The 144,179-nt window shown below is 38.9% G+C and overlaps 1 protein-coding gene and 2 long non-coding RNA genes across 3 annotated transcripts; all 3 read right to left on the reverse strand.

The window, feature by feature from the left end:
• Nucleotides 1-11,933: 11,933 nt before the first annotated feature.
• On the reverse strand, nucleotides 11,934-101,799 carry LOC130089890 (LIM and SH3 domain protein 1-like). The gene is made up of 7 exons (XM_056257508.1): nucleotides 101,731-101,799; nucleotides 99,084-99,178; nucleotides 48,179-48,263; nucleotides 14,517-14,624; nucleotides 12,697-12,775; nucleotides 12,191-12,264; nucleotides 11,934-12,107 (listed from the first exon to the last, which is right to left on the reverse strand). The coding sequence occupies exons 1-7, from the start codon at nucleotides 101,797-101,799 to the stop codon at nucleotides 11,934-11,936; spliced, it is 684 nt and encodes a 227-aa protein (XP_056113483.1).
• An 8,591-nt stretch (nucleotides 101,800-110,390) lies between these two features.
• On the reverse strand, nucleotides 110,391-111,826 carry LOC130087859 (uncharacterized). The gene is made up of 3 exons (XR_008807411.1): nucleotides 111,782-111,826; nucleotides 110,598-110,657; nucleotides 110,391-110,438 (listed from the first exon to the last, which is right to left on the reverse strand). It is a non-coding gene; the product is annotated as an uncharacterized LOC130087859 (long non-coding RNA).
• Nucleotides 111,827-116,445: 4,619 nt separating this feature from the next.
• LOC130087751 (uncharacterized) lies at nucleotides 116,446-117,233 on the reverse strand. Its single transcript, XR_008807390.1, has 3 exons — nucleotides 117,079-117,233; nucleotides 116,662-116,773; nucleotides 116,446-116,567 (listed from the first exon to the last, which is right to left on the reverse strand). It is a non-coding gene; the product is annotated as an uncharacterized LOC130087751 (long non-coding RNA).
• Nucleotides 117,234-144,179: the final 26,946 nt, after the last annotated feature.

The following is a 144,179-nucleotide window of genomic DNA, read 5'->3' on the forward strand; positions in this document are numbered from 1 at the left end:
TTGCTTTGCTATTTTTCTGTGCGTGACAAAATTGATGTGTGGCGTGGGAGTGTGTGAAAAGTGTCAATTGCGTGTGTCTCACGGTGAATTCGTGAGAGTTGGCAGCTCTGAATGGCGCTAGCTTGGTCAACATCAGCGAATGCCGTCTGTCAAATTAATGTAATTCAAACTAACAATAAAAATGTAATATGAACAAAACGAATATGAACATATTCACTGGTAAAGGTGAAGGGGAGTAGCTTGAAGATGTCATATTTAAAAATCACTTGACATCAACCAACGTTCCTCTGGAGTCAAAACGTCCTCTATTAGGAGTTGGCTCGGCTTCGGCTATGGCTCTAGGGTCGTTGTGAAGGTAGGGGCGGAGCATAGAGACTATGCCATTTCTCATTTGTTACTCTAGAGTAGACCAACTCACTTTCTGGAGGTATACTGCCCCCATCTGGTATGGAATGTGGAGTATGAATTGTTTTTTTTGGCGGACAACATTACACAAGGCACCTTTAAGACCAAGGAAGTCCAATTAGATTAATCTTTATCAATTGAATCTTTATGTGAAAATGTGGCTCTCTGACGCATGATGTTTAACATCCTTGTGTTGTATAATCCAAAGAAAGCCTACAAACTTTCTATCAAAATTTTGAACAAAAAATTCAAATCTTTTAAACTTAACAGTGAGGTGCTCATTGATGTTAATTGGTTAAATAAATCCAGCAGGAAACAACTCCAAGAACTAACATCAAATCATCATGGACCCACTCGCCTGACAAAAACATCACAGACAGCAATAGATTTAGCTTTCTCAAATAAGCCGGGAAGAGTTTTAAAAACATACAATCTGGTGTGTGGCTTATCAGATCATAACATGATATTAATTTCCAGAAAACTCTCAAAAAAGCGTCTACATGAATATAAAAATGACCAAAAGGCAACAAAGTTAATGATTCCCCGCAAGGATCTTATTAAATTTGAGAATGAGTTAGCAAACACAAATTGGGATGAAGTCTCACAACATAGTCAAGTGAACGAGTGTTGTGATATATTTACTTCTACAATGAATAACATTTTAAATAAGTTTTTAAAACAATGTAAAAGGCCACAAAGGGAAAGTACAGCTTCCATGGGTAAGTAATGCAGTACGACAGCTAATAAAAAAAAAGAGATTTTGCTCTAAAAACCTATCTTAAAGGGACAATGTGTAGGAATTTCTCCCATCTAGCGGTGAAAATGTATTTTGCATTCAAACGAATTGTGCTCTCCAGCGCCTCGCTTTTTCAAACGCGCGTTGCATCTACGGTAGCCATTATGTACCAAAAAGCTATGACAGGATGTCTTCTAATAGTTGTCTTCTACTTCGTCGAGTGTTCCTTCGGGTGAACAGGTTTGTTATTTCATACAAACAGCAACTTGACACAACGAACAAACGTATGTTACAGTATGAATTACTGACTGTGAAAAACATGAACTATTGTAATAAGTAGTTATGCCTTCTTTATTCGTTATATTTTCTGAAGTACGTGCATTGTTAGATATCATCATCAACTTTTAACTATAAATGTTCATCTGTCTATAAAATAAAGTACACAACCAAACAATGAAAAAAGCTTGTAATTAAGACTGTAACATTGACTTACCTGTCGAGAAGAAAGCAGGCAACTTCAGCGTCTCTTTTGAAATCTTTCTCCTGCATTAGCTCTATCCACCTGGAAAAAGCTATCCCGACATTAACTCGTGTTTTTTGTAATCTCCGGTCACGTTTCCTTTTACGATCTATTTTTGGACTTTTCTGGCGACGAGGATTTGCAATGCAGCCTTTTATACTTGCCGGGGCAGTGACAAGCGCCTCTCACTGCTCTGCTCCTCCGTTTCTGCTGCTTTCAGTTACGTCACGCTGGCTCTGAACCAAAACGCGCTGTGGAAACGCGTTGGCCTAGTACTTTTTGTCCCTCTCTGCTATTATAGTTTTTCAAGATGGCGGAACTACATGGAAGCCTCCCTGGACCTACCCGTCCAATGTATATAAAGATAATAAATTCTTCGTTTACGAGGATAAATCAGATAATTGGCAGAGGTATTTGTACACCATTGAGGACATATTTATGAATAAAAATATTGATTTTAAGCAATAAAATACATAAAAAAGTACACATTGTCCCTTTAAAACCAGATATGACATAGACCTGATGTTATTTAAAGGCTTACGAAATCAAGTAGTAAAATAATTGCGTAACTCAAAAGCAAACTATTATATGAAAATTCTAACTGAAGCTTAAGGAATTGTAAAGTATTGTGGAAACAAATAAACAGTCTAACTAAACCTAATGCAATTACAAATAATTCATATGAACTAAATTTTGAAATAAAAAACATATCAGACCCTATCCAAGTTGCTAATGCTTTTAATCAATTTTTCATTAAATCCGTACAAGATTTGGCTTCTAATTTTTCAGATGGCGAGCCCAATAGTGGCAACTTAAATATATTCTCATCAGTAAATGAGAATTCCTTTAAAATTAGAGAAGTGGATCAGGCAGTGGTATTGAAAGCTATTTCAGACCTGAATACCAATTTATCCAAAGACAACTACAACATAGACGCAACTTTCCTCAAAAAATATGCTCAAATTATCATCCAACCTTTGACCCACATTATAAATGTCTCTATTAAAACAGGAATATTTCCAGATGCTTGGAAAAAGGCACTGGTTAAACCCATCTTTAAGTCCGGGAATACCACAGATGTCAGTAACTATCGACCTATAAGTCTAGTTCCGGTAATGTCAAAAATAGTAGAAAAAATAGTTTCAGAACAGCTAACTCAATATTTAGAAACAAATCCGTATATACACCCTCAACAGTATAGTTTTAGACAGAACCATTCTACTGAATCAGCTATCTGCACATTACTGGAAAATATTGTGCAGCCGCTTGATAAAGGAAACATCGTGGGTGCAGTATTCCTGGACTTAAAGAGGGCATTCGATACAGTAAACCATAGCAGTCTTATCTCAAAATTGTCATCCTTTAACACGTCACTCCAGGCATTATCATGGTTCGAGTCATACTTACAGGGCAGAGAATCCCCCGGAATCCCTCAAGGAACCATACTGGGGCCTTATTCTCTTCAGCTTGTATGTGAACGAGCTGCCTGAAGTGCGTCCTGAAGTTGGCCTTCAGATGTATGCCGATGACACTGTGGTTTACGTGTCCGGAAAAGCCCTGCTGTTATCGGCAGTACACTGACCAAAAGTCTTGAGAAAGTGTTTAATTGGCTAAACAAATCCTGTTTAACACTTAATCTGAAGAAAACTAAATCCATGTGTTTTTTTATCAAAAGAACTCGGACAATAAATGACCTTAACATCAAAATGAATGGCGAACTCATCGATCAGGTAGAACAAGAAAAATATTTAGGAGTAATTTTAGATTCTCAGCTAAACTTTAAAAGTCATATCAAAAACATCTCAAGAAAAATGAAGGCCAGTATGAACTGTTTCAGAATGATCAGGAGCTGTCTAACATTTGAATGTGCTCATGTCTTTCTGAACACTATGATCCTGTCCCACCTGTCGTACTGCACCACTGTTTGGTCCCAGACCAGCCAAACTACCCTAAAGCCTACTGAGAGGCTTTATAACCGTGCCCAAAAAAATTTAGATAAAAAGCCCATTCGATTCCATCACTGTCACATTTTAGGTAAATATAAAATCTTAAACTTTAAACTTTCCAGATCAACAAGAGCTGCTACATGTGGAGACTGTAAAGTTCCATTTCGTAAAACATCTTTTGCCCAAAATGTTCTTTCTGTGAAAGGAGCCAATCTGTGGAACTATCTTCCTACAAATATAAAGACTTTAACTAAACTCTCCACCTTCAAAAATCAAATAAAAGCCTGGTTCGTACAGCAGCAGGAGTGTGATCATGCCATATGAAATGTATATCCGTGTGTATGTGAGGTGTGCATCTGTGTGAGTTTGAGTGAATGTGTTTATTTACTACATTAAATTATATTGGTGCTAACTGGTTTCTGGACATTTTATTGTATTCACTGTACATTTTTACTCCATTATCTTAAATGTTAAAAGCCCTTCTAGGGACAGGTGTTGCGAATTAGCCATGGCTATAAACACTGTGATACAGGCATCGGATTGTTTTTTATGTAATAATCTATGGTTTTTTTTTGTATCTGTCCCTATTCAAATACACAATAAATAAATAAAATAATAAATCCCCCCTCACATGGTGTTTTATTTTACAAGGATTTAGATGACTTACTTAATTAAACAGTTAAATTGTCGCTGTGAGACTATCTTCCAAGGAGATTTTAACATAAATTGGTTAAGTAACAGTAATAACCAAAAGTTAAAAATGATCTACTCAAAGTATAATTTCCACCAAATAATCAAAGAACCGACAAGATTAACAAAAAGCCGTAAAACTCTTATTGACTTGATCTTCACAAATAGAACTGAGCGAGTAAGTACAACTTAATCACAGGTCTTTCTGATCACAATATGATTTTAATTGTTAGAAAGCTATCCAAAAAACCGTCTACAATCCTTCTGTAATATTCCGCATAAATTAGAACTTACAGGCATTCCCAAGAATAAAATAACTCAACTTGAAGATGAACTGCAAAATATAAATTGGAATAATGTTAAGCAAACTCATGATTTAGATACCTGCTGTACTACAATGATGAAAACACTCACAGATGTGATTCAGAAATATACTCAGTTACTGAAGTATCCACAATGTAGAATGGCTTTATCATGGCTGAATAAGGATATTCTGAAAGTTGATGAAAAAAAGTCACCTTTATTTATATAGCGCTTTTCACAATACAGATTGTATCAAAGCAGCTTCACAGTGATAACATGATTACATGAAAATAATACAACAAAGTTTGTTTCTAGAAGAAAATTGCATCAACGTCCACCTTAAGTAAGGCAGATCAATAATATAAAAAAGAGACCTTGCGCTCAAACATTCATTATTAACAAAAACTAACACATATATACTTGTTTTTAAAGGATAAAGAAATAAAGTAGTCAGGGAGTAAAGTAGTCAGGGAGTAAGTATCTGACTAGTTAAAAATTAACCTCAAAACATTAAATTCTAAATGTGGGATATATATAGGCCTATCTTGCATTAAAAACATGTCAGAACGTCGTGTCTCAGTTGCTGAATGTCGCGCAAAAATGTTGCTACAGCCCTGTCGCGTTTTACAACACTACGTTGTTACGTTGCGAGCACGTAGACAGCGACGTTGCCATAGCAGAAATGCCAATGTGCCACAACATAATTGTGTTTTCTGTGCAGCCAATGAGAGTTCTCACTGACTGCGTGTCCACACAAAACATGACAACATGAAAGTATGTGGTCAATGAAAAAACACGAGCCGCATGCTACACAGAACACAGGAAGAAAGCATGCGGCCGATGATAAACACAAACTGTGTGGGCAGTCTGCATTTTCCTACATATTGAGAAACAACTTGTTTCTAAGCCAGTAATAAACGCTCTTGTCGTACTCCAAACACCGAAGTAACATGAAAAGTGTTAAACATCTTTAGAGATAAACTGTAAATATGATAAACAATATGTAAATGATGTTTGTGTGGATCTTGCATTAAAGTATTATATGAGCAAATTTGGTAATATAATTTTAAGATGGCGTGATGATAATAAACTGGGAAAAATGTATATGAATCAAAAACGATTAAAAACATTAAACTCACAAAATTTATCACAAGATCTCACTGCAGCTGCTGTCACGATTAGCCACGTGCTTCCTGGATTAACTTGCACTACATTTCCCATCATGCACCTCCCTGGACTGATTACGCCAAACACCATACACCTGCACTGCGCTGATTACACACACCTGCATCTCATTCACACACACACATATAAACCACTTCCACGCACCACACCAGTGCGAAGTCTTGACTTTCCTGGATATCATTTCTGAGTGTTAGTTTCCTGAGTTTGACCTTTTTATTGTTGCTGACCCTTCTCTGCCTGCCCTGACCCGACCCTGGATTGTTTACTGGACTCTGATTCTCTCTGCCTGCCTCGACTCTTTGCCTGTCTACCTGGTTTGTCTCAGCCTTGCCTTCTCTGTTCTGTTTGCCACTGTTTGACCCTGCCTGTCTTGACCATTCTAATAAATGCTGCGAATGGATCCCCTTGAGTCTGCTGATTCGTTACAGAAGACTTCGCCACACCTAGATCCAGCAGCGATGCCAACCATGGATACAGATATACAAATCCTGCGTCTCCGTCAGGGGAATCGGTCGATTGAGAAGTATGTCGAAGAGTTTGTTGAACTGACACATCTCACCTCAATGAGCACAGAATGCCTCATGATCTTTTTTCGGGGAGGACTATCTGAACCGCTCAGTTCATTCATGCCCTTGCATGATCCTCACTGGACTTTAGAGCAATACATTGACCTGGCCCTTATATTGAGCGGCTCATCGTTTACTGTGGGTGTGGTAGAGCTCTATGAACCCACAGTATCCCCTCCTGCCGAGACCGAGTCCCTCTACCCAGCCTGAGAATCTTCGCGTCACGCCAGCCATCGGGTCTGCCTCCGTATCGGTCTATGGGCGTTCAAGGCTGATGTCCAGCTTGGTAGATCCTCCGCTAAGGTTCGCACGATCTGCAAGGATCCCAGTCCTGCCAGAGTCTCGTCCCGCCGAGACCATACAGCCAGAGTCTCGTCCCGCCGAGCCTATGATTTACGTCACGCCTGACCAGCCTGATCTTCACATTATGCCTGTTCAGCCTAATGTTCACGTCATGCCTGATCTTCACGTCAGTCCTGCCGAGCCTGAGCTGCTTCACGTCAGTCCAGCTGAGCCTACGCATCACGTCAGGCCACCGAACCTGAGACTGGTCACGTCGTGCCTGCCGCACAAGAGACAGTCTCTTGTGCGGCAGGCACGACGTGAACAGTTCACGTCCCGTCTGCCGACCCAGAGACTGTTCACGTCCCGTCTGCCGACCCAGAGACTGTTCACGTCACGTCTGCCGACCCAGAGACTGTTCACGTCACGTCTGCCGACCCAGAGACTGTTCACGCCAGTGTCTCCGGACAAGATGGCCGCCGCCGAGCCAGTGTCTCCGGACAAGATGGCCGCCCGGTGTCTGTTCCTGAGCCGGTGTCTGTTCCTGAGCCGGTGCCGGCTCCGCCCTGGTCGCCTGCACAGCCGGCTCTGCCCACGCTCCACGACCCAGGTCCACCCACGCTCCACGACGGGACCATTGCATGCCCTGGTCCCGTTCCCCTGCATGGACCTGGCCCTCCATCCCTCCCCCAAGACCACCTCCACTTCACCACCCTCCTGAACTCTTGTGGGTTTTTTTTGAGCGTCTGGAAGCCGCTCTTAAAGGGGGGGCTCTGTCACGATTAGCCACGCGCTTCCTGGATTAACTTGCACTACATTTCCCATCATGCACCTCCCTGGACTGATTACACCAAACACCATACACTGCGCTGATTACACACACCTGCATCTCATTCACACACACACATATATAAACCACTTCCACGCACCACACCAGTGCGAAGTCTTTACTTTCCTGGATATCATTTCTGAGCGTTATTTTCCCGAGTTTGATTCCGGTGTTTCCTGCCTTCTCTGTTCTGTTTGACCCTGCCTGTCTTGACCATTCTAATAAATGCCGCGAATGGATCCCCTTGAGTCTGCTGATTCGTTACAGCTGCAGCACCTATTAACTCTTTTTTGCTGCCGGTGGCTGGCAACTTTTTTTCTTTTTTTTTTTCTTCTTTTTTTAAATGCTGGTGGGGAAAGAGTTAATGTTGCTGAGAAAAAGCAGTTATTACCGTACAGTTTTGACCGGAATGCATCTCAGACCACCACCTGAAGTGGTTTGAGCGATCAATTTAAATCCGTTTCGAATGCGTTTTAGAGGGCATTTACACCTGGTCTTTTCACGATCGGATAGCTATCAGATCTAAGAAAACGAAGGGACCAGGTGTAAACAGGCCCATAGTCTCACTATTAGCTATGAATTTTAGCTATTACAGTCTTTCAAAGGACAAAAACATTAACTTTAAAACTATTGCTGTACATCAAGTCAGCAGTCGCACACTTGGCACAGCCCTTGTGACTGTTCTGTTTCTTATTTTCTTAACTTATCTGAGCAAAAATTACTCAAAATGATGATGCAAGTCATATGATGATGGTGATATACATACTTGAATCAGTTAGTTTTTCCCATCTCTACCCTCAGGTTATGGCATTCTGCTGATAATGGGAGAGACGGTGATGTAGTAGTTTTTGGAGGAAGCCAGACATTTGTCTTTCTAATGGATTCGGTACGTACAGTGCAATCTACAACAAAAGGCTTGTATTTGTGATGTACTGTAGATTTCGTAAAGAGTTACATATCACTGGAATATTCAGACTCTGAATCTGGTTTAAAAGTCTGATTTATAAGTCTGATTTATGGGTTGTTTTGTTTTCCATACTCCTTGGGTCTTGAGCAGTGTAGAATCATATTGTATACATATAAAGCGATGCATGCAGATCAAGCAGGGCTAAGAACATGAAACATACCAAATGTGAGCATTAACTCAACTGTGACACATTAACTCTGAGCTCTCTGCAGAATTTGATTAGCTGGTATCCATCCAAAATCATGAATTGGTTTAACACTTGCTTAATGACTCGCAATTAAAGCAGATGCACTGAAAGCTCTTGTTATCAAGCAATGTACTTGACATCATTATACTTTGCATTAAAGGAAATTGTATTAATTTTTATCCCTCTGTAGGTTGCAGTTCTCAAGTCTCCCTCTCAGAGTCATTGTGCAGATGTGCTGGTATTTCAGACTCAACCGTACTCACTGTCAAGGTAAAAGCCATTCTATATACACTAATTCAAAATACCTTTTAAATATTGTATAATATTTTTTTCTGATGAGCTGTTTGTTGCAATGCTATGTGATAAGGAAATATTTACCAAATATTTGATTCTTTCTTTGTAGATTATGTGAAGACTGCATAGGAAAAAACATATTTTCTGTCCAAGAGCTGGCATTGTGGTTACCGGCCAAACTTCAGAAGACAATTGGCAAGAGGATATCCTATTTCAGGGCAAATGCTCAACATATAGGTTCATAAGGACGGCATTTGGTTGTTTCAGTTAATGGTTTTAAAGGGGTCATATAATGCCATTTTATACAAGTTAATGTGATTCTTTAGGGTCTAAATGAAAAGTTTGTAATATACTTTAATTAAATTATCATTAGTATTGTAAGAAAACACTCATTTTACCTGGTCAAAAACAGCTCTGTTTTCAGCACACCATTTAAAGGTGCTAAATGTAACTTTTTTTTCGTTTGTAACTTTTTTCACCTATGTTGACATTGCTGATTGTGAAAGATACACGAATAGTTAGTGAAATGCCTTATAGATAACACCACATGTCGGCTAAATGCAGTCAATGTAACGTTATCATGGTACGAGCATGGAGCATTAGTTCAACGTCAAGCTGATAAAAGTAGTCTATTATAACGTTGCAGTGGGAGTTTACATGAGTTTCCAGCATGTTGTGTGATGCTTTCTCCGGTGTGTTGAAAGTCTCAGTGTGGCCGGCCGGTACCATGAGTGCTCGCTCTTGTGTTCGAGCACGCGCAAGAGCACGAGCGCTCTTGTAAAAATTGGTTGCAATCTGAAACATCACCGATAGAGGCCGCTAAAAAATACATATAGCACCTTTAAGCGCATGTGTCTTTAAATGATAATGAGCTTTGCTCAACCCGCCCGTTTTGACAACACACGTGGAGTGTTGCCTTGCCCTTGACAACAGTTGAGGGTATATTTTGGAGAAAGAATGGCAGCGGGAGTCTCTGAGGACACATCTGTGCAACCATGTTAATTTGATTTTTTGACTACTTCTTAATCAGTAACAGACACCGTTATAAACCATCTACAAAAGTAAAGTGTAGTGTTACCACGTTAACTTTAACACCTGCATACACAGTTTGTAATAACACAATAACCATAATGCGTTGTTCATTATAAACGTGGGATTATGAATTATATTGAGAACGTCGTACATAGAAAACATGCTGTAATTTACCCTGAGTGTAAACCTTAGCCGCATTCATCGTGAAGAGTGCAAGCGATTTGCAAAGATTAATATAAAGGTTAATAAAACTTTACACTCACTTCTTCTGGAGGTGCAGCAGTAACATGAATAGGTGGTACCGATTATTTTTCCAGGAGCAGCAGCTTAGCAAAACCAGCTTTATACTGACCCTCGTTTATAAAGCAGTCTGGTGAGAAATTATTCACGCAAACATGAAAGCATTGACGTTGATCGTGGGAAATATTCCCTTCGAAAACAAAACTCAGCCAATGCGTCTTCAGCGGTTCGGATTTAGGAACATCAAAATGACTGCTGTGTTCGTTATTACACCCAAGAACAGAACACCACAATCGCTTAGACGCCATTCTGCTCCAGCGTATCAACAATAGCGGACTATGATGCCAGCTCGCTCAGGGCGGGTCTGTGTTGAAACGCTGCTGTCAATTAACAATCGTGGGAGGGGCGTCCGACCGTGTGACGTCTCATGGTCAGACGGCTTGATTTGAGACAGGGGAAAACATATAAGGAGATTAAAAAAAAAAAATACTGGATGGATTTTTATCATTATATGATGGTTGTGTACAGGCACTGCCAACACACATTTCAGTATAATCAACTTGTAAAAGTGCATTTACCATTATATGACCAGAGTGTACCAGAGTGCCCTTCACCTTTTTGAAAGGTTCAGTTTTCCAATAGCATGTGCCTCGAGGCTCACATGTGTGCATGAATCGGATGGTATATTTTATTTCTGTTGCTTATATAAGTTGTTTTGTTTATTAAGTAACACGGTTGACAGCAGAATGCTATTAGACAGTTTGTAGGAGTTTTCCCGGTGAAGTGGTGAATAAAATACAAACTGTGGAATGCCAAACTCCTCCCAAGTTTTCACCGCTTTCTTATGCTGCAACTCATGTTGGCGTGCTATCCCCTATTACCAACACAAGAAGTGTTACACCCTCCACAGATTTAATATGCCTTTTTTTTCTGGCCCACTATCTAATAATTAGATTTTAATACTTAAAACATCATTAAATCATTATAAAACATCATGATTGTTATTTTGGGCACCAATAAAACAGATTCCATTATGTTTTTAAAATAATACACTTTCACAGCTTTATCCCTTTATTATTCAATATAATGGACTATAATGCTTTTGTTACAAAATAAAATGGAATGATATTCTATACACAGTTTTTTTATATATATTTTATAAAACCTCATTGTTTTGTGGTTCATCTCATTCCGGAAAGACAACAGAATTCTGTCTATTGTACCTACTTGTAAAAAACACTTGTATTGTTTTCCCATAGTGCATAATAGAGTACTCCAGAGGCAGAGGGAGTCTGTAACAGTTCTGCAGTGCTTGTGGTCAGAAGTCCACTGTTTAAGACTTTGTATTGCATAAGTCATTGTTTGAATGATGAATGTTGTCCAGTCATGTGGCCATTTACATAATATAAAAAAAATCTTCAGCCCTATTGCAATAATTGCTGTTGCCCAATTGATGTAAAAAAGTTTGACCCACTTCACTGCAGTTTTAAAATCGAAGACAGAGACCAATTTATATGCAGCAGCAAAGCAATACACAACACCATCAAAAATATGCAGCATCGCAGGATGAGCCTAAAAACAGCAAAAACAAAAAGCCAAATGGGAAGTAATAAAAAAAAAAAAGGTAAAAAAAAAAGGTGTACTCAAGTGGTTTTGTTCTAAGCATTTCAGCTTTGCCAATCTAGCTGTCTGGTTGAGTTCTTTTGTCTTGACTCAGATCAAGTTGAATTAATAACGACATACAATAGGACTCAGATTGTCTCTATGTAGTTGGCTGGGAGCATCCCCTGCTGTCCTGTGCGTTCCACGCGTCCGAACATCCAGCCTTCGTCTATCTGCTGCACGTCCACTATAAAGTCGCCATCTGCAAAGGATACCTCATCCTCATCAGCAGCAGCATAGTCATATACGGCCCTGTAACGCTTCTGTAGGAACAGATGCACAAGGTTAGGAAGAACTAAGTCTAAGCATGGGAAAATTTTAAAAAATGAGTAGAGATAATCCTTACCCCACCACTAGAGAGCAGTGGAGCAGCAGCTGAATGCGCAGGCTCTGGAACATTGTTGTAGCTCGGAGAGTGAGCTGGTGGGTGGAAGCCAGGACACAAAGCCGTAAAAAAAACAAAAACAAAAAAACACATCAGAACATGCAAAACATATCTAATCTTACAGCATGAAAAATGGGTACTTTACGTCAAGTAACCTTTATTTATATAGATCTTTTACTGATAACAGGAAAATAATGATAAGTTTTTTTCGGCTGTACAGTAGATCTAGAAGAAAATAGTGTCACAGTCCAGCTTAAGTAAGTTCAGTGATGGTTAATTTTTGTTGTAAAAAAGTTATTAATTTAGTTAATTTATCTACACAGCCGCTCTGGAAAAAACAGAGATGTCATCGTCCAGCTTAGTTCAGTTATCATATAATGGTGTCAAAGCAGGCAGATCAATAATATTGTTGAATATTAAGTGTCCCCAACTATGCAAGCCAAAAACGACAGTGTACATGTACATACCCTGATTGCCGAAGGCATTAGTGGGTGAGTCCTCTCCACCCATCTGACTTTTCTTCTCAAAGTCCTCATGATACTTTATCTGTTAACAAACAAAAAACATTACTAAGTCACATAAACACTACAGGCATATCTAAAGATGCCACAAAATTGTTTAAAAAGTGCAGTTTTTGTATTTACGCATTTTCTGTTGAAACAGGAAGTTAATGCAGTTAAAATCAAAGGTTAAGTCCCTTCTAAAAAATATTCAGCAGCCTTTAGTTTACATCACTGCTCAGCCAAACCACGACTGACAGATTGTAGCAATAAAGACTTTCAAAATGAATACATTCTTTTTTATAACCAATTAATAATTGTAAGAAGAAATGTATTACATTTACATTTAGTCATTTAGCAGACGCTTTTATCCAAAGTGACTTACAAATTAGGACTTAAGCGAGTCATCGTGAAGAGGCAAAAACAACGCAAGAAGTGCTCAAAATACAAAATACATATTACGAGCATTTATATGCTAAACAAAGTTAATTGTGTCAACATTCAGGAGTACAGTAGTATATACATACTCTCTATATAGAATAGGTAATATATACACAGATTAAAAAGCCAATAGTTTTCCTTTCATGTGGTGTGTAAAACTTTCTTAAAGGGTTAGTTCACCCAAAAATGAAAATTATGTCATTAATGACTCACCCTCATGTCGTTCCAAGCCCGTAAGACCTCCATTCATCTTCGGAACACAGTTTAAGATATTTTAGATTTAGCCCGAGAGCTTTCTGTCCCTCCATTGAAAATGTATACACGGTATACTGTCCTTGTCCAGAAAGGAAATAGAGACATCATCAAAGAGGTCCATGTGACATCAGTGGGTTAGTTAGAATTTTTTGAAGCATCGAAAATACATTTTGGTCCAAAAATAACAAAAACTACGACTTTATTCAGCATTGTATTCTCTTCCGTTGTCAAGCCGCGTTCAGTGATGCTGATGACGTAAGACGCTGCTGACGTCTGAGGGAGACGCACGCTGTAAACAAAACAATCTTCGCAAACATGTCTAAGGATTTCGACACAGAGCAAGACTTGCATTTTTTTGTCCAGCCATATTTATTTGAACCCGAATACACGGATACACGTCAGCAGCGTCTTACGTCACTGCGGACTCGTGAACGCGGCTTGACAACAGAACCGGAAGAGAATACAATGCTGAATAAAGTCGTGGTTTTTGTTATTTTTGGACCAAAATGTATTTTCGATGCTTCAAAAAATGCTAACTAACCCACTGATGTCACATGGACTACTTTGATGATGTCTCTATTTCCTTTCTGGACAAGGACAGTATACCGTGTATACATTTTCAATGGAGGGACAGAAAGCTCTCGGACTAAATCTAAAATATCTTAAACTGTGTTCCAAAGATGAACGGAGGTCTTACAGGCTTGGAAGGACATGAGGGTGAGTCATTAATGACATAATTTTCATTTTTGGGTGAACTAACCCTTTAATGTTGTTGTTACTCATTTCAACCACAAGGGGTCAATATTTTCAATGTTGCTGCTACCACTGATCAAAGAGTTGCTTGTCAACATTCCATGACACATAATGAGGAGGATAAAACGGTGAGAGAGGAAAAGTGGGAGGGAGAGACAAGAAAGCAGGAAAACCAAGGGAGTGTGAAGATTTATCAAAACAACTTTAGTCAAGCAATTCTGAGTATTTGAGAATCTAGATATAATGAATGAGAGTAGTACACAATGGATAAATATGGCAATGCTGATAATGTTTTTCAGTGAGGTGCATCTGTAAATACCGTTTTGTGAATCTCTTACATTGCTAATCTGATCTTGCGTCTTCTTGACCCTCTGCAGTTCTGGTGTATCAGCCACCACACAGAAGCCTTTCCCTTTGTTCCTCTCAAAATCCTCTTTGTATAGCACCTAAGAGATAGAAATGGATAATGTCGGGTAAACAGATTCAGAAAGGTGACAGGTGCAAAAACAAGCTTTTATAAGCAGCCCACACAGAATCTTCATGCATTAATGACCACCATTCACAAAGTGTGTAGTACTTTCAGCTCTCTTTAACACATTTTACAACATTTAGAACAGAATTACTCTGCAAAATAGTGCCGGAAATGTGAAAAATCCAAAGTGGCCAGTTTATAAGAAAAAGCCACTAACAAGTCTACACATGTAACCTTGGTAGTAAAAATATGCCATTCGCTATAGGCATATGAGCTCTGATTCAGCACATTCACAGACTCTAGATATACAGTAAAAATGGAACTGGCATGAAGAGGTATGGATCATTTTAGCTAAATGTTGTACAAGCTGTTTTATACTGACAATAAAAACCAAACCATATACTCAAACTCTCTTGAATAAAATCAGTTTGACAGAACAACATGCAACCACTGAATCTATTAGTTGAAAAAAAAAAGGAAATTGGGCAGTTACATACAGTATATTGCAGAAGCATATTTACTGCCATGCAAGCAGCATAAACTATAATTTATACTGCTGTTAGAGAGAACTGTCAGCCACAAACAGCACCCCTGCTATGATTTTACTGCTTCAAAAACAACATTCAAATATTTTATAACAGATGTACATGAGGATTTTCATAATTATTATTATATCACTATTTAAATTATTATATGCATTATTATCATGCAATTTTAATACACCAATACAAAATGGTGTATGTTGCAGTGTTGAATAGCATATAATCTAAATATGTTCAAATCTGATTAAAAAACAAAACCACATAATATGACATATCACAGGGGTCTATTGTCTTAAAAAAGGACACTTTAATAAATATGATTCAGAAAAAAAAAAAAAAATATGGTCCCCAGATTTTTTTTAATGCGTCTACAAAACCAGATTTGTTGACTTTTTAGAACTTTTCAGGCACACTTTGGGATAGGATATGACCAATACCATATATCACGATGAGAGTAATTTTATTTCACGATAACAATATATATATCATGATATAGTTATTTTTCCTTTAAATAAGGTTTTTATGATATCCAAAAAAATTATACCATTGTTTTATACGTAAAAAACGAATACTAGCCTAAAAAAAACTCAATCTTACTGAAGACAATTAAAAAGTGATTAAGAAAGAGCAAATAAAACAAACTACAATAAAACAAAGACACCAATGAAATAGACTGACCTGAAATAATAGCTACATAAATTATATAAAGTGATAAATATAATAGAACACACGTGTGACACTACTAGCTGATCGCTGATCGATTGCTCCTGTCTGCCTCGCTGCCTGCTGTGTGTTTGTTTGCTTCAAGGCTGTAAGCTCCGCCTGAGCCTCGTATTTCTTTATGTTTTGAGCCATCATTTACTATCTAGTTGTTTATACTACTAAATACAGCTTACCCAACATCTCAGATTAACCTTACATCTCTAGCTTCCGTTATTGTTAACACAGCACGCTAGTAACTCGCTAACGTTAGCCTGCTAACGCGCCACCCGTGCGCTCATTTATATATTTATTTTCTCTCGCGCGCCCGCGCCTTTGAGTTCATAAAGTCCAGGTAAGTAAGAAATCAGTCAACAAACACGGTGAGTAATGTCTTCTTGTCCTGTTATTGTCACCTGTGTCACATGTCATATGTTTAGTATAGCCTTCTCCGATGGCAGTATAGGATTTATATGTGATAAATGCAAGGAGACAGTCAGGCTGACGGAGAAGATTTCAGAACTAGAGACACGCATCCAAACTTTAATTGAGGATGGTAAGAATGCTAGATCTTTAGATAGTGTTTTGGATGCGCCTAGCATAGTGAACTCTTTACATGATTCAGTTCCGGCTGAAGTAGAGCCCGTGCAGCAGGGCAGATGGGTTACTGTGAGAGATCACCGCTCTAGTCGCGGATCAAAGAACCACTCTTCCGTTCCGATTCCCATAACAAATCGATTTGCCCCACTCAGTGAAACACCCACTGAGAATTCTGTTGATTGTGCCCTGGTAATTGGTGATTCGATCACACGGAACGTGAAAATAGAGACACCAGCCACCATAGTCACATGTTTGCCGGGAGCCAGAGCGCCTGACATCAAAGCAAATTTAAAAGTGCTGGCTAATGCTAATCGTAAATTCTCTAAGATCATTATTCATGTCGGCACTAATGATGTTTGACTCCGCCAGTCGGAGATCACCAAAATTAATATTAAAGAGGTGTGTGAACTCGCAAGTACGATGTCAGGCACTGTAATTTGCTCTGGCCCCCTTCCTGTACGCAGGAGTGATGAGATAGTTAGCCGATTGGCCTCACTGAATGGTTGGCTGTCGAAGTGGTGTCCGCAGAATAATATAAAATTCATAGACAATTGGAAAAGTTTTTGGGGCAAGCCTGATCTGTTGAAAAGAGATGGTATCCATCCCTCCTGGGCTGGTGCTGCTCTTCTCTCTAGTAATTTGGCTCATAGTCTTAGAGCTAAAACATGACAATCTGGGGCTCAGGTCAGGAAGCAGACAGACTGGCTAAACCGACCGTCTGCTAGCGGCCTCACGTCACCAAGGTCAGATAAATCCCATCACATAGAGCCTCTTTCACCTAGATATCATCATATAGAGACTGTGTCTGTTCCCCGAATTTGGAAATCCAAAAAACGTCAGGTTAAAAATTTAATTGATGTTCAACAAATAAAAAACAGATATAATACAGATGAGCAAATGATAAAGCTTGGGTTGCTGAATATTCGATCCCTTACTCCAAAATCACTCATAGTTAATGATATGATTTCAGATTATAATCTAGATGTGCTGTGTTTGACAGAAACCTGGCTAAAACCAAACGATTACATTATTTTAAATGAGTCAACCCCACAAGATTACAGTTATAAAAATGAACCTCGTCTGAAAGGCAAAGGGGGAGGTGTTGCTGTAATTTATAGTAATATTTTCAAAACCACTAAGAAATGTAGCTTTAAATATACTTCTTTTGAAGTATTGGTGCTTAATGTAAAAATATATAGTGTAAACGATAAATCACATTTGAGAATTCTGCTAGCTACTGTGTACAGGCCACCAGGGCACCATAAAGATTTTATCAAAGAATTTGCGGACTTTCTATCAGATTTAGTATTGGCTGCAGATAAAGTACTAATTGTTGGTGATTTTAATATACATGTAGATAATGAAAAAGATGCTTTGGGATTGGCATTTAAAGACATTGTAAACTCAATTGGAGTTAGACAACACGTGTCAGGACCTACTCATTGTCGTAATCATACTCTAGATCTAATATTATCACATGGAATAGATGTTGATGCTGTTGAAATTCTGCAGCAGAGCGATGACATCTCAGATCATTATCTAGTCTCATGTAAATTACATTTATCCAAGGCTGCAAAGCCGACTCCGTGTTATAAATACGTTAGACCTATAACTTCTGCCACTAAAGATTGCTTTATCAATAATCTTCCAAATCAGTTTCATCATCTCAGCATCCCAGATAGCTTAGAAGAACTCGATATTGCAACAGAAACGTTTAACTCTCTCTTTTCCAGCACTTTAGACGCAGTTGCTCCGTTGCGCTTAAAGAAGATTAAAGAAAATAGTCCAACGCCGTGGTACAGCGAGCACACTCAGGCCCTAAAGAGAGCAGCCAGAAAAATGGAGCGCAACTGGAAGAAAACTAAACTAGAGGTATTTCGGATTTCGTGGAAAGAGAGCTCAATTGCTTACAGAGAGGCTTTAAAAGCTGCTAGATCTGCTTATTTTTCAAACCTATTAGAAGAAAATAAACATAATCCTAGGTATTTATTTGAAACAGTGGCTAAACTAACGAAAAAGAAAGCTTCAAGCTCAGAAGTGTCAAAGCAACACGGCAGTGATGACTTTATGAACTTCTTCACTTATAAGATTGATAATATCAGGGACAAAATTATAACTATGCAACGGTCTACCACAGTATCGCATCAGGAAGTGCATTGTAGTCTCCCTGAGGAAAAAATTTGATTTATTTGTTGCTATAGGAGAGGAAGAATTCTGCAAACTCGTTAATTCATCTAAATCGACAACTTGTATGTTAGATCCTATACCGACTAAGCTACTGAAAGAGATGTTTCCAGAGGTCATATATCCTCTTCTTAATATCATTAATTCATCTTTGTCTCTAGGATACGTACCAAAAACCTTTAAACTGGCTATGATAAAACCGCTTGTTAAAAAACCACAACTTGATCCTACAGAATTAGTCAATTACAGGCCGATCTCGAATCTGCCTTTTCTGTCAAAGATATTAGAAAAAGCAGTATCTTCACAACTATGTTCCTTTCTAGAAAGAAATGATATCTGCGAGGATTTTCAGTCCGGATTTAGACCGTACCATAGCACTGAGACCGCTCTCATTAGAGTCACAAATGATTTGCTCTTATCATCCGATCGTGGTTGTATCTCTCTATTAGTGTTACTCGATCTTAGTGCTGCATTTGACACCATTGACCACAATATTCTTTTAAATAGACTAGAAAACTATGTTGGCATTAGTGGAATTGCATTAGCATGGTTTAAATCATACTTAACTGACCGTTATCAGTTTGTAGCAGTAAATGAAGAGATGTCTTATCGATCACAAGTTCAGTATGGCGTACCACAAGGCTCAGTACTAGGACCGCTGCTGTTCACTCTGTACATGCTACCATTAGGAGATATCATTAGGAAACATGGAGTTAGCTTTCACTGTTATGCCGATGATACTCAGCTGTATATTTCTTCAAAACCCAACGAAACTTACCAATTCACAAAATTAACGGAATGCATAGCTGATATAAAAAATTGGATGACTTGTAATTTCCTACTACTAAATTCTGAAAAGACAGAGATTCTAATTATTGGACAAAAAACTTCCACACGTAATAACCCAGAATACTGTCTAACACTTAATGGCTGCTCTGTCAAGTCTTCGTCGTCGGTTAGGAACCTGGGTGTGCTATTTGATACCAACCTTTCTTTTGAAAGCCACGTGTCTAGTATCTGTAAAACTGCATTTTTCCATCTTAAAAATATATCTAAATTACGCCATATGCTCTCATTGGGAAATGCGGAACAATTAGTCCATGCGTTCATGACCTCAAGGCTAGATTATTGTAATGCTCTACTGGGTGGTTGCCCTGCACGCTTAATAAACAAACTACAGCTAGTTCAAAACGCCGCAGCTCGAGTTCTTACCAGAACCAGGAAATATGACCATATTAGCCCGGTTCTGTCAACACTGCATTGGCTCCCTATTAAACATCGTATAAATTTTAAAATATTGTTGATTACCTACAAAGCATTAAATGGTTTAGCTCCGCAGTACTTGAGCGAGCTCTTAACGCATTATAGTCCTTCACGTCTATTGCGATCTCAAAATTCCGGACAGTTGATAATACCTAGAATATCTAAATCGACTGCTGGCGGTAGATCCTTTTCCTATTTAGCACCAAAACTTTGGAACAGTCTTCCTACCATTGTCCGGGAAGCAGACACACTCTGTCAGTTCAAAGCTAGACTAAAAACACATCTCTTTGACCTAGCATACACATAATACATTATAGACTTCTATAAATTCAATGTTAGGCTGCATAGATTAGGTCAGCCGGAACTGGGAACACTTCCCTTAAATCTTGATGTACTCGCTACATCATAAGAAGAATGGCATCTACGCTAATATTAGTGTCTTTGTTTATCCCAAGGTTTTCCCGCAGCCTGCTGGATCCAGGCCGTGTCCAGATCTGACGAAGGAGATTCGCCTGGACCCGATGACAATGCAGTGCTGAAGTATCCACTATCCTCTCCCTATGGAGGATCCCTTTCCCACTCTACAGATAAAGCGCTGTGAATTCCGGCTCGCGTACCCCGAAGTGATAAAATAAAACAAAATTCTGTATCAAAATTTATAGGCAAGAAAAGTAGTTTGTTTAGGCTGGGTTGTATGAATTACAAACCTGCGCACATATTTTAAAAAGCACATAACTATAGAATTCTGAATGAGCATGTGAACGCCGTCAGCGTTAATCACAGGTTCGCGTTTAAAGTCTGATCATTTCGACGGAGGTGAATCAATCAAAGTTAACTTTAGCTAGAAGTAACATTATTCAAGAACCGCTATAACGCCAAAACAATCTGTTACCTTAAATTATATGTTTATCTCTGTAAAGCTGCTTTGAAACAATTCATTGTTAAAAGCGCTATATAAATGAAGATGACTTGACTTGACTTAAAATGTATTTAAAAAAAATGCTATTCCCTGTTTAAACAAATATAATTGTATTCTTATTAAAGTTACAAAAGTGATTCAGTCAAGATCAGTGAGAGATTTTTTGTTGTTGTTTGTTTGATTAACATTAATAACGACAGCAGGTCAATTTGGATGCTGTCACTTTAAGACCGCCTGCACGGATCCATTATACTCAAGGGTTCTCTAACGAGAGGTTCTCTCGTATTGCGTAAGTTTAGCTTACGCTACGGGTAAAGTTCATATTTTCTCGAGATACTGAAGCCAAAATTATCCTTAATTTTGTAAACTTTGTCAACGCAGTGCAGCAGCTGCAGACCTAGAGCAGGCTGTCTAGCGCGCTAATTGGCTGCTCTGCGGCAACTGCAGCAGCCTACCAGTGAGCCTGGCGTGACGTCACGCCCAATGGTGACGCTTCGCACCCGCTCAAGTGGGTGTGGCTTAGCATATAAAAGCAGGGCTCGGAGGCTGCTTCCCTGATTTTTCATCTCCTCAGCGAAGCTCTTCGCACCGCTGGATCTAGAGAGAAGCCGCCGCCGTTGAAATCAGCGACTGCAAGCAGAGGAAAGCGCCTGAGGAAGCCGGTCGACTTCTCGCCGCCATCAAGCCTTCCGTGCCAGCAACGCTATCCGGCGACATATCCTTTTCTGCTTATTGCATTTTACTGTGTGTGTGCTTGCCGCTGCGACACACACATCTCTCTAAAAGAGCGCGAGCGTTCTTTTCAGAATGCCTCGCATTTCCTGTGGCTCGTGCCGAGCCCCGCTCAGCGTCGGAGACCGCCATGTGATTTGCGCTCTCTGCCTGGGCCCAGACCACGCAGCCCTCGCACTTCGTCGGGAGGCTGTGTCCACTGTGAGGAGCTATCTATGTCTACCCTGCGGGCACGTCTAGACCTCTTAACGGCAAAGCTGTCACTCCGCCATCTGCTGGACCGCGCAAGAAGAAGCGCCGTGCACAGAGACTGCCGGAGCCTGATGTGGCACTCAAACGCTCGCCGGAACGACTCCCTCGAGCATTTCTCTCTCCTTCTCCGCCCCCCCCCTCCCGGAAGCGCAGCCAACGCCTCAGGGGACGAGGCGCTTGATATGGATGAGGACACGCCGCTAACAGCTGTTCTCTACGTACGAGAAAGCTACCCCGCGCCCCATGCGCATGTGTATCTCACCGGCGAAAAAGGAAGAGTGTTTTAGTCCCGCCGAGGCCGGACTAACCCCTATTTCTCAATATGTCAATATTGCAGCTATGAGCCTGTTATATAACATGCACTCCTGCAAACAAACGCCAACACAAAGCTGTGATGACGCTCTCTTATCTGCTCGCGCTAACTTACGTCGTTTCCCCCTATGGCTCAGTGGCGAAACCCTAAGCTTTCGCGCCCGAGACCCGTGTTCGAATCCCGGCTCTGGCAGCAGATACAATTTATGCGGCTCTCCTCTCTGAGCTCGCGGACAGTTTTTCTTACGCACAGAAAGCACTGTTTAAAGCCGCGGCCGGACCGCCATCAAACTATCTCGCCATGTCAGTCCCCTTGGAAAGGGCTACTGCAGTGGAGTATTTGGCAGCCAACGAGTCGTTAATGTTACCCGCTCGCCTGCACACAACCGCGGTTTTTACGGCAGCCCAGAGAAATCTCAAAAGAGTGTAATGTCTGGTTATCCGGCTCACGCCGTTGGTGTTTCAAGTGTAGAAAATGTGCCCACATCTCAGTGTTCACCCCTACACACAAGCACTGTACCCCCCGTGTCTCTCACGCTCGCAGAACCCACTCTCATAAAGCTGGCAAATGCCGCTTGAGTGTTAGATGTAGGTATCGTGCCCACAACTCTGTGTTCACGCCTATCCTCTGCTCGCTCTGTCACACGGCTAAAACACTCTCATATGGGTCAGTCTATGAGCGTAAGTCATGTGCCCACTCACGCTTACAGACACACCGCCTTCGGCGCCGCTCGCACATCACAATGTTTTCACAAACCGTTCCCCATTCGTAGCAATCGGGACGTCTCACATGACACAGCCAGCTGCTGCTGTCAGCGAGCCGCCCTGTCCAGGCGCTCATATCGGTCTATGAAGATAGGCTATGAATGTAAGTCACGTGCCATCACGCTTACTAACAGACACACCGCCTCCGGCACCGCTCGCACACTACAAAGTGCTCACTCGACGTTCCCCATTCAAAGCAATCGGATCGTCATATATGAAACAGCTAGCCACTGCTTGTTATCCGGCTCACGCCGTTGGTGTTTTAAGTGTTGGAAAATGTGCCCACACTCCAGTGTTCACCCCTAAACACAAGCACTATGACTTCTGTGTCTCTCAGGCCCACAGAGCCCACTCTCATAAAGCTGGCAGATGCCGCCCGAGTACTAGATGTAGAAAACGCGCCCACGAATCTGTGTTCACGTCCATCCCCTGCCCGCTCTGTCATACGGCCAGATCAGCCTCATATAAATCAGGTTATGAGTATAAGTCACGTGCCCGCTCACGAGCGCTCACTCTTACTAACAGACACACTGTCCCCGGCGCTGCTCGCGCATCACAGAATGTTCATAAAACGCTCCCCGTTCACAGTAACCGGGTCGTCTCACTTAAAACAGCCAGCTGTCGCTGTCAGCGAGCCGCCGCATATGAACACTCATATAAGTCAGGCTGTGAATGTAGGTTACATGCCCGCCCCAGCGTGCTCACGCTTACTAATGAACGCCTTGCCTCCGGCGCTGCTCACTCACTACAAAGCTCTCAGAAAACGTTCCCCATTCAAGGTAACCGGGGCGTCATATATGAAACAGCGTGCCATTGCTGTCGGCGAGCCGCCGTATTCGAGCACTCATACCGGTCAGGCTGCGAATGTATGTCGCGAGCTCGCTCACAAGCGCTCGCGCTTACTGTCAATCGCTCCGCCTCAAGCACCGCTCGCGCTTCAAAAAGCCATCGTAAAACGCTCCCCATTCAGTGTAATCGGGTCGTTACATACGAATCAGCCGAAAGCGGCTGTCAGCAAGCCGCTTTGTTCAAGCACAGAGGGCGCGCACGCCGCGCCCACATCTCCGGTCCAGTTTCCAAAGCCCACAGTGTGCGGCGATCAGGACCCGGAGGCCATTCTCCCCCTGGCCACACATGCAAAAGCATGGGAAGCGATTCCGGGGGTTTCAGAGTGGGTGCTGAGCACAATAAGACAGGGCTATGCATTACAGTTCGCTCGCCGTCCCCCGCATTTCCACGCACGGACCGAGTCGACAGTGAACGCGGAAGTAGCACATCTACTCCGCGCAGAAATAGCCAAACTGCTGTGCAAAGGGGCTATAGAACCGGTACCGCCTTCACTGAGCGAGTCAGGCTTTTGAACAAAGCTCTCATGAGAAGACCGTTCAAAATGATTACAACCAGACAGATTCTCGCGCAAATTCGCCCGAGGGACTGGTTTATATCTCTCCATCTGAAAGACTCTTATTTTCAGATACAGATTATACCCCGTCACAGGCCATTCTTGAGATTCGCCTTCGACGGCCAGGTATATCAGTACACCGTCCTCCCGTTCGGCCTGTCCCTGGCACCCCGTACATTCACGAAGTGCATGGACACGGCGCTCGCCCCCCTGAGAAGTCAGGGTGTGCGAATTCTGAACTATTTGGACGATTGGCTGATTTTAGCACAGTCAGAGATGGAACTCGTATCTCACAGAACTATGCTACTCAGTCATTTGGAAAGCTTGGGTCTCACGGTCAACTGGACCAAGAGCTCATTACTGCCCAGCCAGTCAATCTCCTTTCTAGGAATGGAACTGGACTCTGTGGCTATGAAGGTTCGCCTGTCGACAGAGCGCGCGCCGTGTTCGACACCTAGCCGCATCTTTCCAGAAGGGCAAAACCGCCTCCCTGAAAATGTTTCAGAGGATGCTGGGCTGTATGGCCTCAGCTGCAGCAGTGCTTCAGCTGGGCTTACTGCGCATGCGCCCACTACAACGCTGGTTGAACGCCCGCGTACCTCGCTGTAGCGACAACGAGAATGAACCAAACACAAGTGAAGCTTTCATACATAATCAAACACAAGAGGCTGCATATTCCAGATTACCCCAGGCTCTGAAGCCAAAAGACCCTTTGTTGTTTAACTAAAGGAAGAACGTTGTCAATGTTTTATAATTTGGCAAGAACAGATCTGTTCAGAAATAGAGCTGGGTTTCGATTCAAATTTCAAGAATCGATTCGATTCCGATTCTCAAGATCTTGAATCGATTATCATTATTCGATTCGATCCGATCCGATCTGATCCGATTTTCGAGATTTAGATAAGTGTTTTTGTTTTTTTCCAGCTGTTACCTGAATTACAGGACTGTAGTTATGCAACATATTGATACTATTAGGCTATTATAAACATTTAACTGCTTGTTTTGAACTTCATGCATGTGTATTGAATGTTAAACAAGTTCATAATGATAACAAACAAGACTGTTTATCGTGGTGAATGTGATGTGTAGCCTACAGAGGCTTCGCACAGACAGTGAATGAGAGAGATCGGCAGAGCGCGTGCGGATTAGGCCTACCTGAAGTCATATGTATTCGTGAAAAAGGTTGCCGTGTCAAAGGAAAGCGAAATATTTGTCGTATCATCCTTTTAGCGTTCACGTCACGGGTATTTACCATAAATGCGCGTCAGGAGCAGCGCTGGTCAGCATTCCACAGCGCGAGGAAGCCGCAGGGAAATAAAATCAGCGAGTCACGCATTGAATCAATGCCATATTGGTCTCTAATAAGTGAAGCATCAGCTTCAGCGTTACCCATGCGACGCATTGCTGCTCAGCTGAGCCTTGAAAAGTGGAACTCAAAGTTAAAAATAATTAACACCTTGTTTCATTACATCTCTTTTAATGAATCAGCTTTTTTGAACGTGTTCGTTGAATGAACGGTTTAATGACTCACTCAAAGCCCGTTGTCGTAACAATGTGCGCGCTGAGTGAAAGCCTTTCAATGCGCATACAAGGATCTCCCTGTCGCGGCAAGTTAAAGTTCACGGGGAAAATGTAAGCCTATTATTAAATCGATCCTCTGAGTTACGGATCGATCTTTAGAAATTAATATGAAAATCGATTCAGAATTGGTGAATCGATTTTTTCAACACAGCCCTATTCAGAAATGGTGAAACAAGAGGCCCTAACAAGAGGTCACCTGACCCCTGCGACTAACAGACTACGTCTTTCTTAAGGACCAAGGTCCCATGAGAAGATGAACAGAACAGACTTCAGCAGGAACTATCCGTGACCTCAGACTGGAATGTCTTTCTTAAACCCCAGAAACTTTACACACCAACACACATTACATATCAAAATCCATAAAACTCATCCCAGAACAATTCTTGACTGACCCATAATCAAAATTATATAACATAACATAATTATATATTGTGTTTACAACCCCTGTATGTGTCTATTCTGCTTAGATCACATCTAAGTCATGTAATTGTTATAACTATGAGATGCTGGAATGAAAGTGTGTCGTGGTTCCTATCATTATGCTCATATATTATTAATTCAGAAGGTGGCTTGATTGAAATCTGTGTAAAAATGTTTATGTTCTTAAAATGGAAATTATGTCTAAACTGAATCCTCTGTTTGAGCTGATGAGTAAGCAGACCACAGATAACACATGATTCACGATGAGAGAAAGGGGGGGGGATAGAAAAGACCCCCTTCTCAAATAACCATTTAGTATCTTATTGTCCGAATTCCAAATTCCTCCAGGAGGCGGGACAAAACATTGGAGTTTAAAACCTTAGACCCGAACAGAGCTGTAGTAGAATAATGCGCTAGAAGAATAGAACAGAAGTCGGACGGGCTCTCTCTCGAAAAAGGTCTCGGCAGAACAACAAGTCGGGTGGAGCAGACGATGGTTATAGTAACCATGTAGACGCGTAGAGACAAAGAACCCAAATTAAGATCAGAAGAACGGGTTCAACAGCTTCATTCAAGCCATCATCATCTACTCTCGTCTCAATTTTCTTTCTTTCCTAAGTTTTCCTTTATTTTCTCGTTAAAAGTCTCGGTTCTAAGTTAAGTTTTGCTGCAAAGTTTCGTTTAAACGTTTCGACTGCAACGCGCTTCCAACTTCAAAGACTTTCATCCATCCGCCAACTCACCACGTGACTGGCTGCCCAAGATCTAGCAAGCACGAGGAGACCGCCAGCCAAGCAACGGACCCGGGGAACCCCCTTCACTGACAAAAAGGAGAATCCTCAAAGCAACACAAGGACAAGCAAGTAGCCTCCAGACTTTTAGCGGAACTGGTGTTTTAACATCAAATTGAATTACCCGCCTAAGAAACGATAAAAGGGTGAAATTAATTATTGATGGTTCGTTCAGGTCATGTCTTTTAAGTGCATATAGAAACTTGGGATCTCACCATCTGACTCCTAAAACCCATTCTTCCTCACTCTTTCTTTCTTCAACTTGTATGAATGCGTGTGCGTGTGTTTGTGTTAGATATTAGTTTTATGTGTTAGTCATAGGCTTATAATCAATAAAGTATTGTTTGTATTTGAAAAGAGAAGCATTACTTGTGTTATGTGCTTACGAATTTATTGTCTTGAACTGCGATCTAAGCTACTTATGCTTTTACCCTTGATTTATTTCTTAATTTAGCTGTTAGCTGGGAATTAGTCTTTCTTGGCCAAGAAGATATTTTCCTAGAATTAATAATTGTTTATGCTTTCCGTTCATTGGATGAACTGATAAAATGATCATACTATTGATTCTGCTACAGTAAATTCTGAAAATAATTAAATTATTAATTATTGATCATAATCCGTTATGAATAATAATTAAATATATTTATACGTGCGTATAAACGCTACATCGCCAAGCATGGACACGCGGCTACAGGCGGATCAGAGTGTCTCAGAGCTGCATTTCAGCTCTGCAGCCCTGGTTAGCGGCCGATTGGTACCAGCAGGGGGTGACGATGGGAGTGATTTCGCACCGAAAGGTCATCTCGACAGACGCCTCCAACTCAGGTTGGGGAAGCCTTTTCGAGGGCAGACCGGTCTTTGGCCTGTGGTCAGACCGAGAGAAACGGCTTCACATAAACTGTCTGGAGATGCTGGCGGTCGAGAACGCGCTGAAGCGCTTCCTCCCGTTCATACAGGACCAACACGTTCTAGTCCGCTCAGACAACACGTCCATTGTGTCCTACGTGAACCGTCAGGGCGGTATCAGATCCAGGAGCCTCTGCGATCTGACAACTCTGCCCAATTCTGGCCCAGCCGCCCGCTGTACGCCTTCCCTCCGATCTCTATGTTACCACAGGTAATCAAGAGAACCAAGGAAATTGCGCAGCCCGGTGCTCCTTATAGCCCAGCGATGGGAGAACCAAATATGGTTCCCGGAACAAACACGGCTGTCACGCACAGCCCCGTGGCCGATTCCGGTGAGGAGAGACCTCCACTCTCCAGCCCGCGGCTCGATCTGGCATCCCCATCCAGAGCGCTGGTCTCTGCACGTATGGTTGATCAACGGATACCCGTTGTCCTGCCAGAAGGAGTTATAAACACGATCACGCAGTCTAGAGCTCCCTCTACGAGACGGCTCTATGCGTCTAAATGGTCTGTGTTCTCCAAATGGTGCACCGACAAAAATCTGGACCCAGGTACGGGTGAGGTCTCGCAGGTGCTCGGTTTCCTTCAAGAGCTGTTGGATAAGGGCAGGTCCCCATCCACGCTCAAAGTTTACGTGGCGGCCGTTGCAGCTTTCGCTGAGTCGAAGCAAGGCCGGTCGCTAGGAAGGAACGAGCTGGTCATCCGCTTCCTGAGAGGAGCCAGAAGGATGAACCCACCGCGCCCACCTTCGGTTCCTATTTGGGATCTCTCCGTGGTCCTAGAGGCTCTAAAGATGTATTCCTTCGAACCATTAGATTCAGTGAATCTAAAATACCTCTCGCTCAAAACCGTTTTTCTTTTGGCTCTGTCATCAGTCAAACGTGTGGGGGACTTACACGCGCTATCTGTTAGCGCAGCGTGTCTTGAGTTTGGTCCAAATGACTCTAAAGTCATCCTCAAACCAAGACATGGCTATGTCCCGAAGGTGATTGGCACTCCCTTCAGAGCACAGGTCATTTCTCTGTCGGCTCTGCCAGCATCCCACAGCGAGAGCAGCAACAGCCTCCTCAGCCCCGTTGGGGCACTGGCACGTTACGTGCTCCGCCCCTTTCAGATGCTCCGAACAGCTTTTCGTTTCGTTCGTTTGGTGGGCGCGCCAAAGGTCTCGCTGCCTCGAAACAGTCCCTATCCAGATGGATAGTGGACGCTATTGCTGCTGCTTATGAGTCAAAAGGTCTGCAATGCCCTCTGGGCATCAGGGCTCATTCCACAAGAGGCATGGCCTCGTCGTGGGCATGGTCCAGTGGAATTTCCATTCACGACATCTGTATGGCGGCGGGCTGGGCCTCCCCGTCTATATTTGTGAGATTCTATAACATGGAAGTTCCCGCCTTGCAGGCTAGACTTCTGTCAGTCTAAATATGTGTATGATCTGCCCACATGCTTGTGCGCAGGCTACTTTCACTGTTTAGCTCTCCTGGTTGAGCTGCACTTATATGGGTTAATATATGTAACATGCAGCCTGGCGACGCCGCTCTGCATTCCCCATGGGTGCTTCTGTTTATACATGTGCTGGCCGCTTGCTGGCCGCCTGAATTCCCACTTGGATCGCTGATCGATTGCTCCTGTCTGCCTCGCTGCCTGCTGTGTGTTTGTTTGCTTCGAGGTTGTAAGCTCCGCCTGAGCCTCGTATTTCTTTATGTTTTGAGCCATCATTTACTATCATTTCTAGTTGTTTATACTACTAAATACAGTTTACCCAACATCTCAGATTAACCGTACATCTCTAGCTTCCGTTACTGTTAACACAGCACGCTAGTAACTCGCTAACGTTAGCCTGTTAACGCTCATTTAACAACAGCTCATTTATTTATTTATTTTCTCTTGCGCGCCCACGCCTTTGAGTTCATAAAAGTCCAGATAAGTAAGAATCAGTCAACAAACACGGTGAGTAATGTCTTCTTGTCCCGTTATTGTCACCTGTGTCACGTGTCATATGTTTAGTATAGCCTTCTCCGATGGCAATATAGGATTTATATGTGATAAATGCAAGGAGACAGTCAGGCTGACGGAGAAGATTTCAGAACTAGAGACACGCATCCAAACTTTAATTGAGGATGGTAAGAATGCTAGATCTTTAGATAGTGTTTTGGATGCGCCTAGCATAGTGAACTCTTTACAAGATTCGGTTACGGCTGAAGTAGAGCCCGTGCAGCAGGGCAGATGGGTGACAGTGAGAGATCGCTCTAGTCACGGATCAAAAAACCACTCTTCCGTTCTGATTACCATAACAAATCGATTTGCCCCACTCAGTGAAACACCCACTGAGAATTCTGTTGATTGTGCCCTGGTAATTGGTGATTCGATCACACGGAACGTGAAAATAGAGACACCAGCCACCATAGTCACATGTTTGCCGGGAGCCAGAGCGCCTGACATCAAAGCAAATTTAAAAGTGCTGGCTAATGCTAATTGTAAATTCTCTAAGATCATTATTCATGTCGGCACTAATGATGTTCGACTCCGCCAGTCGGAGATCACCAAAATTAATATTAAAGAGGTGTGTGAACTCGCAAGTACGATGTCAGGCACTGTAATTTGCTCTGGCCCCCTTCCTGTTCGAAGGAGTGATGAGATAGTTAGTAGATTGTGTTCGCTCAATGGTTGGCTGTCTGAGTGGTGTCCGCGTAATAATGTAGAATTCATAGACAATTAGAAAAGTTTTTGGGGCAAGCCTGACCTGTTAAAAAGAGATAGTATTCATTCCCTCCTGGGCTGGTGCTGCTCTTCTCTCAAGTAATTTGGCTCATAGTCTTAGAGCTAAAACATGACAATCTGGGGCTCAGGTCAGGAAGCAGACAGACTGGCTAAACCGACCATCTGCTAGCGGCCTCACGTCACCAAGGTCAGATAAATCCCATCACATAGAGCCTCTTTCACCTAGATATCATCATACAGAGACTGTGTCTGTTCCCCGAATTTGGAAATCCAAAAAACGTCAGGTTAAAAATTTAATTGATGTTCAACAAATAAAAAACAGATATAATACAGATGAGCAAATGATAAAGCTTGGGTTGCTGAATATTCTATCCCTTACTCCAAAATCAATCATAGTTAATGATATGATTTCAGATTATAATCTAGATGTGCTGTGTTTGACAGAAACCTGGTTAAAACCAAACGATTATATTACTTTAAATGAGTCAACCCCACAAGATTATAGTTATAAACATGAACCTCGTCTGAAAGGCAAAGGGGGAGGTGTTGCTGTAATTTATAGTAATATTTTCAAAACCACTAAGAAATCTAGTTTTAAATATACTTCTTTTGAAGTGTTGGTTCTTAATGTAAAAATATATAGTGTAAACGATAAATCTCATTTGAGAATTATCCTGGCTACTGTATACAGGCCACCAGGGCACCATAAAGATTTTATCAAAGAATTTGCGGACTTTCTATCAGAATTAGTATTGGCTGCAGATAAAGTACTAATTGTTGGTGATTTTAATATACATGTAGATAATGAAAAAGATGCATTGGGATTGGCATTTAAAGACATTATAAACTTAATTGGAGTTAGACGACACGTGTCGGGACCTACTCATTGTCGTAATCATACTCTAGATCTAATACTATCACATGGAATAGATGTTGATGCCATTGAAATTCTGCAGCAGAGCGATGACATCTCAGATCATTATCTAGTCTCATGTAATTTACATTTAGCCAAGGCTGCAAAGCCGACTCCGTGTTATAAATACGTTAGACCTATAACTTCTGCCACTAAAGATTGCTTTATCAATAATCTTCCTAATCAGTTTCATCATCTCAACATCCCAGATAGCTTAGAATAACTCGATTTTGCAACAGAAACTTTTAACTCTCTCTTTTCCAGCACTTTAGACGCAGTTGCTCTGTTGCGCTTAAAGAAGATTAAAGAAAATAGTCCAACGCCGTGGTACAGCGAGCACACCCTCTTAAGAGAGCAGCCAGAAAAATGGAGCGCAACTGGAAGAAAACTAAACTAGAGGTATTTCGGATTTCATGGAAAGAGAGCTCGATTGCTTACAGAGAGGCCTTAAAAGCTGCTAGATCTGCTTATTTTTCAACCCTATTAGAAGAAAATAAACATAATCCTAGGTATTTATTTGAAACAGTGGCTAAACTAACGAAAAAGAAAGCTTCAACCCCAGAAGTGTCCAAGCAACACAGCAGTAATGACTTTATGAACTTCTTCACTTATAAGATCGATAATATCAGGGACAAAATTATAACTATGCAACCGTCTACCACAGTATCACATCAGGCAGTGCATTGTAGTCTCCCTGAGGAACAATTTGATTCATTTGTTGCCATAGGAGAGGAAGAATTTTCTAAACTCGTTAATTCATCTAAATCGACAACTTGTATGTTAGACCCTATACCGACTAAGCTACTGAAAGAGATGCTTCCAGATGTCATAGATCCTCTTCTTACTATCATTAATTCGTCTTTGTCTCTAGGATATGTACCAAAAACCTTTAAGCTGGCTATGATAAAACCGCTTGTTAAAAAACCGCAACTTGATCATACAAAATTAGTCAATTACAGGCCGATCTCGAATCTGCCTTTTCTATCAAAGATATTAGAAAAAGCAGTATCCTCACAACGGTGTTCCTTTCTTGAAAGAAATTATATCTGCGAGGATTTTCAGTTAGGATTCAGACCGTACCATAGTACCGAGACAGCTCTCATCAGAGTCACAAATGATTTGCTTTTATCATCCGATCGTGGTTGTATCTCTCTATTAGTGTTACTTGATCTTAGTGCTGCATTTGATACTATTGACCACAACATTCTTTTAAATAGACTCGAAAATTATGTTGGCATTAGTGGAATTGCATTAGCATGGTTTAAATCATACTTATCTGACCGTTATCAGTTTGTAGCAATAAATGAAGATATGTCTTATCGATCACAAGTTCAGTATGGCGTACCACAAGGCTCAGTACTAGGACTGTTGCTGTTCACTCTGTACATGCTACCATTGGGAGATATCATTAGGGAACATGGAATTAGTTTTCACTGTTATGCCGATGATACTCAGCTGTATATTTCTTTAAAACCTAACGAAACTTACCAATTCACAAAATTAACGGAATGCATAGCTGATATAAAAAATTGGATGACTAGTAATTTCCTACTACTAAATTCTCAAAAAACAGAGATTCTAATTATTGGACAAAAAACTTCCACACGTAATAACCTAGAATACCGTCTAACACTTGATGGCTGCTCTGTTAAGTCTTCGTCGTTGGTTAGGAACCTGGGTGTGCTCTTTGATACCAATCTTTCATTTAAAAAGTCACGTGTCTAGTATCTGTAAAACTGCATTTTTCCATCTTAAAAACATATCTAAATTACGCCATATGCTCTCATTAACAAATGCAGAACAATTAATTCATGCGTTCATGACATCAAGACTAGATTATTGTAATGCTCTACTGGGTGGTTGCCCTGCACGCTTAATAAACAAACTACAGCTAGTTCAAAACGCAGCAGCTCGAGTTCTTACCAGAACCAGGAAATATGACCATATTAACCCGGTTCTGTCAACACTGCATTGGCTCCCTATTAAACATCGTATAAATTTTTAAATATTGTTGATTACTTACAAAGCACTAAATGGTTTAGCTCCGCAGTACTTGAGCGAGCTTTTAAAGCATTATAGTCCTTCACGTCTATTGCGATCTCAAAATTCCGGCCAGTTGATAATACCTAGAATATCAAAATCGACTGCTGGCGGTAGATCCTTTTCCTATTTAGCACCAAAACTTTGGAACAGTCTTCCTACCATTGTCCGGGAAGCAGACACACTCTGTCAGTTCAAAGCTAGACTAAAAACACATCTCTTTGACCTAGCATACACATAATACATTATAGACTTCTATAATTCAATGTTAGGCTGCATAGATTAGGTCAGCCGGAACTGGGAACACTTCCCTTAAATCCTGATGTACTCGTTACATCATAAGAAGAATGGCATCTACGCTAACTTTAGTGTCTTTGTTTATCCCGAGGTTTTCCCGCAGCCTGCTGGATCCAGGCCGTATCCAGATCTGACGAAGGAGATTCGCCTGGACCCGATGACAATGCGGTGCTGAAGTGTCAACTATCATCTCCCTATGGAGGATCCCTTTCCCACTCTACAGATAAAGCGTTATTGAACATCCGGTTCGCGTACCCGGAAGTGATACAATAAAACAAAATTCTTTATCAAATGTATAGGCAAGACAAGTAGTTTGTTTAGGCAATTACAAACCTGCGCACATATATTCAAATGAATATAACTATAGAATCAATTTAATGCGCATGTGAACGCCATCAGGTCACAGGTTCACGTTTAAAGTCTGTTTAGAGAGAACGCCGTCGTCTTAGTGGCCCCTAATGTAATAAATAATAATTTTGCTGGAAGTGAATCAATCAAAACTAACTTTAGCTGGAAAAAAACATTATTCAAAAATCGCTATAAAGCCAAAACAATCTCTGTTACCGTAAATTGTATGTTTATCTCTGTAAAGCTGCTTTGAAACAATCTCCATTGTTAAAAGCGCTATATAAATGAAGATGACTTGACTTGACTTTTCAGTGTTCCCCGGACTCCCTGGGACTCATAGAGTGGATGCTTGGCGCGCACGGCGTTGACAAAGGGTTCCCGTAGCGTAAGCTAAACTTACGCAATACGAGAGAACCTCTCGTAAGAGAACGTACTCGGTTACCTAACGTAACCTCGGTTCTCTCTAGAGAGGGAACGAGTATTGCGTAACCGGCCGTGCTCGCGCCACGAGCGATTTTCGCTTCAGATGATGAAAACCAGGGAAGCAGCCTCCGAGCCCTGCTTTTATACGCTAAGCCACACCCACTTGAGTGGGCTGTGACACGTAGTGGGCGCGAAGCGTCACCATTGGGCGTGACGTCACGCCAGGCTCACTGGTAGGCTGCTGCAGTTGCCGCAGAGCAGCCAATGAGCACGCTAGACAGCCTGCTCTAGGTCTGCAGCTGCTGCACTGCGTTGACAAAGTTTACAAAATTAAGGATAATTTTGGCTTCAGTATCTCGAGAAAAGATGAACTTTACACGTAGCGTAAGCTAAACTTACGCAATACTCATTCCCTCTCTAGAGAGAACCGAGGTTACGTTAGGTAACCGAGTACGTTTTCATTCTTAACTGCTTATATTCACTTAAAACAAATTACTGTTTACTTGCAAAAACATTGTCACTTTGATGCATGTTTATTGAACCATTCAAGCCCAATTAGGTGGCAAAAAGCACTCAGTTGATACTGAAATGAGTTGTCTTTTGCTGCTTATTGCGCTTCAACAGTTTAAAATCCCGTCAAGTGAGCGTAACCGTGATTGAGACGATAGTCCAAAGTCAGTACCAGTTGACACATTACTAGTAGCTACCGGTTAATCATGTCTAATCGGTATGTCACCCACTGCCTACTTTGGGGCCAAAGCCCATTTTTGCCCCTCATAATAATTTAAAAAGTTCAACTTGATCATTAAATATAGTAATTTTAGAATGTAGATAAGAATGTCTTCAAGGCATTTCAAGGTCAAAAGCACAATTAGCGTTAAACGTGTAAAAATGTCAACCCCCAGCAAAAAAAGATGGTTGGGTGATCTTAGCTGGTCTCCCAGCCTGGGCACTGGTTAAGCAGGTGAGTTTTAAAGGGATTTTTAGCTGGTCAGGCTGGTCTTTGTAGTTTAGACTTTAAGCAGTAGTTCTCTTATACATATGTATAAACATAAACAAAAGAGCTCTGCATGTTAATGTATTAAATTACGCATTACATTTCGACCAATAAGAGTGTATTAATCAAGCTTGAATCAATCCAAAATTCCAAAAAAATTCTCACAGAAAATGCAAAAAAGTCAGTAGAATGTGTGGGCCTAGCCATAAATACCATATTGTGGACAACAGATTAATACATTTGTGAAGTTTGCAGTGTCCATATAAATGCAATATGAATGGCTGAATTTATCACAAAAGAAATGGAAAGGAACAAAATAGGGCTGCATGCCATCTAACTGCTGGACAGGCCTAACCAAATGCTCAAGTCTGGGAGAGGTCAGTCTGACATTTCGACTGGTAAAAACACAAAGCTGAACACCATCACCAGACTTCAGCTTCCTGGTGAGTCTGACCCAAACACACAGACACAACACAATAAACACATATTCGATTTCAGCTGAGCTATGACAGGGTGGGGAAGGCTGCAAACACATGCTCATACACACACACATATAAAACCTTCTGACATTGCCCACATTTACATTCCTATCCCCCCTTTCCTGCATCGTCCCGGAAATTCCCCATAAAGTGGCTGGTCTGAGCTGACCCAGGGGTGCAGAGCGACTCCATTCTCCCACAGCTCGTAAACAACGGCTAGAGAAAAAAATAGAGATAGTGGGATAGAGAGACTGCTGCACAGCAATGCCAAAACATTATGAGTAACAGTTTTGCTATGAGGATTGTGCAGTATTGTGTCAATATCTCTGGTGCACTAGTGCTTTTAATGGGTTTGTATAGAGACAGACTGACTGTGTGAACATTATGATGGAAAAAAATGGAGGAATGATACATCATGAATAGGAATAGGCATAAATCATGCGTTACCGGATGTCACCCTTGAACTCGAATTTAGCATCTTTAATATTGAGACCTGAATTTCACGACCTGAAATCAACAACCTGAATAATAAAAACCTGAATTTTACAACCCGAATTTCAAGGAGCTGAATTCATACCAAACATTTTCAAATATTCAAAATACACTCTGTGTTTGCCGGAGGCTGCCCTCGCACATAAGTCCACAAGTGAGACTCATAGTAAAACTTACAACGTTTCAGGAAATCCCTAATATGGACAAATACATCACTGTTGTTGCTGAATATTTTCATAATGATAATGTATTTTTATAATGTAATACCAATAAACATAGCCTTTATCACTGTTTAGAATACTGTAAAATATTATAATTTATGTGATGAGAAGCATCATCAGTTCATAGTCAAGTCAAGTCACCTTTATTTATATAGCGCTTTTTACAATACAGATTGTATCAAAGCAGCTTCACAGTGATAACATGAAAATAATACAAGTTTGTTTCTAGAAGAAAATTGCATCATCGTCCACCTGAAGTAAGGCAGATCAATAATATCATACAAGTTCATAGAAAGAAGTTATTTCAAACTGGTTGCTGTTAAGCGTTTCACTTCCTCTTTTTGTATGCAATGGTGTGATTCTTCAAAAATGATATATACTGAATATATATATATATTAGTGTATATAATGTATATATATATATTTGTGATTAACTAGATTAATCACAAATTTTTTCTGTGATTAATCGTGAAATTTTTAATATTTTATAATGTAATAATTTCACAGTTAATCTCCAGATTAATGTAGAAACAACATAAAGACAGTACATTTTAAATACTTTCTTTCTTTAATTCTTTTTATGAATGAAGGCCAGTATAACTGATAATAATACAGCTACTGATGTCTCGATGAAAATAGTTTTTTCCCCAAATTTTAAACATTTATTAAGCGTCAAAAAATATAACAACTTTGAATTTAAGTGAACTTAAAACAATCCTCACATAAACCCATAGGTCATATTTACCTGTGCCCTTTACACGTTGCTTTAAGACTTTATTTAACTAATTTAAGACTGCTCTTATGAGCATACAAACAAAACGGACATTTTGGCATAAATGTGTGTGTTATTGTTCATTCAAGCGCAAGAGACAACTCGATTCTGATGAGCTGTATGTGCACACGATACTGGCGAGCATCTTTCTGTGCGTCGTGTGTTTTAGGACATTCACAAGTAGTGTGTTATCTTTTATCTTGTCGCACTTGAATGGTTTAAAAGCATTTGCATGAAAAACTAGCCTAGAGCACCATCTGCTGTTAAAAACTAAGCTCATAATCGATTCAAGAGAGAATAACGATGCAGTAGGAAAATATTGAAATCGATCCACGAATCGCGATGCATCAATTTATTGTCCCTAATATAAATATCGACTAGAAGAGGCTTGGTCGACTATTACTTAGTCGCAAGAAGAAGAAAAAAATCCACAGGAAGTGGCGAAATCAAGCAGGATGTAACAGACAGATCGTTAATGGCAGGAAATCCAAACATTCGCCTAACATTCATCGACCTCAAATATGGCTTATCACTTGAAATGTAAGTAGTAGCAAATTTACAAGTCTGCTTGCTCTAATGCTAACCTAGATAAATGTGTGCTATTATTAGGCGCATATTCAAGTGTTTGTGTGGAGAGTGCACTTACTGCATGACATACAGGCACCAGCACGATCACTTGCATTTAACTTAAAATACTCAGGAATTTTTGGTCATACAGATAAGAGTAATGCAAAACTCTGAACAATGCAAACATAAGGGTCAACAGAAACAAACCTATACAAGAACCTATAAAACCTTTACAATCCACAAAATACACACTAAAATTTAAAAGAAAAATGTCTGTTTAGGGGTCAGGCTCGGTTCCAAATCAAATCACTGAGGGTGCTTCTGAAATTGTGATGGTGCTCTAGTAAAGTAACAAGAATAGCAATGTACCATGAGAGATTTACATGTTTTTTTTTTGTATGTTTGTTTATCACATTTAAAAAATATTTGGATACAAAAAATAGCATTGTCTATTAGTTTGCAAATTTGAGATATCCTCATTTAACCCCCTGGGGTCGGCTATCCAGGCATGTGATTGGCTAAGGACAAAAAAGCAGGAAAATATACTGAGACCATATTTTAAAGCATCAATCTGATGCATTTTGAGATGCGTTTTTAGCCAACCTGGGGAGAGCTGGAGAAACTTAACTTCAGCCATGAGTCAAAAATATTATGGCCTCCGTAGCGTTAGCTAACAATTAAATTTTCCACCGGAGCTTTAGCTAGCTGGCTAACGTCGCATTCTCTCCTGCTGTGTTCAATGACTCAATTCATCAAGCTAACGTTAGCTAAGCCTATGTCAACAGAGCTCCTCCGTAACTTAGATATACCAGAAAATATTAGGGATGTCCCGATACCATTTTTTCTGAACCGATACGATACCAAAAATTCTGAGTATCGACCGATACCGATCTGATACCAGCGCAGTTTTAAAAAAAAAATCAAGTAGAATTTCTATAACTGTGTGTTGAACTGATAATCACTCGTTTGTGTTAAACACAATCTACTTAATACAGACAACTTCATTATAAAGAAAAACAACAAATCAAAAAAAAACTATGACAGAAATTCTATTATAAACTAGATTAGTGGGTAACTCAGCAGTAAAATTTAGTCAAGAAAAATCACAAGTGCACAATAATTGAATAAAATCTGAACATTTAGTGAAAAAAAAACATTATTTAGTGGGGAACAAATAAGAGACAATAAGTGTAGCACTAAATCTGGTAAAACGTTACACATTGCTCTTTGTATTGTTGTAAAATACATTTATGAAAAACAAGATAAAAATCAGAAAGAGCAATTATTATATATATATATATATATATATATATATATATATATATATATATATATATAAAACCAAATCAGAAAAAGTTGGGACATTTTGTAAAATGCAATAAAATCAAGAATCTGTGATTTGTTCATTCTATTTAACCTTTTATTAGCTGACAAAAGTACAAAGAAACATTTTCCAATGTTTTCATTGACCAACATAATTGTATTTTGTAAATATTAACAAATTTTGATTTTGATGGCTGCAACACACCCCAAAAAAGTTGGGACAGAGACCAAATAAAAGTGAAAAGATTATCCAAATTAGATTATCCAACTATTTTGAAACAGTCCACAATGAGCAGGTGAATTGGTAATAGTTGAGGGTATCATGTTTGGGTGTAAAAGTGCTTCTCAGTCTTTTTAAGCAAAGATGGGTCATGGCTCATCACTTTGTGCCAAATATCTTGAGAGAATTGTCAAACAATTAAAAAAATCACATTTCTCAATGCAAGATTGCAAAGCATTTATGCCTTTCATCATCTTCCATACATAATATTGTAACAAGATTCAGGGAATCCAGAGAAATCTCAGTCTGTGTTGGGTAAGGCAGTAGACCTCTGTTGAATGTGCGTGACCTTTGAGCCCTCAGATGGCATTGCACAAGATACCATCATGCTACTCTGTCAAATACAGCCTCAGGAGTAATTTGGAAAACCATTTTCACTGAACACAGTCTGACGCTGCATCAAGAAATGCCACTTAAATCTCTGTTACGCAAAGAGAAAGCTTTACATCAGTTCTATGTGGAGATGCCGGCGAGTTCTCTGGGCCTGAGCTCATCTCAGATGGTCTAGAAGAAAGTGGAAATGTCTGCTGTGGTCAGATGAATCCATGTTTCAGCTTGTTTTTGGGGGGGAATGGAATCGAGTTCTCAGTCCCAAAGACGAAAGGGACCAACCAGACATTCACCAGCGACAGGTTCAAAAGCAAACTTCTGTCCTGGTATTGAGGTGCATCATTGCAAACGGTATGGGTAACTTGCATTGTTGTGAAGGTACCATTGTTGTGAAGGTACCGAATTATTTCAATAAGAAAATAGAAAGTATTCGAAACACAATTATAAATGTACAATCCTCTATGGTGTCTTGTGATTCAGCCTCAACTATGGCCCCTCTGGAACAACTACACCGCTTTACAACTATAGGACAGGAAGAGCTAAATAAACTTATTATTGCATCTAAACCAACAACATGTTCATTAGATCCAATACCCACTAAACTACTGAAAGAAGTGTTACCTGTAGTGGAAGAGCCTCTTCTCAATATTATTAACTCGTCTTTATCTTTAGGTCATGTTCCAAAAATATTCAAGTTGGCAGTTATAAAACCTCTTATTAAGAAACCGCAATTAGATCAAAATAACCTAGCAAATTACAGACCCATTTCAAATCTTCCATTTATGTCCAAAATACTAGAAAAAGTTGTGTCCGCTCAACTGTGCTCTTTTTTGCAAGAAAATGATATCTATGAAAAATTTCAGTCAGGATTCAGACCGCATCATAGCACAGAAACTGCGCTAGTTAAAATTACAAATGATCTACTCTTAGCTTCGAATCAAGGCTGTATCTCAATACTAGTCCTACTTGATCTTAGCGCCGCGTTCGACACTATAGATCATAAAATACTCTTGGATCGACTACAAACCTACACTGGTGTTCACGGACAGGCATTAAGCTGGTTTAGATCGTACTTATCTGACCGTTATCATTTTGTCTCTTTACACGGGGGAAAATCAAAGTTAACGTCAGTAGACTATGGAGTACCGCAAGGATCGGTGTTAGGCCCTCTGCTATTCTCAATATATATGCTGCCACTTGGTAATATTATAAGAAAACATGGAATTAATTTCCACTGTTATGCTGATGACACTCAATTATATATTTCATCACGACCAGATGAAAACACTAACTCATCTAAATTGACAGAATGTCTCAAAGATATAAAATACTGGATGACGCGTAATTTCCTGCTATTAAATTCAGATAAAACGGAGGTATTACTTATTGGTCCAAAAAACTACACACAAAACCTCTTAAAATACGACTTTAATATAGAAGGATGTCCTGTTACTTTTTCCACTACAGTAAAAGACCTGGGTGTTATACTAGACCACAACTTGTCTTTCGAAAATCATATTTCATCTGTTACAAGAACTGCCTTTTTCCACCTTAGAAACATTGCTAAATTACGTAACATGCTATCAGTCTCTGATGCAGAAAAGTTAGTTCATGCATTCATGACCTCGAGACTAGATTACTGTAATGCTTTATTAGCTGGTTGTCCTGCATCCTCAATAAACAAGCTACAGTTAGTGCAAAATGCAGCCGCTAGAGTTCTTACTAGATCAAGAAAATATGATCATATAACACCGATTTTATCATCTCTACACTGGTTACCTATTAAGTTCCGTATCAATTACAAAGTACTACTACTGACCTATAAAGCCCTGAATGGTTTAGCTCCTATGTACTTAACGGACCTTCTTTCGCCCTACAATCCAACGCGTTCTTTAAGATCACTAAATTCGAGGCTTCTGGTCATTCCTAGGAAATCAAAGTCCACGAAAGGAGGGAGGGCGTTCTCACATTTAGCTCCAAAACTCTGGAATAGCCTTCCCGATACGGTCCGATGCTCTGACTCGCTGACACAGTTTAAAACTAGACTAAAGACGCGTCTCTTTAGTCAAGCATTCACATAATGCTTACCTTTTAGTCCTCTGCTATGCCTACGGAACCGTTTGCCACTGAAACTGCTTAACGCACCAGTGGGGCTCGACAGCCTTATAGACAAACGGGTCGGTCCGTATGGTTGCGGTTGGGTTGCGGAGAGTTTGGGTTGCGGAGAGTTGTGAGATTATGGTTTTCTAACACCTACTCCCGTGTAATGGAAATCATTATGAACATCAGCTATGCTAATTATTTCCCATCTGCCTTTCTGCTGTTATCTCGGGACGCTTGTCCTGAGAAAAATGGCGTTCGTAGGCTCCAGTTTTGTATCCTGCCTCTCACGGGGATTTCGGATGCCCCAACGCCTGTGATGAGAAGACCAACGCCTGAAGAGACGACTCAACGCCTGTGAAGAGACGACTCAACGCCGGCGATATGTTGTCCCCTTAATATTACATGATTAACTAAATGTATTTTTCCAGGTACTTCCTGATATGCACTTACTGTAAAGCTTCTTTAAAACCCTATGATTGTTAGCCAGAGGAGAACTGGCCCCTGACTAGCCTGGGTTCTCCCAAGGTTTTTTTCTCCATCCAATCTGATGGAGTTTTGGTTCCTTGCCACTGTCGCCTTGCTTTTGGCTTGCTTAGTTGGGGATATTTAATATTCAACAATATTATTGAACTGTGTTGTACTACTTTCATGTTATCACTGTGAAGCTGCTTTGATGCAATCTGTATTGTGAAAAGCGCTATATAAATAAATGTGACTTGACTTGACTTGACCATTGACATGGAGGCATATATTTGGATTATACAGAGACAAACTCCCATCAAGATGACATCTTTCCTGGGAAGCAAGACAATGCCAGGCCTCATTCTGCACGTGCTACAACTGAGTGGTTTCTAGACACTCTGCATCATAGAAGGGATGTGCCTGCCTGTTTACTGCAGTCCAGATATGTCTCTTATGGAAAATGTATGACCCATCATGAAAAGGAGAATCAGGCAATGATGACCACAGACTGTTGAGCGGCTGTCTTGTATCAGACAAGATTGGGCAAATATTCCACTAGCAAAACTCCAACAATTAGTATCCTCAACTCCCAAATGATTAAAAAGTGTAATTAAAAGGAAAGGGGATGTGACACAGTGGTAAACATGTCTCTGTCCCAACTTTTTGGGGGTGTGTTGCAGCCATCAAAATCAAAATGTGTTCATATTTACAAAATACAATTATGTTGGTCAGTGAAAACTTTGGAAAACTTTTCTTTGTACTTTTGTCAGTTAAAAAAAAAAGGTTAAAAAGAATGAACAAATAACAGATTTTTGATTTTATTGCATTTTACAAAATGTCCCAACCTTTTCTGACTTGGGGTTGTATATATATATATATATAGCTGCGAGCAGCGATGGAGGGCTCAAGCCAGTGGCACCGCCACCCCGGTGCCTTTAATTTTAACTAAAGGCAACAGGGGCGGTGCCACCGGCTTGGGCCCGCAATCGCTACTCGCAGCTATATTTTTATTATTTTTCTTACGATTATTCGGGCACTTTTGGGGCTCTTAACGTGCTCGAAAACTCTTGAAACTTTGCACACGGGTCAGAACCCGCGGCCATCAGGGCCGGGCTGAAGCTGGTACCCGGGCGTGGCAGGGGGGCTCAACAGTGCCCCCTTGAACGGGGTCCGAAAACTTGGTCCATAAATCAAACACGCTTGCATGTAATAATATGAAACTCGGTACACATATAGATCTCATCGGGACGAACAACTTTCGTACTCTTACTTTTTACCCCAGCCCAACAGGAAGTCGCCTATTGAGGGTTGTTTGGAAAACGCATGCAATGGAATTTAAAGTACTTCTCCTAGAGAATTCATCCAAATGCCACGAAACTTGGTCAGCGTGAAGACAAGACCTGGAGGATGAAAAATTGCCAGCAGATTTTTGATATCTCGAACGGTTTGGCCGTGGCGAGGAAACGAAATTAAGGCGCGGAAAGAGAAACAGGAAGTGTGTTATAACTTCTGCATACATTGACTGATCTTAATGAAACTTCAGCAGTGTGTTCGCTGTAAGAGGCCGATCACATGGATGTGACTATTGTGTGTCAAAGTTATAGCACCACCAACAGGCAGCAGGAAGTGTGTCCCTTTCTAAATGTTTCGAAATCACCCTCTGATTTTTACCCGATTTGCTTAAAACTTTATGTGTATAATGTAAACACACGGCCGATGTAAACCTGTGAAAGGGTTATTGATATCTTAAATACTCTTGCCGTGGCAACGCATCAAACTTTAATAATTCTTTTTTGATGCTTTTGAGACTCTTAGCAAGCTAGAAATTGCATGAAACTCGACAGACACGTTACATTTATTAGCTAGTAGACATGTGCAAAGTTTCAGAAACGGGCGTGGTGAGGGGCTCAGTAGCGCCACCTTTAGTCAAAAATGGGGTATTAGTTTTACCTACAGTAACAAAAATCAGTATGTATATTGTTCTCCTCGAGCCGGACAACTTTCTAATTTACAGTCATTAGCTCCGACAACAGGAAGTCAGATATTTTGGTTTGAATGTGATTTTCAGGAGAATTTTCTCCCTCCCTCTCTCTCTGTCTCTGCGTCTCTTCGTCTCTGTATGTGTGTGGGGTGTGGGGGATTTGTCTATTGCTTTTATAATGTTTTTCGAGGTTTCAGGGGCTTTTGGGGCCCTTAACGTGGTCAAAAACTCTTGAAACTTTGCACACAGGTCAGAACCCACGGCCATCAGGGCCGGGCTGAAGCTGGTACCCGGGCGTGGCAGGGGGGCTCAACAGTGGCCCCTTGAACGGGGTCCGAAAACTTGGTCCATAGATCAAACATGCTTGCATGAATTAATATGAAACTCAGTACACACATAGATCTCATCGGGCCGAACAACTTTCCCTCTGTCAAGTTTTACACCAGCCCAACAGGAAGTCGGCTATTATGGGTTGTTTGGAGAACGCTTGCTCTGGAATTTGAAATACTTCTCCAAGGCAATTCATTCAATTGCCAACAAACTCGGTCAGCGTGAATTCAAGACATTGAGGATGCTAAATTGCGGACGGATTTTTGATATCTCGAACGGTTTGGCCATGGCGAGGAAACAAATTTATAGCGAGAAAAGAGAAACACTAAGTATTATAACTTTTGCATACATTAACTGATCTTGATGAAACTTCAGCAGTGTGTTCGTGGTAAGAGGCCGATCAGATGGGTGCAACTATTGTGAGTCAAAGTTATAGGGCCACCAATTGGCAGTAGGAAGTGTTGTCACTTTCCAAATGCTTTTGACAAAAGTTAGTTTTTTCTACAGTAACAAAACTCGGTAAGTATATTGTTCTCATCGAGCCGTAAAACTTTCTAATTTACAGTCATTAGCTCCGACCAACAGGAAGTCAGATATTTTGGTTTGAATATGGTCATTTTCTCTCTCTCTCTGTGCCTACGTCCCTGTGTCTGTGTGTGTGTGTGTGTGTGTCTGTGTCTGTCTGTGTGTGTGTGTGTGTGTGTGTGTGTGTGTGTGTGTGTGTGTGTGTGTGTGTGTGTGTGTGTGTGTGTGTGTGTGTGTGTGTGTGTAGGGGGAGGGGGGCTAGATTAACCATTTCACTGCTGTGTGGTTTGGCCTGCATTAAAAAGGAAAATAAATGTCTTACGCCTTGTATTTTTTAAATAAGTTTTATTAATAAAGTAAAGGCATATAACCAGTTTAATTGTAGTGCATTGACAAAAGTTTTATATAATTAGTTTATTAATTAAATTAACTTGGTCCATAAACAATGTGGATGTTTTGCAAAATCAGCCTCTACATTTTTACCCACTCCTCTTAAGTGGTTTATTTTATTCCAACCAAACTTTTTCAACATGATGAAAATACATTAAATATGCTAAATTGTGAAAGAATATTGAATATATCAAACGGTTTTGCTATGGCGAGGGATAAAAGGCATGTCAAAAAATGAAACAGTGTCTATTAAAAATAGGTATATTGTGCCATCTAGTGTTTTATACTATGTATAAATGTGGTTGGATAAATCTTTTTTTGCTGTTAAACAATGTTTTAAAATTAGCAAATTTCCATTTATTGCACACGGCATTTGCATGTATATTTAAACATGATCAAAGTCTACTTTGTCACATTTAGGATATTATTTTTTTTTGTTTAAAATGTTCTCTGTCTGTCCTTCCCCTCCACCTCACTCCATCAGTCTCACTCTCTCTCTGTGTGTGTGTGTGTGTGTGTGTGTGGCTTGGTGTCTGTTACAGTAACAAGAGTTTAACCCTTGTTTAAGTTTAATTGTGTTTAAATTTGTCAAGCATCCGTCGGGCACAGTTACCCTAAAGGCACCGGGGTGGCGGTGCAAGCGGCTTGGGCCCATCATCGCTGCTCGCAGCTATATTTATTTTATTTTTTGCTTCTCTGGCACTTTTGGAGCCCTTAACTTGCTCTAAACTCTTGAAACTTTGCACACAGATAAGAACCCGCAGCCATCAGGGCCGGGCTGAAGCTGGTACCCGGGCGTGGCAGGGGGGGCTCAACAGTGCCCCCTTGAATGGGGTCCGAAAACTTGGTCCATAAATCAAAGATGCTTGCATGTAATAATATAAAACATATAGATCTCATCGGGCCGAACAACTTTCTAATTTACAGTCATTAGCTCCGACCAACAGGAAGCTGCTGAATTTTTACCCACTCCTCTTAATTTGTTTATTTTATTCCCACCAAACTTTTTCAACATGATGAAAATACATTAAAGACGCTAAAATGTGCGTCAAAAAATATCTCAAATGGTTTTTGCTATGGCGAGGGATTAAAGTAATGTCAAAAAAGGAAGCAGGAAACGTCTCATATCTTCTAAAAATGTAATTATACACCATTTAATTTAGGGCTGCACAATTAATCGCAATTTCCATTTAGTCGCACTTTAAACCGATTTGGCTTATCGCGATTTTGAAATCACAAAGGCTGCGATTGTTTTTTATGCGTAGCTTGTCATTGATGTGAGGCTCTTAAACGCTGCTCAATCTGAAAGCACTGTGAGTTTGAGTCATTTATAGTGTGCATTTGAAAAAGCAACACACGTCAAACATCTTTTCAAACATGTTTCAAGACTCCTGTCCAACAAAAGACAACATTTAATATCATGCTTTACTGCAAACTCACTTCATAACAACAGTTGAGCATCCTTCTGTTAGATGATGTGGCTTCTTACACTGATTGTTGATTAAACATGACTTATAAATACACGACTGCCTTATTCTAAGGGTTTAAATCCGTTTATTCAGCTACAGCGATGATGCCCGATAGGGATTTACTGAAATGATGTACTTCTGCGGCGGGGCACATTAGACGTGTCTGCGTGAGAGTGCCCTCTGGCGTTCAGATGAAGCAGCATTTACTACCGATCAGCCGCACTGCACTGACAAGCTGCGCATAAAATAATCGCAAATCGCATTGCGGTTTCGTTGCAATTAATCGTGCAGCCCTAATTTATACAAATATAAGAACTAAACCCATTTTATTGTTTTTCCTTGATGTCTCGCCACAGCCAATCATGCCGCATACGTCACTAACGTGTACGAGATTAACCCTTTACGTATCAAAATTTGGTACTGAACGACAAGCAATGTTTCAATACTCGATAGTATCAAGGCCGTACCTTAAAAGTACTCGATACCCAGCCCTACTAAAACAACAACTGAATGTGACAAACTCTCTACCAAACATTGGATACATTCTTTACTCAAGACACTATATCTGAAACTTGCACGGACATTTTCCCACTGGATGAATGTTACACGAGTCAAGAGCGGAAAAAAGACGAGAACTGGAAGTAAAAAGGGATATAGGAGAGGGAGAAAAAGTGACCGGGCTTTGTGAATGGACACTTACGTGACTCTGCATCTTGCTCTGCTGCTTGAGACGAAGGTTCTCTGGTGTATCAGCCACTATGGTGAAGGATGTTTTAGGGTAGTGCCTGAAACACACAGGCAACATTTATTTCAGATAACATGCACTTAATGCATTTTTTTAATGCATGCAATTTGTCCCAGGAACTTTTTTCCCCCAGACCCGTTTCTGTCTGCGTTTGCATCACGTTCTAAAGTAACGTGAAGATTAGGCAAATTAGTCCGGTGACTAATGGTGACTAGGACTGCCCGCTACTTTGCAGTTCCCGTTGGATTTCATCCTCTGAATTTAAGCTAAATTAAGCCTTAACCTCGTCGTCGGCCCATCTGTCGTATTTTTTAAAGTCCATTAGCTTTCACACCTAGGAACCTAGAACTATTGGCGGAAGTACCCGGATGTCGGTGTGTTCGCACCGCAGGAACTAGGAACGATTTTAGTTCTAGGAACTCTTGCGGGGAACAAATTTAGCTCCCACTTCAGAGTAGGGTCTAAACCTGCACTATAGGAACTATCCGTGCCGTTAGTGTAAGCTGATTGGCCGAACGAACACGTGAATCTCCAGCAGCCACCATTTTTAAAAAGGCTGTGTAAACACACAGACTATAGCCTATATATTTACTCCAGAAACGAACTCCACGAACATGGAAAACAGTGATAAATGGGCCCCTTAATCTTTACGCGGAGGAGAAAATCCAACGCAACTTTGAGGGGACAAAGCAAAACATGATTATGTATTTCTGCTCAGCTAGCAACACTGGACATCAACCACCTAGCATACGCTAATAACTTTTCATTACTGTCTACTTTCTATGTATAATAGTTATATCTAATAATGTATTAGACAGGACTGTTAAACAGATCGTAAACTACTGAACACTGAGAATGCGAGCACTGTGTGGCTCTGGCTGGCGTTCTCAGCAGAGTCAAAATAAAGGTCTGCCGCGCCGTCAAAATAAAAGTCACGACAACAAGCGCGGCTTACGTCACTTCAGAGTTCCTACTGGCGGGACCTACTAGGGGAACCATTAGTTCTCGGGAAACCACCCTGGTGACTAGTTCCTAGAACTAAGTTCCTAGAACTACCCGGTGCGAAAGCGCCTATTGTTGATTCGAATAGCAAACAACTCTTACTGCACGCACCGCAACAGACTTTTGAAAATGGTGGTTGAAATAAAATGCTGCGGGGAGTCAACCAATCAAAATGCTGCATGAACTCAACTAATCAGCATCTTCAGCGCCCAAGTCCCACCCCCGAACTTTGAAAAAGTACTACCAAAGCCACTAGATGACATGCCTGCAACCTTTAGCCAAAAAAGCGTAATGGCTAAAGCTAACGCTGGTACACAGGAAAGGAGAGCAGAGGTTGTTTTTTATGAATGATGTCAATAGAGAAGAGGCTTCACTACACTGAATAAACCACTTTTGTGAGGAAACACCTTATTTACATAATCGGCAGCCTGTTCGCTAATATTCAACATGTTTTATGCTTAATACTTTTGTTGGCAACGATATGTAGATTTTACTATGATAAAAATGTTATTTCATAAGAGAAGATAGAGAAGGGAATGTCACGACAGGTAAGACTCATTTGCGGCATTACCATAGTATTTAATAGTAATATTGAAGGGTATTTTATATTGTCTAAAGAAAGTAAAAAATACTGACGTTTTCTTTATTTGGCTTTCAGGTTTTACCAGTTGTGATAAGACTTGAGTTGTAATAACTATTATAACTGCATGTATACATATGATATAATACTGATATTATGCATTTTAATGAATAAAGACTAAATGAATAATTTTATAAATATTATGTGTTATATTGTATGTTGTTAAATTTAAATAAAACGAAGTGCTGTGTCAATGCTGTGTGCCTAGTGATGATGATATAATGGTTTTTAATGAATGATGGTAAAAAAAAATACATATAATTTTAATGATTAACCCTCTGGGGACCAAGAACGCACCCGTGCATTTTGGCAGATTTTTTTCACATAGCAGAAAAATAGACTTAAACTACTCCATCATTTCTGGTCATACAGAGTTATGAAACATATTTTAAAAAACTGTTAAATGTCTACTTTTTTATGTGCCCACCTACAATCGAAATAAAATATTGTGCTTTTGTAAAATAAAGAAAATAAACAGGGTGTGCGTTCTGCCTCTCCGTGTCCGTGAACTTTTTTTCTGGAGCACGTCTCTAAACTTAAAAAAAACTCAGCTAATACTATTCACCCAGACATGAGCAATATATGTTTATGATCATTTAAGTTTGTACTTTTAAATTATCTAATTTAAAACTAAAATAAATATTCCCTGTTTATGTAATCTATAGGGGTGTAACGATATTTGAACCGAACCGAAAAACCGCGATACACCACCCACGATACGTATCGCGATACTCTCATGGCGAACCGAACACGCCCCGCCCCCTGCGGCCCCGCCCAGCCCCGGCTCATTGCACCTCATGTGTTATGTGTACACAACGAATACAGGGCTATTGCCTAACCACCATTAACCACATATAATCGCAATAAGCTCAGTGTTTTGTTACTTTTGATAATAAGCAAGGTGTAATCTTTCAAATTATGTCTATTTGATCACGAAATGCAAACAATAAATGCCGTTTTGGCGCTCTTAGATGTGGCGTGACAGATATCACTGTATGCATGCGGCAGCGCGGAGCGCGATCATCTCTTCCTCAGTTACAGAATAAACATGAATGGACACCCGAAGGTATGTTGAAAGATACAGTATACTTACTGAAAGGCATCATAACTGTGTGTAAACACTCAATCAGTGTTTCAACAGCGGAAATACGTCAATAAAACGCTTAGTTTTTCACATAGCTTTATATTTACCTCAGGCAAGTCATTCAGTGTCCACAGCTTGCTGGTTTACTAACTCTTTCACTAAATAAATGCTATATATTAGCCTATATATTATATTTTACTTAACCTGTTTATGATATCTTGATTATTTAATGTATGTTTAAAATAGTTGTCATGAAAATAACAGCAACTGTGTAAATTATTATATAACAATAACAAATTAGAGTAAAAACATGTTAATGCAAAAATTGCCTTATGTGCAGTTTTCATACAATTTGTTATTTGAGTGTTGATTATTATTATATCATTTAGGCTAAAAGTCTAGGCTCTGTTGTTAAGCTTTAATGTTATAGTAATGTCCAAGTAAGGGCTGTAGTTTACAGCATTAGCAGATAATTTTGTTATTCTTGAGAAACGTTTACTTGTAATTGAATTAATTTAAAGACAAGGACACAATTTGTTCATTAAAGCACTGTTTAATAAAAAATAAAAGCAATTTTAGCTTTCTAAACCCCCCCACCCCACCGAAATGAACCGAACCGAACCGAGACCTCAAAACCGTGGGATGAACCGAATCGTCAGGTTTGTGTATCGTTACACCCCTAGTAATCTATATAAAAAGAGAGATGTGTCACCCATTCTCATTATCGTTCTCTCAGCTCATTATTTTCCTAATGTGACACGCCCACGGAGAGCGCGCGCTATTCAAACGCTAATGACCTGAAGCAACACATTGAGACATGTAAAACGCCCATACAAAATCTGTAAACACACTTTATTTAGTCAGATTAATGTACTGTCGTTTGGCGCGGCTGTGAGGAATAATCCTGGGACATTTACCTACCTCAGAACAAGTGCTGGTTTATTTTCACTTCGAGGAGCGAGCTGAACTGTAAGTGTTTTATTCTTGTGCTTTGTTCTAATCGCGATATAGAATAACGTTTAGTGTCTGTAAACGCAAAAATAGCCTACTGTTTAAATTTGAATCATGTTTCTGTGTGTGTGTGTGTTTGACTAGTTTAGGATCGATTATAAAGTTTTAACTCTAAAATAGACATCAAATAAGCTTTTGTTAGCAGTTTCTGCTCATATGTTAAATATATAGTATGTTTTGTCAAAAATAAACTTATCAACTGTTATAGTGTTTGTTCCAGCTAGGCTATATCAAAATAATGAATCCTTAACTTTGAAATATGTATAATAAAAAATGTATTCGCATACTTTAAAAAATAATACTTTATAAGAGATTTATGGAAAAAGACCATTTTCTTTTCAAGATGTTTCCAACTCTAACTTTGAACCAATTCTATTGAATGGCCCATATAACCTATTTGAACAGGATTTGTTTCCAGGTATGACTAAAAATGTGCTTTTGACTTTCATTTATATTTTGATTATTTATATATATATATATATATATATATATATGTTTGTGTGTGTATATATATGTATATATATTTTCCTTGCATTATTTTTTGTGACACACCTGAATGAAATGAATGCATCTTTGTCTTCTCAGGTGAGAATCACCTAATTATACATGAGGGGGTTGGGCCGTTCACGCCCATTCGCATATTGCCTTTCAAACAAAAAAATGTTTTTCACAATTTAAAGCAATCTATGGTGTTATGTGAATGATTAGAAAGGATGATTTTCAGATCATTTTGAAGCAAATACTCTAGGCCACAACTTCCATTAGTCAAAAGTCTTGTGGACACATATTTGGTATGTGTTTTGTGGCCTTATTTCAGAAACTTTAATTTTTAGTTTTATCAATAAACATGCATAAACAATATTCTCTCAAAAATACAAACATGTACATACATGTTGCTTACATATTATGGTAGCCCTGTTTGTGCTAAATAGAGTGTAATTTCACCTGTGCCAGTAATATGTTTATAAGCAACTGAAAAAAGCACAAATGTCAGGGCATGTCAAAACATCTCAAGGACCCCAAAAACACCTTGGTCCCCAGAGGGTTATTAAGTTTTTAGTGTAATCTTTAAATGTAGGGTTTTTTTGCGCCCTGCAGTGACTAGTACTTTGCAGCTAATAGAGATATTCTAATTTTTTTTCCGCAGTAAAGCACATTCCACAAACAATGCAGTCCTACTTCACCTTTACTAGCGATATAACATCAAATATATAACATTTATTCACAAGACCAACGCACTAATATATAAGACCATCTCTGGGACTACCTCGCCAGCAGGGACTTTCTGAGGGGAACATTTTTAACCGGAACTTCATTTAGTATGAAGATATTTTTGGTGCAAAACTACTGAACGCCTGTGAAAGTGGAATTTGTAGTTGTAGAGAATAGCCACACATCTGTAACAGTAAATTTGAAGTCACAGAGAGAGAAATGTTTTAAGAGTTGCAAACTTGTAGACTTTTTTTTATCTTCCACAAACACAACAGTTACACCTACTCAAATTGCAGGTGCACGTGCACAAATCCTATTCTACAAATCACAAATTAAGAAACTCGTGCGCTCACATTTTTGCTACAGTTGCTGCAGTGAATATGGTGCAAAACGCATTTACACACCTGCATCAAAAAATGTGAAGTCACGGAGAAATTTTGCTCATCTGCAAATCATTATGTGAATTCATCCAATGAGAGTTGCACACTTGTAGAATATTTTCTCACAAATGTCTTGTATATTTTTCTAGCACAAACACAAGTACATAACTACAGCTGCTTGAATCTGCTGCGACGAATCTCAAGCTCTGTTTTTCGCTTTCTAGTGACAAGTTTTGCGTGCTCTCCCTTTTGCACCTAGTGCACCGTGAAATGTGGGGCAAAATTGAGTTGTGAATCTGTAGAGGCAGTGGGCGGAGCCCACATTAATATTCATGAGTTTCCCGGGCATGTGCTGGAACTGCTCATTCTAGTTCACGCTCCTCGTTTCTCAGCAGGTTTAATGGATTATTTCAAAAAAGGTAAATATAGTTCCAGCGCGAACTTAAACTACAATTGTGTATCGTTTCGTTAAGTTCATAATGTTTTTATTAATTTGTCACTGACTGAATGATTGCTGGCATTCACTTCATGTAGGCCTATATAAAGTAGGCTACAGCAAACTTCAACTCGTCGTATAAATTGCACCTTGCGAAGCTTTAAAGGGACACTTCACCCATTTGCATTAAGGTTTGTATCTTTAGAAACCCAGTCATATTTTTGAATGGTCATGGTTTATTCCCTTATTTTCCCCTGAGATGGGAGAAATAAGGATTTAAGTGTTCCACTTCCTGATTTTTATGACGTAAAAATCGTAATTTTGCGTCATAAAAAGCAGGAAGTCCCATTTCTTTGTATATGGGTTGAGACTACAAACACTAGCTCATCATTTATCCAGGGTGTGGGACCCACTCACGCTACAGACCTATTACGGATCAGTGGGTGTGACTTCACTTGCAGATACTGAAATCAATATCAGCCATCTTGTTTGGAAGCTAAGCTAACAAGCACTGTGGAGATAGGAAGTTACGACAATGACGGAAGAAACTAAACATGATATGGAAGAAAAGGGTTTTTGAAATTCTGCTGCTCGAATCCGATGTTCGTGGCTGCTGGTGATCGACTGCTGGTGCCTGCGTTCTCGCTGTGCGCTACGGACACAGATAGAGTCCGTCTGCTGCAGAGAATTTCAACGATGGCAATTTCTCCTGGACGAAATCTGTGAATCAGACGAGCACACGGACGTTTGTGTTGTGATGTGAACCATCCTAGTGTCGCACCGCATATGTTCTGACTGAACATCCCGGTATCATGCAATAATTCACCATATAGAAAGAAATACAAATGAGGAGTAATTCACTAATGAGTTTGCCAATGTAACGGCGTTCGTTGTTGTGGGAAGGAGGCGGCGGGAACCGGCGAACATTTAAACATTTTAATAGTAAAATAAACAAATACAAAACAAAAAAGTATAAGCCAGCAGCCCCTCACGGACGACTGCTGGCCACACACAACAGAAACAAAACACAACATAAAATCAGGCCTGTTCCTCTCTCGATCTGCACTGTCGTCGCTCCTCCTTTATGCTTCCGCTCCTCCGTGAGAGATACGAGACTGGTGCGTCTCACAGGTGTCATTCATTAGCACTCACGCCACCGGCCTCGCGCCGTCCTCTCACGTCCCTCGGCCTCGTCCTGCTCGCCACAGCCAACTAACTAGAAATTTTGTGTGTAATGAATTTCAAACTCTGGTGGCAGCTAGCCTTGTAGACGGAAGAGTTATTTCTCTGATGTTTGCGCTGTTCTGGATTAGTGGGAGTGGCTTGCGGAGCTGTGCAATGTGGTGCATTGTGGGAGTTGTTGTCTTACATACAAATGCGCCCTAAAGTTATTTTCAGGCTTTTCTCGGTCAAGAGGGCACTAAATTCAAAATTTATTTTACATTTCGACTACATATATGACCCACTTTCAATAAAGATTAATGTTGAAATGGGTGAAATGCTCCTTTAAAACTGTGGCTTTTACTACTTGTTATCATTTGTTGATTGCAATAAATTAAATAAACCCTCATAAATGTTAGCCTGGGTTTCCCCATACTAGCCGCAGCGTGATTTTATTCACGCTGCTAGGTAGTCTGGATACCATGGACCAAATTTTCGCCTAATCTAGGGAACCAATCACAGAACGGGGAGGGAGCAGCAAGACGATGACGACGTCTATGCGACACACCGAAGCAGTTTGTTTATACCTATGGATCCAACATGGCAGCAGACGCGAAGTTACCTTTCTATGCAGCCTTACGGCCGTTTCACACCGCAAGCGTGAGCGGCACTTGAGCAGCGCGTCAGCGTAACTAACTTACATCGTCACTGCAGCTGCAGTGCGAGAGTATTCACACTGGAAGCGTTTGTACAGTGTCACAGCAGCGGCTCCAAAGCTACATAATAAGCAGGCAATTCTTTACAAAGACAACTAACCTATACATTTGTTTTTAGAAGTTGGTCATTTATAACATTGATAGTCTTGAAAGTTTGTAATGGGGAGGTGTACAACATTCACATAATGTTGTAAACAACAAAACAACCCAGAAAATGGCTCCAATCTATTAGTTTCAGTCATACTTTCGATATGTTTACAAGACTGCAACTCCGCGGATAAAAAACAAAATACACAAATAAACCACACACTCGGGTTTGATTTGGGTTGTGCTAGCCTATGTAGCTGTCTGTGTGTTACATAACTAAAAGAACGTTTATATATAATATTTTCTGGCTAGTTTACTTTAGTTTTTTTTATATATATAATACACAACTTTCACCCAAACTGAATAATTGAAAACAAGTTTTTACCGGGTAGCCTAAATCTTCTATAAATATTTTTGAGTCTTTATTTTCTTTTACTTGCCTACTCAAGTTCTTGTTAAAACTCACTAGACATGTTTCTTCTGTGCATTTTGGGCACTTTATGTGTGAAATCATATTTATTTTTGTCCACCAAAAGTGTGCTTTCACTTTAATTGAGCGTGGGCAGTGCAGCAAAAACAGATTCGACGCCGAAACCCCCGCTTCACTGCTGCTCACGCGCTGCTCCTGCTCCCGGTGTGAATGCACTCATTGATTAACATGCACACTGAAAAAAATACACGCCGCTCACGCTTGCGGTGTGAAACGGCCGTTAGATACACGCCATTGTGTACACATAAATCTCTGACCCATCGTCTTCTTCCTCGTCTAATTTCTGTCGCTCTACATACGTCATCTGGTATAATTGAAACGATTGGCTATGAGATACGTACAGGCGCATTTTATAGACATTCTTAGCACCCAATAAACGGCTCTGGGCATTCGTAAACCACGCCTCAAATACGAGAAAATGAACATGTGGTTCCCAGATCCAAGTCTCAATGAGACTTGGGTCTGACGTTAGCCAGGCTACATAAATGTAGTATCTGAGGGCTAACACTTTTTAAAATTATATACACTACCGTTCAAAAGTTTGAGGTCAGTGAGAATTTTATTTTTATTTTTTGGAGGAAAGAAATCAATACTTTTATTTATCAAGGAATAATTAATTTGATCGAAAGTGACAGTAAAGACATTTATAATGTAACAAAAGTCTTTTGAACTTCCTATTCATCAAAGAATCCTAAAAAAAAAACAAAAAAACTGTACAACTGACAGACCAACAACTGTTTCAACATTGATAATAATAATAAATGTTTCTTGAGCATCAAATCCTCATATTATACTGATTTGTGAAGGATCATTTGACACTGAAGACACTGACACTGGTGATGCTGAAAATTCAGCTTTGATCACAGGAATAAATTACACTTTACTATATATTCACACAGAAAACAGCTGATTTACACTGGAATAATATTTAATACTATAACTGATTTTTGTTGTATTTTTAATCAAATAAGCGCAGCCATGGTTAGCAGAAGAGAATTCTTTTAAAAGTATTTAAAATCGTACCGACCCCAAACTTTTGAACGGTAGTGTATATATTCATTTAAATAAGCCAAATCATTTAAGACCAAACACAAGCATGAATGCGTTGCTTTAATACATACGTACAATTTGGATTCAACAAAATTGTATGGACAAAAGTGGATAAATTACATTTGATACAACTAGGTTACTGTAAATGAGAAGAAAAAAAAAAACACTTAACATTATTTTACGGAATATAATAAGCCACCAATTTTGATGTTCTAAAAAAGATATTTGCAAACATACATACTGGCAAAATAATGTAACAATATTATTTTTAATGTTTTGATTGCAAGGTGTGTACTAGGCTACTGTTCAAATGTTTGGTATTAGTAAGGTTCTAAGGTAAGTTACCTCTAAGTTACCAAGACTACATTTATCTAAAAACAGTAATATTGTGAAATATTTTTATCAACTGTTTTCTATTTTAATGTTTAAAAAAAAATATTGTGATGGCAGAGCTCATTTTGCTCTAGATTTCAGTTTCACACGACCCTTCAGAAATCATTCTACTGATTTGCTGCTCAAGAAACATTTCTGATTATTGTCACAGTTGAAAATGGTTGTGCTGCTTAACCCTCTGGGGTCTAAGCAATGTTCCCTCTAATTTTTTTTCTTGCTGAGCAAAACTTTTTTCTATTGGGCGGACATTTTTCGCCACCTGAGCAAAAATATTCTTTATACCTGACCTGTACAATATACGTAGAAACACAATGGTTTCAACATTCAGTTGTAACTTTTAACTTGAATGTGCCATTTCTATTTTATTTGACCCTTGTAACTTATTGGTATTAAATCATATTTTTGAAAAACAAGCAGTTAATTAAGAAGTCATTAAATGAAGCACATTTTAGGTTACCTGATATTTTTTTTTTACATTACTGTTAACTGTACAGTCTTTACCAAGAAATCCTATGAAAAATAATTTACAAAATCTTCTGCAGGACAGTTCAATTCTTTACAATAATAGAATATAGTATGAAAGAAAAGTAAGCTGTTACACTAAGATGGTTTGGGAAAACCATAAAGTGTTTTTTTACAGTCAATTAATTGTCTACAGGAAGCATTAAACCATCAAAGTTAAATGATTGTTTATTGCTTATGAATTTCCAATATTTTCTTTAGCAGGGTGTTTCAAACTTTTTAATGGCAATGAGCCCTAAACAATACCCTTGTGAGATTCTTTATTTAGGCTTATAATATAATAAAATATAGGCCTAATATAACCTAAACAATCCCCTTGTGAGATCCTTTATTTAGGCTTATAATATAATAAAATATAGGCCTAATATAATATAATATAAAAAAACGAATTGAAGTATTTGAAGTGATATAATATATCAGTTTAAATGCTTAAATTTGTTTACATATTATATTATTATAATATGAAAACAAACTGAAGCATTTAAATAGATCTAATAGCTAAATATTTTCAAGAAAAGTGAATGTGAACTCTTTTATAGTAATCTAACCATCCCTGAAACTCCCCCACACACAAAAACATCTATTTAAACTAATGATGTATTTTGAATTTGCACGCGGGTGGATGTGTAATTGTTACCGTTCTGTGTCCATCAACCGTTATTTCCACCACTTTAATCAAACCACTCTTCTTTAAAACATTAAGATGTGATTTTATTTCACATGTCTTTGCGTTTCTCGTTGCCTCTCGTATTGAGCTATTTGGTCCGCACACGCGACTCACTGCCAATCACACGCGCTCACATCGTTCTCTTTCTATGAAACCTGTAAACTGCATTCACCAGTTTTCACTCTATAGCGGTTGACCAGAGCACTGAAATTATTTCTCACTTAAACTACAATCAAATGGATTTCCCCACACATTTCACGTCAGTCCTCTGCGTGCCGTGCGTGGCATTTTATTATTTTCATGCCCAGCAAACTCATGAATATTAATGTAGGTTTATTAATGCCTCTACAGATGCACAACTCACTTTTGCCCCACATTTCACAGTGCACTTGGTGCAAAAGGGATTGGCGCGAAACTTGTCACTTGAAAGCGAAAAACAGAGCTTGAGATTCGTCGCAGCAGATTCAAGCAGCTGTAGTTATGTACTTGTGTTTGTGCTAGAAAAATATACAAGACATTTGTGAGAAAATATTCTACAAGTGTGCAACTCTCATTGGATGAATTCACATAATGATTTGCAGATGAGCAAAATTTCTCTGTGACTTCACATTTTTTGATGCAGGTGTGTAAATGCGTTTTGCACCATATTCACTGCAGCAACTGTAGCAAAAATGTGAGCGTACGAGTTTGTGCACCTGCAATGGAGAATTTGAGAAGGTGTAACTGTTGTGTTGTGTTTGTGGAAGATAAAAAAAAGTCTACAAGTTTGCAACTCTTAAAACATTTCTCTCTGTGACTTCAAATTTACTGTTACACATGTGTGGCCAGTGGCGCAGATAGGATTTTTTAACTGGGGGGGACCAAGCTGTCAGCAAATGATTTAAACTCAATTCGTTATTTTGCGTAATTTGGGCTTTAACTAGTGCTCAAGTAGTTTCTTTATGTAATTTGGGCTAATGATTTGCACTAAAAAGCCATTGGGGGATTCTTGTTTGAAATCACGGATAAACAACAATGAACAAAGGTAAACAAAGGCCTGATAGTATGCCAATCACCCACCAAATCTTCATGTCTTCAGCAAAGTATGTTTTATTTAAACATTTGCTTATCTCAGCATACAAAGTCTATCATTATGAACAAAAAAGCAAAGAACCTATGTGCAAAAAATAAAATAACAACAACATTATTTTCTACTGTGGCTGCCCTCCTGCAGATCCTCACTTGACTGACTAGGGCCTGCCTTACTGTCATCAGAAATCGCCTGCAGGCCAGGAGGACAACAGTTTAAATCTTATCATTTCAGTTAACCCTCTATACCTCTATAGAATTTCACAACAATGTGAAATACAACATATTCCTGAGAATTAATGGCTAAAACTACTATTTCAAAAATGTCTAAGAATAACTAAAAAATTTAAATTTCATAGACATAGACAGTATAAGAAATCATAGATGGTATATGATCACTATGGTTACCGGTCCGCTCCTACAGGCACGATTAAGGCAGCTACTAGCTCCTCATAGGACCCTGGCGACGTCACTCAGGAGGAGTCGTAGCACACACACACACAGAGAGAGAGTGTAAACGTCAGTGGCATGAAGGCATCGTGTGTTTATTGACAACAGAACAGCGTGTAGTGAGAACGTGGGTATAAAGTAATGGTGACCGGTGTAGATCAGTCTGCGTCTGCCCCGACCCGATTCTGAAGCAGCGGCGGGCCGGGACACTCTTCTTTGGCTAATGTACATATAGCGAAAACATTGGTTAATCCTCTGTTTTACCGATTTTTGTCACCTTTTGTAGGGATAGTGAGAGGGGGACGGATCGGGTCACTATAAATCTGGGGGGGTCATGTCCCCCCCGTCCCCAGTGCCATCTGCGCCCTTGTGTGTGGCTATTCTCTACAACTACAAATTCCACTTTCACAGGCGTTCAGTAGTTTTGCACCAAAAATATCTTCATAATTTAGACCCTTGTTCCTCCGGTCGAAACACACCGAGTACCACCCAAAAGTTCCTAGTGCCTTAGAAAAGTTCTTGCGGTGGAAACGCGGCTTTTTATATTGATACAAACGATTTCTATTTGAAATAAATGCTGTTCTTTTTAACTTTCTATTCATCATCAAACCTAAAAAAAAAAATCATCATGGTTTCACAAAAAAATTTACCAGCACAAACTGCAAGGCAATGTTTTCAACATTGATAAAAACAAGCTTTTTGAGCACAAAAACAACATATTAGAATGATTTCTGAAGGATCATACAACCCTGAAGACTAAAGTAATGGTTGTTGAAAATTCAGCTTTGCCATCATAAATAGCATTTTAAAATATATTAAAATAGAAAACAGTTATTTTAAATTGTAATAACAAATCATGATATTACTGTTTACTGAATTTTTGATCAAATAAATGCAGCGTTGGTGAGCATAGACTTCTTTCAAAAAAACATTACAAAAATCTTACCAACCCCAAATTTTTGAACGGTAGTGTTCCGTACTAGGGATGTAAATTTACACAAATTCCCATGGTCGATCGTCATTTAAATGAACGATCAATTAATTGTTTAACCTTAAAACTTAATATTAATAACCTTAATTAATCGTTAACCTTAATACTGCAAGATGCATCTACTGTAGTGGCATAAAGTCACCGGCATGACAAGACGTACAAATGGCACTCAAAATCAGGGCTCCAAACCGGTTCAAGAAACGAAAACAAAAACCAGAAACGAATGAAACTTTAACTGGAACATAAACAAAAATAAAAACGAAATCAAGTTTAGATATTCTGAACAGAAACGCTTATTTAAAATTACCATTAACCGTTAATAACGTTATTTTATCGTTCAGTATAAGATTTTAATTTGGCAGTCCACCAATCGTGAATTCAAATAGTACAGCAAATGTGACGATAGTGAGTGAAATGCCCGCGCTCAGTTATCAAGTCATCCTTATATAAATCTCAAGGCAATGTGCTGGCATTAGTTATTGGATCGCAGGATTTTATCTGAGGACATTACCATGGTAGGTTATATCCAGCGTGGTGTGTTTTGAAACCAGAGAAAATTGCAGGTTAGAGTAGAAACGCTACTAATCAGGAAAACATTTTTTAAAAAGGTTGGGTTTTTTTTAAAGATTTATTTGAGGCGTTTTTTGCCTTTAATATGAGAGGACAGTAAGTTGACAGGAAGATAAAGTTTATAAGTTTATAAGTTGTTATAAAAGACAAAGTGTTACGCACAGGCTGAATTGGCTATGACTAGACTAAGACACGCTTCTCTGCTCCTCAAATACATAAAACATTAGCTAAACCAGGGTCCGAAATTAACTTTTTGGCTCACCTGCCACGGGGACTGGTAGATGAAAAAAATCCACCAGCCAAGCATATTTTTTACCGGCCAAAATAATAAACAGCCTTTTTGTGTCACATAGACATTCATTTATAGGCTATATTTAAAAAATGTTGTCATTATATTTCTGGGCCCGTATTCATAAAGAATCTAAGTGCAAAGAGTAGCTCCTAGTGACAAAATTCTAAGAAAATTCTTAGAAATGTGGGCGTTTACTCTTAAAATTAAAGACAAAATCCTAATAAAGAAAAAAGTAATTCAGAAAGCATCTTAACCCTTAAAAGAGGTCTTAAGGTCAAAATGGTTAGGAGTACGGATGAGGACTTTTAAGAGGCTTAAAAGTTTCTTTAGCAGAGGAGAAAATGGCAGAAAGATGAAGAGGGAGAAGAAATGTGTTGCAGACAATAGATGACAGTGAGTTAATAAGACGCTATAGATGAGATAGTGCAGGGATCATGTTTGTGACTGATCTTATTAGAGACACGCTAATATCTCAGACACAGCGCAGGAATCCCATAACGCCAGAAATGAAAGTAATTACTACATTAAGATATTTGGTAAATGGGAAAATGCAATAAAGCAGCAGTGATTTGGGCCTGTCACAACCTTGTGTAAGCAGTGATCACACAAACAATTACAGCACTTTCAGAACCTCTTATTGTGTCGCTGTTCATTTAGTTTCCACTTGACATTCCCACCTTGCAGGCTCAAAAAACGTCTCAGGTTACGACTGTAACCATAGTTCCCTGAGAAAGGGAACGAGACGATGCGTCATCGACGCTTTGGGAACGCCCCCACCGTGAATGCGTCTGAGCATCAATGTCAACTAGTCCAATGGAAAGAATGAGCGTCACGGGCGGGTGACGTCATGACCAGGAAGGCATAAGAGCACATCCGGTGAAACGCGGCATTAGCTTCAAAAAGTCGAAGCAAGCCGATCACAGGGATGCAGGAAGTATGGCAGGGTGACGCATCGTCTCGTTCCCTTTCTCAGGGAACTATGGTTACAGTCGTAACCTGAGACGTTCCCTTTCGAGGGAACTCGCGATGCGTCATCGACGCTTTGGGAACGAGAATACCCAAAACGCCAGAATTCCAAGTACCTGAGTGTTAGTCTGTTGGAACTAAGCACTAAGCACCTGAGAACCTGGGGCAGCATCCAGGTCCAAACTGTAAAACCTGACGAACGTGAGCGGTGAGGACCAGCCTGCCGCATCACATACGTCTTGAAGAGAAACTCCAAATAATAAGGCTTTAGAGGCCGCCATACCCCTCGTAGAGTGAGCTCTGACCACCAAAGGACACGGCTGGTCAGAGTACTCGTATGCAAGTGAAATAGCCTCAACTATCCACTTACTAACCGTCTGTTTAGAAGCAGGAAGACCCTTCTTAGGTGATCCAAAGCAAATAAATATAAGAATGCCTTGGCCATCCCCGGTGCACTCAAGGCAGGTGGGGACCGAAAGGGCCTGAAGATCTGACTCTAATAGGGATGAAATAGCTAGCAGAAAATAGTCTTAAAAGAAATGAACTTCTCTGAGACCAAATCTAAGGGCTCGAAGGGAGCCCCAGATAGGCCTTCTAGAACTATTGCAAGGTCCCAAGCCAGCACCCTAGTGCAAGTTGCAGGCCTCAGCCTCAAAGTGCCACGAAGGAAACGAGTGATCAGGGGGTCTCGACCCAAAAATGTACTACCCACCAGGGCGTGGAAAGCCGCAATGGCCGCCACGTATACCTTAAGCGTGGAAGGACATAGACCTGATACAAAGCGTTCTTGCAGAAACTCGAATACTGTGTTTACTGAACAGTTAACCGGATCCCACTGACGCTGGTAACACCAAGAAGTGAAAAACTCTCGAAATAGTGAATATAGTTTCCTCGTAGCGGGAGCTCTGGAGCTTAGAATGGTCTCAACAACCTCGGTTGAGAGACCACTCTCTATGAGTTGGGCCCCCTCAGAGGCCAAACCCACAGTTTCCAAATCCCCTGCCGGGGGTGCAATATTGCATCCCCTGCCTGAGACGGAAGGTCTCTCCTGATCGGGACCTCCAAGGGAGGTCCGTCGAGGAGAAGAATTAGGTCCGCAAACCAAATTCAGCTCGGCCAGGGTGGTGCTACTAAATAGGCTTATTCCATCCTGGCGGAATCACTCCAGAACTCCTGGGAGCAGAGCAACAGGGGGAAATGCGTACAGACGTAGCCTCAGCCACGTCTGCACCATAGCAACCAGCCCCGAGGGGACTGGTTGAGGTGAGGGATAACCAGAGTGGACAGTGCTAGCGAGAAATATATTTTCTACGATTTTGAAACCCGTTACGAAAATGGTCGACACGTCGCTAACTTTGTATGCGCAATCACTTTTGAAGGTGAGAAATTTGTGGCAGAAGGTACCGATTGTATAGCCATGCTAATCACGCATTTCAGACAACCCCGATACAAAGGTTACTGTTTAATAGCCCATTACTCAGCAAAATTCGATTAATTTCTCATTCTGGAGTATTTTTGCAAAGCGGGGGTTAAGGTTGACCTCATAATGCAAGGGTGTAAATTAATCTTCCTGTACGACGACGTTTTTGCACAGCGCTATATAGATAGTTACGCATTCATCCCAATGGCTCTGTCAAAGATGCCCGCGGTATTAAGCTTGAACACTACTGAAAAAGGATACTTTCCCCATCTTTTCAACAGGGTAGAAAATGTAGACTATATCGGCCCCTATCCTGACAAAAAGTACTACAATCGGGATAACATGTCCGATAAAGCACAAGGCCGGTTTGATGCGTGGTACAGTACGACTGCAGGTAAAGAGTTTAACTTCAGGAAAGAGCTGTACGAGTACGGGGTAAACGACGTTGTCTTATTACGAGAAGCGTGCATGAAATACCGCGATGCGTTCATAAAATGCACCGAACTCGACCCTTTTGGGTTCACGACGCTAGCCAGCTGTTGTATGGGTGTATTCAAAACGCATTATTTGGATCGAGCTACATTGGCTCTGACTCATAATAATGCATACGTCCGGCAGAGTAAGACCTACTCTAATGTTTCGATCGAATGGCTTGAGTATTTAAAAAAGACACGAGACGTTGACATTCACCATGCCGTCAATCATGGTGAGGTATCGGTCGGTCGCTACTTTTTAGACGGGTACTACGAACAGGACGGCGTGCAGTACGGGCTAGAATTTAACGGATGTATACATCATGGTCATGAATGTCGGTATGACCCGTATCACACACACCCATTGTCAATGGTCCCTTATGGAGTTCTCAGGCGTCAGTTTGATGATAAGGTTGAAATTCTGCAGAACGCATATGGCTTGCGAATTGAGGTACTTTGGGAATGCGAGTGGTCTAGAATGAAAAAGACAGACCCCTCTGTGATAGAATTTATGAGCACTTATTCGATGCCTGAGAGACTGAAACCACGAGAGGCTCTGTTTGGCGGTCGCACTAATGCTTATAAACTCTATCACAAAACGACCGCTGGTGAGAAGATAAGTTACGTTGATTTTACCAGCTTATACCCCTTCTGTCAGGCCAGGAAGAGCTATCCGATCGAACACCCCCAAATCATTTTCAAAGATTTCGAACCGATTGAAAATTATTACGGCCTTATCAAGGCTACAGTGTACCCCCCACGTAAATTACTGCACCCGGTTCTCCCTTACAGATGCGGCCGGAAAACTCATGTTCCCGTTATGCAGAACCTGCGCGCATGACCAAAACCAGTTAACGGACTGTAACCACAGTGATAAGGAGAGGGCACTCTCAGGATGTTGGGTTAGTATCGAGCTTTTAAAAGCCATCGAGAAGGGGTATGTGGTAGCTAGGATAGATGAAGTGTGGCATTTTCCCCAAAAGTCCGATACGTTGTTTTGCGACTACGTGAAAAAGTTTTTACGTTTAAAACAGCAAGCGTCAGGATACCCGTCGAACGTTGTCACGGAATCTGACAAAAAAGCATACATTCGCGAGTATTTTGAAAAAGAGGGGATACGTCTCGACCCCGAAAAGATTGAGCACAACCCCGCTCAGAGGGCTATCAACAAGCTATTGTTGAATAGTCTTTGGGGGCGGTTCTCGATGAGAGAGGATCTACCAACAACCATTATGGTGAGCGATCCTGAAGTATTCACCAGAATTGTTTTTGGTAATACCGATGCGTTGTCATGTTTCACATTTGTCTCAGACGATGTTGCGATTGTCCAGTATCGCCACCCCAAAGGGGGAGTTCGTAGAACTAAAGATATTAACGTGTTTGTAGGGGCGTTTACAACAGCTCATGCACGTATGGAGTTGTACGACCTGATGGACAAACTTGGTGACAGACTGCTTTATTCCGACACCGATAGCGTAATTTTTGTGTCTAGGGATGGTGACTGGGAGCCCCCGCTGCGGGATCATTTGGGGGAGCTAACAAATGAAATAGACGATGGGGATCATATCACAGAGTTTGTTCAAGCGGACCTAAATCGTACGGTTATCGCACCGCCAAAGGTAAAGTATGCATGAAAGCTAAGGGTATAACACTGAATGCTAAAAATTCCGAAGCTATATGCTTAGACAGTCTGATTGGTCTGGTCGACAGCTACGTGACATTGAACGATGATACACAATGTATCATGGCCCATAGCGAAAACATTGTGAGGAATAAAAAGACTCTCACATTGCACAACAAGTCAGTCGTTAAAAGGTTTAAGGTGGTGTATAATAAGCGCAGACTTTTGTCTGATTTCACCACTCTCCCTTATGGCTACTGATCCGATGATGCATAGAGGTTCCAGGGATGCTTCTGATTTTGATTTCAGGCTTCAGCATCCGTTTAGTTGTGTATTAAGCGGACCCTCCAATTCTGGAAAGTCTTATTTTGTAAAACTTTTGATGGAGAATGGAATGAGTATGATTTCTAAAAAAAAATTGAAAACATTGTCTTTCTGTATGATTGTTGGCAACCTCTGTATGATGATTTGCTTAAATTGTATGATATTAAATTTGTGGAAGGAATACCCCAGAGTCTGAATGATGATGATTTATTACCCATGATTTCCTGAACGGGTACACGCTTTACGCCTTCAACCTCACGCCTGATGAAGACTGCGGTCAACATATATCACTCGTCAAGTCCGGGAATATCAGACTCGAAGCCCGGTTCAGACAACCGCTACCACACACTATTAACCTTATCATTTACGCCGCGTTTGATAGCATCATTGAAGTGTCTAACCGCAGACAGGTTCTGGTTGATTACTACTGAGATGAATACGGTACAACTCACAGGAATCATGGACAAAATCGCATGCAGCACTCATTTTCTTGGTGTTCTCCCGAGCTATCGACTACCTAAAAAATCCATAAGGAACTTACCATCGATGTGTATAATTAATACACACCCAGCCCACCTGCCGGGCGAACACTGGCTCGCTATTTATTTGACTCAAGATGGAATAGGTTGTTTTTTTGACAGTTTCGGCAACCCACCCAACAGTGATCGTTTTCCTCCCACTATCAAAAACTTCCTAACAACCAACGATGTCGATGTGGTATATTCAGACAGACGAGTACAGGATTTTTCATCAGACACTTGTGGGCAACACTGTGTGTTTTTTCTATATCATCTAGTCAAGGGTCGGGACTATCGCGATGTGATGAGCATGTATAGTAATGATTATATTAAAAATGATAAAATGGTATCGCTCTTTGTGCAGAGATTAAGTCCATACATTTGTGATGAAAAAATGTTTTCGTGTGTTCATTGTGTGCAAACGTGTAATACTTCAATGAATCATGATTGAGTAATCAAGCAGTCTTGTATTTGTCTGAAAACAATAAAAATTCTTAAAATCCATAATTTTCAATCTTTTTATTTCAGTTCAGTCAAATGACATACATACACATATTTTTACACAAATGAAAATATATGGGGTCGTTAAAATTCTAACCATCGCCTTCGATCGCTAGTCGCTGATTTAAACATGGCAGCTTCTGAGTGAGGAGTTGAAGAGCTTGAATATCTTCAAGCCTTTTTAGAAGACCGAATATGAGAGGGTGTTGCCATAGCAGGTTTACTCTTTAGAGAATTAATCATACGTCTAACATAGTGATTCGGCACCGTGGAAAAAGGAATGTTTAATTCGGCAAAAGCTTGTAGAAACTCTGACCATCCTAGAGGTCTTCGATCATCCCGAACCTTGTGCGGGGCGGTGACATTTTTTAGCAAGTCAACCATGTGAGACCCTTGTACAGTATTACCCCTGAACACAAACTCCCCCGACTCAGTCCAAGAGCTTATTCCTTTAGCTTTAGACATTTTGTCTAATATGTATCTACTGTTTTTCATGCTTCTCGACGGTACATTCTTCAGAACTTCATCCTGAGCTCCAGAATCCTTGACATTAGTGGCTACGATTTCGGGTTTATGTTCATGGTCAGGATAGGGCAATGACAATGTTAACATACTGTTCTCCCAATCGCCTTGTTTAACAATCGTTAGAAACCTGGTCAGGATATTTGTGTAACGCTTGACTTTTTCGTGTTGATCCAAATCGGTCCTGAGTAAAATATTTCTTATGGATGTATCCAGATCATTCTCTACGACCTGTTGAATATTCTCGCGGCCATTTCCCGATTTCAAATTTTCTAGTTGTCGATGTGGGACTAAATACATTTTCTCAGCATGCTCCATAATCACCCGCGTCTAGCCGCTATCAAGCTTGAAATAAAGGGCACGGCCACGCTTAGGAGTGGAAGAAGAAACCCACCTCTCTGGTTGAAGATACGTTTCTTGGCCAATATGCCAATTTTTTTATTGGCTACAAATTTAATTTCGGCTTTTCTCTTTTTCAGGCTTCTGTACTGATGCTGACTGACCGGAATAGTCCCATAGAGGATGTTAAGAGCTACTTCACACAGTGTTAAAATGAATTCGTCGGACGCTGATTGTAAAATAAGACGACGGTGTTTAGGCGTGGCTTTATGTAGTAGTTTTAAAAGAGGTAGATGCTTACAGAGTCTTGCGGACATGACATTTTATCAAGTTCTTCTTTTTTTCTGGAGATAAACCACTTGACGATCGGACAGCAAACCCGTTCTGAGTCGGTATTGCTCAGGAGTTTTCGCTTTATAGTCTATCATTAAATAGCCAAAAGGTTGACTGGTTGCATCATGATAACACTCCATAAAGTGCTTTCCATTTCCGGGGTACATTTGTCGTCCTAACACACCCACTTGATTGACATCACGAGGATTTTTAAACAGAATCAAGTAATTTGTGTTTAAGCTGATGGTTCGGCTGGATTTACCCTGAACAAATAAATTTTGTACGATATAAAAAACACTGAGATTACGATGGTGGACATACTGCGTAAAGACCCGTTCAATCTCAGCATGATCCTCCATGGTAATCCTTAACGGGTGTGATCTCGCCCGGCAACTGTTCGCGTGTATTAAGGCGTTTGTAGGTCCACCAGCGCTTTTTTATCAATATAACTATTGAATTTCGACGGCCAACCTAACCATTTCACTAAAACTAGTGTAGATCGACCCTGTTTTTTCTGACCTAAAATCTTTTCCACCTTGAAAGATTTGTCTTTAGGGATGCACGATGATATCGGGACAACAATCGGTATCGGCCGATAAAAGCTTAAAATGACCATCATCGGCATCGGCCGATATGAATATTTCTGCCGATGAGCCTTGCCGATAGGGTGGCGTGTTTCCTATGCGCACGTGACGACCGTGAACGAAGCATGAGCGCCAGCAACTTAAACTTCCAACTAGGGGTGTGCCGTGCGTCTCACGGTTTTTGATCGTGGACGATTAAAATGTCTCCACGATCTGCTTTTGAAGAAAAATCATAGTATCGTGCATTCTATCAGTTCAATTCTGGCGCCTTCATCTCAACATACTGTACAACGCGACGTACATTCACATCACATCACATGTAAACGCAGAGGTAGAGTTACACTCACGGGACACCGCAATTCACAAAAGTTCATTGTTTGCATGTGCGTCAAAGTCTTGCTAGGTAAACATATCATTCACGTGCTGATGCGCTGTTCTAACATCCGCTTTTCTGAGCGCGTTACACCCGACGCTCACAGGAACTAAAGCCGTCACAGCGCCTGCATACTGGACTAATCTTTCGAGTCTTATTGCGCTGATACTGTCAAATACACACAAGGTTTACATAAACAAAGTTGGTTATGTCTAAAGTGAAAGCAAACTGAGAAAATCTGCTTGTCAAATGCGTGTATATTAGACGCGTCGCGTTACTCGCGTGCAGTTCTTAAAGAGACAGTAATAATATTCTGCCGCTTGTCTTTAAAGAGATACTGCACCCAGAAATAAAAAATCTGTCTATCTAATGTTGTTTCAAACCTGGATTCATTTCTTTCTTGTGCTTAAATATACTATGGAAGTCACTGGAGTACAGCAACTGTTTGGTTAGCCACATTCTTCCAAATAACTTTTATAATTTCAACAGAAGAAAGAAACTTGAGAGAGTAAATGATGACAATTTAAATTTTTGGGAGAACTATCCCGTTAATGTTAATAAAACAACAAAACACAGAGGAAATCACTCACTGCTCTTGACTGAGAACAATAATAGAAGCTTTAATAAGCTTTTTTTGCACTTAAAAAAAATACAAATATATCGGTATCGGTATCGGCATCGGGCAAAATTAGTTTGAAAATATCGGCATTTCGAATATCGGCCAAAATCCTATATCGTGCATCCCTATTTGTCTTTACTCATAATTATTTTTTGTAGCTCTTTTTCATAAAAAACACCCTCGATAGTTTCGCCATCATAATCCGACAGTCTGTAGACGGATGGTTGACGCGGTATACATGCGGATACGGTGAAAAATTCTTCTGTGTAGTTCTGTTCATAACCTTTGGTGAATGGCCCTCTCACTTTGGAGATCCTCACAACATCGCCTACTTTGTACTTAAATCCACATTTCTCACTCTTCTTTATATCGCTGTACAAGTTTTCATACACCTGAGACTCATTTGCTTTATCCACATCCACCGGTCTCATTCTAATACTCCGGTGATAACTGGAGTTGTATCCCTGCACAATATCTTGTAAAGCATCTATGTATCGTTGGGAATTTGTTGCCGTTAAAAATCGCCACATACGACTTTTTAATGTTCTATTAAAACGTTCCACAACGCTAGCTTTCAAATCAGTAGCGGTAGCGAAATGATTAATTTTGTGTTTTTTCATCACATCTTGAAAATGCTTGTTAAAAAACTCCTTTCCCTGATCCGTCTGCAATTTCTGGGGAACGCGGCCCTCTTCGAGTATAGACATAAATGCTTTAGTAACCTCAATACCGCTCTTATTTTTCAGCACGCGGACCCATGCGTACTTACTAAATACGTCGATACACGTCAGCAAATATTTATTATTATCATTTTCCTTGGTATAGGCGTTCATGTCAACAAGATCTGCCTGGAACTGAGCATCTATCGCATACACAACTACTCTATTGCGCTTGTATCTTATAGGAGCGGGTCTGTGTAATGTATAGGCATCCTCTCCGGACAACCAATCCGAAACCTCTTTATCACTTAGTCGAAGTCCACTATCCTTTAAGACCGCGTCTTTTAAACGCTTTTTACCTCCTAAAGACCCAGGGTTGGATGGTGTATAATAAACTTTTTTCATAAGCTCCGACATGTTGTCGTTTCAGCTACCATGAAGAATAACTCATGCGAACTATGTGTTTCAATCTTTTATTAAAAAAATACAATACAAAAACACATGATTAATGTTGCAAGCTGTAAACTGGATACACAATGGCTGCATGCCCTAAGTAAAAATAAAAAATCAATAATGGTAAGATGTTAGTACATTGTATTTAAAAGGTATTAATAACATAGCTAGTAGGCTAACCAGAAGATAAAATTTCTACATGCCATCATATTGCGGTCTAGGATGTAATTGACAAACATTTCAATAATCTGGGCCGTGTCATCCTCATCATTGTCTTTTCGTTTTGAAATCAATAGCTGGCATACGTCTGTTACATATGTACACATACATAACAAATCGGGGGTTGCAAACTCATCGCTACAATCAACCATCATATCCAAAGCATCTTTTATCAGTACACATGGTGGTGCAATACCGTTGACGCATATAGTTGGTAAATTTACCCATGAACTAGGCACACCTCTTAATTTCATCTGTGCCTTGAGATTTCTTACGCATTTATTTACGAAATCATCATCATCATCATCATCATCATCATCATCATCATCATCACTATCATCATCCGATTGTCTGTCGTACTCGATGACTTTTTGCAGCACTGAAATTAGTTGTCTTCTGTAATGACCTTTAAACATGAATTCCATGAAACTCTTACGGCTAAAGGCTTCAGCCATGCTGACAGGATCGTGGTCACTAGACATTGACGATTGAGAATCCTCGCCAGAGGTCGACGACGTCATAGACAATCTCCTTGCAGGTCTTGTCCAGAAGCTTGTCTCTGATTTCTTGTAGTTTAGTACCGATGAATGGTTCGTCTCTTAGTTCATGCAGAATAGACCCGACTGTTCCTTGAATAGCCTGAGGATGCGATTTTAATCCGCGCCTGTTTAGGACAAATGCTATGATGAGTCGGAGGTTTGGTTTAAACAGTTTAAAGGCCAGTTCGTCAAAGTGGGTTTCGAAGAAGTATGTGGGTGGTTCGTACAGGCAGGCATGTTGCAATTGACTAGGATGATCCGTTGCACAACCCTCACATTCTTCCTTCAGCTTTTCGTCAATGAGATGTTGCAGCAGTAGTACGATTGTGGCTTTTACGATTTTGAATCCAACGGCGCTGAAGCAGCCGTCTGTAGCGTCGAAACCAGGTTTAGCAGCAGAATCACCGCCACTGCACACGTCAGTCAGGAAAGTCAGGTTACGGTATCCAAGGGTCGTGCAGAATTTATCCAGCCAGTCTTTCTGAGGGTCGGATACGTCGGGGTCGTCTACTAGAATATTATCAAGAAACTCTTGAAATATTGCCATGGCAACGCATCAAACTTTAATATTCTTTTTGGAAGCTTTTGAGACTCTTAGCATGCTTGAAATTGCATGAAACTCGAGAGACACATCACATTTATTAGCCAGTAGACATGTGCAAAGTCTCAGAAACGGGAGGGGCTCAGTAGCGCCACCTTTTGACAAAGGTGAAAAAAAAAAGTTAGTTTTATCTACAGTAACAAAACTCGGTACGTATATTGTTCTCATCAAGCCGGACAACTTTCTTTTTTAAAGTCAATAGCTCCGACCAACAGGAAATCAGATATTTTGGTTTGAATGTGGATTATTTGTAGTGCATTGACAATAGTTTTATATAATTAGTTTATTAATTAAATTGACTTGCTCCATAAATCAAACACACTTGCATGTAATAATATGAAACTCGGTACACATATAGATCTCATCAGACCAAACAACGTTCGTGCTCTAAAGCCATGTCTGAAATCACTCCCTATCCCCTATATAGTGCACTATATAGGGTGTCGGCCATTTTGCAGTGGTGTCCGAATTCTGAGTGAACGACATCATTCCCTACTTTTACCCACAATCCTCTCTGATTTTGAGTGTACATCCGATGTACACTTGCAGAAGCACTATTTCCCAGAATCCAATGCGTATAGGACTGAGCGCGCGTGAAAGAGCGGGAGCGACCGAGTTTAAACCAGAAATTACCTAACAGCTTTTTTTTCTACCTTTTAAAAATATATTTTTAATCATCTGTAGGTGCTGTTCATTCGAATGTAATCATAACGGTCGCCTGAGGGCGCTCAACGACCACGTCATCTGTGAGCGTGAGAGTTTCTAACAAAATTTCAATCGATGAAACTACAAAGCTGGCACGGAGGTAAATTACAAAATAAAGTCATTATGATTGTTATTGTTGTTAATATTATTTTATAAAGTAAGTAACGTAAGATAAAAGGAGTTTTATCACTACGTGTGACGAAGCCGTTTCTGCGACAGCTCCAGCTCTCCGACGCACAGAGTAACCGTCAGCGTCTGAATTCACTCACTTCATTTTGTTCACTCCTTGCAGATATAGTGCACTCAAACGCCATACACTATATAGGGATAGTGAATGAGTGGTTTTAGACACAGCTTAAGTTTTACGCCAGCCCAACAGGAAGTCAGCTGTTTAGGGTTGTTTGCAAAATGCATGCTATGGAATTTGAAATACTCCTCCTAGGGAACTCATCGGATCGCCACCAAACTCGGTGTGCATGAAGTCAAGACATTGAGGATGATAAATTGCCAGCGGATTTTTTATATCTCGAACGGTTTGGCCATGGCGAGGAAACAAATTTATGGCGAGAAAAGAGAAACAGGAAGTGTGTTATAACTTCTGTATACAAGTGGGGGGGGGGGGGGGGGGGGGGGTAGTTTTATCTACAGTAACAATCCATATATCAAATTACATTGTGTAATTATTATTGTGTGATATTTTCCAGTACAGTTGCACTATTTAAACATTATCTGCACTTTTACAGGAGAAACGTATATCTGCAACTTTTCCATTTCTGCAAGGGCTGGTGTTTAAATTTTTACTGTTTTTTTTATTCTTTTATGTAATTGGTATACTATAGGAGCCTATTTAATGATAGGTACATTTTACTTTAGATCAATGTTTGTGTTTCTGAGGCTCTCAATAATGCATGCAGCTATCACTTGATACTAGGGATGTGCATCTCCATAGCTGAGGCCGATGCGATACGCATCTTGATGCATAGTGAAGGAATACAAATTTATTAAATGTTTAATTTAGGTTTCCACCAATCATCATACCAGTGGATTATACAACAAGGACACATGTCACAATGTAACACTTCCTCCAGCTTTTTCGTGTTGCATTCCAGGACTACCATCCTGCAACTTAACTTCAGCTACTCCCATCATGACAGATCTGCTTCTGCCAATGATGTTCCATTGGTGCATGGAAAATTATGCTCCAGCATCAACTCCACTGGGTGAAATTCCTCGTGAACGTTGCAGTTTTGTGATTGAAAAAGGAGAAGAATCCTATGTGTACGTTTCTACAACAGCGAAGAAAGAGGAAAAGGACTTAACAGAGTGTCTCTCCAGGAACCCATCCCTATCACATTTTTTTGCAATAAATCAGTTGTGCATGATCCCTCCACCAACTGACACTTTTTGGTTATGTGGAACTTCTGTCTACAGCATCCTCCCCAGTCAATTCAACGGAAGGTGCACCCTGGTTTATGTTCTACCAGCTATCAGAGAAAATACACATTCCACCTCAAGCTCCCCACAGCTACAAAATTCAGCTCCCACCACAAACAAAGAAGATGGCTGCATTCCCGGACTCACTCGCGCACAAACATGGTGGTCAAGAACTCTTGGAGCATTAATCCCGTCTTATGGTGTCATGCAGGCCCTGGATCAAGTCAGAAGCTTATCGAATTCTGTACAAAAATTGGCCAATGATACGGCTTTGGCCCTGGGTAACATCACGAACACTCTCGCTTCGCACAAGATAATGATCTTACAGAACAGAGTGGCCTTGGATTACGTTCTAGCATCACAAGGAGGAGCCTGCACCATCATTGGTCCTGAGTGCTGCACCGGTTTAATGGATCCCACAGAGAACTTGAACAAAATCCAACAAGATATTCTTGGTCTTTCAGCAAAATTACACCAGATGACTGAAGATAACTCTTCCTGGTTCGGAAACTTGTTAGGTAAACCGTGGATGTGGATGAAGGAAATAGCAATTCTGCTGTTGTTTCTCTTATTAGCGTATTATCTATGCGTCCACAGTATCAAGTTTTTCATTCAACAAATCAATCATGCCTCTCACGAGAAAATGACATTTCCAACCAGAAAAGACTATTACCCGTAAGAACTTCACGGACCGAAATTGCATGTTGTTTCTGTGTCACCATGCAATTACAGAAAATCAACACAGAACAAGCTTGTGCCTGTAACTTACACAAGTTACAAGAATGAATTTTTAAGTGTTTAAATTTGTTTATAATGTGGGAGTTATTTTAGAACTCCCAAAGGGGGAATTGAAGGAATACAAATTTATTCAAATGTTTAATTTAGATTTATAGTATATAAACTGAGGAAGTTTATTAGTGTGAATTTTGTAATTAAGGTAAATGTCACAAACCTGCCTTTTCCTGTCTGTCTATTGCAAGTTAAATGCAAACCATTTGTCGTGGGGTTCCTGTCTCAGTGCGGGAAGCCCTGCGGAGCAGGTGTGAACATCTGCTATTTTATTATCCTGACTGGCCTGTCTCAATGCGAGAAGGCCATGCTTTTCCTGTTCTCGTGTCTCACCAGGGCAAAGACTCTTGCTGAGTTTATTACTGAGACTGTTTGTCTTGAAGTTCTTGTCTCAGTGTGAGATGCCCTGCACCTTCTCATGCTGAGCAGGTCCCAAAACCTGTATACCTCATTTACATTTGCTTTGTTTCCACCTCCATGTACCCCTCCCCCTTGAAATGTATATAAAACACAAGGTATTTTGCCTTTAGTTAGACTTGGCTAAGATTTTTGAACGAAGCAGACTACAGCGATGCAACAGCAATAACTGATCCTGCTTGAAAAGATACTTCCGAGTCTCCTGGTCTTCTCTTCTAAGTTCCTACACTTAAGAAGAGGAAGTTTATTAGTGTGAATTTTGTAATTAAGGTAAATGTCACAAACCTGCCTTTTCCTGTCTGTCTATTGCAAGTTAAATGCAAACCATTTGTCGTGGGGTTCCTGTCTCAGTGCGGGAAGCCCTGCGGAGCAGGTGTGAACATCTGCTATTTTATTATCCTGACTGGCCTGTCTCAATGCGAGAAGGCCATGCTTTTCCTGTTCTCGTGTCTCACCAGGGCAAAGACTCTTGCTGAGTTTATTACTGAGACTGTTTGTCTTGAAGTTCTTGTCTCAGTGTGAGATGCCCTGCACCTTCTCATGCTGAGCAGGTCCCAAAACCTGTATACCTCATTTACATTTGCTTTGTTTCCACCTCCATGTACCCCTCCCCCTTGAAATGTATATAAAACACAAGGTATTTTGCCTTTAGTTAGACTTGGCTAAGATTTTTGAACGAAGCAGACTACAGCGATGCAACAGCAATAAATGATCCTGCTTGAAAAGATACTTCCGAGTCTCCTGGTCTTCTCTTCTAAGTTCCTACACTTAAGAAGAAAAAAGGTTTTCAACAGATGCCGCCGTGACCCGGATAGAATTAACTTCACCAGAATCCAGAACTGGACCTCAACAAAGATCTCAAAAAAGCGGACTGAGTTCCAGAACTGAATCTTGAAACTTCAAGCAACAAAGATTTCAACAAAGAATTCCAGAACTGAATCTTGAAACAAGTTCAACAAAGATCTCAACAAAGAAGAACTTTTCGGACTGAGTTCCAGAACTGAATCTCAAAAAAGAGCTCAACAAAGCTGACTGAGTTTCCAGACTGAATCTTTCTGAACAACAAACGATTTGGTGAGTTTCACTCTATTCAAAGAACCACTGAAGACCAGTACAAATTTTATTCCTCTGCGCCGTCAGAGAAAAGTTAACAGACTGCTGTAGAGTTTGGTTAACTAAAGTTACCCTTTAAAAGTTTGCTTTTAGAGATGAAAGATATCCTCTGTTCTTGCAGGCAGGGAAGATTAACATTACGTGTTAATATTTTTGTGTAGCCTCTGCTTTGTCAGGGAAGATTAGCATTACGTGCTAATATGTTGGTTACCCCCTGTTTCAGGCAGGGAAGTTTTTAGCATTATGTGCTAATATTTTGGTTTTATCCTCTGAATAGTCAGGGAAGTTGTTTGTATCCTCTGATTCAATCAGGGAAGATTAGCGTAAAGTGCTAGTAATTTGTGTTACCCTTTGCTCTGCCAAGGAAGGTTAACAATAGTTTGATCTGTGTTAACAAGTGTACCCTCTGTTGATCAGAGAAGTTTTAGTGTTTTGTTTGTTTAGCATCATGTGCTAATAAGATTGTACCCTCTGTTGTAGACAGTAGAGAGAAGTTTTAATTTTTTTGATTAAGTTGGTAACAAAGAAATCCACAAAATGGTTAGGAAGAATGCTAGACTGATTCCAACTACTGAGAAACGTGGATTAGCAAGCCCTTTATGGACAGACAGTGAGTTCAAGTCATTGTTAGGAGAGAAAATGGACTCCATAGTGACTGGGTCAGTTAGATTGGATTTGACAAAGAAATTTGGTATTGATCCAGACAAAGTTTGGTCTATTGAAGTATGTAAGAAGGTGTTAGGTTCATGTATCAGAAAGAAAAACACGAAAGGCATAATCTGTTGCCATAGAGAATATAGCTTATCCATTGCACAAGAACAAGCTAGGTGTATTGATAAGTTAAATGAACAAAATAAACAATTGCACACTCAAGTGTCCTGTCTCAAGACAAAGGTGGGCCACAACCAGGCCTCAACCAAATGTGACTCAGAAAACCAACAGTCAGATGAAAGCTATCCTGATTTACAGTTTTTTGATAGAATAGAGGACAATGTCAGTGCTGTATTGATGAAAGATGTAAATGCAGTTGAAGTGTGTGGAGCAAGACAAAAGGCTCAGAGTAGGGGAAAAGGGATTGATCCAGTTCCATCAGCAACCCCCATACTGCAGCTACAAGCAGTCAAATTATCTTTAGCTCCTAAAGAAATAGAGAGAATTGCTGAAAGTTTGCCATCAGTACATGGACATTTTTCTGAGTTTAGGAGAGAATTGTCCAAAAAGATGCGGCTCTACGATATGTCTCTAGCTGAAGTCACCCAGCTAATATCACAGATCTTGACTGAGTCAGAATTCAATGATTTTGAAAATGCTGTAAACAATTCTGAGTTACAGCATGCCAGAAAAGATGAATTGAGAGAAGGAGTTCTGAGAGTGTTAAAGAACATTGTTGGACCAAAAGTGGACTGGTCAAAGATCACTAATTGTGTACAGAAGAATTATGAAAATGTATTTGAGTACACAGAAAGATTTTGTCAGACAGCTGCAGCACACAGCGGGATTGTTGACACTTCAGAGAAGGTGCTAGAGGACAATGGTGCCCTCGTTCGCACATGGTTTGATGGTCTTTTGTCAGAGCATAGAAATGCATTGCCTTTCTTAGATGTCACATGGGCCACTAGAACCCTGCAAAACAACTTGGACAGTTTAGCTGCTTGGGAAAAAGATTCTGATGTTAAAGAGAGAGTAAGAATTGCAGCAGTTTCCTTTAAGGTCAACGCAGAGAAGCAACAGAAACGCAAATGTCCTAAGAGAGAGGGCAGCAGTTGTTATTATTGTGGTAAACATGGAAATTGGGGAAGAGAGTGTAGAAAAAACAAAAAGAACTTTAAACAAGTTAACAATTTTACTCAGCTTCTGCTCAGTCTGCTTGCTACTCTGAAACAGCCCCTCCCATCGTCATTAAACTGGGGCAGCTTGTGTAGGTGTTAACCATTTGGGCTGTGAGTGCATAATTCTCCCCAGTAACTTACAACAGAGATAAAAAACTTATTTTTGTTTAATAGAACAAAAGGAAAGTGACTATCTCAGTTTTCCTTTGTGGGGACAATGGTTAAGTAAACTCACAGCCTTAAATGTTGTCTACAGCACAGGCCCTTCATTAGTAATGAGCTGGGTCAGGCTGTAAACTTAAAATGCCCTCAATGTAGTGACCGCAATAATGAATTAAGCAAAAGTCATTTTTGTCACCATTCTCATATATGATGTCTACAATGACTGAAGTTTTGTTAGAGGATGAAGGAGAAATGACTCACGATTGTGTTACGCAGATAAAGCTACACACTTCACAGGACAGGTAGTCAAGGAAGTGTCTGGACCACATCAAGTGATGTAAATTAAAGTAGCGGCAGTATTGTGTCAGGATAAGCCTGGACTCATTGTGTCACACTGTAAAAGTTGTTCCCCCTCCCACAGGGAAATGACAGGACACGAAACAGTGAGGAGCCCAGGGAAGAACCGATTGCAACAGGCATCGGGGGCCAACCCCTGCGGTGAAGACTCCCTCATAGGCCTTCCCCACCCATTAGTCCACCCCTACCTCACTGCTTCTATTTAGGTGTCAAACAAATTAAGAAATAGGGAAAGAAGGAACAACAACAGCAGACTCAGAAAAGGATACAGCCGTAGTGTTTTAAACAAATACTGCAACAACCCTAGTGTTTGAACAAATCTTTTGTTTTCTCTCTTCCTCTGTGCAGGTAACACTGGATGGCTGTCCTGAGACCCATACGCACCGACCTCCTCACCTGCATATGAAGCCACAACCTTCCAGAAAACAGCTAGAACCAATGACGAGCCAACTATCACAAAAGATAAAAAAAAGAAAAAATACACAACGCAGAGACCCACATACAGAACCTTCAGTCATCCATCAAAATGATCAAGATTTTACCATCATGGACATCGCACAAAGTGTAGACTCCAGAAACCACATATTCTTAGAGAGATGAATATGTCAAGAAATGCCTTGTTTGCTGGAAAGAACGTTGCAGGCCACACCAGAAGATGGCTGCATTCCATGATTCACTTGTGTACAAACATGATGTTCCAAAAAGACATTCTTTATTTTTACAACAGATGACTGAAGATAAATTCTTCCGTAAGAATTTCAAATTTCACGGACCCTAATTGCATGTTTTGTTTTCTGTGTCAGCATGCAATTGCAGAAACATCAACACAGAACAAGCTATGTACCTGTAACTTGCACAAGTTACAAGAATGAATTTTTAAGTGTTTAAATTTGTTTATAATGTGGGAGTTATTTAGAACTCCCAAAGGGGGAATTGAAGGAATACAAATTTATTAAATGTTTAATTTAGGTTTCCACTACAATAGTATATAAACTGATAAAGTTTAGTAGACTGATTTCAGATGATTATTGAGTCTCCAGCAAGAGTCTCCTTTCCTGCCAGTCCTGTTTTAAATTAATCAGATCACCTTTTGTCTTTAATGGCTCTGGGATGGCTCTTAGTAACCAGAGTTCCTGGCCACTATCAGCATTTGAATAGTTATGCTGATTCAATTGGATTGGTAATCCCCTCAGAGTAGGGTGTGTTCCTACTGAATTTGCATGCTTTGTCACCCAAATGTAAACTCCTCCCCCTCTAAATGTATAAATTGTAAGGGAACATTTCCCTTAGTTAGATTTGATTGAGATGCTACAGAGATGAAATAAAGAACGTATACCTCAACAATCTCCTGGTCTGAACTTTGACTTTTCTACACTTGAGAAGAAAATAAGTTTCCTACAGATGGTGCCGTGACCCGGATAGAATTAACTTCACCAGAATCCAGAACTGGACTTCAACAAAGATCAACAAAGCTGAGTGAGTTCTGACTGAGTTCCAGCAACTTCGACCTCAACAAAGATCTTAACAAAGAATGAACATTTCTGACTGAAGTTCCAGCTGGAATCTTTCCATACAACCAAGCGATTTGGTGAGTTTCACTCTATTTAAAAGAACCATTGCAGACCAGTACATGTGTTTTCCTCTGCGCCGTTCAGAGAAGAAGTTAACAGACTGCTGTAGAGTTTGGTTAACTAAAGTTACCCTTTAAAAGTTTTCTTTTAGAGATGAAAAAGTATCCTCTGTTCTTGCAGGCAGGGAAGATTAACATTACGTGTTAATATTTTGATTTGACCCTCTGTCCATACAGGGAAGATTAGCATTACGTGTTAATATTTTGATTTGACCCTCTGTCCATACAGGGAAGATTAGCATTACGTGTTAATATTTTGATTTGACCCTCTGTCCATACAGGGAAGATTAGCATTACGTGTTAATATTTTGATTTGACCCTCTGTCCATACAGGGAAGATTAACATTACGTGTTAATATTTTGATTTGACCCTCTGTCCATACAGGGAAGATTAAAATTACGTGTTAGTATTTTGATTTGACCCTCTGTCCAGACAGGGAAGATTAGCATTACGTGTTAATATTTTGATTTGACCCTCTGTCCATACAGGGAAGATTAACATTACGTGTTAATATTTTGATTTGACCCTCTGTCCATACAGGGAAGATTAGCATTACGTGTTAATATTTTGATTTGACCCTCTGTCCAGGCAGGGAAGACTTAGCCTTACAGGGAAGTTAAGTGTTAAGTGTTGATAATTTGGAAGGTTAACAAGAGTTGATCTGTGTTAACAAATACACCCTCTGTTGATCAGAGAAGTTTAGTTTTTGAATGTGTGATAACAAACTAGCTCACAAAATGTGTGAAAAAAATGCTAGACTGATTCCATCAACTGAGAAAGGTGGTCTTGCGACTCCGTTATGGACAGACACTGAGTTTAAGTCATTATTAGGAGAGCACATGGACTCCATAGTGACTGAGTCAGTCAGATTGAATTTGACAAGGAAATTTGGTATTCACCCAGAAAAAGTATGGTCTACTGAAGAATGCAAGAAGGTGTTAGGTGCATGTATCAGGAAGAAAAACATAAAAGGCATTATCTGTTGCCAGAGAGAATTTAGCTTATCCATTGCCCAAGAACAATCTAGATGTATTGCTAAATTAAAAGAACAGAACAAACAATTGCACACTCAAGTGTCCTGTCTCAAGAAAAAGGTGGGCCACAACCAGGCCTCAACCAAATGTGACTCAGAAGACCAACAGTCAGATGAAACTTATCCTGATTTTCAAGCTTTCTTTGAAACCGATATAGCTCTCCAATCAGTAACTGATAAGCCTGTAAAAATTGCAGCAGCATCCTCTAAGGTCAAGGCAGAGAAGCAAAAGAAACGTAAATGTCCTAAGAGAGAGGGCAGTTGTTATTACTGTGGTAAGCCTGGACATTGGAGAAAAGAGTGTAGAAAAAGCAAAAAGAACTTGAGAGAAGTTAACAATATTACTCAGCTCCTACTCAGTCTGCCTTCTAATCTGAAGCAGCCCCTGCCTTCATCAATAATGAGTTTAGATCAGGCTGTAAACATAAAATGCCCTCCCCCACCTACAGGGACAGAATAGGACATGGAACAGTGAGGAGCCCAGAGAAGAACCGAACGCAACAGGCGTCGGGGGCCAACTTTGCGGTGAAGACTCCCTCATAGGCCTTCCCCATCCATTAGTCCATCATCACCTCAATGTTCCTTTAGGTGTCAAAATAATTAAGAAAATAGGGAAAGATGTAACAACAATAGCAGACTCAGAAAAATGTACAACCATAGTGTTTGAAGAAATACTGTTCTCCTGTCTGTTGTTTTCTTTCTTCATCTGTGCAGATAACACTGGATGGCTGTCCTGAGACAAATACGCACCGACCTCCTCACCTGCGCATGAAGCCAAAACCTTCCAGAAAACAGCTAGAACCAATGACGAGCCAACTATCACAAAAGATAAAGAAAAGAAAAAATACACAACGCAGAGACCCACATACAGAACCTTCAGTCATCCATCAAAATGATCAAGATTTTACCATCATGGACATCGCACAAAGTGTAGACTCCAGAAACCACATATTCTTAGAGAGATGAATATGTCAAGAAACGCCTTGTTTGCTGGAAAGAACGTTGCAGGCCACACCAGAAGATGGCTGCATTCCATGATTCACTTGTGTACAAACATGATGTTCCAAAAAGACATTCTTTATTTTTACAACAGATGACTGAAGATAAATTCTTCCGTAAGAATTTCAAATTTCACGGACCCTAATTGCATGTTTTGTTTTCTGTGTCAGCATGCAATTGCAGAAACATCAACACAGAACAAGCTATGTACCTGTAACTTACACAAGTTACAAGAATGAATTTTTAAGTGTTTAAATTTGTTTATAATGTGGGAGTTATTTAGAACTCCCAAAGGGGGAATTGAAGGAATACAAATTTATTAAATGTTTAATTTAGGTTTCCACTACAATAGAATATAAACTGATAAAGTTTAGTAGACTGATTTCAGATGATTATTGAGTCTCCAGCAAGAGTCTCCTTTCCTGCCAGTCCTGTTTTAAATTAACCAGATCACCTTTTGTCTTTAATGGCTCTGGGATGGCTCTTAGGAACCAGAGTTCCTGGCCACTATCAGCATTTGAATAGTTATGCTGATTCAATTGGATTGGTAATCCCCTCAGAGTAGGGTGTGTTCCTACTGAATTTGCATGCTTTGTCACCCCAATGTAAACTCCTCCCCCTCTAAATGTATAAATTGTAAGGGAACATTTCCCTTAGTTAGATTTGATTGAGATGCTACAGAGATGAAATAAAGAACTTATACCTCAACAATCTCCTGGTCTGAACTTTGACTTTTCTACACTTGAGAAGAAAATAAGTTTCCTACAATAGCCAACGACACGATACATTAAAGATACATATAAGCAGCTACCGATGCGATGCAATACGATTCACTACTCTTACGATGCGGTGCGATCCGATTCAACGCGATGCGATTCAATGTAATACGATGCAATGGAGAAAAATATGATGCTATGCAATTCAATATGGTATAGATAGTTAACTTTTATTTCTTTTATTCAGACATACAGCAGATCATAAAGTAGCTTAAGTGCCATCTGACTTTTAACGCATATTCTTTCATATTTCTTCACAAAACCAAAAGATTAAATAAAAGCAGGTGCTGTTTTAACAAAGAATAAACATAAATAAATAAAAAACTTTCACAAACAGGTCTTTCATAACTGTATTCAGATGTAAAAATATACATCTATGAAAAACTATTATTTGCAGTCACAGGCTTCTGTAAACCAAATTAACTTAATGTCCTACTTTAAGGTGACTCTCAGGACACGCCTCGCACTCCGTAGTGTTGTGATACGTCATATTCACGTAGCTGCTGCAGCAGTCATGATGAGAGAACGCGCTAGCAACAGTTCAGAAAGGAGAAATCAATCTAGTCGAACTGGACGCGCAAATGAGGCGAAATCGTGTCCAGTGCACCACGCTAAACGCGTCTCGCGCCGCAGGACCTCCAGACCCGCGTCAACGTGTCTTTACAATGACTTAACAAGGAAATCACTCGCTACAGACGCTCTATCCGCGTTCGGTGTGAACGCAGCAGTTACATAATAAAATTTTGGTCACAAATGATTGGTCACTTTCTAAATAGTAAAAGTATAGCGCATCTACTAATAATTATATATGAATAAATCGTTTTTTACCGATGCAGATGTTAGAAACGATGCATCGCGATACAAATGCCAACTTGTATCCGATGCACACTTATTTAAATCGATGCATCGCATCGTTAGCTTTTATGCCGATGCACATCGGTGAATCTTACCATCCTTACTTGATACTCAGTATCGGTATCGGCTCCGATACTGCCATTTTTGCCGGATCGGGTATCGGTCAGACGAGGCCGATCCAAATCCGATATTGTGCGTATACTATTCTGTTATTGTTAAGCCCCACAAAAGGCACAAAAACATTATAAAGCACCATAACGTTTTCGTGCACTATATTATAAGTGTTCTGAAGCCATTATTTAGTATAATGTGAGATATAAATTAATATTTAAGTCATTAAATTCAAGATCACGTAAACTTTTCCCTCCGCTGCGGCTGTCAGTCATTCTCCATTCAGCATTCAAACAGCGCGTCGCGTTCGGTTACGACAGTCAACACGAGGAAACTCTCTCTAAGATGATTCAATATTATTATTATATTTGATCTGTAGATAGAGGTCTATGGTTTCGCATAAAACGACTTTATCTTGCTGGACTTTATTGCTGTACCTTAATCATGTTACTTTCTACCGGGTGTCTGTTAGATCACAACACTAGAGTAGAGTCAGAGCACTATTATTGTTCTTCACGCGCACAGTAACTGAAATGTAAAACTGTTAAAAGAAAAGGCTCAAACTATTGCATAGATAGATACTGTATAATACACTACGCATCAATATGTATTTCCTTTGTGCTTTGAACTTTTCAATGCGGACTCGACGCGCTGCGCGCTGTGACTCATGTTGCTTCAAGCGCATCATTCTGCGCTCGGGATACGCTTAAGCGCCGTGTGCCGCACTGTATTGGAGCCTTTCATATCATAATACAGTGACGCAATGAAAGATTATTAATAGCCTTTCTTGTTCTGTCCTATCTATCATATGTTGCTGCCTCAAACAGCTGTGCTATACATTTAAAACATGTCACAATTTTTATAGTAGCCTAGGCTATATATATAGTAATTTATCTTTTTGATTTTTGTTATCTTGTTTTTCATTAATGTATTTTACAACAATACAAAGAGCAATGTGTAAAGTTTTACCAGATTTAGTGTTACACTTATTGGCCCTCATTTATCAAAAGTGCGTACACCAAATTTCCAGGGTACACCTGGCGTACACTCAAAACCACGGTGACTTTGAGATTTATCAATATGGACGTTGGCGTACGGCACGCTCAAATCCTACGCCAGCTCAGGAGGTGGTGTACGCACGTTTTGAGTTAGTGCGCGAAATGCACAGAAAAACAATTCCTAACACCACAAAACGCACTGACAAACTAAAAGATATGATATATTATGACCCACAGTAAAAAAAACAACAACAACAACATAGTAATTATAAACTTCAGTGTTTATTTTTGTGCAACATGGACTTAAAGGCACACTGCGGAACTTTTGGCCACTAGTGGCGCTCGACCTGTAACTTTCACGTCTAGCGTCCCTAGAGGCCACAAGCTCCGCAGCACTGTCGCAAAAGTCAACAAACAGTCAACCGGTCCGCCCATAGACAGTGGGTCAGCTTCCCGTGTCTTTAGATTGTGTGTGCTTGCAGTGTTTGAGGCGGGCAGCCTGGCCGCGCTCGATTCCCTTATAGCAGTCTGCTGAGAGAGCGAGCGGCTTAGTGCTAACATGTCTGTGAGTGAATGTGGGCGCGGGACGGCGGGCACATTTACTGCACTAAAAACACCGTCGGCCTGAGCTGACTGTAACTTATGTGTGTTGGTTTCGTTTTACAGAAACCGTGGGACATGTTGTGTGTAGTGTTTGTGGGCACTGAGTCGTGGGAACGTTCACTACATTTAATGTACATTTGACATGAGTCGACTTTATTTGTTCGAGCCCTGCACTGTGGCGGGCTGTGTTTGTGTGTAGAAATGAACAATGGGCTGTGGGCATTTTATTACACTCATAACACCATCGGCTGTGGCCGGAATACCAGAAAATACTACACTGCTTATATGATTTATCTGTGTCACCTTGGAAACGGCATTTGTGTGCAGGCAAGCGTTAGCATCAGTCGGGCACCCCTCCTCCTCCTTTAGCTCAAGCCAGCGAGCGAACGCTGGACCAATGGTGATCCTCGTCCTGGCTTTTCATTTGTCACTATGCCTTTTTCTTTTTTTTAGTGTCCTCTGACAAAACCTTTGCCTTCTTCCTTGTAGCTGTTGGTTCGGCCATGACGAAAACATACAGACGGCAATCAAACGCGAGTTGAGCACTCACGTCAGAATCTGAGGGTGGTGGGGGAAGTGACGTATGCCGTAAAGCGGTCGAATTTTGTAGTTCTTTTTTGCTCGGGTTCCTACCCGAACCCCGAAGTTACATAGTGCTAGGAAAAGCGATACAGACACCTTCAGGCTTCGGCAGACGTGTCATTCAACCTATTGTAAGTCGATGTACCATCTCAATGGGTTTTGGTAATATATTATAAAGGTTGAAAAGTTCCACAGTGTGCCTTTAAATTTTTAATGTGTGACTTTACCAAAGCATTTGATTTGTAAGCATATGTATTCCTTCAGTTGCGAGCCTGTGCGCTTTACCCTGACGTTTCAGGGTTATCCCCGGCAGGTGCGCACGGACTGGGTTCGGTGATGAAAGGCTTTCAATGACCAAAAAATAATTCAGACTGACAAAATAATAAAAATTACATTCTTCTTCTTTTAAATAATAATAACGACATTCTTCTTCTAAATAACAATAAGCGTCATTAATAATAAAAATCATAAATGGTAATGGTAAATGGTAATAATAATAAGAATATTACAAATTGTCATGCAATTATTAATGTGAATGAATGGTACATTATATGATCATCATCACTATTGTACACCTACATGTGACGTGATTCGAAATTGAATGCTAATTCAAAAGACGTGCTGTAAAACAATGCATTGTGATAGGTCATTTCGGCTCCACGTCAGAGAAGTTTCTCTTCTTTGCCGTCTTCCGTGTGTCCATGGCGTAAAATGAGGGTGTGGGGGAAGCGGAGACTTGAATATATAGGGGCGTGCTATTCTAATGACGATCGTTTTCAGCCGCGGGATTTATCAAGGGCAGGTATTGCGTACACCTGGATTTCAAAGGTACGCACAGCTTCATAAATCAGGCGGTGAGAGGAGTGTAAGCATAATCTAACGCCAACATATACGCCCGTTTATTTGGGGCGGCAGTGGCTCAGTGGTTCATGTGGGTTGTCTACAAACCGGAAGGTTGGTGGTTCAATCCTCGGTTCCACTTGACCAAGTGTCGAGGTGTCCATGAGCAAGACACCTAACCCCAGCTGCTCCCGACGAGCTGGATGGCGCCTTGCATTGCTGCCATCGCCCGTCGGTGTATGAATGAGTGAGTGAATGGGTGAATGTGAGGCAAATTGTAAAGCGCTTTGGTGGCCATTGGGTCTGTGAAAGCGCTATATAAATGCAGTCCATTTACCATTTGTTCCCCACTAAATGTTTTTTTCACTAAATGTTCAGATTTTATACAATTATTGTGCACTCGTAATTTTTCTAGACAAAATTTTACTGCTGAATTATCCACTAATCTAGTTTATAATAGCATTTTTGTCATAGATTATGACCATATATTTTTTTTTGATTTGTTGTTTTTCTTTATAATGAAGTTGTCTGTATTAAGTAGATTGTGTTTAACACATAAAAGAGTGATCATCAGTTCAACACACAGAGTTCTAGAAATTCTAGTTGGTTAAAAAAAAAAACTGCACTGGTATCGGATTGGTATCGGCCGATACTCAGAATTTTGATATCGGATCGGTTTTGAAAAAGCGGTATCGTTGCATCCCTAATCACTTGTAGCCAAAAACAGTGGTAAACTACTATATTTAAACTACTAGCTATATTTATATAGTCATTATCGCAATAAATACCAGAAAATATCGTTATATAGTTTTAAGTCCATATCACCCGTCCATAGCCCAAGGCCAGGCCGGTCAGAACAACTTTGGCTTTAGTGGGCAGGGTATTTTCAGACACTGCTTTTGATTTATGGGGATACAAAAAAAAGGAGTGGATGGATTTTTACCATTATAAGTTGGTTGTTTACACACTGTGGACACAACACATCAGCGTTCAAAACAGTGTAAAAGTGAATTTTGCATAAAAGGTCCCCTTTAAGTCAGAACTTCCCCAAATGAGTAACAGAATAAGTAAATTCACAGTTGAAAATGAGGTCAAAGTGAACTTCATAGCCATGTCTAAATAAAGCTCAATGTGTTGCAGGGAAAGGGTACAAAACTTCCTGTGGCAGTTTAACTGAGCTAAAGTCACACTATGAGTCACAGGTGAGCGTGACCTCAGAAAGAATGGCCACTTGAAAAACCTTTTCTTATCTGAGCCTACCTAAAGAATACCAAGGCTGGTCTGGTTTGCCTGACACAAAAAACAATAGGCCTACAAACATGATTGTGGTCTTGTATAGGGGTGTCGAAATTAATCGTTTCTACGATGCATCGCGATGCAGACGAGGGCGATTCGGTATCGGTTCATTAATAGCCCATAACCGGTTATAATGTACTGTCGCTTTTCTGACGTCAGCACCGCGTGTTTAGTCGCGGCATACAATGGCAGAGGGAGGCGAAACGCAAGTGCGTGCAATAAAAAATGCTCCAACCACTTTAAAAGCCGACATCTGGGCACATTTCGGCTTTTATCAACAACATGGTAAGCCCGACCTGGATAAAACACATGCTGTGTGCAAATTGTGTCACACACAAATAAAATATACAGGGGGTAATACCACCAACTTGAGAAATCACGTCAGCCGTTTTCACCCCGAGCCTGTCAGTGCCATTGTGGATCCAGCTCAGCCAAAAATATTAGATCAAATTATATCAACGTTGCCGCCCAACTCGATGAGAGGGCAGAGAATTACCAGAGCAGTGGCATCTTTTATTGCAAAGGATATACAGCCCTTTTCTGTAGTGGAAAACCCCGGGTTTCACCATCTGTTAAAAACACTGGAGCCACGATATAAGCTCCCCTCTCGCAGCCACTTTTCAGAAAAGATTATCCCGGAACTCTACCTCGAAACCAAAGCCCAGGTAATGGCGTCAATGAGCCAAGCTCATCGAGTTGCAATAACATGTGATTCCTGGACTTCGGTCATGACAGAGTCGTATGTGACAAAAGCGGCAAATTACATTAGCGATGACTGGAATATTTTGTCTCATGTGCTGCAAACGAGAGCCGTTTATGAGTCTCACACAGGTGCTCATCTGGCAGAGCTACGGTCTCGTGTCGTGGATGAATAGCAGCTACACATAAGGATGTAGTGCTTGTAACAGATAATGCGTCGAACATGATGGCTGCAGCTTAATTCTGAACATTCCCTCACGCAAAATCAGTGGTCTCAAACTCGCGGCCTGCGGGCGGGTGATATTTTGTGGCCCCCTACTTGACATTAAAGTTTAATGTTAGTGCGGCCTGTCGTTGCGTGTGCCGCGTTTTTTTTTTTTTTTTTTTTTTTTATCCCTTATGGGCTACCATAGATAGTCTCCTGACAGCTTACGGTGGGTTTGTTGTCAATAGTTGTCATAGACAACCGCGAAGTACAAACATACTGCCCTTGCCGCTTTTGAAATAACGAACTTGAGCGCGCAAAATATGTGAGTGCGATATGTGAACAGGCCCCTTGGCGAGCTACCACCAATCAGGCCACGAGCTACTGGTAGCTCACGAGCGACGTGTTGGAGACCCCTGTCTAAAACAATGTGAGAATAATCATTTTGAGCTTGTAATATGTGTCCAACAGGTTGATAAGAAGGTTTGCTTTGATTTGTGCAAAGTCAGTAATTTGCCTGAGACACTATAACGTACATGTGTTGAAAGAATTCAATAAGACGGGCAGACATGACTGCAAATATTTGTATTTCATAAGCAATAATTGTTTTTCTAAGTATAATAAATGGAAATGTGCCTTCCAAAAAAACATTCAATATCATATTGAAAATAAAAAGGACATGAGCAAATATAAGTATTTGAAAAAAATAAGTATCACAAAGATGTGTTATAAGGAAAAGAAAAAGAATGTTTGTAAAATGAAGTATCACAAAGATGTTGTGTATAAGGAAAAGACAAAGAAAGTTTGTAAAATGAACTCCAACTGTCAGAAGGACAGCTCATGAAGAACCAATCATGTACATAAAGGAATGTTCAAATTCAGAGGAACAGTTCAGAAGAAACGTTAATAATAAAGATTGAGAAGATTGGATCAGTTGTGCTCCTTTTTTGGAATACTTGAATAAAAAATTTTTTGTGGAATACTTGATGCGGCCCAGCCTGACCCAGACTCTACCTCCAGCGGCCCCCAGTTAAGTTGAGTTTGAGTTTGAGACCCCTGCATAAAATGCTTTGCGCATACGCTGAATCATGGCATCCCAGCGCGCGCTTAAAGTGGCCGCGCTCTCCAGGCTTTTGGGCAGAATCTGACGAATATCAACATTCTTTCATCGCAGCACCACAGCAAGCCACTGTCTGAAAGTGAAACAGCAATGTATTGGCCTGAAAAATCATAAGCTGATAACTGATGTTGCAAAAAGGTGGAACAGCGCATACGACATGGTCGAGAGGTTCTTGGAACAACAACCTGCAATTTGTGCCACCTTGCTGTCACCAGAAGTCAGAAAAGGAAAGACAGATCTGTGCACTCTTACTGAAACAGATGTGACAAATGCAGAGGATGCTGTGAGGGCATTAAAGCCAATGAAGGATGCAACAACACTGATGTCAGAAGAGCGCAATCCGACAGTTTCTCTCATTGCTCCTCTAAATGCGCAATTCCTCCAGAATATGTCGGACACCGACGGAGACTCACACATGATCCATGAGATCAAGAATGCAATCAGAACAGATCTCCTGAAGAGGTACAATAGTGAGTCACAGAAGAGGATCCTTCATACATCCTCTGCCCTTGATCCCCGATGTAAGGGAATTCCTTTTCTCACAGAAGAGGAGAGATTGGAGGTATACAGAGCACTGACAGAGGAGGCTGCATCGTTGGAGGTAATTCTACCATGTTTCTTGTACAATAGGCTATTTAAAATTAAAACAAACTTAAACGCTCATAATATTAATAGTAGGTAAAATTTGTTAAAATGTTTTTTTAATTTAAATTGATTTATTATTTTTATTAAAACTGAAAAACAGTTATAATCCTAATATATTATGTGAGATGTTGTATTGACTGAGTGCACTGCCACTGTTCTAGTTTAATTGTATTTTTAATTATTTTGTTCAAACACAGAATGAGGGTACACCTAGAATGACAGAAGTGGATGAAGCACCTGAGGGAACAGGAACTTTAGGAGAAGAAACATCCATGGAGGTCAGGCCCTCTGCTGCTCCCAAACGAAAGGCCTCATCGCTGCTTGTGAGTTTGCTGGGACAGTCTTTCACTGACACTGAAGGTACAGCAGAACCCAAGACTCCCTATGTCATTGCTAAGGAGTAAATGGAGGCATACTGTAAAGCTCCATCTCTGCCTCTCACCGAGGACCCTTTGACCTGGTGGCATGAGGTCATGTTTACTCTTCTCTCTCGGCTGTCAAAGCGATACTTGTGTATCCAAGGCACAAGCGTGTCTGCAGAGCGAGTTTTCTCCACAGCAGGAGATGTGGTCACTGCTAAAAGAAGCACTCTTAAACCAGAGCATGTGGACCAGTTAGTGTCCTTAAAGAAAAATGTACAAATTCCCACATGCTGAGCAGTTTGTGATGTTTCAGGAAGTTCATGTGCCCAGTGCTGTTATTTTATGTTTGCTTTTATTTTGTGTATTAAAAAACACTGCTGAAGTGCAGATTTAGTTTTTTTAATATTGATGTACTCAAGTAGGTTTGGCCTCTTGTTTATTTTGGTTTGTAATTTAATTTCATGTTTATACATTTGTCAATATTTAAATGTTTTACAAGAAAGTACACTGCACTATATAAGTATTTAAGTACACTCCCTGCATTATGCACTTTTAGTATACTTTTGTGTGTTCTAATCTAAATGCTGCTGTTGTCTTCTGTGCCCAGACTTGAGTTTTATTTGATGTTTGATACATTCAAGAAACGTGTTTTCATGTAAAATTGCTTGTATTTATTGACAAAATTGTATACATGTGAAGTAAAATTGAAAATTAAGGATGCAGTGCATCGTGATGCATCGAAATATCGAATTGAACTGAATCGATGACTTGATAATCGTAATCGAACCGAACCGTGAGACCAGTGAAAGGTTCACACCTCTAGTCTTGTATGTTTCAAATAAAGCAGAACATACCCACAAAGAGTGCTTAATTGAACTTACAAGACCTGTGCAAACAGCCACATAAATGTAGGACATTGTATTGTTGTGGAAGAATATTTCATTCACTTCCACATGAAAGTAATGCTTAAATATCAGGCTAAGGGGGCTTAATACTAGCAGCTTAGTTTGAACGTTTAGGCTCCCTCAAATGAACAAGAACTCTTACAGGACTCCTCCACAAAATTAATGTTTTTTGGGGTATTTTTAGGCCAACAACACAATGGCCAACAACACAAAAACAAGTTGTTGGCAGATAGTGGTGCACTCAAAATTTGGACAAAATATAAATATTAATCTTTGAATTAATGTTGGGTTTATATTGTTTTGAAAACTCAACGAAGGCAACAAGGCTAAAATGAAAAAGTAATGACATTTTCCAAATAGCTTTTAATTTATATATACACCGCTTAATTTATTTTCTTTCTTTTTTTTTACGTTTTATTTAATTTAATTAATTATTCATATATATATTCGTTTTTTGGGTCATTCCACATGACATTTTACATTTAACCTTTAAATCTTAACTTTAACTGATTTGGAAAACAAAAGTTGGTAATACTTTATTCTACAGTGTCATTTTTACACATCTTACATGTAATAAGAACCGTAAATTATGCATAATTACATCCAACTAACCACAAACAACCATAATCCTAACCTTAACCCTATAGTATGTTGTTAATTAATATTACTCTGTAATAATTATAGTATAAGTACTGATATAAGTACTATGTAAAAAGGACACCTTAAAATAAAGTGCAACTCAAATTTTCCAAATATTAATATTTTAACAAAACTGCTTCACTGCTTATTTTTTCTAATAAATAAAAAATAAAATAAGCAAAACTACTAAGAATTGTATTCATAATATCAACACAGTTAATATTTAAAAAAAATAATCATTTTAATTCAGAAATTGAAAACATATTCACTATAGTAAAGAAGTATATGAATTAGAGGTTGACGCTGGCCGATAAATGATTAATCCACTGATATTTTTTTTTAAATGGATACTGAATGAAAACAAACATAACACATAAAATAGTGCTGAAGAATTGAAAAACACCCATGAAAATGTACTGTTCTTTTGAAATATATATATATATATATATACAGTATATATATATACAGTATATATATAAATAATTATTATCCCTTGGTCATTCCTGTTAGTTTATAGTGCCTTAACTAATGTTAAGAGAAACAACTTTAAATGTAAAAATGTATAAATGATGAAATGAACAATGAACAATACTTTTATTAACCTTAATGTTACAGATGGACTCTTATTGTAAAGTGTTACCATTTCATATAAATCCAAGCAGTCATGCTTAAAGATGGCCATTTTTAAATATCTACACAAAGGCCATGGCATTGAAATTAGACATGTATATTTTATAGGGCTGTAACGATACACCAAACCCACGATTCGATTCGTATCACGATTTTTGACCCACGATTCGATTCGTATCGCGATTCTATCACGGGGGCGGGGCTTGAGGGGGCGGGGCTTGTGGTGGAAAAAAGAGATTTTGAGAGAAGAAAAAAAAAAAACGTTATTTTTATTAAATTTAAGGAAAAACCTGTATAATCTAAACACCAAAGAACAATAATAAATATGCAAATTATTAAACTATACTAGGCAGTGTAGGCTGCTGCTTTTGGGTTGTGTTCTGTACTCCAACTAAATTGATTTCGGGATGGTGCCGTAGGATATGCATCTGCATGTTGGACGTGTTGCCGGTCAATTGAGGATTAATTTAATGCACTTTCTGAGAATTTATATTTCAAGTTTTGGCTGCAAATTTCACGTCCATAATGCTGAAATTGCCAAATTTTAAATAATTGATCCTCAACTAGTTTTGTGGTGTAGGTCTACGTATTTTATAATGTATAATGGGGGGGGTATTTTTTCCAAACAAAATTATTACATTTATCTTGCCTAAATGTTTGCGCTCATTGCATTTTTACAAGGGGGTAATATTGTTGTTAAGAATTTACACATCACAAGGAAGCTTGATTTAAATTGTTTAATTAAATTGAAAAAAGTAGCACAAATAAATACAATAGAATAAAGATACAAATAAAGACAATTAAAGAGAAAAGTTTTTGAATAGGTCTAACACTAGTATTCATATACAGATACTGAATAAAGTAATCAAATGGAAAATAACACTGGGTAGTATTTTAGTCCTGAATAAATTAAATACATAGGCTATTAATCCTGATTCCTTTAACTTAAAGCCATCTTTTGTTGTTTTGACAACAAAATTAATGACAGACACATATGGCTTCCGTCACTTTAAGAGCTAGTGCACTGTGTTCATTATACTGGCATGCGTTTTATGCTTATTAAAGACAAAACCGACTATATTTAGAGTATAGCCTACTCACAAAGACCGAAATTGACAATTTTGCGTGTTAAAGCAATATAATCCGCGAAAAATAGTTACTAGCCAGCTGTTTTTGAGGCGGATTTTCTATGAATGTGCGCATAGAAAATAATCTCTCAGCGAGCACTGATTAGTTTAAAATCGCTTGAATGTTTAAACTGGTAAGACTTAAAAAGACTTCAGTCACGATGCACTGCTGGCCCGATTGTGCAAGTGAATATTCCGTCATGTCCCGACCTTACAGTCTATGGTCCCGACTCCAAAACGCGAGTGTGTATTATCGCCGCAGCGCTTGATGCCTGCCTTGCACAACACATTATGAGAAGAGATAGAAGACGCGCGGCACCGCTGAACACTCACGCTGTTTGTGAAATTGCGTCTGGAAGATAGTTGTCAAAAGAATGATTTGATTTTATTATCTGTGTGGATTACGATTGCGGGAATTTCCCGCATTATAAATGGGAGACCTGCGGGAATGATTAGAATTATGCGCAATACCCGCGCCGAAATTCTAGCCCTGGTTCTGGACAGGAAGGATAACTCTGGGAGTTGGAAGGGGTGTGATCGCGATTCTGCCTTCTCACATCGCGATACAGGATCGTGGACCTGAGTATCGCGATTTCGATTTTATATCGCGTATCGTTACAGCCTTAATATTTTATGTGTATTCTTACACTTTATTTGCTTCTATTTTTGAACACTTGATAATCTAATCAAAATAAAATATGTATTACAGTGATGATAAAAAACCTGAAAATCAGTTGCATGAAATCGAATTGAACTGAAATAGAATGCATTTCTGATTTGTTTATATTTGTTTCTGTCCGCTGCATGATGAAACAGTTTGCTTTCTCATGTCACTAGCTTTAAATATGCAACTTTGCTGCATAACGAATGCATAAAAGTTACCTGCTGGATATAAATTAATGCAAACAGATGGTAACAATCATGACACTAAACATTTGAGTTGGACTTGCGTGTGTTTTTGTCACATTGTTTTACCCGCTAGAGGTAATGCTAGTATCTAGCATCTGGTCAACAAATTAATTACTTTATAATGGTATGCAAACATGATATTGTTCCAGCAATCGGTTATCAGTGCCGATTAGGGCTGTAACGATACGCGATATAAAATCGAAATCGCGATACTCAGGTCCACGATCCTGTATCGCGATGTGAGAAGGCAGAATCGCGATCACACCCCTTCCAACTCCCAGAGTTATCCTTCCTGTCCAGAACCAGGGCTCGAATTTCGGCGCGGGTATTGCGCATAATTCTAATCATTCCCGCAGGTCTCCCATTTATAATGCGGGAAATTCCCGCAATCGTAATCCACACAGATAATAAAATCAAATCATTATTTTAACAACTATCTTCCAGACGCAATTTCACAAACAGCGTGAGTGTTCAGCGGTGCCGCGCGTCTTCTATCTCTTCTCATAATGTTTTGTGCAAGGCAGGCGTCAAGCGCTGCAACGATAATACACACTCGCGTTTTGGAGTCGGGACCATAGACTGTAAGGTCGGGACATGACGGAATATTCACTTGCACAATCGGGCCAGCAGTGCATCGTGACTGAAGTCTTTTTAAGTCTTACCAGTTTAAACATTCAAGCGATTTTAAACTAATCAGTGCTCGCACGCTCTCTGAGATTATTTTCTATGCGCACATTCATAGAAAATCCGCCTCAAAAACAGCTGGCTAGTAACTATTTTTCGCGGATTATATTGCTTTAACACGCAAAATTGTCAATTTCGGTCTTTGTGAGTTGGCTATAGCCTACTCTAAATATAGTCGGTTTTGTCTTTAATAAACATAAAACGCATGCCAGTATAATGAACACAGGATCCATGCACTAGCCCTTGACGGCAGCCATATGTGTATGTCATTAATTTTGTTGTCAAAACAACAAAAGATGGCTTTAAGTTAAAGGAATCAGGATTAATAGCCTATGTATTTAATTTATTCAGGACTAAAATACTAGTGTTATTTTCCATTTGATTACTTTATTCAGTATCTGTATATGAATACTAGTGTTAGACCTATTCAAAAACTTTTCTCTTTAATTGTCTTTATTTGTATCTTTATTCTATTGTATTTATTTGTGCTACTTTTTTTAATTTAATTAAACAATTTAAATCAAGCTTCCTTGTGATGTGTAAATTCTTAACAACAATAGGCTATTACCCCATTGTAAAAATGCAATGAGCGCAAACATTTAGGCAAGATAAATGTAATATCTGCATTAAATTAATCCTCAATTGACCGGCAACACGTCCAACATGCAGATGCATATTACGGCACCATCCCGAAATCAATTTAGTTGGAGTACAGAACACAGCCCAAAAGCAGCAGCCTACACTGCCGTATAGTATAATAATTTGCAGTTATTATTGTTCTTTGGTGTTTAGATTATACAGGTTTTTCCTAATGTTATTTAATAAAAATACCGGTATTTTTTTTGTTCTCTCAAAATCTCTTTTTTTCACCACAAGCCCCGCCCCCTCAAGCCCCGCCCCCGTGATAGAATCGCGATACGAATCGAATCGTGGGTCAAAAATCGTGATACGAATCGAATCGTGGGTTTGGTGTATCGTTACAGCCCTAGTGCCGATTAATATATAAAACCGATCAATCGGTTGACCTCTAGTATGAATTGCATTTTAATGCATTGCTGAATAAATTCATGTATTTCTGAATAAAGTCATGGACCCAGGACTGAATTTTTTTTAACTTACTGGCTGCAGTAGGGTTTCTTGTCAAAGCCCTTGTAGTTCTTCATATTCAGAGTCATTTTGCAGACCTCACAGCTGAAACATCCTTTGTGCCAATACTGTACAAGAAAGAACAGCAGAGAAAAGGCAAATTTATTGAGTAGCCTATAGCTAGAATGCTGAGAAGGATGGAATCAATGCAGGAAACATACTTATAGGCTTGTGGACTCTTATAGAGAATTCACCAGTTTAAAAGAGATGCTTATCTCTAGATTGTAATTGTGTAGCCTTGTGGTTAATGATCCGGTAACCAAAATGCTTTGTTCAAAACAAGCTATCACCATTGTGATTTTGAGTGAACATTTAACATTTAACCCCAAGTTGCTACAGGGGGACTTCCCTGTATCTTAAGATGGTGATGTTATGCATTGTTGCTTAAAGTCCCACTCCGATCATATTTTGAGCTATTTTTAAACATTCCCAGTGGTCTTTAAATTATGATTATGCCATTTTTAGCCAAAATCACAAAACCTGTGCCGTTTTCTGGGACTTCGCTTCAGCAGAGCGGCAGTAGCTCATTAGCAATTCGCCTCTGCGTTGTGGGCGGAGCCGTTGGCACGGAGACGACCCTCCCCCTGCCCGTTGCTGAGAGCTCTGTCTCTCCCGCTAGCTTACACCCCCAATACCGGTGGGGCAACAGTATTATATACACGTTAATTATTATTATCCGAAGTTAATCAAAGTTATCACCGATCATTATTTCACTCCAAGACGTCGCATGTGGAGACGCCCAGTGGAGTTACTACGTCACAACTCCAGTCTATTTTAGCCGGCATTTTAGCGTCTGCTACTGATTCACAGCCATTTGAATGTAGAAATACTCAGAAATACAACTTTGAGCTTATTTTTCTCAAGATATGTCCTCTAACATCAGAAAAATGCCACAAGAACATGTTAACACCTAGAAAAACATTATTTTCATCGGAGTGGGTCTTTAACAAATTCCACCAAGCCCAGTTGTGTGGCAAATAAAGACTCTCAAGAAAATATTCAAGCCATGGCCTCTGTATTCAACAATACCTGAATAGCTCATCTCACTGTTATAAACTCTGACATCGTATTTACCTAACAATGTAATGGGCAAACATTCAGACTGATCCTACTGGTTTCATTGAATTCTATAAGACTTTCCAAGACCTATAATTTCTACATCAGTGGCATTAATACTAGTCTATCATTTGGCAAAGTTCTTCCACATCTGTTGTTTTTATTCAATGACAAACATAGGACGCAAAAGCGCATCCAATTCTCAATGTCATCACTGAAATAAAAGCACATCGAAAGCTGTACACCAGCACAAAGGTTAATAGACGAGCAAGTACTCTGCAGTATTTACCAGAATCCAGGACACTGCAGAGGAAGTGGTCATACATAAACACAAGACTTTCACATTTGCAATGCTCGATAAAGCACCTCAGAAACATTTGGATTCCCACTAATATGATATTGTTGGCAATGCAGTCACTTAGACCACACTCCTCATCTACAGCCAGAAAGTCATGCATCATTTTACTTCAACTTTGCTCATCATTAGGCAATTTATTTTCTAATTGCATATCGGTGCACCTAAAAAAAAAAAGAAAAAAAAAAGAAAAAAGTAAATTATTTACTGTCACTTTTGATCAATTTAATGCCTTTTAATGATACCCTTTCACAGAAAAAAAAAAACATTATATCTATCTACCACACACAAAGTCAGCTACATGTGTCCTAACAATATGTTGCTTTCCGCAATAACAAAACCCCTCAAAATAACCACCAACCTTTAGTTTAACTGCATCGCATTCACCAAACATGTCAAGGCCTGCAGGTGACATCCGGAAAGGATGTGGTGTCATCAACCAGAGTATTAAAAATAGATATAGCCTAAGCTGACACAGTAAAACCAACCACAATAGCAATGTCCACTTAATATAGTAAGAATGAAACTGAAACAAATGTGCACTGCAGTTTAGGCCTATAACAGAATTGTGCCAGGGGGTCATAACAAGCCAAAACTGACAAGACAGTCATCAGTCCTATTACACCCTTATAAAAAAATGTCTATGTACCGTATTTGACAATCTGATATTCTCTTTAATTGATTTATGGACAATTAACCCCAACAGGCCTTTAAAAGACATCGAATGTAAACCGCTAACAAAGCTACGCCTACGTATTTTCTTAAACAGTTAAGATAAATAATAGAAATCAATCAAGATCATGTAATAAAACACACGTTCGTTACAAATAATTGTTTTATTCCAACACTATTGGAAAAATCCCGAGCATGTTGCATTACCTACTGAATAGTTTGTTTCGTTATAGGAATGTTGATACAGGAAGTTGAAAAGTGAAGCCAACTCGAGTGATAAATTAGGCAAAACATGTTTAAACTGATGTCTATGATTTGCGCGCACGATTTGATAAACATTATTCAATAGAATGCACCGTGTATGTTTCATACAAAACGGGAGGAGGAATTCACTGTTTACAACTTGAATTGTGCAAGTGGAAATCAATCTGACTCGCTCGATATCGACCAATAATACAGTGTGATTACAGAATTTAACCTTATGTAAACGTATAGCTGATAGTTTTATTGTATTAAGACAACATAAGCATCACTCACCTTGTCCAAACAATTTACTTTTTCTGTAGGGTACACAATCTTGTCACATCTGCTACACAACGGGTTCATGATGGTCAGCTTGCTTTTGGTTTCCTTGAATGGTTCTAAAGCAATTGGCCAAAAACACTGATCGATCTATATAGTAGACCAAAAAATACACGGAAGAGGATGTTTGATATGCCACCGTGCGCTGTCACCGCCAACTAAACGCGCTGTAATGGACGCGTTCCTATTTCTAAACCACGCCTCACGAACGCGTGTAGTAGATGTCCGATTCATAAAAGAATCGTTTATTTGAATCGGATCTTTTCCACGAATCGATTGAACCTGCTCACAAATCCGGCCGTAGCGAACATAGATGGTAGCGAATTTATTCACAAATTGACTCTTTTAGTTTTCACAGACTGTGATGTGACAGACTGTGACTATGGTATTAAATTCAAAAGCTGCCAAAATAATAAATAAATAAATACATAAAATACACTAAGACATTTGAAAACATAACAAAAATACTGTATATTAAAAAAATACATAAATAAAAATACTAAGAAATGTCAAAAATGAGTATTTATACTTTTATTTCCTCATTTATGTATAATTGTATTTTTTCCACATTTATTTATTTTTTCATTTATTTATTTATTTATTTCCACATTTATTCATGTAGGCTATATGTGTATTTATGTCTACATTTATTTATTTATACATTTATTTATTTCCATATTTATTTATTTATACATTTATTTGTCCATATGGTAACGAGGGGGAGGTGGGTGTTTATAACCTCAGACATAGCAAGCGAGCTAAGAGTGGCAGTGCTGAATCTTTGAGGCCACAGTGACACCTTGTGGTGTGACCAAACGAAAAGCAAGAGGTGTGCCTTTACAAGCAAGTCGAACTGGGAATTAATTGGCTTGATTGAGATGCGCCTTGCCTCGCCTGAAATGTATGTGAGAGTAGGCGGCTGCAGTGAGGGGAGGAGTGAAAAAAGTGCAGGCAAGACGGACAGATCCAGATCTCTCTTCTCGCAGTGGATCTGACACCTGTGAGATCAAAGATGGATATCGCGGAATTCACGGGATTCACGCTCGTGCACGGTGTTGCTAATAAACTGGATGTAATTTAAGTTCTGTTGCTTTTATATGAAAATAAATGAACAAGACACCCAAAGTACTTGTTATTCAATTACATTCCAAATACGTGTTTATCAATATTTTATGTGTTTTTATTTTTATTTTTTTAATAAAAATGACATCACATAACCCATATCGCACTGTCAGAGAGTTTTCACACATAACATACGTATACACATAAAACATGATATCAGAGTTTTAAAATCAAACGTTTTGAAAGAGAACAATGAGCCCGTCCTCATCCCAAGGCGTCATATAGGATGCTTTTGCCAAAGCGTACATATCCTACGCACATGGCACCCTTTAGCGTAAATATGAGACGCAGATATATATGGGGCAGAAGGCGCCTCCTAGTGGTCTAACCCTAACCCTACCCCAGACCTAAACCTACCCATACTATGTGCGTGTTATATTGACGCTAAAGGGTGCCATGTTTGTAGGATATGTACGCTTTGGCAAAAGCGTCGTATATGACGCCTTGGGATGAGAACGCGTTGGAACAATACATCACGGTTGTTTAAACCAATGAGCATTAAGCTGTGTCGTCAGCAAGTCGTTTCCCATCATGCTTTTGATCAGCGCAGTCGGTGGAGAGTAACTGCTCGCGACTGCAGAATCCGACACGTGCGCCTTGCGCTCGCGAGAGATGTTTGACATACATCGGCATGACATCAGAGCAAGTACCGCACTCGGACACATTTCTAACCGGCATGCATCTCGCGGTGACCACTGGTCAGAGCCATCGCAAGGGCTGTGCGAACTGTGCAACCGCACAGGGTCTCGCGCCACTAGGGGGCCTCGCAATCCTGCTGTTTTTTTTTTCTTCTCCCCCCAACAAATTAAGGGTTTTTTTCATAGGGCTGTAATCTCCCAGTCGATTAGTCGATTAATCTCCCAGTCGATTAGTTAATTTCAGAGCACCCCTGTTTCACAGGTAACAGCCTGTCTTCAGAACACCCCCCTTGTTTTCACTTTTTTGGATTAGCCCAACCCACTGGAGACAGATTGAAGAAAGTACTAGAAGGCATTGGAGGTTTGCTGAATATTAATTTAATTGCGAGCGTTTAATTTACTGTCAGTCCTCCTTTACCATGTCAAAGACATCGACAGTGTGGCAGCATTTTACGAAAATAGATAACAGAAAAAAAGTCGAATGCAAAGTTTGCAAGCAACAGTTTGCATCCCAGCTAACAAAATTATGTTCTAAGAACGTTGTGGGAACGTTGGTTTAAAATGTTCTAAAAACGTTGAAATGTCCAGTTTGCTTAACGTTGCTGGAACGGTATCTTAATGTTAGCAAAACGTTGTTGGAACGTTAGCATAATGTTACTGGAACGTTATCTTAAGGTTAGCATAATGTTGCTGGAACGTTATCTTAAGGTTAGCATAATGTTGCCGGAACGTTAGTATAATGTTGCTGGAATGTTATCTTAAGGTTAGCATAACGTTGGTGGAACGTTAGCATAACATTGCTGGAACGTTAGCATAACATTGCTGGAACATTAGCATAACGTTGTGGGAACGTTGATTTGAAATGTTCTAAAAACGTTGAAATGTCCAGTTTGCTTAACGTTGCTGGAACGGTATCTTAATGTTAGCAAAACGTTGCTGGAACGTTAGAATAATGTTACTGGAACGTTATCTTAAGGTTAGCATAATGTTGCTGGAACGTTATCTTAAGGTTAGCATAACGTTGGCGGAACGTTAGTATAATGTTGCTGGAATGTTATCTTAAGGTTAGCATAACGTTGGTGGAACGTTAGCATAACATTGCTGGAACGTTAGCATAACATTGCTGGAACATTAGCATAACGTTGTGGGAACGTTGATTTGAAATGTTCTAAAAACGTTGAAATGTCCAGTTTGCTTAACGTTGCTGGAACGGTATCTTAATGTTAGCAAAACGTTGCTGGAACGTTAGAATAATGTTACTGGAACGTTATCTTAAGGTTAGCATAATGTTGCTGGAACGTTATCTTAAGGTTAGCATAACGTTGGCGGAACGTTAGCATAATGTTGCCGGAACGTTAGCATAACATTGCTGGAACGTTAGCATAACATTGCTGGAACATTAGCATAACGTTGTGGGAACGTTGATTTGAAATGTTCTAAAAACGTTGAAATATCCAGTTTGCTTAACGTTGCTGGAATGGTATCGTAATGTTACCAAAACGTTGCTGGAACGTTATCTTAAGGTTAGCATAATGTTGCTGGAACGTTAGCATAACGTTGCTGGGACATTATCTTAAGGTTAGCATTACGTTATTGGAACCTTATCTAAAGGTTAGCATAATGTTGTTTGAACGTTATCTAAAGGTTAACATAACATTATATTAAGGTAAGCATAATGTTGCTGGAAAGTTATCTTAAGGTTAGCATAACATTGCTGGAATGTTCTCCTAAGGTTAGCATACCGTTGCTGGAACGTTATATTAAGGTTAGTATAATGTTCATGGAACATTCTTGCCCCAAAAATTGTATTAACAATACAACATTCAAATTAAGAATAATGTTTCTACATCATTCTTTCAACTTTATTTTTTTAAACAGCCACGTGAATTACATGTGCCCACTTTTTATATAACTGCACACTTTTACAGAACATCAAAACGTTGAAAATTATTATCATTTATTATCATTTTCTGATGTGAAATGCTACATTAGAGCTTAAAAAAAAAAAAATTTATAACATTTTAATGAACAGGAAACAGCTGTTCTGGTTCTAAACTAGCACTGAGGTCCAGTCTGTGATTCAGTATCTTCATGCTCCGTCTGTAAAGTGAACAGATTGACTAATGTTACTAATGGTGATTTATCATTTCATAAACATTTAATAATAATAACAACAATGTGGCTACTCCATAAAGGTTAACCCTTAAGTTATTTAGGTTGTACTTTGTGTACTACTTGTTTTAATTATCCTGATTTCTTTTGATTATTTTAATTTCTTCTATGTAAAGCAATTTGAATTACCATTGTGTATGAAATGTGCTACATAAATAAACTTGCCTTGCCTTGCCTTACTATACATATTAAATCACACAAGATTCAAATATAGCTTACAAATGTAATGGAATTACAATGGAAAGGTTCATTACACATTGTAAAGGATTACACCAGAAAATGAAAAGAAAACATGCAGGAATGTTACTCACCCTTGATTCCCGATGAGGAGCGTACTTCAAGGTGTCTGAAATATATTCCTCTAATACCTTGATGGGCACCTTCGGGTACATCTTTTGGCAAGCCTCTAAAAATAAGTTTACATCATGGTTTAGTGGAACTTCAGTAAAAATGTTAGGAAAACATGGACCTAAAAAAATATAATTAATGTCATGACATCTTTAACAAACATAAGTCCCATTTTTGCAATCAGATCACTGAAACCAAAATAAAGTAGTCAGAAATGCATGTGAGCACATTGCATGTTAGGGCTGTGTTCAAAATATCACTATAAAGCTGTATTAGGGATGCAACGGTACACGGTAAAATACCGGACCGTTCGGTCAGCCCTGCACGGGACAATCTACCCTCGTGTCCCGCGGGACTTCGGTTTTGCCATTGAGTTCGCGCTGATCCTTTTAGTTTTTGCTTTAAGCCTTGTTTATACTCGACGCGTCCGCACGAGCCCGAGTCTCCGCTGACTGCGCGCGCACCTCTTCAAACGGACGAGGCGTTTATACTTGACGCGTCTGCACGAGCGCGAGTCTCCGCTGACTGCGCGCGCACCTCTCCAAGCGGACGAGGCGTTTATACTTGACGCGCTCGCCGTTGTGCTATTCTGTGAAACGACAGGGGGCGACTCGGAGTAATTCTCCTCTAAACCATCAGCAGTGAAGAAGTAGTTTGCCGTTTATTAGTAGTTTATTAATTGCTGATTCATAAAAGAGTAATAAATGCAGTAGGTTTATTGTAGCCTACGTTCACTGCATGTAAACTAGTTAAACAACTGAAGCCTGAGTGTTTAAACCTTAATTTCATCAGCAGGGCTTACTTCTGTTATTGTAGGCTTATTTTGTAAATGTAACCAATTACTTTAGACAAGTGCAAACTGGGTACCGTTGCACCCCTAAGCTGTATCGTCACATAATCCTTGCTAATATTGCTGAATACCTCTGATTTGCATCGGGTGGTTCTTTGCCTTAGCGTCGTGCATTCAAATTGTGTAATGAAAAGCTAGCTGTGAATCATCCCACTTATATTAGGGTCATTTGCCAGCATTTACCATTTAAAGTTGTTATTGATGTTTGCAGCACAATATTTGACTTGGAGACTAAAAATCATGGTTATTTTTGTCAAGTTATGACTCGTTAGGTTTAGCATGTTCTGTCCGCCTTTAATCAGACACAGAGATAAAGTAGTGCATAAGATTACATTTATTTGAATGAATTATTAGCATTTATTTATATTCTCATAAGAGAAAGAGAGATTTGTACCAGTGTCTTTTTAGTGTCTCTCTCTATTAACGATGAAGCTATGCGTTTAATTAAAAATATTGATGTAACCCCCTCGTTGCTGAGAAATATAATGTAGCGAATCAGTAGCAAAGCTTTTTTATTATATTGTTGCATGCCACACGATATATTATACATCCCTAGCACCTTTAAATTTAAAGAGCACATTAATATAAAACCGTGATTCAACTGACTTGGAACTACCTGTGCATTAAACAGTTTTGTGTTGTACCAAAACACACGGATTCAAGTGAAAATGGTAGCTGCCCAACTTATCCTTTTCATTTGCTTTCGAACTCACTCCTACCTTATGTTAGCCTGGATGCCAGCCCGAATCCCGCCCAGAACATTTTTTGGTCGGGAAGTTCGGTCTGGACTCGATCCATTGAGGAGTAATTATGATCAGCCAAAAAAAGGTCGGACCAATCAAATTGCCAGGGCGGGCTTTATACGATGATTGACAGATGAGGTGCATGTACGTAATCATCACGTCATCGAAGAGCGCTTGGGTTGAATTCGTTTACAACAGATAACTGCCGCTGGAGAATTGAGATTTCACGAGTTCACTTACAAATGAGTCAGATAGAATAAATGCGTATATTACGTGCTTTCCGAGGAGAGGGCTCCGTGATCGGCATTCGGCCCGAACCCAGAGTAGGCTAACGTTACTCGCCCGTATTCCTGGCTGTGGAAGAACAAGCCGAGAGTGAGGAGTCGGGGTGGTGGAGAGATGCTGAAAACTGTCGAGGAGTGTTAGGTGAGTTGACAGAGTGAATATGCTTCCTCTCGTGCTGATAGGGTAACGTTAGACTTGGTATTGTTTGATGACAAGTTGATTGGAATGATTATTTGAACGTGCTGCTCCCGAACTTTGTTTATGAAACATCATGTGTAGATTCCGCCATCACGTCTGTTATAGAAGATATCGACAGCGCATTTCTTTTAAAAGAGGAACAGAGAACCGCGATCAAGGCATTTGTCGGTCGGAAAGATGAATGAAGAACATGCGTCATTTACTCCGTTGCTCTGATTGGTTGTAGGTCTATCCAATTGAATGCAGAGGCATTTTTTTTCCTGGTTCAGTTGAAACACGGCCCATAATCACAGCCCAATGGATCAGTTTCAGACTCATGTTCTTTCTAGAATATGAGTATGACGAAGTCAGGCTAACCTTATGTGACATTAATGTTAATAATGGTATTGTGTCTTAGCCGATCAGATCACTGAAAACTCTTTTTAATACCAGGTGTAAATGCAGTGAGTCTTACAAAATGTAATACTTACGAATGATCACACTGCAAATATTAAGGTCTTGGAAACTGATTTTCCCCTTCCTTCCCTTCAAACTGTACTGGCTCCAAACACAGTTGAGTGCAATTGCTCTTAAGGCCCTCCGGACGGCGTCTCCAGCTGTTTTGCCTCCAAGAAGGCTAAGGTGATGGACCTGTAATAAAAAAAGCAATAATTAGTTTGGGACAGATATATACTTCCATTCCTAATCCATGTATAACTGTGAACGTAGCATTTCAATTGCTGAAAAGTAAGCCTATGTAAGAAAAGTACATTTTCCTGGAAAACCAGATGCACCAGGTGAAAATTGCATGGTGAAGAGAAAACAGAAGGTCACCATGGTATATAAGTTGCCTTTTATAATTCAATTATAGAATATTTTATAATTTAATTATATCATACTAATTTGTATTATTTATAATATATAATAGTCAGAAATAATGCAAAATACCAGAACATAAAAAAAATATTTAAAAATATGTATTTTAATTCCTCTTATTGGTATTCAGAACAGGACAAGACAAAATAAGCAAATTGTGGCATTCTTTTATAAACAACATTTATTATAAAAGGCAAATGTAAATATATTTATTAAAAGCAAAACTGAAACCGGAAACCTATCTCCTTCAGCATGGATCCAAATGTTTTTAACTTTGTGTTGCAACATTTAGTTTCTAAACTATAAAATTGTGTGCTGCAACATTTAGTTTTAAAACTATTATTTATGTAAATGGGGCTTCAAATTAACTCGTGCCCTTCATATGCGCAAAAATGTATTGTACAACTTTAAATTGAGCCATGTTTCTTTTCTTTTTTAGGTTTGGTTGACTTTAGATTGATGATGAATAGGCTATCATATCAAGTTTGGAATGCAAACTGATATGTTGTGTTCGTGTGCATATTTATGTGCACTTTGCAAAAGTTTTTAAATTATAAATAAATTACATTATAGATGTCAAAGCACATTTCAAGTGATAAAAACCCCACAATTATAATCTGCGGTTAAATGTACTTACAGTTTTTTTCCTGTATTCACCATCTTGCATTTTAGAGCATAAATCATTCAGTTCCTGAGTAGTACGGCAAGGATTGAGCAGGAACTCAGAAAAGTCTCCTGTTTGCTGGTCACCACTTCTTAAAAGACTTTCGATCGCTGACAGCTTTTGGTCCATTTTGTCCAGTCGAATAAAAATGGCCCTTTCAAATTTCTTCAACTCTGTGTTGTCTGAAATGTACAGTTCACATGTTAACATGCAAAAAGAATGCAGGGTGCAATAACTATCTACATTCAACTGATGTAAAATAATTTCTATATTTAAAGCTGCAGTCCATAATTTTTGACACAGAATAATGTGTCTTGCAAAAGGAAATTGTAGCCAGAGCTCCTTGTCTGTGTTTATGTCTATAGCGAGTCAGGCAGGTACTGGGCTACTCCACAGCTGTGCGACCCAACCAGTCTAAAGTAGTCCCCATATAAACACTTATTACAGGTGTACCGTAGTTTTTCAGGATAAGACAAAAACATTATTATATTAGAACGATTTCTAAAGAATGAAGTGTGGAGTAATGACACTGTAAGTTCTGCTTTGATCACAGGAACAAATTCAATTTGAAAGATGTTAAAATTGAAAAGACTTTTATTAAGTTGTAATATTATTTCACAATATCACTGTATTTTTGATCAAATAAATGCAACATTTGTGAGCAGAAGAGACTTCTTTCAAAAACAATCTTACTGGCACCAAACTTTTGAATGAAAGAAAAAAACAAAATTTGTACTCACACAAATTGTTTTCCCCGCCTGATGCAGGAACATCTATGGCCACTTCAGCTGAAAATGAGAAATACAATAAAAAGTAGAATGAATATGTTATACATTTACAAAATCATAATACATCACAGATTAATAAATATAGTAATCAAATAGTAACAAACAGTGTCACATTACTACACGTGAAAATAGTATTATGATTAAAATGTCTTATTCCACCTTCATGTTGAGTTTCCCTGTCAGACATGGGTGTTTCTGGATCTTGGGCACTTAGAAGACCTGAAAAACAAGATTCCAAAAACATGATTCCTGGAAATAATTAAGGGATGCATTTTATATGTATTATTTTATAAATGGTGGTGTAATAGTAGCACTCATTTTGTTGAGTGGTGACTAGGGGTGGAGCCGAACCCGAATACGGTATTCGGAAAGGTACAAATAACATGTTTTTTTACGAATAGTTATTTCGAACAAATACTTAAAAAAATCTTTGTATTCGGGAACAAGAAAAACTTTATATCAAAAAGCTGCGTATCCTCACGAGACCGCAGTGCATGCCCGGATGAGTGAGTTAGAGTGAGTGAGTGAAGTTCAGGAAGAGGTGACTGACACAGGCTGCTCCACAGACACAGCAACAGAGAGGGCTCGGCTGAGCGAAAAAACACTTAACTGCATCACTATTTTTGTTGAATAGATTTTTGTACCTTAACTGGGTTCCGGAGGCAGTTTATAACTTTCGGGAAGCGGAGTTTGATCGGGAGATTATTCCATTACGCTGCATTATTGACGTCTGCAGTCGGATGCTCTCATGTTCGCTCTGTTTACGTAGCTCTGTTAGCTCGGTAATTTAGACAATAGGCTGTTGACAGAGTAACGTTAACGTTCGGTTAAAAAATGCTTGTGTAGTTGTGTCGAATTGTATGCACTTGTGGGAGTTATATGGTACGTAGACATCCCAAGTCTCTATTGATAGCGGCTCCCTGTTTCCCGCAAATTAGTTCAAATCTCTCGGAATCTAACGCGGATGCGAGACAGAACATACTGTGATCCAAACCGTGTAGCGCGCGCACGGCAGAGAGGGAGAGACCTTGCGTGTGTGTGTGTGTGTCTCCCCCCCCCCCCCCCCCCCCCCCCGTCAACAATCCAGTCAACTCCAAACTAGATTTTTAGGCCTATTTTGAATTTTACTCTAACATAAATACAAATACTTTTCCCCCCTCAACAAATACAAATACAGATGCAAATACCGGCTGCTTTGCACACCCCTAGTGGTGACACAGCTCGAAATATATGTATTCATTTACTGACAAGCCAATTAAGTAACAGAACACAATGCTGTATTTTCAAAGGATTCTCTGTCTTCTCTGAATGTATTGCCGACAGGAAAGAATTAGTGAACTTACACTTTCTCATTCTTCTTTCTGCAAAATGTTCTGGTCTTGGGGTGACTGAAACAAAATAAAAATAAAAACCTTTAAATAAATATTTAATTGACAATTTAAAGCAGCTATGTAATTGGGTAACAAAAAGTTTTTAAACAATTAACTCACATTGAGGTGTGCTTAAAGTACGTGGCATCTTTGGTAGTGGTGGGTCTTCATCATCATCACCTAGTTAACAGTATATGTTATTGTTACAACATCTCATACCAAAAAGGGGCTACAGAGGAAACTGAAAACAGAAAACTTTTATAATCCTTTAAATGTCTTATTCCACCTTCATGTTGAGTTTCCCTGTCAGACATGGGTGTTTCTGGATCTTTGGCACTTTGATGACCTGAAATACAAGATTCCAAAAACATGATTCCAGGAAATTATTCAGGGATGCTTTTTTTATTTTTTTCTATAAATGGTGGTGTAATAGTAGAACTTATTTTGTTGAGTGGTGACACATTAGGGTTGGGTATCGTTTTTTGTTTTTTTTTAACGGTACTGGTGCCTAAACCGATACTTTAATCTCATTCACCATCGTTTTGAGGCTCTCTTTTTTTAACACGGCTTTTTTATTGATATAAATTAAATAAAAAATTCTTAAAATTGAACCATATATTAAAATTGTAAAGTACACTTGTATAAATATAAGTAGGCTAAATACAAGCATAACAAATTCACAATAAAACAAATTAACCCAAACCAACTACAATCATTTATACCTAAATAACAGTAACAGTACTAATAAATGAAGCAATTCAAATAGGGTCCTCATACCATCTGTGCTCTGGCCCTAATAACTAGGGCTGTAATCTCCCAGTCGACTAGTCGATTTATTGGTCGATATGTTCTTGGTCGACCAAAATTCTGATTGGTCGATTTTTTGCCGTGTTAATTTCATCAGGTGGAAAGCACTAATTTCTAATGGGGGTGTTTTCAGAGCACCCCTGTTTCACAAGTAACATTCTGTCTTCAGAACACCCCGAGAAGCGCAGTGTCATGTCTTTAAAATTCAAACACATTATTCTCTATGAGTGTGTACACACATCGGCGGTGCCCATCAACGGGTCAGGACCGTGTTCAAAATCCTGCCGCGCCACAGAGCACCATTTACATAGTTTTATATTAAATTGACTTTATACTTGTCTCAAATCGTCGTTAATGTATATCCTGACTTCATCATGTGCTGCAATATACATTTAGTTTTACATTCATTCACAGAAATTAGCTGATTGAATGAAAATTGCTGATGTTATCGGATTTATATAGGTGAGATTCTCAATTCATTCAGTTAACGGACGATCTGAGGTAAAGTGTTTTGACTAGGGATGTCCCGATACCACTTTTTCACTTCCGATACCGATACCGATGCCGCAGCTTTGGCTTTTGCCGATACCGATATTAATCCGATATTTTTATTTTATTCTTAAACTAATAAAAAATATAGCAATTTTCTCAATTAGCCACCTAAAATATACCTCCTAGTCCACAACAACAGTTGATTATGAAAGGTTGCCACCCTTTATTCAAACACTACAAAAAAATAAAGAAATATATAAATGAAAGAAAATACAGGTACTTCAGTACTTAAAGCTAGCTAGCTACCAACAGGTTTAAAGTTAAAACAATTTAAACAGCAGCATTCTACATTGTAAATACCAGTACATTTTTTGTTTTTTAAATCAAGTAGAATTTCTATAACTGTGTGTTAAACTGATTATCACTCTTGTGTGTGTTAAACACAATCTACTTAATACAGACAGCTTCATTATAAAGATAAACAACAAATCCCCAAAATATATGATCATAATCTATGACAAAAATGCTATTATAAACTAGATTAGTGGATAATACACATGGCTCTTTTTATTGTTGTAAAATACATTCATGAAAAACAAGATAACAAAAATGAAAAAGATAATTATTTTAGATATAGCTAAATCTGCTATAAAATTGAGACATGTTTTAAGTGTATTGCACAGCTATTTAATGAGGCAGCAACATTAATAATTATTAATGTTAATAAGCTTTAATTGCGTCACTGCATTATGATATGAAAGGCTCCAATACAGTGCGGCACAAAGCGCTTATTCGCATCCCAAGAGGAGAATGATGCGCTTGAAGCCACGTGGAGTTACAGCACGCAGCGCGTCGAGTCCGCTTTGAAAAGTTCAAAGCACAACGGAGATACATATTGATGGACAGTGTATTATACAGTATCTATCTATGCAATCGTTTATTGAGCCTTTTCTTTTAACAGTTTTAAATTTCAGTTACTGTGCGCGTGAAGAACAATTATAGTGCTCTGACTAGTGTTGTGATCAAACTGACAGCGTCCGACACCCGGTAGAGAGTAACACGATTGAGTTACAGCAATAAAGTCCAGCAAGATAAAGTTGTTTTATGCGAAAACATAGACCTTTATCTTACAGATCAAGTATAATAGTATTAACATTGAATCATCTTGAAGATAGTTTCATCATTGACTGTAACCGAACGCGACGCGCTGTTTGAATGCTGAATGGAGAATGACTGACAGCCGCGAGAGGGAAAAGTTTACGTGATCTTGAATTTAATGACTTAAATATTAATTTCTCTCTCACATAATGGCTTCAGAACACTTATAATAGAGTGCACGAAAACGTTATGGTACTTTAGAATGTTTTTGTGCCTTTTGTGGGGCTTAACAATAACACATAATAGTAGGCCTATACCCACAATATCGGATTTGGATCGGCCTCATCTGATCGATGTCTAATCGATACCCGATCCCGCAAAAATGGCAGTATCGGAGCCGATACCGATCCTGAGTATCGGATCGGGACATCCCTAGTTTTGACTGCAGACAACGATTATATTTAATTGTCAAGTACAATCAGAACATAGTGCAGACATTATCTTAATTTCATAATGTCCTTCAACATAACAAAATTGCTGCCCATAAACTGAGAAAGTGCGCATCTGGTGTGAGATACCTCGTGTTGTCCTAGACGCAACTCGGTGCTTCTCCTCCCTCCTCTATCATCCCAAACATAAAAATAATATCACGGAAGGAATTGTCGACTTTATTGCTCAGGACATGAGTATATGTTTTGACCCTATGCTTTATTTTTCATTTATGCACTTTATTTAGTTTCTGCTCTCGTCTTGATCTGGTTTGTTTAATAAATACTCTTTTTTTTTTATTAAAGTGGACGTGCCTTTTGTGTTTAAGAGTAAAAGCTTTAAGTTAATAGTCTATTCGTGTCTCAGCCGTGAAGCTGAGCTACTGTGTTCAGCCTCGCTCTGTGCGAGCTGCACAGAGCGGCTGAAATGATAGTGTCTGTCAATTATTAGAACATATTACAAAAACAATTGTCTAAATTGTTGCACGTGATGCAACGCTGTCAGAGCCGACAGACTCGTGTGTCATTTCAGTGCAAAATAATTAGGTCAAAAACGATTGAATATACTGCAAATACTGTCCTTTTTGAAGAACCAGAGGGCAAATATTTCAGACGACAGCTGAGGCATTTAAGTGGCACCGAAATCTGCGTTTTGATTTGGTCCGGTAACATACCGGTTACCCGGTTCCATATTGGCACCGGGTTTCGTTACCCAACCCTATGCCACAGCTTGAAATATATGTATTTATTTACTTAACTGACAAGCCAATTAAGTAACAGAACATAATGCTGTATTTTCAAAGGATTCTCTGTCTTCTCTGAATGTATTGCCGACAGGAAAGAATTAGTGAACTTATACTTACTCATTCTTCTTTCTGCAAAATGTTCTCGTCTTGGGGTGACTGAAAAAAACAACAAAAAAAACACTTTAAATAAATATTTAATTGACAATTTAAAGGTGCATTGCGCAACATTTCATGTTAAAAATACCCGTTTTTCTAACCCATACATGCTTAAGCAATTGCCTGATGGGCTGAATGAGCCCTTCTCTGATCACTGCGATTGCCTCTATAATCCTGTACAGTAAAATAAATAAGAGAGATTCGGGACGGAACATGAGACTGGCCGTGACGTCATGCGCGTTCACGCTCCCCTGGCTATGTCTGGCAGGTTTGTGTATTCGCTGCGATTCTTCGTATCAGCGAAGACACCTCGAGTCAAATAGACCGGCTTGTAGTTTATAAACCCCAACGCAAACTCCACGTAAGACAAAGACAGTAAGGCAGTTTCGCTTGTCGCCAGAGGGGGGCATAGTTCTGCAAAAACTCAGAGACTTGCGCTATGCACCTTTAAAGCAGCTATGTAATTGGGTAACAAAAAGGTTTTAAATAATTAACTCACATTGAGGTGTGCTTACAGTACGTGACATCTTTGGTAGTGGTGGGTCTTCATCATCATCACCTAGTTAACAGTATATGTTATTGTTACAACATCTCATACCAAAAAGGGGCTACAGAGGAAACTGAAAACAGAAAACTTTTAATGTGTTCTGGCCGTTAATTTACATGACAACCGCTGTTTGGTGGTGGTGGTGTGAAAGAAAATTGGCCAAACATATCGGACGCCCTGATTTCTACATATCGGCATCAGCATCGGCCAGAGAAAAACCTATTTCGGTCGACCTCTAAAAGCAACCATGACATTTTTTTTTAAATTCTCCTCTGTCAAATTTTCAGAAAAGTATTTACCACTATCCAGCTTTCTCAAATATCTAGCTGGAGGTCGTACTAGTCTCCGTGGAGGTTCCTCATCGCTCTCCAGGTTTGATGTCACTGTGGCCTGGTTGGCTTTCAGTCTGGCTTCCTCATAGCTATCTGGAAAGAACATAGCATTAGTTTGACCAGTAAGAGAACAGTATAAACCATGTATGTGATATATGTTGGAAAACTTCTAATACATCCTAAATACCTGCATACACCAGAACCACTGCAACATGTTTAGACCACAAGGTAGTATCTGGAGTGGCTCTTTTTTTTGCTTTGGCAGTAAAACCATTTCTTGGCCAGTAGCAAAATATACCCTGTTGAGAGCAGATCTTCATATTAACCCTTCAAAATGGACATTAGCTGCAAAAAATGGATTTAATAAAGGTTGTTCATACAAACTTATGGGGCACTATTGATTTCCCAAAGAAAATAAAAAAATCACACTATGTTGTTAGTCAATACTGCCACTAGTATCCATTTGGTTACAAAAATCTTTAAAATATATTCCTTTGTGTTCAGCAGAACAAGGAAATGTATTCAGGTTTGGAACAACCTGAGGGTGAGTAAATTACAGAATTTTATTTTAAGTTGAACTATTCCTACTACTATTTATAAATACCTCTTTTGTAACTTCAAGCCAGTTGGAAGCCACAACATCAACTGTGTTGTCTTGGGGGAACTTAATAACAGCGTATTTCTGCAAGAGAAACCATACTGAGGGTTTGGAGCCCAAGGGGCATAAGTGCAATTATAGTGATCTGCACTCAGAACCCCTTTGGCTCCAAACCCTTGATAAGTGAGATACTGCACATTAAGATTATACACAAGTATAAACAAGTATTTAGTTCAGTGTCGCCAGTTCCTTATAGCATGTCTTTATTCCGCTCGCACCATTAACTTTTCACAATTCACCATTTACCAATTAACTAATTACAAAAATCAAAACATTTTTTGAAAATTTTATTGTTCATCATTTAAGAACCCTCATGCGTCATGACCGTATTCTGTGTAATAAATTAACATAATTTTAAGAATACTCTGACTCCTATATTATGGAGGGATTATTGGGTCAGATTGAAAACTAAAAGTCTTAAACGAAAACCAAAAGTCTAAGTTTGAAAATAAAAGTCTTAGTCGAAAACTAAAAGTCTAAGTCGAAAATGAATTTGGTATTTAGGATTGGGCATTTGGTCATTTAGCCATTTAGGATTTAGGATTGGGCATTTAGGGATTTAGGATTGGGCATTTGAGGATTGTATGCAAATAAGGAGGCGTGGCCCAAATACTGGAGGCTGGGTTTGAAATGGCTGGTGCGCAGATGCACCTTATGGACAGCAGAGGGCGCTCCAGTGCTAAGGAGCACACTGTAAACCAAACACAGCGAGTGAGCAGGTCTGGAGCGAGGACTGTAGGCTACTTTATAATGTGGTAACTTCAACTTAATGACAGCGTTGTATAGGGGTACTGGAACGGTACATGTATTCCTATTGAACCGAAACGGTAGCCTACGGGCGTCACGGTTCGGTGCACGAATTTACACGGAGAATACACGGTATAAAAATAAATAAAACTCTAAATAGCGATACATTTCGCTCTATTCGCGTCTGGTGTGAACGCAGCATAATAAACAGCGCAAAGTTCAAACTGCAAAGTGTGTATATTTGTGTACACTCGCAATAAAATACAACATTGTGCTTTTGTCACACTCTAAAATCTTGTCAAACTGTAACTTACAACTGTCACCCAACCAAAATCACACACACACACACACCTAGTTCATCGCGCCCGCACCTCCCCCCCTCCCCTCTCTCTCACTCTCAGAGTGTGTGTGTGTGTGATTTTGGTTGGGTGAGAGAGAAGGGAGGGGGGGAGGCGCGGGCGCGATGAACTGTGTGTGTGTGTGTGTGTGAGAGAGAGAGAGAGAGAGAGAGAGAGAGAGAGAGAGAGAGAGAGAGAGAGAGAGAGAGAGAGAGAGAGAGAGAGAGAGAGAGAGAGAGAGAGAGAGAGAGAGAGAGAGAGAGAGTGAGAGTGTGAGTGAGTGAGTGAGTGAGTGAGTGAGTGAGTGAGTGAGTGAGTGAGTGAGTGAGTGAGTGAGGTGACAGTTGTAAGTTACAGTTGTAAGTTACAGTTTGACAAGATTTTAGAGTGTGACAAAAGCACAATGTTGTATTTTATTGCGAGTGTACACAAATATACACACTTTGCAGTTTGAACTTTGCGCTGTTTATTATGCTGCGTTCACACCAGACGCGAATAGAGCGAAATGTATCGCTATTTAGAGTTTTATTTATTTTTATACCGTGTATTCTCCGTGTAAATTCGTGCACCGAACCGTGACGCCCGTAGGCTACCGTTTCGGTTCAATAGGAATACATGTACCGTTCCAGTACCCCTATACAACGCTGTCATTAAGTTGAAGTTATCACATTATAAAGTACAGTCCTCGCTCCAGACCTGCTCACTCGCTGTGTTTGGTTTACAGTGTGCTCCTTAGCACTGGAGCGCCCTCTGCTGTCCATAAGGTGCATCTGCGCACCAGCCATTTCAAACCCAGCCTCCAGTATTTGGGCCACGCCTCCTTATTTGCATACACTCCTCAATCCTCAAATGCTCAATCCTAAATGGCTAAATGATTAAATGCCCAATCCTAAATCCCTAAATGCCCAATCCTAAATGGCTAAATGACCAAATGCCCAATCCTAAATACCAAATGCCCTATCCTAAATACCAAATGCCCAATCCTAAATACCAAATGCCCAATCCTAAATACCAAATGCTAGGGGTGTAACGGTACACAAAAATCACGGTTCGGTACGTACCTCGGTTTTAAAGTCACGGTTCGGTACGTTTTCGATACAGCAAAAAGTACGAAATGCCAGAGAAATTTCCTATTTGTTAAAAGAAAAAATATTTTTTAAATAAGTGAGTTTTCCTACATCTTGAAACTTTCAGGTTTATAAATGGGGGTCATCTTTGAAGGATGAACAAATAATGTTTTGGTCATCACATTAAAAATAACATTTAAATATATGAAGAGTTTAGATGCAAAAGCCATTTGAAATTTTCTTAGAATGATAATTTTTATCAAGCTTGTATATTTAAGTTCAGTAATTTCACTTAAATGGCAATGAAGATTGCCTATTAATTGTCATTTGAGTGAAATTACTGAACTTAAATGTACAAGCTTCATAAAAATGATCATTCTAATTTCTAGAAGAAAATTTCAAATGGCACTTAGAGGCTTTTGCATCTGAACTCTTCATATAGGCTATTTATTTATATAATATTTGAGTTTTGAAGTGCTGGAAAAAGATGTGTGAAGTACTTGAAAGCATTTCACTATTCCAGCCAAACTGGTTACAGTTAGTGTTACTATATTAAATCCATGGTGAATGTTGCTGGTCTGTGGACGTAAAGTATTACTAGCTGCTAGTTCATTCACGGCACAATGTTTCTCCTGGTGTCCACGTCAGCGCTGTTTGATCTAATAGAGATCTAGGTTAATAACGGAGAAATTTGAATGCTTCTCACTAGATCTCGCAGCGATGTTATTACTTCAGTGGCGAACTCAAATGTTTTCTTTACTGGATCTCTTAGCGCTGTGTTGTAACGCTTGATCGAGATCGGCTCCCGCTGCACAGATGTTGCTGCTCTGCTCCGAACTGATAAACGATCCGTGAAGCACAATAGCGCAGTTTCGTTCCGGTTTCATTACGCTTGCCATTTGATGTTGTTGCGCAACGTTGTGGTGATCGCGCCAGCGCGAATTTTGTCGGCAGGAAAAATGGTCCAAGGAATCGTTCGGTTTGTATGCGTACCGAACCGGAAGCCTCGAACCGAAACGGTTCAATACGAATACATGTACCGTTACACCCCTACCAAATGCCCAATCCTAAATACCAAATTCATTTTCGACTTAGACTTTTAGTTTTCGACTTAGACTTTTAGTTTCAAACTTAGACTTTTGGTTTTCGTTTAAGACTTTTAGTTTTAGACTTTTAGTTTTCAATCTGACCCAATAATCCCTCCATACTATTTGCCCCAAAATTACAGCAGGGAGAAGCTCCATAAAAAGAAAAAAAGTACCATTAAAATACTCCATTAAAGGGAAAGTTCACCAAAAATGACAATTAGCCTCACCCTGAAGCCATCCTAGGTGTATTCAGATGAATAAAAACTGTCCTGGCTCTTCCAAGCTTTATACTGGCAAAACCGAAGCATTTACTGCCATTATAAAGCTTGGAAGAGCCAGTACAGTTTTTATTCATCTGAATACACCTAGGATGGCTTCAGGGTGAGTAAATAATGGGTTAATTGTCATTTTTGGGTGAACTATCCCTTTAAAGTGTACACTATACCAAGTCTTCTAAAGACACATGACAGTTTTGCTTGAGCAACAAACCAAAGCCAGTAAAGAGCAAACCAAAAACCAAGATGTTTATTCTGTGATTTTGACAGACAACATACAGGGAAAGATTCCCATAACTAGGGTTGGGTATCGTTTGGGTTTTATCCGATTCCAGTACCTACTCGGTATTTTTTAAACGGTTCCGGTGCTTAAACGGTTCTTAAATCGGTACTTAAGAAAATGAAACCGCACACACTTTATCAAAAAAATAATACCCTTTAATTTACAGGGCCAAACTGGACACAATATTAACTTAAATCTTTAAACAATATAAATACAAGTAACCTTTGGTAATAATAAAACCAATATAAAATAAAAATTCATATTTACATAATATCAAATGAAACAATATTGTATCAAACAATGTAATAATACTGGAGATTAATAGAGATTACTAGCAGGCAGAGCTGCCAACTCTCACGCATTGACCGTGAGACTCACGCAAATGACCCTTTTCACACAGAAAAATCGCGGACAAAGAGGACACGGACAGACAAGACAGAGAAGGTTACTTTTGATATGGAACAAATCCACAGCTGTCAGATTCTGTCAATATTTTTACGAGATTCACACAATAAATAACGTTTTGGCTCTTTGAAATGTGACAGATCGCAGTAGCGCGTCAGTTCAAACGGCACGTGATACAGCAGCCTACAAATCCACTGCTTCTTAGCTACGCAGCGTTGAGTGAACCTATGAAAGAGAACATCTCTGGTTACTGGTGTAACCTATGTTCTCTCAATAGGGAACGAGACGCTGCCAAGCTCCTCGCGCTGCCGACCAGCTTCCTTTTTCGGCAGAGAAATCTGAGGAGCAGATGGCGCGCGCGCGCCAACATAGTATGACGACGTAAGTGCGTCGATGCGGCGCCCGCGCCATCAGCCAATGAATTGGCTTGATTCTATATGGGATTCAGACTATCGGCACACCCAGAGGGCGTTCTGACACGTAATTTTACACGTTAAATGCAGCCAAACCTTGCGAGAAAGAGCGCGCTTGCGAGACAGAAGAGACTGTGCTCCAAACTGTGTAGCACACGCACGGTGGAGAGAGAGAGAGCGAGAGACCTTGTGTGTGTGCGTGTGTGCCTAATGAAGTTAGGCACCGAAATCAGGCACCGAAATTTTCGTTTTTATTCGGTCTGGTTACTACCGTTTACGTCGGAACCGGTTCCCTATTGGCACCGAGTTTCGGTACCCAACCCTACCCATAACACAAAGCAACCAGTCTCCACTTTGAGTATGTTGGTTCTTTGCCTCTACGAACCTAAACCAAATATTGGCTTGGTTATTAGCTAAAAATACAAACCTTGCTATTGCTCTTAAATCTCTCATCCACTAATATGGTGACCACTGTGACAACTGCGAAACAGTATTGATTAGCCTAATTACTTTAATATATAAACACGAATGAGACTTCAGAGAAATGGTGAAGAGTGAGGTTTCAGAAACAAATGGCTAAAACTGTGATTTGTTGCTCTTCACAAAGCTAATGTAAAACTTTAGATCATTTAGAACAGGGGTGCCCAATCCTGCTCCTACCGATCGACTGTCCTGCACAGTTCATCTCCAACCCTAATCAAACACACCTGAAGCACCCAATTGAGGTCTTCAGGATCACTTGAAAATTAAAGGCAGGTGTGTTTGATTAGGGTTGGAGATGAACTGCGCAGGACAGTCGATTGGCAGGAGCAGGATTGGGCACCCCTGATTTAGAATATAAATGTACAAATATGGATTGCTTCCTTTTCCCTGTTCTTCAAACTTTTTCCCTTTTGCGGTCTACAGAAGAAAAAAGTTATACAGGTTTGGAGCCTCATTAGGTGTGAGTAAATTATAAGATTTCAAATTTTCAGGCAAATGATTCCCTAAACTGCATAGCCTAATTATTTGCTGATACTAAACGTAAAAATGAGCATTCAGATGTAACAGTCTAATGTGTGAAAGGTGAAAAAGATTTTAGATAATTGCTCAAAATGAATGGAGCACTGTAAGGACAATCTGGACACCATCTTCTGCATCAATCAAAAATGCCTTTCTGACCAATAGCCTTTGAGATAATTCTTTCATTCTGCTGTGCCTCACTTGGGCCTTGTAAACGCCAATTAACCTGGAGTCACAAGGCTGCATGAAGAGCTGCTCAAGATTGTCATAGACACGACAAAGCACCATTCTATCCACTTCCCCTGTTGCATCCACCACAGAAATGACCTCGCAACACTGTAAGTCACTGAGAACAAAAACATTGTTGGGTTTTTGTGTTTTCACCACAGCTGCAGGCTTGTTTTTCAGTTCCTCTCTGTGCTGGTCAATTTCACCAAGACGTTTTATAATTTGTGACAGAGGGTTTCTACCCGAGCGTACCAACCTCTTCAGCTGGTGCAGGTAATTTTCAAAGGCAAACGCGCTACACTCATCTAGCCCACCGTACACTTGTGCATCAGAAGCAAGGTGAACCATAGAGTGCACATTGTACACAAGGAACTCATCCCCATACAACTTTCTGCCTTCCTCTACAAAGTGAACCAACAGATCTGTTGCAAAAGAGGTGTACTGTTTCACTAGTTGTGGGCACACTAGGATGGCCAATGCCACACTGAACAGCATAAAATGCTTGTAAAGTTCATCAGAGAGAACACCTTTCAACACAATTTTGCCTGTATAAAGGGCAAACTGTCGCAGTTCAGTAGCTTTCCACCGATCAATGTCTTCTAGGCCACGTGGTTTCCTTGCAAAAAGGTTTGGAATGAATGGTCTCAAACCAAGAAGCCTGGAACTAATCTCCCTTACTTGGCCAGAAGATAATCTGGTTCTAAGCTTCCCACGCAACCACAAAACAATCAGTTTTCGCATCACTCCGAGACAGCACTGATGCATGTAGTCTGCAGGAAATTGCTGAATCATGTCTATTTGGAGCATGCAAAAAGGAGACACACCAGATGATAGGTGGTGCTCTTCCTGAAGCTGCTCACGGAAAGACGCGTCTGTTCTCAGAGTAACATTAGTCGTCTCTGGGTATATAACCCGACTGCCATCCCAAAAGCCTTTCTGTGTGCACTTATCACAACCGAAATAACCTGAGTATTGCTTTGTGCATCTGACAAATGCTTTCGCAGGTGCATCACAACTGATACAGCGCAGATGAACTCTTAAACGACCCCTGTCAGTCTCCAATCCGTTCAGTAAAAGGTCTCTAAGGTCATGCACTACATCTGTCAAAAAATCCAGATTTTTAGGCTTTGACACACCAAAACAGAGAGCAAGAGGAAAAACAATGGAAGGAGCCAAATTGATTTTGCACAAAACGGGCCACAGTGACTGACTGCTACTTTTGAAAAGTGGTAAGCCATCAATATTCAATGAAATGTCTAGACAATCTAACTGGGTAACATCATCCCTGGGGTACATATTTAAATGCCTACACAGCTGTTCTTTGCATCCAAAGTAGAAGTATTGCATCCCAGATTTCATGTCTAAGTTCACATTTTCACACGTTCCAAGTAATGTTCTTGCAGTTCTTGGGAGCTCTGGGTGATGTTCACTTAAGATTGTAAGAAGACCATCCACTGCATTTTGTTTTACCTGAAATTCATTGGCCCACTGTGCAAGTCTAACTCCTAAAGAAGGCATGTCATCTAAGTCTTCATCATCAGAATTTGAATCTGAACAAGAATTTGCACAAGCCCCCTGCATTTCAACATCATACTCAAATTCACTCTGTGTTCCCTCAATGGGCTGTGCTTGCTGAAGGGGCTCACTAAAGCTCTCCAGACTAGTAGAGCTGGTGCGGTCTACATGAGAGGAATCAGATTTATGCTGATCTCTTTTCGCTCTTTTCCAGAGTGTGTTGTATTTTTGTTTTGCAGACATTCTTAATAACTTCCCTCACAAAAAGTAACAAAAAAAAAGATCCAAACATACCATGTCAGATTCCATCTGGACACCGGTCTCTCTGTGGATGAGAAAAAAGAAAAATTGTAAACATAAGTACAGAGCACCTTTGAATGCTGTTATTATTAATGAAGGATGTAAACAATTATTCGACAATCAATTGTTGATAATACATTGAAACGTTAAAACTTATCGACCATGCTCAACCACGAAACAAACTAAGCAGCATGAGGAAAATTGAAGATCGAGTCACATTTCAGGGCTCGAATTTCGGCGCGGGTATTGCGCATAATTCTTATCACTCCTGCAGGTCTCCCATTTATAATGCGGGAAATTCCCGCAATCGTACTCCACACAGATTATAAAATCAAATCATTCTTTTAACAACTATCTGCCAGACGCAATTTCACAAACAGCGTGCGTGTTCAGCGGTGCCGTGTCTTCTATCTCTTCTCTTAAAGTGACGGCAGCCATATATGTCTGTCATTAATTATGATGTCAAAACAACAAAAGATAGCTTTAAATTAAAGGAATCAGGATTAATAGCCTATGTATTTAATTTATTCAGGACTAAAATACTACCCAGTGTTATTGTCCATTTGATAACTTTATTCAGTTTCTGTAAATGAATACTAGACCAATTCAAAAACTTTTCTCTTTATTTGTATCTTTATTCTATTCTATTGTATTTATTTGTGCTACTTTTTTCAATTAATTTTCAAAGCTTCCTTGTGTTGTGTAAATTCTTAACAATATTACCCCATTGTAAAAATGCAATGAGCGCAAACATTTAGGCAAGGTAAATGTAATAATTTTGTTTGGAAAAAATTGAATGTAAATGCTGCTAAAAAAAGTCAACAGAAAACATGTTATCACTGGATAGGTTTTTTTCGTTTATTGAAAGTGTAGTTTAGCCTATATCATCTGAATGTGCAGAAGAGAAGATACACGTTTTTTTTTAGTTTTTTATAGCACAATTCCCACCTAGCAAATGCTCCACGTGAAACTTTGTGTTCCGACCTTTTTACTATAGAGAGTTAGAGACTGTCAATTGATTTTGATAAAGCGACGGAGAAAGCAAGACAGCGGTTAGTTTAAAGAAGCTGAGAGTTCGCGCCCGCGGCCAGGGCTCGCTCTCTCTCGCGCGCGCGGCCAGGGCTCTCTCTCTCTGCTCGCGCCCTGTCACAAGCAGTCACCGATCAAATAAGGCTTTGGCGGCCGCCAAAAAAAAAAAAAAAATGGAGAAAAAACGATGCACGAATTTAATATAAACTGGTTCTCATGAAATATCCCAATGTTTAGAGGTTTGACAGCAGCAGGCCACTGCAGTCAATTTAAGACCAAATGCACAGATAAAACACATTTTGTTTTCACCCAACTGTGTTGAAGTGAAAACCTACACGATGGTCATTTTGACACTGTATTAATGTGGAAGCTGCGAAAGAGATCTGAATTCGGGATCACACGACGACACGGAGGACTCGGCCTGGATTTCCCTGTGCGTGGTTGTTTGTCAGAACACCGCATTAAATCGTTATTAATGTCTTCTTGCGCTAATAACTATTGGTAACATCTATTATTCATTTTTATTCATGCATGTTTATGATTCTAAAGAAACAGATAAATCACTAAAGACGACAATTATTGTTACCATATGATATCACATATCGCCTAGACAAATTCTAATTAAAATAATTAACATTATTAAAGAAAATATATAATGTTACACGTATACGGCTCTCACTCTCCTCATGAAATGGCGCCAAACGTGTTGGATAACGTTAAGCGTCAGAAGGAAAACTAGGGTACCAATTTAGCATAAAGATTATTTTCATCTAAAGTTACATCTACAATATGCTATACATCTAGATTGTTACCTGAAACAAATAGCATCGTATTCAAAGATATTTCCAAAATCAACTGGACCTACCATTAATTGATCGAAGCAGTGCAGCACGCGAACCCTCACAAAATGGCGTCTGCTGCACAAGTAGTTTGGTTTATGAGATCTTCGGTTTAAGTGGGCGCGTGGGCGGAGCTTTTCCGATACAGCGCGTGCACAGCTTTTTAGTTAATTCAATTCTCAGTTTTGGATTATAAAGGGCATATAATTTCGGTGTGGCTCAATTATGTCTTAACTGTTCGTTTTAATGATTAAACGTTAAATAAAGGGCATATAATTTCGGTGTGGCGCAGTTTTATGCCTTAACTGTTCGTTTTGTAACAGTTTTGTTTTTGCAGTTGACACTTGCAGGATGTAATAGGATTTTCAGACTCAACTTAATTTCAGTTATTTTATTAATTATTTTGTTGAATGCAGTAACTGAAATAAACCTTTATAAATGTGTCTTGGACAAATTGTTAGTTCTTAAATTATTGTTCATTTTGTAAATATAAGCAAAATATATGAAGAACCCAATTTTATGTTCACAAAATAATTTGATTCAATGGTTCCAGCAAAAAAAATAAAAAATAAAAAGTCGATTTAAACTTTGATTGTGTTCTTGTGCTTATACCTATACTGTTTTATTCCTAATTATTTTAGATTTTTTAAAAGTAAAATAAAGTTTGTCAATGACAGGAAGATGCAGTTGGAACCTTAGGCTATGAAGGACATTTAGCAAATAAAATGAAATGGTAGCCTTTGTCCATCCCGTTAATAATATTCTATATCGGCTCTGCGGCCTAGCTGTGTTATGTGATTTTTGGTTTCACTGTGCACTGAGCAATTTTTTTCCCCCTTTATTTATTTATTTATTTATATTATTTATATGCCTATTTTACTGCAATGAAATCAGCTAAAATCAGTGAAATATAGGGTACATTTAGCTGACAAAATATAAAAATTGTAAATGGCAATAAATAAAGCTATAGCATTTCATGTCAAGAAACGGCAGCACTTTAGTAACAGTCTCACATTCTATTCTCTTCTATAAAAAAAGCTAACCCTAACCCTAACTGCTTCTATTGTTCTCATTTGTTAGTCGCTTTGGATAAAAGTGTCTGCTAAATTAATAAATCTAAAATGTAAATGTAAAACAAACCTCACACTCTTACCATTTCATGTGATGGTCGAGATGGTCTTCATGTCTGGTCGAGGTGGTTGGTTGATTTTGCTTGAGCGTTTGCAAATGGCAATCAAATTAACACAATTTAAAATACACTTTTTTGAATCGTTGTTGTACAATTTCTTTTTATTTTAATGAGTAGTAATTTCCACATAAATTAAGACAAAAACAAGTAGCATATTAATTTTCTTTCCCCATCCTTTTATATAGCTATTAAAGGGATGGTTCGGAGTAAAATCAACCTGTAATTTGCACCATGACCTCGAGCCAAACACCCACCCAGAAGCCTTTTTTCCCTTGGTTGAACAATATTAAAATTAGAGCTTATTTAGAGTTATCAGCTGGCATAGTGCAGGCGCTAACGGATCCAGGTTTGTATCTCGTAAATTACCCTACTATTAATGCCCAGAATGGTACAAATAGGTTCCGTACTCAAAAACGAGGCATTGGAAAGTTTACATATGTAATTTATGTGATACATGGAGCCGTTAGCGCCTGCACTGGCATTCGGCTGATATCTCTGAATAAGCTAACTAGGCTACTACTCTTTTATGCATGGAGTGTAAAAAAAAAGACCAGAGTTGTTGTCCCTTTCAATCAGATTTTTTCCCCCAACTTTTAATAGGAAAATTGGACTTCAATACTTTGAGACCTGACAGGGTTCGGAGTAAAATCGACCTAGGGTTCTTTGCACCCCCCAAAAGCCTTGGTTTTTTTTCCCTTGGTTGAACATTTTTAAAACATTGAGGGTGAAGTCAGTTTCTTATACCAATTTTTTCTCTGGTACCAATTATATTTTTAATCCTTTCAGGTTCCAAGCAATATTTTTATTAACTTATGTTAATGTTAATGGATGACTTAACAAATAATACCAGGACATTAAATATTATAAGAATGTTTTCTCTAAACATTATGAGAATGTTCAGCAAGTAACATATGTATGAATATTTCTCGGAACATTTCAATCAACATTATGAGAAGGTTCATCAAGCACAAATAACGTGATAAAGACGTCCCGATAACGTTGTTCTAAGAACGTTTTCTATCAACATTATGAGAACGTTCATCAAGCACAAATAACGTGATAAAGACGTCCCGATAACGTTGTTCTAAGAACGTTTTCTATCAACATTATGAAAACGTTCATTAAGCACAAATAACGTGATAAAGACGTTCCGATAACGTTGCTCTAAGAACGTTTTCTATCAACATTATGAGAACGTTCATCAATCACAAATAACGTGATAAAGACGTCCCGATAACGTTGTTCTAAGAACGTTTTCAATCAACATTATGAGAATGTTCATCAAGCACAAATAACGTGATATAGACGTTCCGAGAACGTTGTTCTAAGAACGTTTTCTATCAACATTATGAGAACGTTCATCAAACACAAATAACGTGATATAGACGTTCCGATAACGTTGTTCTAAGAACGTTTTCTATCAACATTATGAGAACGTTCATCAAACACAAATAACGTGATATAGACGTTCCGATAACGTTGTTCTAAGAACGTTTTCTATCAACGTAATGAGAACGTTCATCAAATACAAATAACGTGATAAAGACGTTCCAAAAACCTTGTTCTAAGAACGTTTTCTATCAACGTTATGAGAACGTTTATCAAGCACAAATAACGTGATAAAGACGTTCCGATAACATTGTTCTAAGAACGTTTTCTATCAACGTAATGACAACGTTCATCAATCACAAATAACGTCATAAAGACGTTCCGAGAACGTTGTTCTAAGAACGTTTTCTATCAACGTAATAATAACGTTCATCAAGCACAAATAACGTGATAAAGACATTCCGATAACGTTGTTCTAAGAACGTTTTCTATCAACATTATGAGAACGTTCATCAAGCCAGATAACGTGATAAAGACGTTCCGATAACGTTGTTCTAAGAACGTTTTCTATCAACATTATGAGAACGTTCATCAAATACAAATAACGTGATAAAGACGTTCCAAAAACCTTGTTCTAAGAACGTTTTCTATCAACGTTATGAGAACGTTTATCAAGCACAAATAACGTGATAAAGACGTTCCGATAACATTGTTCTAAGAACGTTTCTATCAACGCAATGAGAACGTTCATCAAGCACAAATAACGTGATAAAGACGTTCCGATAACGTTGTTCTAAGAACGTTTTCTATCAACATTATGAGAACATTCATCAAACACAAATAACGTGATATAGACGTTCCGATAACGTTGTTCTAAGAAAGTTTTCTATCAACGTAATGAGAACGTTCATCAAATACAAATAACGTGATAAAGACGTTCCGATAACGTTGTTCTAAGAAGGTTTTCTATCAACATAATGAGAACGTTCATCAAGCACAAATAACGTGATAAAGACGTTCCGATAACGTTGTTCTAAGAACGTTTGCTATCAACATTATGAGAACATTCATCAAACACAAATAACGTGATATAGAGGTTCCGATAACGTTGTTCTAAGAACGTTTTCTAGCAACGTAATGAGAACGTTCATCAAATACAAATAACGTGATAAAGATGTTCCGATAACGTTGTTCTAAGAACGTTTTCTATCAACGTAATGAGAACGTTCATCAATCACAAATAACGTCATAAAGATGTTCCGAGAACGTTGTTCTAAGAATGTTTTCTATCAACGTAATGAGAACGTTCATCAAGCACAAATAACGTCATAAAGATGTTCCAAGAACGTTGTTCTAAGAACGTTTTCTATCAACGTAATGAGAACGTTCATCAATCATAAATAACGTCATAAAGACGTTCCAAGAACGTTGTTCTAAGAACGTTTTCTCTCAACGTTACAAGAACGTTAATAACGTTATATGAACGTTCCGAAAACATTATTTTAATAACGTTTTGTCCTAACATTTACACAACTTTTAAAGAACGTTAGTGAATGTTCTGGGAACGTTCCCTGCATATCACAGCTCGACTACAAACATGGCATATCACCTAAAAACGGTGAGCTAACTTGTCTGCGTTAGGTTGCCCCGTCTGTTTTGAGTAGGCTATATGAATGAACATATCAGAATTGGCATTTAAAATTTGCCAATTAGTAATAATCATGTTTATAACTGCAGGCGCACCCGCACGCAACGACGGTATTGCGTAATTGTGCTGTATTTGTTTTGAGCCTGTAAAAAAAAATTAAGTTAATGATCTCCATATGGGTGATTATCCGCTTATCATTATTTAATCTACCCACGAACTAAATTTACACTCTATTCAACAGATTTCAATGTAATAGCAGCTACCTTTTAAACATTTGAAAAATATATTCGTGTCTGAGCCGCGAAGCTGAGCTTCAGCCTTGCTCTTTGCGAGGACATGCACAGAGCGGCTGGAATGATAGTGTCTGTCATTTATTATAACATTATGACAAAAACAATTGTCTAAATTATGTTGCATATTCCTCAACAGTTCTTGTGCTGATATCACTAGTTGACATAGTACTATTTTCGGAAATCATAGGCTTTATTGCGCAGGTGCACATGATGCAATGCCGTCAGAGCCGACAGATTGTGTAATTTCAGTACCAAATAATTAGGTCAAAAACGATTTAATATACTGCAAATAGCCTATTAGATTTTTATGTTTATTTATAATTCATTTAAGCGGACAAGGCTAACACGTAGGCTGCGCAGCCAATTATTCTAATGTTCAGAGCCTGGGAGGGGCCTCGCATTTCAAGTTCGCACATTGCCTCGCACCCCACCTGCGACGGCACTGCCACTGGTGATCGGTTCTACGCAGATTTTGCTCATCTCAAACAAGCCTACTGACACAAGAGTCGCGGAACATGTCGGCGTATATGTTGTGACCATAGACTGTGGTTGTGACACCTCCAGTAGTGACTGACAATTGAGTTGAGCAGCTATACTGACGTAATTGTGACACAAAATTATAATAAATAGCCTAGTGATATTTTAAATGTAAATTAAAGCATTAAAGTCGGTAATATTTTTTTCAAACATGATATCAGTGTGTGTCACGCCTGTATTTGAGTGAATGTTTTGTAACACCAGTGCTATTGTATGTCGTTTATCATGCAAAGTCGCAAACTGCCCATTCAAGGAAAGCCACGAATCTATCATGGGTCACTACGAATAATGCATTAACAGTCCAAGTCGCATCCGTTACAAACCTTTATTTTTGCGTGATGCTACACGGACACACGCCGGTAGGTGTCACTATAAGTAAGTGTAACACTGGCCAGCGCAAGATTCTCATCTGTGGTTTTAATATTTCAAGTCCTTCCAAAAAGAGTAAAAAAAAAAAAAAAAAAATTCTTGAAAATCCTATGCATCCTAAAAGTATTACATGAGATATAGGCCTACTAGCAATCTTCTTTATTTATACAAGTGCAAAAAAGTGCTCAGTGCATTTTAAAAACTCCAAAATTAACTCCACGATGTAATGAATCATATGTTTGTCAGCAACGTATTAATTACACATCGTTCTGCAGTTGAGTGCATAAGTTACATAATTTACATTACACTCTGGCAGACAGCTGCAGCTATCAATACTGGAGGTGCCACAACATAAAGAGACATGTCAGTTTTAGTGGATAGTGTCATGTGTCACTAAAACTTGGGATGTGCCAATGGATTGCGTCATGTGCCACTTGCGAAACAATTCGCTTCATGCTGTCAAACATGATTTATTACATCACTGAGTTCATGTTTACAACAAAAATGGATTTAATTTATTATACATAATTCCATAAAATTATTTTTGAAATATTAAAGCCACAGAATCTTGCGTTGACCAGTGTTACGCTTAGCCCTACTTATACTGACACCTGCGTCCGTGCAGCATCATGCAAAAATAAAGGTTTACAGTAACGGATGTGACTGTTAATGTGTTATTCGTAGTGACCCATGATAGATTTATTTCGTGCCTTTCCTAGATTGGGCAGTTTACGACTTTTTGCGTGAAAAACAACATACAGTAGCTCTGGTATTACAAACCATTCAGTGGCACATGCCACTCAAATACATGTGCCACAAACTGACAACATGTTTGAAAAAAATATTACCAACTTTAATGCGTTTAATTGAAATTTAAAATATCACTACATTAGGCTATTTATTTAGGTTTATCAGAAGGAGTCTATGAGTATGTAAAGTTAAAGTTCCAGGACACTTTGGCCAGAAATATGTTCAAAAGGTCAAATTTGGACTATTGTATGTCTGATGAAACATTAGAAGGAGTCACTGAGAAGAAAGTTCAAAATCGAGGACTCTGGCCAGAAATTTGTTTAGAAGGTCAAATATGGACTACTGTATGGTTGAGGTAACATTATCAGGAGAAACATTAGAAGGAAACATTAGAAGCAGTCTATGAGTATGTAAAGTTAAAGTTCCAGGACACTTTGGCCAGAAATATGTTCAATAGGTCAAATGTGGACTACTGTATGGCTGATGAAACATCAGACGGAGTCTAAAAGTAGGTTTAGAAGGGCTTAAAGTTTTTTCAATAAGTCAAATTAGAATGAATGTTTTCCTGATTTAACATCAGCAGGTGACTATGAGTATGTATAGAATGTTAAAGATCAAGGACACTTTTGTCAGAAATGTCAAATGGGAACTACTGTATGGCTGATGAAACATCAGAAGGAGTCTCTGAGTATGTATATAAAGTTCAAGATCGAGGACTCTTTGGCCAGAAATATGTTTAGTAGGTGAAATATGGAGAATTGTCCGGCTGATGAAGAATCAGGAGTCTAAGAGTATTATTGTAGGGCTGATGATACATCAGAAGGAGTCTAAAAGTATGATTAGAAGGTAAAAGTTCAAGGAATCTTTGGCTTAAAGCTTGTTCATTAGGTCACATTTGAACTAATGTTTTCCTGATTTAACATCAGAAGGTGACTATGAGGTATGTATAGAATGTTCAAGATCAAGGACACGTTTGCCAGACTATGTTCATTAGTTTAAACATGTATAACTATTTGGTCGATGTAACATTCTCAGAAGTCTAATAGTATTTATAGAAAGTAAAGGTTCCAGGACCCTTTGGCCAGAAATATGTTCAGTAGGTGAAATAAGGACAATTGTCTGGCTGATGAAGAATCAGGAGTCTAAGAGTATGCATCAAGGACACTTTGGCCACAAAAAAAAAATGTTCAAAAGGTCAAATCTGAACTACTCTATGGCTGATGTAACATCAGAAGGAGTCTTTAATTATGTAAAGTTAAAGTTCCTGGACACTATGGCCAGAAAAATGTTCAAAAGATCAGAAATGGCAGCAACGTATTGTATTACACTGTCTGGCTAATGAAACATTAGAAGGAGTCTATAAGTATGTAAGATTAAAGTTCCAGGACACTTTGGCCAGAAATATTTTCAATAGGTCAAATTTGGACTACTGTATGGCTGATGAAATGGACTATTGTATGGTCGAGGTAACATTATCAGAAGGCTATGAGAATGCATAGTATGTTAGCCTTTGATGACTCTTTGGCCAAAAAAATGTTCAATTGAAAAAATAATGACTACTGTCTGGCTGATTAAACATCAGAAGTAGTCTATAAGTGTAATTGAGGTTTGAGTTTACGCTAGTTCGGGTTGTTTCGAACCCCTGCAGACAGTCGATCGTGTAATGACATCAAATGTAGTGAATTCACTCTGCAGACTCCAAATCTCTTTGAAAGAATTTACTGATGTGTTGTTCTTAAATGCACAAGGGATTCAGTTATCTTGTATGCAATGCAATGCAACAGCACATATTTTATGTTTTAGCTTTAATGCACAACTAACTAAAACAAATCTTGTATACAATTTAATGCACCAGCACGTATTTCATGTTATACTTCAATGCACAACGGTTTAAGTTAGATCGTGTATGCAATGCAATGCAACACACGTTACCTCCAATGCATAAAAGAATAAGTCAGTTATTTTATGCAATGCTTTGAAACGTGCATATCTTTTGTGTTATTCTTCATGCACAACTTTTTAAAATAGTTCGTGAAAGATATGCAATGCTATGCAACGCAATGCTATGCAACACGACATATGTTACTTGTTGCTCTTCAATGCACATTGAAATGGTAGTTGTTGGCAGAGCAATGAAACGCCATATCTTTATTATTCTTCAATGCAAAATAGAATATGTTAAATCATGTATACAATGCCATGAAACAGCATATTTCATGTGTTATTCTTTAAATGCACAAGGGATTCAGTTAGATCTTGTATGCAATGCAATGCAATGCAACAGCACATATTTCATGTTATACTTCAATGCACAACGGTTTAAGTTAGATCGTGTATGCAATGCAACACACGTTACCTCCAATGCATTAAAGAACAAGTCAGTTATTTTATGCAATGCACTGAAACACATGCATATCTTTTGTCTTATTCTTCACTGTACAATGGATTAAGTTACATCGTGTATGCAATACAATGCAAAAGCACATATTTTATGTGTTATCGCTTTAATGCACAACTAATAAAACAAATCTTTTATACAATGCAATGCAACAGCACATGTCATGTTATATTCAATGCACAACGGTTTATCGTCTGTGCAATGCAATGCAACGCGATGTGTTGTGTTATCTCTTGAACAAACAACTGAATGAGGTTGTTCTTGTATGCATTGCAATGCAACAAGCACAAGTTATGAGTTGTCTCTTGAACTCACAAAGGAATAAGTTAGTTGTTGAATGCAATTGTATTGTTTTGTAAGCAGTGCAATGAAACAAACCGTATCTTCTATGTCTTTTTTCTTCAAATGCACAGGTGAATAAGTTAGTTGTTGAATGCAATTGTATTGTCTGTAAGCAGCACTCTTAATGTAAATGAAGTTGCTCTTGTTGTAACAGCTGTGGTCTGTATGTTAATGAAGTTGAGACACCCCATTGTCTGAGAAGGTTCTCGGTGTAAGCACATTCTTAACAGTTTTTCAGAAAATCTAATGGATCTTTTTTGGCAGGATCAAATTTACCAATGTTCTTGATCACAGTTTCTAGTTCAGTTGGATTAAATCCTCGGACTTTGGTAGAGGTAATAGGTTCTTCCCTTCCTTCACTAGCATGCATAGTCGTAGTAGTATGGACTGGTGCCATGGGAAATCTGACTCTACAGTCAGAGTATTGGCTACTGAATGACTGAGAATTTTTTTCCCAACCCGCAGCGCTGTCTTCCTGCAAATCTGGCATTTCTGGAACTGGGTTACACAATGTGACACCTAACAATGTCTTACTATGGGTTTTCTCAGTTGAGCCATTCTTTATCGTAAACTGACAAGCTGCCTTCGCTTCCTCCAAATTGTTGGACAATGTTTCCAAAGATGATTTATGCGTACTATTGTTAGTTCTAAGGAGTGCGATCTCATTCGTTTCACGAATGAGGTAATTTTTTGTAGAAATTACCCCAACACTGAGTCGCTCATTTTCAGCCTCTAACTCATCTACTCTCCTCCTAGTTACTTTGTATGAAGCAAAAAGTACTTGAAGCGCATTAGCAATTTTCCCATTTTTGTTCTTAGGCATTTTGGGATCATTTTCAAACTTAAAGATAGCCCACTTGTACGGTTTATCAACAATATTCTCTATTCCGTCAAACATTCCCTGAGAACCGTGTTTAGCAATGAATTTAATAATAATTTCTTCCATTTTCAAAAGTCTTATCGGGCTTTAGAATATCTCGTGATCTAATAGTTATTCACAACGTCTGATTTTAAATAACTACACGTTATCTAGTTCCTTTAATGCCTCGTTTCCACTGAGCGGTACGGTACGGTACGGTACAGTTCGGTACGGTACGCAATTATTTGCGTTTCCACTGTAAGGGGTATACAGTCAAAGACCCAGAACCAGATATGAAGAATGAAGACCCGGAGTCAGAATTATAAAAACTTTAAGAAAAGTTTTACTGAAGATAGTTTGCAGTTTCATCAGCAGAAGTCAGCTTCAAGACTCACACAGGAGTTCGTAGGCCGCCTCCCTTACAGTTACAAAGATCACAGCAATTATACCATTTCCAAGGTCTAAGCTACGTTATTGCTTACAGGTTGAATGATTCTCATTGGCTAAGAAACATGAGAGCCTAAACAATTTAACACATGTGAGGAGATAGGGGTGCCTATCGCCATTAGTCAAGATAGTTGTCGTCCACTCATTAGATTTTGGTTCTGTGGTGGCCTCGCAGGTTAGAGAAGGGCGCCTTGGTGTCTGGTCCGAACGTCCAGAACCTACATAGAATGTCATACGCACACACACAAATAACAGACACTAGCAAATAACAGCTCCCATCAAGGCTGAAGAGAGTCTGAGCTCCTTATTATCAGTTAAGTATACCAAAACATAATGCTAAAACATTCACTCGTTTGGGAGAAAAACAGATAACTGGCATTTACTCCCAAGGAAGGAAATATACTGGAAAGAATACATTTTAATACAACAATTAAAGTTCGATATAGTAACGCTCAATATAGCTTGACCATATGTCCAGCGAAGGATCATATGTGTTGGACATATGTGTTCACGACGCCTTTAGGATCCATAAACCTTTCTTCTGATACCAGAGAAAGAGACAAATCGTCCCCTTGGAATTATAAGGTTCTATCTGCATTCTGAGCAGTTTTGAGATATTGAGCTTCAAAGTTTTTGCATTACATATAGGAAAATGTATATGGGGAACAAGTTTCTTTCAAACATGAAAATAACAGGGACCCTAAATGTATTCTAAATATAAAATATCAAAATCCTCTCAAATTTGTAAATGTTTTTTTTTTGGAATGGGTCAAACGCAGATAGAACCTTCTAATTCTAAAAAAACACTTTTCGCTTAGAATTATAAGGTTCTAACTGCCAAAACATTATTTGAACATTAAATATAAAATTAATGTTGTAACAATGTCTCAACATGTGTTAGAAAGTAATATTTTATCCTTTCTATGACATTTATTTCATATTTTTTGGCACTTCCGTGTATTTAGGACATTTCAAATTAAGCAAGGTAGGTCTAAATATTTTGTCCAGTGCAGAATCTTAATTTCCATTACCAATTTGGTGGGTAATTAAACACATTATTGCAGAAATTGTTACTTTAATCTTTCTTTTGTTTAGACAGAAAGCAGCTACTGTAATACATCTGAGCAGGACTTTATTCCAGCTAAAGTGGGCCAGGTGAAATGGCTTTCTCTCTATACATCAGTATGGCTGAAATAACATGCTAACGTTTATTGTTGTAATTAAGACCCCATCAATGAAATTGTTAACTATTTGACCTTTAAGGCTTAAAATTGTAAAAATTAAGACATTTTAAGACTTTAAAAACTACAAGAAAATCGACATGCTTCAGCAAATTAATTCATAAAGTTTAATAATCATTGAAAAATGATTCACTGACTATATGATCACAAAAAATGTCAGACTAATTTTTTAATCACACACACACACTCTCTCTCACTCACACACACACAGTCACACACTTTCACACACACACACACACACACACACACACACACACACACACACACACACACGCATTCATTTCACACACTCGCACACACAAACATTTTCACACACTCGCGCACACACACACACACACTTGCATGTTAAATGTTTTTTTTAAATATTCAATTTACTCACTGCATATTTGTATAATTCAGATAATAATAACTATAATAATAATAGTTATTAATAATAACCTCATTGATAATTAATAATAATAACCAATACACTATAAAGAAAATGGCCAAATTGAAGCCACTTCATAACACTACACAATTTAGTGAATATTTAATTTACTGTAAATGTATAGCATTATGCCTTTATGGGGTTTCTTTTTGTCTTCAAGGAAAAGTTGGCAACATGACATATAAAGTTGATTCTGATTGGTCCTCTTCTGTGCATTCCAAGTGCTGATTGGCTCACGCAGATAGAACCTTATAGAGCCAAGTTAGAGTTCGATTTTGTAGATAGAACCTTTTTGTTTTTTCAATAAAAAGTCCCACAATGTACACAATTTAAAAAAACACATCACATAATGTAAATAAGTTGTCACAGAATAAGAATATGTGAATAACTCAATTTTGACAAAAATGTCAGATAGAACCTTATAATTCCAAGGGGACGAAATGGCCTTGTGTAGTACGTGGTTTACGTGTCAGATGTGTCCTGCTCGTGGCAGGACTGGAATGCACCTAAAAGAAGCTGGTTACTTACATCAGCATGCATTTAAGAATATAATTTTCACAAGCATAAGTAATATACATATATAGATAAATGATTAGGTAATGAATATACTTGATTACTGATTTTATAAAAGAAATATATAAGCATTCAAAAGGATATATGATTATACTGTATATATATATATATATATCAGTAGTCTATATACTTTAGCTTATGTCAAAAATGATTTATGGCCCTTGATTGATGTATTTGACAGGTCATGAGGAAGGGGAGGGGTTTTATGACAGGATATGAGCATGGGGGATGGTTTTATGACAACAGGTGGTTTGTGTGACTTTTGGCCGTGCTTGTTTCCGGAGTGTTTAGGATGTGTGTTTACGCCCCTGCAATCTGCTTTGTGTGACTGTTAGGAATGTTTTCAGGGAAAGTTTTTATTATATCAGGATAATGTTCACAGAACGCAGAAATTTGCACATGAAGAGGTCCGACACGGATTTTCAGCCGGCACTGCATCATCCATATTGTCTGCGGAGAGAATGAAACAAAATGAGTTTTAAGAAATAGCATTGACAAATAAAAGCTTATAAAATAAAAACTAAATTTAGATGTTAAGTGTATTAAGTATTTAATACATTGTGTTGAACTTAATGAGGATGTATTTATGCGTCTATCTCACAATCTTAAATCTTTTCTGATCAGATGAAATGTCACAAAATAGGTTTTTTAATAAATGAAAAGCATTGTGCTTGAATAAAGCACATAAATAGTGATTAATTTTATTAAACATTTAAAGTAAGTTTTAAAACAACTTGTTGAGCTTAATGAGGTGATGTTATGTGTCTGATTAAAGTCACAGGCGCCTTAAATTTTTTCTGAGCAGATGAAATGTTATAAATTAGGTTTTTCAGAAATAAAAAGCATTGCATATAAATAATCATATAAATAGTGATTAAATTAAATAAGATAACAAATTATCCACAATATACTGTCTTATCCACAATTTACTGTCTTAAACAGTTAAATAATCAAGTATAATCATTTTAATCTAATACACCACAATATGCTGTTTTACACTGTTAAATAAAACATATAAATTAGTGAATAATAGTACATATTATTTGAAACAACCTGTTAAATTACCAAGTATGCAAACTTTAATCTAATGCCCCACGAAATACTGTCTTACAGATAAATAAAACATAAAATAGCGAATAATAGTTGATATTATATTAAATAAGTTGTTAAATTACCAAGTATACACATTTTATTCTAATACAGGTTCCTAGGTTCCAATACTCTATTGCATCTTCACTCCAACTGCCCACTATGTTGTCTGTTGTCTGCAATATACTGACTTACATAGATAAATAAAACATATAAATTAGTGAATAATAGATCATATTATTTTAAACAAACTGTTAAATTACCAAGTATACAAACTTGAATCTAATACACGCGAAATACTACCTTACACAGATAAATAAAACATATCATATAGTGAATAAGAGTTCATATTATTTGAAATAAGATATTAAATTATAAAGTATAAGCATTTTAATCTAATGCACAACAATATACTGTTTACACCAATAAATAAAAATAGTGAATAATAGGTGATATAGGAACATCATGTGGATACCGCAATATACTGGCTTACAGATAAATGACCATATCAAATAGTAAATAATAGTTGATATGATATTAAATAAGTTGTTAAATTACCAAGTATACACATTTTAATCTATTACATCCGGGATATAGGTCCACACTGCAATATACTGTCTTACATAGATAAATAAACATATAAAACAGTGTTTATACGAAATGACATTTTATTAAGTATTTAAAACTAGTTTTAAACGTATGTTGAAGTGTACCTACCATTGGTGAAATTAGGAGGTCTTTTTGGCTCTGGTTAAAATCACAGATCCTTGAATTTCTGAGGTGTTTGCTCTCCGTTTGCTAAATTGAAAATGAAGATCGCTTCCATCATGTCCGGGCAAGGGGTCCGCCCCTTCCTCTCTGCGTAGTTGCTATGTATTAGCATTAGCAGTTTGTTTCAGAAAACATCAAGCAATTAAAAGATAGTGCGGCCACATGGTGTTTTACAATCAAAGACCACAACTGTCTCCAACCATAAAATCTTCTGATCTGAAGCATTCCTGTCTGGCGGGGAGACCCCAAAATGGGGCCATATTGACACATCACACGGACCAGGCTGTAAGATCAATATAATTAGATGTTTATACCGGTGTCTTCAGGAAAAAAGTCAAAACAAAATGGTCGCAAAGTTACATATTATATAGCCTACTCTTATCCATTGATTGTTATGATAAGATAAATTGTCCTTATTTCCTGGGGAGTTGTCCCATCCTGTTTTTCTTGACACCTCAATGACTCCTTTTGAAGAGCAGATTTATTTTTCTAACATTTAAACTTAACACATTAGAACACCCTCTGACATTATGAATGCACATAAATGACAGCTTAATGATTTTTTATATTTTTGTGCATTTATTTAAAGTCTGCATGTGGTCCTACCATTCTGACACTAGTGATACCTTACTTCTTTGATAATATTAAAGGTTTTTATGAAATATTATTTCTATTTTTTCAACACATGTAGTCAGAGGTACAGAAAACAATAATAGTGCAACAAATAAGGAGATTATGTTTTATTTATTTTAATCAGGTTTGTTAAAAGTATGCCTAAATGATGTTAGTTAATCTGCGCTGACATGTATTTGGTATAACAATGAACATATATATATATATATATATATATATATATATATATATATATATATATATATATATATATATATATATATATATATATATATATATATATATATTTAAACCTGTTAAAATCAAGTAATGATGCAATCTTTTAAATCTTAACTCTGAGTGCAACAGAATTAAATGGATGTAAAATTATTATCAGGTCACATGTGAGATTAACACGACAGAAAAGACAGTAACACCAATGACACAACGAATCACCAATGCCACACATAAGATCATAATTAGATGAGACTAAATTGTTACATTTGGCATAAAATCTAAATGAATAGCTTTGAATAAAGTTTATCTTTAAATGGGGGTCACCGGGGTTATTCCATAGAAAAGTGACATCAGTGACAATTTTCACGAAATTTCATTTTACAAAATGGATGATACAAGATGTCAAACCACATCTTGTCAATCGTAGTATAATAACCAAATTAAGTAGTTTAATCCATAACTATTCTAGTTTATTATTTTTTAAAATATCATTTACATAATATATTTGATAGTTATGTATACATTATTGTATTTTAAATTTGGGATAAACTTGTCATAGGCATTAAATTAAAGCATTTTCCCTCTGTACATGACTGTGGGACCGAGCACATCAAAGTTTTAATTTTAAAATGTAAAGAAATTGTAACCCTAAAGTGTTTTTCAAGTGTGATATGCCTGTAAAGATAGGGACAGAAAATGGACATTTCCATAGAATGACACAGAAATGATTATGCATAAATTTTAACCTAAGGTAATATTTTACTTAACAGCATCTGCTCAAAAACTTTACAATTTTAATGCAAAACTGTGCTTAGTCGTCTTAGATCTAATTTAAACAAAGATATGCAAGCAGTATTTTGACCACCAACACACACCAGCAAGCAGTATTCCTGTTACCGTAACTCTTTAACCTTTTGTTCTATCAAAACATTTCAAATGGCTGCATTCGACAATATACGGCTTATTACGGTAATTCCAGGCTTTCCACCAGCAAATGACGACAGCTTTCTGGCAGAGCGGGGTCGCGGAAGGATTTGAATGTTGAACAGAGAGAGATACGGACTGAGCGCCAACAGGATAGGGTGTTTTGGACAGCATAAATAATAGAATATAAAACGAACAAAAACATCGCGCTTCAAGCGGTAGAGAACAGGTGAGGCGTTTGGGATGATTTTGATGAAACTTGGGAGGTGGATGGCCGAATACTCTTTCAAGTATCTTACCATGTGGTGTATGTAAAGTTATATATGTAGGCTATTTGTATATGAGTGCGCCGCGTATGAAAAAAGTATCCTAAATGAAAACTATGCAACTCCATGTCACACACACAAAAAAAACTTGTATATGTGCATTATAGTTAATTTTTCAACTTAAACGTGTTAGTTTTTATTTATTTATTACGATTTTTTCTCAATAAAATCAGTAATTTATTCAAGTTTCTATCATTTGTCTATTTAAATTAAACAATTTTATACATTTACAAACACACCACACACACACACTAATGGCCAATAACAGTAATTTATTGAAAGTCATCTTTTTCTGAAAAGATAATTCCTAGCACTTGAAGATAGCACAATGGTTTATAATTTTACAGCCAAAACAAAATATGTGAAAATCACCCATTTTAGTTCTTCAGGTTCTAAAGGGTTAATTTGTATCTTTTAGAAAATAGTAGCACATTTTCAGAAACGAGATGTGTCTCTGTGGTCATCATACATCATAGGTAAAGTTTGTCTTGAGTGAATATTTAATTGTACACGTCTTAAGAACTTCAGGGTCAATGGGGCTCCTGAGAATATTTAATGTCCCCTAAAACCAAAGAGACACTAGTTTTCCAATGTTACCTATACCAAAATCAAATACTGTATAGAATTTGTATTTTTCAAAGGATAATCTTGCTTTAAATTTATAATAAAAATGTAAAAGCATTTCTTTATATTTGCAGTGTTCTGACACAATTCGTTCTGATTCATTGATACTTTTTGCTTTTATAAAATTTACATTTCTTATGTCTACAAAGGTTCAAAGTAAAAATATGATAAATGTGAATCTATGTGAGGTCTCACCCACAAACGCAAAACATTGTGTTGGGTGATCCAGACATAGCTTTACTAAAAGAAAATATTATGGAAGTCATTTTCAAATCTGTAATTATGCCATATTTATTAATATAATGGCTTCATGTTCATTTATAGTTTTTATTTGTTTGTTATTAACTAATACCTTTGTGGTTTAACTAACACTTAAACATCCAGCACACAATTAATGAGATGTATGAGCTAAGGATGTTCTCTGACCCAAATAAACAGGTAATGGATCGTTCACAATCTACAGTACAATATACAGTTAGATATTCTTCCACTATAAACTACTGTATGTGTGTAAATAGTTGTGCTTAAAGCTT

The sequence above is a fragment of the Rhinichthys klamathensis genome, unplaced genomic scaffold, assembly GCF_029890125.1.
Source record: "Rhinichthys klamathensis goyatoka isolate OS25496 unplaced genomic scaffold, OSU_Roscu_1.1 h1tg000001l_1, whole genome shotgun sequence".
Taxonomy (NCBI): Eukaryota; Metazoa; Chordata; class Actinopteri; order Cypriniformes; family Leuciscidae; genus Rhinichthys; species Rhinichthys klamathensis.

Coding starts and splice junctions, on each gene's coding strand:
- LOC130089890 (XM_056257508.1), bottom strand. CDS start 101,799: ATGAACCCGTTGTGTAGCAGATGTGACAAGATTGTGTACCCTACAGAA. Junction 12,265..12,696: donor TAATGCCTTCGGCAATCAGG/GTATGTACATGT, acceptor TCCACCCACCAG/CTCACTCTCCGAGCTACAAC. Junction 12,108..12,190: donor CACTGCTCTCTAGTGGTGGG/GTAAGGATTATC, acceptor CTGTTCCTACAG/AAGCGTTACAGGGCCGTATA.